This window comes from Scyliorhinus torazame, chromosome 14 (assembly GCF_047496885.1).
Source record: "Scyliorhinus torazame isolate Kashiwa2021f chromosome 14, sScyTor2.1, whole genome shotgun sequence".
NCBI lineage: Eukaryota > Metazoa > Chordata > Chondrichthyes > Carcharhiniformes > Scyliorhinidae > Scyliorhinus > Scyliorhinus torazame.
This window is the reverse complement of record NC_092720.1, coordinates 211720866-211862499: the sequence shown is the minus strand read 5'-3', so window position 1 is coordinate 211862499 and position 141634 is coordinate 211720866. Positions and strand designations below refer to the sequence as shown.

Genomic DNA, 141634 nt, shown 5'->3' with positions numbered 1-141634 from the left:
CTGGGTGCTGTCTGTTACAATGTGACTGGGTGCTGCCTGTTACAATGTGACTGGGTGCTGTCTGTTACAATGTGACTGGGTGCTGTCTGTTACAATGTGACTGGGTGCTGTCTGTCACAATGTGACTGGGTGCTGTCTGTTACAATGTGACTGGGTGCTGTCTGTTACAGACTGACTGGGTGCTGTCTGTTCCAGACTGACTGGGTGCTGCCTGTTACAATGTGACTGGGTGCTGTCTGTTACAATGTGACTGGGTGCTGTCTGTTACAATGTGACTGGGTGCTGTCTGTTACAATGTGACTGGGTGCTGTCTGTCACAATGTGACTGGGTGCTGTCTGTTACAATGTGACTGGGTGCTGTCTGTTACAATGTGACTGGGTGCTGTCTGTTACAATGTGACTGGGTGCTGCCTGTTAAAATGTGACTGGGTGCTGTCTGTTACAATGTGACTGGGTGCTGTCTGTTACAATGTGACTGGGTGCTGTCTGTTACAGACTGACTGGGTGCTGTCTGTTACAATGTGACTGGGTGCTGTCTGTTACAATGTGACTGGGTGCTGCCTGTTAAAATGTGACTGGGTGCTGTCTGTTACAATGTGACTGGGTGCTGTCTGTTACAATGTGACTGGGTGCTGTCTGTTACAATGTGACTGGGTGCTGTCTGTTACAATGTGACTGGGTGCTGTCTGTTACAATGTGACTGGGTGCTGCCTGTTAAAATGTGACTGGGTGCTGTCTGTTACAATGTGACTGGGTGCTGTCTGTTACAATGTGACTGGGTGCTGTCTGTTACAGACTGACTGGGTGCTGTCTGTTACAGACTGACTGGGTGCTGTCTGTTACAGACTGACTGGGTGCTGTCTGTTACAATGTGACTGGGTGCTGTCTGTTACAATGTGACTGGGTGCTGTCTGTTACAATGTGACTGGGTGCTGTCTGTTACAATGTGACTGGATGCTGTCTGTTACAATGTGCCTGGGTGCTGTCTGTTACAATGTGACTGGGTGCTGTCTGTTACAATGTGACTGGGTGCTGTCTGTTACAATGTGACTGGGTGCTGTCTGTTACAATGTGACTGGGTGCTGTCTGTTACAATGTGACTGGGTGCTGTCTGTTACAGACTGACTGGGTGCTGTCTGTTACAATGTGACTGGGTGCTGTCTGTTACAATGTGACTGGGTTCTGTCTGTTACAATGTGACTGGGTGCTGTCTGTTACAATGTGACTGGGTGCTGTCTGTTACAATGTGACTGGGTGCTGTCTGTTACAGACTGACTGGGTGCTGTCTGTTACAATGTGACTGGGTGCTGTCTGTTACAATGTGTCTGGGTGCTGTCTGTTACAATGTGACTGGGTGCTGTCTGTTACAGACTGACTGGGTGCTGTCTGTTACAATGTGACTGGGTGCTGTCTGTTACAATGTGACTGGGTGCTGTCTGTTACAATGTGACTGGGTGCTGTCTGTTACAATGTGACTGGATGCTGTCTGTTACAATGTGACTGGGTGCTGTCTGTTACAATGTGCCTGGGTGCTGTCTGTTACAATGTGACTGGGTGCTGTGTGTTACAATGTGACTGGGTGCTGTCTGTTACAATGTGACTGGGTGCTGTCTGTTACAATGTGACTGGGTGCTGTCTGTCACAATGTGACTGGGTGCTGTCTGTTACAATGTGACTGGGTGCTGTCTGTTACAATGTGATTGGGTGCTGTCTGTTACAATGTGACTGGGTGCTGTCTGTTACAATGTGACTGGGTGCTGTCTGTTACAGACTGACTGGGTGCTGTCTGTTACAATGTGACTGGTTGCTGTCTGTTACAATGTGACTGGGTGCTGCCTGTTACAATGTGACTGGGTGCTGTCTGTTACAATGTGACTGGGTGCTGTCTGTTACAATGTGACTGGGTGCTGTCTGTTACAATGTGACTGGGTGCTGTCTGTTACAGACTGACTGGGTGCTGTCTGTTACAATGTGACTGGGTGCTGTCTGTTACAGACTGACTGGGTGCTGTCTGTTACAATGTGACTGGGTGCTGTCTGTTACAATGTGACTGGGTGCTGTCTGTTACAATGTGACTGGGTGCTGTCTGTTACAATGTGACTGGGTGCTGTCTGTTACAATGTGACTGGGTGCTGTCTGTTACAGACTGACTGGGTGCTGTCTGTTACAATGTGACTGGGTGCTGTCTGTTACAATGTGACTGGGTGCTGTCTGTTACAATGTGACTGGGTGCTGTCTGTTACAATGTGACTGGGTGCTGTCTGTTACAGACTGACTGGGTGCTGTCTGTTACAATGTGACTGGGTGCTGTCTGTTACAATGTGACTGGGTGCTGTCTGTTACAATGTGACTGGGTTCTGTCTGTTACAGACTGACTGGGTGCTGTCTGTTACAATGTGACTGGGTGCTGTCTGTTACAATGTGACTGGGTGCTGTCTGTTACAATGTGACTGTGTGCTGCCTGTTACAATGTGACTGGGTGCTGTCTGTTACAATGTGACTGGGTGCTGTCTGTTACAATGTGACTGGGTTCTGTCTGTTACAGACTGACTGGGTGCTGTCTGTTACAATGTGACTGGGTGCTGTCTGTTACAGACTGACTGGGTGCTGTCTGTTACAATGTGACTGGGTGCTGTCTGTTACAATGTGACTGGGTGCTGTCTGTTACAGACTGACTGGGTGCTGTCTGTTACAATGTGACTGGGTGCTGTCTGTTACAATGTGACTGGGTGCTGTCTGTTACAGACTGACTGGGTGCTGTCTGTTACAGACTGACTGGGTGCTGTCTGTTACAATGTGACTGGGTGCTGTCTGTTACAATGTGACTGTGTGCTGCCTGTTACAATGTGACTGGGTGCTGTCTGTTACAATGTGACTGGGTGCTGTCTGTTACAATGTGACTGGGTGCTGTCTGTTACAGACTGACTGGGTGCTGTCTGTTACAATGTGACTGGGTGCTGTCTGTTACAGACTGACTGGGTGCTGTCTGTTACAATGTGACTGGGTGCTGTCTGTTACAATGTGACTGGTTGCTGTCTGTTACAGACTGACTGGGTGCTGTCTGTTACAGACTGACTGGGTGCTGTCTGTTACAATGTGACTGGGTGCTGTCTGTTACAGACTGACTGGGTGCTGCCTGTTACAATGTGACTGGGTGCTGTCTGTTACAATGTGACTGGTTGCTGTCTGTTACAGACTGACTGGGTGCTGTCTGTTACAATGTGACTGGGTGCTGTCTGTTACAATGTGACTGGGTGCTGCCTGTTACAATGTGACTGGGTGCTGTCTGTTACAATGTGACTGGGTGCTGTCTGTTACAATGTGACTGGGTGCTGTCTGTTACAGACTGACTGGGTGCTGTCTGTTACAATGTGACTGGGTGCTGTCTGTTACAGACTGACTGGGTGCTGTCTGTTACAATGTGACTGGGTGCTGTCTGTTACAATGTGACTGGGTGCTGTCTGTTACAATGTGACTGGGTGCTGTCTGTTACAATGTGACTGGGTGCTGTCTGTTACAATGTGACTGGGTGCTGTCTGTTACAATGTGACTGGGTGCTGTCTGTTACAATGTGACTGGGTGCTGTCTGTTACAGATTGACTGGGTGCTGTCTGTTACAATGTGACTGGGTGCTGTCTGTTACAATGTGACTGGGTGCTGTCTATTACAGACTGACTGGGTGCTGTCTGTTACAATGTGACTGGGTGCTGTCTGTTACAATGTGACTGGGTGCTGTCTGTTACAATGTGACTGGGTGCTGTCTGTTACAATGTGACTGGGTGCTGTCTGTTACAATGTGACTGGGTGCTGTCTGTTACAGACTGACTGGGTGCTGTCTGTTACAATGTGACTGGATGCGGTCTGTTACAATGTGACTGGGTGCTGTCTGTTACAATGTGACTGGGTGCTGTCTGTTACAATGTGACTGGGTGCTGTCTGTTACAATGTGACTGGGTGCTGTCTGTTACAATGTGACTGGGTGCTGTCTGTTACAATGTGACTGGGTGCTGCCTGTTACAATGTGACTGGGTGCTGTCTGTTACAATGTGACTGGGTGCTGTCTGTTACAATGTGACTGGGTGCTGTCTGTTACAATGTGACTGGGTGCTGTCTGTTACAATGTGACTGGGTGCTGTCTGTTACAATGTGACTGGGTGCTGTCTGTTAGAATGTGACTGGGTGCTTCTGTTACAATGTGACTTGGTGCTGTCTGTTACAATGTGACTGGGTGCTGTCTTTTACAATGTGACTGGGTGCTGTCTGTTACAATGTGACTGGGTGCTGTCCGTTACAATGTGACTGGGTGCTGTCTGTTACAATGTGACTGGGTGCTGTCTGTTACAATGTGTCTGGGTGCTGTCTGTTACAATGTGACTGGGTGCTGTCTGTTACAATGTGACTGGGTGCTGTCTGTTACAATGTGACTGGGTGCTGTCTGTTACAATGTGACTGGGTGCTGTCTGTTACAATGTGACTGGGTGCTGTCTGTTACAGACTGACTGGGTGCTGTCTGTTACAGACTGACTGGATGCTGCCTGTTACAATGTGACTGGGTGCTGTCTGTTACAATGTGACTGGGTGCTGTCTGTTACAATGTGACTGGGTTCTGTCTGTTACAATGTGACTGGGTGCTGTCTGTTACAGACTGACTGGGTGCTGTCTGTTACAATGTGACTGGGTGCTGTCTGTTACAGACTGACTGGATGCTGTCTGTTACAATGTGACTGGGTGCTGTCTGTTACAGACTGACTGGGTGCTGTCTGTTACAATGTGACTGGGTGCTGTCTGTTACAATGTGACTGGGTGCTGTCTGTTACAATGTGACTGGGTGCTGTCTGTTACAATGTGACTGGGTGCTGTCTGTTACAGACTGACTGGGTGCTGTCTGTTACAGACTGACTGGGTGCTGTCTGTTACAGACTGACTGGATGCTGCCTGTTACAATGTGACTGGGTGCTGTCTGTTACAATGTGACTGGGTGCTGTCTGTTACAATGTGACTGGGTGCTGTCTGTTACAATGTGACTGGGTGCTGTCTGTTACAATGTGACTGGGTGCTGTCTGTTACAATGTGACTGGGTGCTGTCTGTTACAGACTGACTGGGTGCTGTCTGTTACAGACTGACTGGATGCTGCCTGTTACAATGTGACTGGGTGCTGTCTGTTACAATGTGACTGGGTGCTGTCTGCTAGAATGTGACTGGGTTCTGTCTGTTACAATGTGACTGGGTGCTGTCTGTTACAATGTGACTGGGTGCTGTCTGTTACAATGTGACTGGGTGCTGTCTGTTACAATGTGACTGGGTGCTGTCTGTTACAATGTGACTGGGTGCTGTCTGTTACAATGTGACTGGGTGCTGTCTGTTACAATGTGACTGGGTGCTGTCTGTTACAGACTGACTGGGTGCTGTCTGTTACAGACTGACTGGATGCTGCCTGTTATAATGTGACTGGGTGCTGTCTGTTACAATGTGACTGGGTGCTGTCTGTTACAATGTGACTGGGTTCTGTCTGTTACAATGTGACTGGGTGCTGTCTGTTACAATGTGACTGGGTGCTGTCTGTTACAATGTGACTGGGTGCTGTCTGTTACAATGTGTCTGGATGCTTTACTGTTACAATGTGACTGGGTGCTGTCTGTTACAATGTGACTGGATGCTGTCTGTTACAATGTGACTGGGTGCTGTCTGTTACAATGTGACTGGGTGCTGTCTGTTACAATGTGACTGGGTGCTGTCTGTTACAATGTGACTGGGTGCTGTCTGTTACAATGTGACTGGGTGCTGTCTGTTACAATGTGACTGGGTGCTGTCTGTTACAATGTGACTGGGTGCTGTCTGTTACAATGTGACTGGGTGCTGTCTGTTACAATGTGATTGGGTGCTGTCTGTTACAGACTGACTTGGTGCTGTCTGTTACAATGTGACTGGGTGCTGTCTGTTACAATGTGACTGGGTGCTGTCTGTTACAATGTGACTGGGTGCTGTCTGTTACAATGTGTCTGGGTGCTGTCTGTTACAGATTGACTGGGTGCTGTCTGTTACAATGTGACTGGGTTCTGTCTGTTACAATGTGACTGGGTGCTGTCTGTTACAATGTGACTGGGTGCTGTCTGTTACAATGTGACTGGGTGCTGTCTGTTACAATGTGACTGGGTGCTGTCTGTTACAATGTGACTGGGTGCTGTCTGTTACAATGTGACTGGGTGCTGTCTGTTACAATGTGACTGGGTGCTGTCTGTTACAATGTGACTGGATGCTGTCTGTTACAATGTGACTGGGTGCTGCCTGTTACAGACTGACTGGGTGCTGCCTGTTACAATGTGACTGGGTGCTGTCTGTTACAGATTGACTGGGTGCTGTCTGTTACAATGTGACTGGGTTCTGTCTGTTACAATGTGACTGGGTGCTGTCTGTTACAATGTGACTGGGTGCTGTCTGTTACAATGTGACTGGGTGCTGTCTGTTACAATGTGACTGGGTGCTGTCTGTTACAATGTGACTGGGTGCTGTCTGTTACAATGTGACTGGGTGCTGTCTGTTACAATGTGACTGGGTGCTGTCTGTTACAATGTGACTGGATGCTGTCTGTTACAATGTGACTGGGTGCTGCCTGTTACAATGTGACTGGGTGCTGTCTGTTACAATGTGACTGGGTGCTGTCTGTTACAATGTGACTGGGTGCTGTCTGTTACAGACTGACTGGGTGCTGTCTGTTACAATGTGACTGGGTGCTGTCTGTTACAGACTGACTGGGTGCTGTCTGTTACAATGTGACTGGGTGCTGTCTGTTACAATGTGACTGGGTGCTGTCTGTTACAGACTGACTGGGTGCTGTCTGTTACAATGTGACTGGGTGCTGTCTGTTACAATGTGACTAGGTGCTGTCTGTTACAATGTGACTGGGTGCTGTCTGTTACAATGTGACTGGGTGCTGTCTGTTACAATGTGACTGGGTGCTGTCTGTTACAATGTGACTGGGTGCTGTCTGTTACAGACTGACTGGGTGCTGTCTGTTACAATGTGACTGGGTGCTGTCTGTTACAATGTGACTGGATGCTGTCTGTTACAATGTGACTGGGTGCTGTCTGTTACAATGTGACTGGGTGCTGTCTGTTACAATGTGACTGGATGCTGTCTGTTACAGACTGACTGGGTGCTGTCTGTTACAATGTGAGTGGGTGCTGTCTGTTACAATGTGACTGGATGCTGTCTGTTACAATGTGACTGGGTGCTGTCTGTTACAATGTGACTGGGTGCTGTCTGTTACAATGTGACTGGATGCTGTCTGTTACAGACTGACTGGGTGCTGTCTGTTACAATGTGACTGGGTGCTGTCTGTTACAATGTGACTGGGTTCTGTCTGTTACAGACTGACTGGGTGCTGTCTGTTACAATGTGACTGGGTGCTGTCTGTTACAATGTGACTGGGTGCTGCCTGTTACAATGTGACTGGGTGCTGCCTGTTACAATGTGACTGGGTGCTGTCTGTTACAATGTGACTGGGTGCAGTCTGTTACAATGTGACTGGATGCTGTCTGTTACAATGTGACTGGGTGCTGCCTGTTACAGACTGACTGGGTGCTGCCTGTTACAATGTGACTGGGTGCTGTCTGTTACAGATTGACTGGGTGCTGTCTGTTACAATGTGACTGGGTTCTGTCTGTTACAATGTGACTGGGTGCTGTCTGTTACAATGTGACTGGGTGCTGTCTGTTACAATGTGACTGGGTGCTGTCTGTTACAATGTGACTGGGTGCTGTCTGTTACAATGTGACTGGGTGCTGTCTGTTACAATGTGACTGGGTGCTGTCTGTTACAATGTGACTGGATGCTGTCTGTTACAATGTGACTGGGTGCTGCCTGTTACAATGTGACTGGGTGCTGTCTGTTACAATATGACTGGGTGCTGTCTGTTACAATGTGACTGGGTGCTGTCTGTTACAATGTGCCTGGGTGCTGTCTGTTACAATGTGACTGGGTGCTGTCTGTTACAATGTGACTGGGTGCTGTCTGTTACAGACTGACTGGGTGCTGTCTGTTACAATGTGACTGGGTGCTGTCTGTTACAGACTGACTGGGTGCTGTCTGTTACAATGTGACTGGGTGCTGTCTGTTACAATGTGACTGGGTGCTGTCTGTTACAGACTGACTGGGTGCTGTCTGTTACAATGTGACTGGGTGCTGTCTGTTACAATGTGACTAGGTGCTGTCTGTTACAATGTGACTGGGTGCTGTCTGTTACAATGTGACTGGGTGCTGTCTGTTACAATGTGACTGGGTGCTGTCTGTTACAGACTGACTGGGTGCTGTCTGTTACAATGTGACTGGGTGCTGTCTGTTACAATGTGACTGGGTGCTGTCTGTTACAGACTGACTGGGTGCTGTCTGTTACAATGTGACTGGATGCTGTCTGTTACAGACTGACTGGGTGCTGTCTGTTACAATGTGACTGGGTGCTGCCTGTTACAATGTGACTGGGTGCTGCCTGTTACAATGTGACTGGGTGCTGTCTGTTACAATGTGACTGGGTGCTGTCTGTTACAATGTGACTGGGTGCTGTCTGTTACAATGTGACTGGGTGCTGTCTGTTACAATGTGATTGGGTGCTGTCTGTTACAATGTGACTGGGTGCTGTCTGTTACAATGTGACTGGGTGCTGTCTGTTACAATGTGACTGGATGCTGTCTGTTACAATGTGACTGGGTGCTGTCTGTTACAATGTGACTGGATGCTGTCTGTTACAGACTGACTGGGTGCTGTCTGTTACAATGTGACTGGGTGCTGTCTGTTACAATGTGACTGGGTGCTGTCTGTTACAATGTGACTGGGTGCTGTCTGTTACAATGTGACTGGGTGCTGTCTGTTACAATGTGACTGGGTGCTGTCTGTTACAATGTGTCTGGGTGCTGTCTGTTACAGACTGACTGGGTGCTGTCTGTTACAGACTGACTGGGTGCTGTCTGTTACAATGTGACTGGGTGCTGTCTGTTACAATGTGACTGGGTGCTGCCTGTTACAATGTGACTGGGTGCTGTCTGTTACAGACTGACTGGGTGCTGTCTGTTACAATGTGACTGGGTGCTGTCTGTTACAATGTGACTGGGTGCTGTCTGTTACAATGTGACTGGGTGCTGTCTGTTACAATGTGACTGGGTGCTGTCTGTTACAATGTGACTGGGTGCTGTCTGTTACAGATTGACTGGGTGCTGTCTGTTACAATGTGACTGGGTGCTGTCTGTTACAATGTGACTGGGTGCTGCCTGTTACAATGTGACTGGGTGCTGTCTGTTACAGACTGACTGGGTGCTGTCTGTTACAATGTGACTGGGTGCTGTCTGTTACAATGTGACTGGGTGCTGTCTGTTACAATGTGACTGGGTGCTGTCTGTTACAGACTGACTGGATGCTGTCTGTTACAATGTGACTGGGTGCTGTCTGTTACAATGTGACTGGGTGCTGTCTGTCACAATGTGACTGGGTTCTGTCTGTTACAGACTGACTGGGTGCTGTCTGTTACAGACTGACTGGGTGCTGTCTGTTACAGACTGACTGGGTGCTGTCTGTTACAATGTGACTGGGTGCTGTCTGTTACAATGTGACTGGGTGCTGTCTGTTACAATGTGACTGGGTGCTGTCTGTTACAATGTGACTGGGTGCTGTCTGTTACAGACTGACTGGGTGCTGGCTGTTACAATGTGACTGGGTGCTGTCTGTTACAATGTGACTGGGTGCTGTCTGTTACAGATTGACTGGGTGCTGTCTGTTACAATGTGACTGGGTGCTGTCTGTTACAATGTGACTGGGTGCTGTCTGTTACAATGTGACTGGGTGCTGTCTGTTACAATGTGACTGGATGCTGTCTGTTACAATGTGACTGGGTGCTGCCTGTTACAATGTGACTGGGTGCTGTCTGTTACAATGTGACTGGATGCTGTCTGTTACAGATTGACTGGGTGCTGTCTGTTACAATGTGACTGGGTTCTGTCTGTTACATTGTGACTGGGTGCTGTCTGTTACAATGTGACTGGATGCTGTCTGTTACAATGTGACTGGGTGCTGTCTGTTACAATGTGACTGGGTGCTGCCTGTTACAATGTGACTGGGTGCTGTCTGTTACAATGTGACTGGATGCTGTCTGTTACAGATTGACTGGGTGCTGTCTGTCACAATGTGACTGGGTTCTGTCTGTTACAATGTGACTGGGTGCTGTCTGTTACAATGTGACTGGGTGCTGTCTGTTACAATGTGACTGGGTGCTGTCTGTTACAATGTGACTGGATACTGTCTGTTACAATGTGACTGGGTGCTGTCTGTTACAATGTGACTGGATGCTGTCTGTTACAATGTGACTGGGTGCTGTCTGTTACAATGTGACTGGGTGCTGTCTGTTACAGATTGACTGGGTGCTGTCTGTTACAATGTGACTGGGTGCTGTCTGTTACAATGTGACTGGGTGCTGTCTGTTACAATGTGCCTGGGTGCTGTCTGTTACAATGTGACTGGGTGCTGTCTGTTACAATGTGACTGGGTGCTGTCTGTTACAATGTGACTGGGTGCTGTCTGTTACAATGTGACTGGGTGCTGTCTGTTACAGATTGACTGGGTGCTGTCTGTTACAATGTGACTGGGTGCTGTCGGTTACAATGTGACTGGGTGCTGTCTGTTACAATGTGACTGGGTGCTGTCTGTTACAGATTGACTGGGTGCTGTCTGTTACAATGTGACTGGGTGCTGTCTGTTACAATGTGACTGGATGCTGCCTGTTACAATGTGACTGGGTGCTGTCTGTTACAATGTGACTGGGTGCTGTCTGTTACAATGTGACTGGATGCTGCCTGTTACAATGTGACTGGGTGCTGTCTGTTACAATGTGACTGGGTGCTGTCTGTTACAGATTGACTGGGTGCTGTCTGTTACAATGTGACTGGGTGCTGTCTGTTACAATGTGACTGGGTGCTGTCTGTTACAATGTGACTGGATACTGTCTGTTACAATGTGACTGGGTGCTGTCTGTTACAATGTGACTGGGTGCTGTCTGTTACAATGTGACTGGGTGCTGTCTGTTACAATGTGACTGGGTGCTGTCTGTTACAATGTGACTGGGTGCTGTCTGTTACAATGTGACTGGGTGCTGTCTGTTACAATGTGACTGGGTGCTGTCTGTTACAATGTGACTGGATACTGTCTGTTACAATGTGACTGGGTGCTGTCTGTTACAATGTGACTGGGTGCTGTCTGTTACAATGTGACTGGGTGCTGTCTGTTACAGACTGACTGGGTGCTGTCTGTTACAATGTGACTGGATGCTGTCTGTTACAGACTGACTGGGTGCTGTCTGTTACAATGTGACTGGGTGCTGCCTGTTACAATGTGACTGGGTGCTGTCTGTTACAATGTGACTGGGTGCTGTCTGTTACAGACTGACTGGGTGCTGTCTGTTACAATGTGACTGAGTGCTGTCTGTTACAATGTGAGTGGGTGCTGTCTGTTACAATGTGACTGGGTGCTGTCTGTTACAATGTGACTGGGTGCTGTCTGTTACAATGTGACTGGGTGCTGTCTGTTACAGACTGACTGGGTGCTGTCTGTTACAATGTGACTGGGTGCTGTCTGTTACAGACTGACTGGGTGCTGTCTGTTACAATGTGACTGGGTGCTGTCTGTTACAATGTGACTGGGTGCTGTCTGTTACAGACTGACTGGGTGCTGTCTGTTACAGACTGACTGGGTGCTGTCTGTTACAATGTGACTGGGTGCTGTCTGTCACAATGTGACTGGGTGCTGTCTGTCACAATGTGACTGGGTGCTGTCTGTTACAATGTGACTGGGTGCTGTCTGTTACAATGTGACTGGGTGCTGTCTGTTACAGACTGACTGGGTGCTGTCTGTTACAATGTGACTGGGTGTTGTCTGTTACAATGTGACTGGGTGTTGTCTGTTACAATGTGACTGGGTGCTGTCTGTTACAGACTGACTGGGTGCTGTCTGTTACAATGTGACTGGGTGCTGTCTGTTACAATGTGACTGGGTGCTGTCTGTTACAGACTGACTGGGTTCTGTCTGTTACAATGTGACTGGGTGTTGTCTGTTACAATGTGACTGGGTGCTGTCTGTTACAATGTGACTGGGTGCTGTCTGTTACAATGTGACTGGGTGCTGTCTGTTACAATGTGACTGGGTGCAGTCTGTTACAGATTGACTGGGTGCTGTCTGTTACAATGTGACTGGGTGCTGTCTGTTACAATGTGACTGGGTGCTGTCTGTTACAATGTGACTGGGTGCTGTCTGTTACAATGTGACTGGGTGCTGTCTGTTACAGACTGACTGGGTGCTGTCTGTTACAATGTGACTGGGTGCTGTCTGTTACAATGTGACTGGGTGCTGTCTGTTACAGACTGACTGGGTGCTGTCTGTTACAATGTGACTGGGTGCTGCCTGTTACAATGTGACTGGGTGCTGCCTGTTACAATGTGACTGGGTGCTGTCTGTTACAATGTGACTGGGTGCTGCCTGTTACAATGTGCCTGGGTTCTGTCTGTTACAGACTGACTGGATGCTGTCTGTTACAATGTGACTGGGTGCTGTCTGTTACAATGTGCCTGGGTTCTGTCTGTTACAGACTGACTGGGTGTTGTCTGTTACAATGTGTCTGGGTGTTGTCTGTTACAATGTGCCTGGGTTCTGTCTGTTACAGACTGACTGGGTGCTGTCTGTTACAATGTGACTGGGTGCTGTCTGTTACAATGTGACTGGGTGCTGTCTGTTACAATGTGACTGGGTGCTGCCTGTTACAATGTGACTGGGTGCTGTCTGTTACAATGTGACTGGGTGCTGTCTGTTACAATGTGACTGGGTGCTGTCTGTTACAGACTGACTGGGTGCTGTCTGTTACAATGTGACTGGGTGCTGTCTGTTACAGATTGACTGGGTGCTGTCTGTTACAATGTGACTGGGTGCTGTCTGTTACAATGTGACTGGGTGCTGTCTGTTACAATGTGACTGGGTGCTGTCTGTTACAATGTGACTGGGTGCTGTCTGTTACAGATTGACTGGGTGCTGTCTGTTACAATGTGACTGGGTTCTGTCTGTTACAGATTGACTGGGTGCTGTCTGTTACAATGTGACAGGGTGCTGTCTGTTACAATGTGACTGGGTTCTGTCTGTTACAGATTGACTGGGTGCTGTCTGTTACAATGTGACTGCGTGCTGTCTGTTACAATGTGACTGGGTGCTGTCTGTTACAATGTGACTGGGTGCTGTCTGTTACAGATTGACTGGGTGCTGTCTGTTACAATGTGACTGGGTTCTGTCTGTTACAGATTGACTGGGTGCTGTCTGTTACAATGTGACTGGGTGCTGTCTGTTACAATGTCACTGGGTGCTGTCTGTTACAATGTGACTGGGTGCTGTCTGTTACAATGTGACTGGGTGCTGTCTGTTACAGATTGACTGGGTGCTGTCTGTTACAATGTGACTGGGTGCTGTCTGTTACAATGTGACTGGGTGCTGTCTGTTACAATGTGACTGGGTGCTGTCTGTTACAATCTGTCTGGGTGCTGTCTGTTACAGATTGACTGGGTGCTGTCTGTTACAGACTGACTGGGTGCTGTCTGTTACAATGTGACTGGGTGCTGTCTGTTACAATGTGACTGGGTGCTGTCTGTTACAGATTGACTGGGTGCTGTCTGTTACAATGTGACTGGGTGCTGTCTGTTACAATGTGACTGGGTGCTGTCTGTTACAATGTGACTGGGTGCTGTCTGTTACAATGTGTCTGGGTGCTGTCTGTTACAATGTGACTGGGTGCTGTCTGTTACAATGTGACTGGGTGCTGTCTGTTACAATGTGACTGGGTGCTGTCTGTTACAGACTGACTGGGTTCTGTCTGTTACAATGTGACTGGGTGCTGTCTGTTACAATGTGACTGGGTGCTGTCTGTTACAATGTGACTGGGTTCTGTCTGTTACAGACTGACTGGGTTCTGTCTGTTACAATGTGACTGGGTGCTGCCTGTTACAATGTGACTGGGTGCTGTCTGTTACAATGTGACTGGGTGCTGTCTGTTACAATGTGACTGGGTGCTGTCTGTTACAGATTGACTGGGTGCTGTCTGTTACAATGTGACTGGGTGCTGTCTGTTACAGACTGACTGGGTGCTGCCTGTTACAATGTGACTGGGTGCTGTCTGTTACAATGTGACTGGGTGCTGCCTGTTACAATGTGACTGGGTGCTGTCTGTTACAATGTGTCTGTGTGCTGTCTGTTACAATGTGACTGGGTGCTGTCTGTTACAGACTGACTGGGTGCTGTCTGTTACAATGTGACTGGGTGCTGTCTGTTACAATGTGACTGGGTGCTGTCTGTTACAGATTGACTGGGTGCTGTCTGTTACAATGTGACTGGGTGCTGTCTGTTACAATGTGACTGGGTGCTGCCTGTTACAATGTGACTGGGTTCTGTCTGTAACAGACTGACTGGATGCTGTCTGTTACAGACTGACTGGGTGCTGTCTGTTACAATGTGACTGGGTGCTGCCTGTTACAATGTGACTGGGTTCTGTCTGTTACAGATTGACTGGGTGCTGTCTGTTACAATGTGACTGGGTGCTGTCTGTTACAATGTGACTGGGTGCTGTCTGTTACAATGTGACTGGGTGCTGTCTGTTACAATGTGACTGGGTGCTGTCTGTTACAGATTGACTGGGTGCTGTCTGTTACAATGTGACTGGGTGCTGTCTGTTACAATGTGACTGGGTGCTGTCTGTTACAATGTGACTGGATGCTGTCTGTTACAGATTGACTGGGTGCTGTCTGTTACAATGTGACTGGGTGCTGTCTGTTACAATGTGACTGAGTGCTGTCTGTTACAATGTGACTGGGTGCTGTCTGTTACAATGTGACTGGGTTCTGTCTGTTACAGACTGACTGGGTTCTGTCTGTTACAGATTGACTGGGTGCTGTCTGTTACAATGTGACTGGGTGCTGTCTGTTACAATGTGACTGGGTGCTGTCTGTTACAATGTGACTGGGTGCTGTCTGTTACAATGTGACTGGGTGCTGTCTGTTACAATGTGACTGGGTTCTGTCTGTTACAGACTGACTGGGTGCTGTCTGTTACAATGTGACTGGGTGCTGTCTGTTACAATGTGACTGGGTGCTGTCTGTTACAATGTGACTGGGTGCTGTCTGTTACAATGTGACTGGATGCTGTCTGTTACAATGTGACTGGGTGCTGTCTGTTACAATGTGACTGGGTTCTGTCTGTTACAGACTGACTGGGTGCTGTCTGTTACAATGTGACTGGGTGCTGTCTGTTACAATGTGACTGGGTGCTGTCTGTTACAATGTGACTGGGTGCTGTCTGTTACAATGTGACTGGATGCTGCCTGTTACAATGTGACTGGGTGCTGTCTGTTACAGATTGACTGGGTGCTGTCTGTTACAATGTGACTGGGTGCTGTCTGTTACAATGTGACTGGGTGCTGTCTGTTACAATGTGACTGGGTGCTGTCTGTTACAATGTGACTGGGTGCTGTCTGTTACAATGTGACTGGGTGCTGTCTGTTACAATGTGACTGGGTGCTGTCTGTTACAGATTGACTGGGTGCTGTCTGTTACAGATTGACTGGGTGCTGTCTGTTACAATGTGACTGGGTGCTGTCTGTTACAATGTGACTGGGTGCTGTCTGTTACAATGTGACTGGGTGCTGTCTGTTACAGATTGACTGGGTGCTGTCTGTTACAATGTGACTGGGTGCTGTCTGTTACAATGTGACTGGGTGCTGTCTGTTACAATGTGACTGGGTGCTGTCTGTTACAGATTGACTGGGTGCTGTCTGTTACAGATTGACTGGGTGCTGTCTGTTACAATGTGACTGGGTGCTGTCTGTTACAATGTGACTGGGTGCTGTCTGTTACAATGTGACTGGGTGCTGTCTGTTACAATGTGACTGGGTGCTGTCTGTTACAGATTGACTGGGTGCTGTCTGTTACAGACTGACTGGGTGCTGTCTGTTACAATGTGACTGGGTGCTGTCTGTTACAATGTGACTGGGTGCTGTCGGTTACAATGTGACTGGGTGCTGTCTGTTACAATGTGACTGGGTGCTGTCTGTTACAATGTGACTGGGTGCTGTCTGTTACAATGTGACTGGGTGCTGTCTGTTACAATGTGACTGGGTGCTGTCTGTTACAGATTGACTGGGTGCTGTCTGTTACAATGTGACTGGGTGCTGTCTGTTACAATGTGACTGGGTGCTGTCTGTTACAATGTGACTGGGTGCTGTCTGTTACAATGTGACTGGGTGCTGTCTGTTACAGATTGACTGGGTGCTGTCTGTTACAATGTGACTGGGTGCTGTCTGTTACAATGTGACTGGGTGCTGCCTGTTACAGACTGACTGGGTGCTGTCTGTTACAATGTGACTGGGTGCTGTCTGTTACAATGTGACTGGGTGCTGTCTGTTACAGACTGACTGGGTGCTGTCTGTTACAGACTGACTGGGTGCTGTCTGTTACAATGTGACTGGGTGCTGTCTGTTACAATGTGACTGGGTGCTGTCTGTTACAGACTGACTGGGTGCTGTCTGTTACAATGTGACTGGGTGCTGTCTGTTACAATGTGACTGGGTGCTGTCTGTTACAATGTGACTGGGTGCTGTCTGTTACAGATTGACTGGGTGCTGTCTGTTACAGATTGACTGGGTGCTGTCTGTTACAATGTGACTGGGTGCTGTCTGTTACAATGTGACTGGGTGCTGTCTGTTACAATGTGACTGGGTGCTGTCTGTTACAATGTGACTGGGTGCTGTCTGTTACAGATTGACTGGGTGCTGTCTGTTACAGACTGACTGGGTGCTGTCTGTTACAATGTGACTGGGTGCTGTCTGTTACAATGTGACTGGGTGCTGTCGGTTACAATGTGACTGGGTGCTGTCTGTTACAATGTGACTGGGTGCTGTCTGTTACAATGTGACTGGGTGCTGTCGGTTACAATGTGACTGGGTGCTGTCTGTTACAATGTGACTGGGTGCTGTCTGTTACAATGTGACTGGGTGCTGTCTGTTACAATGTGACTGGGTGCTGTCTGTTACAATGTGACTGGGTGCTGTCTGTTACAGATTGACTGGGTGCTGTCTGTTACAATGTGACTGGGTGCTGTCTGTTACAATGTGACTGGGTGCTGTCTGTTACAATGTGACTGGGTGCTGTTTGTTACAATGTGACTGGGTGCTGTCTGTTACAGATTGACTGGGTGCTGTCTGTTACAATGTGACTGGGTGCTGTCTGTTACAGACTGACTGGGTGCTGTCTGTTACAATGTGACTGGGTGCTGTCTGTTACAATGTGACTGGGTGCTGTTTGTTACAATGTGACTGGGTGCTGTCTGTTACAGATTGACTGGGTGCTGTCTGTTACAGATTGACTGGGTGCTGTCTGTTACAATGTGACTGGGTGCTGTCTGTTACAGACTGACTGGGTGCTGTCTGTTACAATGTGACTGGGTGCTGTCTGTTACAGATTGACTGGGTGCTGTCTGTTACAGATTGACTGGGTGCTGTCTGTTACAATGTGACTGGGTGCTGTCTGTTACAATGTGACTGGGTGCTGTCTGTTACAATGTGACTGGGTGCTGTTTGTTACAATGTGACTGGGTGCTGTCTGTTACAGATTGACTGGGTGCTGTCTGTTACAGATTGACTGGGTGCTGTCTGTTACAATGTGACTGGGTGCTGTCTGTTACAGACTGACTGGGTGCTGTCTGTTACAATGTGACTGGGTGCTGTCTGTTACAGATTGACTGGGTGCTGTCTGTTACAGACTGACTGGGTGCTGTCTGTTACAATGTGACTGGGTGCTGTCTGTTACAGACTGACTGGGTGCTGTCTGTTACAATGTGACTGGGTGCTGTCTGTTACAGATTGACTGGGTGCTGTCTGTTACAGATTGACTGGATGCTGTCTGTTACAATGTGACTGGGTGCTGCCTGTTACAATGTGACTGGGTGCTGTCTGTTACAATGTGACTGGGTGCTGTCTGTTACAATGTGACTGGGTTCTGTCTGTTACAGACTGACTGGGTGCTGTCTGTTACAATGTTACTGGGTGCTGTCTGTTACAATGTGACTGGGTGCTGTCTGTTACAATGTGACTGGGTGCTGTCTGTTACAATGTGACTGGGTGCTGTCTGTTACAATGTGACTGGGTGCTGTCTGTTACAATGTGACTGGGTGCTGCCTGTTACAATGTGACTGGTTGCTGTCTGTTACAGACTGACTGGGTGCTGTCTGTTACAATGTGACTGGGTGCTGTCTGTTACAATGTGACTGGGTGCTGTCTGTTACAATGTGACTGGGTTCTGTCTGTTACAGACTGACTGGGTGCTGTCTGTTACAATGTTACTGGGTGCTGTCTGTTACAATGTGACTGGGTGCTGTCTGTTACAATGTGACTGGGTGCTGTCTGTTACAATGTGACTGGGTGCTGTCTGTTACAATGTGACTGGGTGCTGTCTGTTACAATGTGACTGGGTGCTGCCTGTTACAATGTGACTGGTTGCTGTCTGTTACAGACTGACTGGGTGCTGTCTGTTACAATGTGACTGGGTGCTGTCTGTTACAGACTGACTGGGTGCTGTCTGTTACAATGTGACTGGGTGCTGTCTGTTACAATGTGACTGGGTGCTGTCTGTTACAATGTGACTGGGTGCTGTCTGTTACAATGTGACTGGGTGCTGTCTGTTACAATGTGACTGGGTGCTGTCTGTTACAATGTGACTGGGTGCTGTCTGTTACAATGTGACTGGGTGCTGTCTGTTAGAATGTGACTGGGTGCTGTCTGTTACAATGTGACTGGGTGCTGTCTGTTACAATGTGACTGGGTGCTGTCTGTTACAATGTGACTGGGTGCTGTCTGTTACAATGTGACTGGGTGCTGCCTGTTACAATGTGACTGGGTGCTGTCTGTTACAATGTGACTGGGTGCTGTCTGTTAGAATGTGACTGGGTGCTGTCTGTTACAATGTGACTGGGTGCTGTCTGTTACAATGTGACTGGGTGCTGTCTGTTACAATGTGACTGGGTGCTGCCTGTTACAATGTGACTGGGTGCTGTCTGTTACAATGTGACTGGGTGCTGTCTGTTACAATGTGACTGGATGCTGTCTGTTACAATGTGACTGGGTGCTGTCTGTTACAATGTGACTGGGTGCTGTCTGTTACAGACTGACTGGGTGCTGTCTGTTACAATGTGACTGGGTGCTGTCTGTTACAATGTGACTGGGTGCTGTCTGTTAGAATGTGACTGGGTGCTGTCTGTTACAATGTGACTGGGTGCTGTCTGTTACAATGTGACTGGGTGCTGTCTGTTACAATGTGACTGGGTGCTGCCTGTTACAATGTGACTGGGTGCTGTCTGTTACAATGTGACTGGGTTCTGTCTGTTACAATGTGACTGGGTGCTGCCTGTCACAATGTGACTGGGTGCTGTCTGTTACAATGTGACTGTGTGCTGTCTGTTACAGACTGACTGGGTGCTGTCTGTTACAATGTGACTGGGTGCTGTCTGTTACAATGTGACTGGGTGCTGTCTGTTACAGACTGACTGGGTGCTGTCTGTTACAATGTGACTGGGTGCTGTCTGTTACAATGTGACTGGGTGCTGCCTGTTACAATGTGACTGGGTGCTGTCTGTTACAGACTGACTGGGTGCTGTCTGTTACAATGTGACTGGGTGCTGTCTGTTACAGACTGACTGGGTGCTGTCTGTTACAATGTGACTGGGTGCTGTCTGTTAGAATGTGACTGGGTGCTGTCTGTTACAATGTGACTGGGTGCTGTCTGTTACAATGTGACTGGGTGCTGTCTGTTACAATGTGACTGGGTGCTGCCTGTTACAATGTGACTGGGTGCTGTCTGTTACAGACTGACTGGGTGCTGTCTGTTACAATGTGACTGGGTGCTGTCTGTTACAGACTGACTGGGTGCTGTCTGTTACAATGTGACTGGGTGCTGTCTGTTACATTGTGACTGGGTGCTGTCTGTTACAGACTAACTGGGTGCTGTCTGTTACAATGTGACTGGGTGCTGTCTGTTACAATGTGACTGGGTGCTGCCTGTTACAATGTGACTGGTTGCTGTCTGTTACAGACTGACTGGGTGCTGTCTGTTACAATGTGACTGGGTGCTGTCTGTTACAATGTGACTGGGTGCTGTCTGTTACAATGTGACTGGGTGCTGTCTGTTACAGACTGACTGGGTGCTGTCTGTTACAATGTGACTGGGTGCTGTCTGTTACAATGTGTCTGGGTGCTGTCTGTTACAGACTGACTGGGTGCTGTCTGTTACAGACAGACTGGGTGCTGTCTGTTACAGACTGACTCGGTGCTGTCTGTTACAATGTGACTGGGTGCTGTCTGTTACAATGTGACTGGGTGCTGTCTGTTACAATGTGACTGGGTTCTGTCTGTTACAATGTGACTGGGTGCTGTCTGTTACAATGTGACTGGGTTCTGTCTGTTACAGACTGACTGGGTGCTGTCTGTTACAATGTGACTGGGTGCTGTCTGTTACAATGTGACTGGGTGCTGTCTGTTACAATGTGACTGGGTGCTGTCTGTTACAATGTGACTGGGTGCTGTCTGTTACAATGTGACTGGGTGCTGTCTGTTACAATGTGACTGGGTGCTGTCTGTTACAATGTGACTGGGTTCTGTCTGTTACAATGTGACTGGGTGCTGTCTGTTACAATGTGACTGGGTTCTGTCTGTTACAATGTGACTGGGTGCTGTCTGTTACAATGTGACTGGGTGCTGTCTGTTACAATGTGACTGGGTGCTGTCTGTTACAATGTGACTGGATGCTGTCTGTTACAGACTGACTGGGTGCTGTCTGTTACAATGTGACTGGGTGCTGTCTGTTACAATGTGACTGGGTGCTGTCTGTTACAGACTGACTGGGTGCTGTCTGTTACAATGTGACTGGGTGCTGCCTGTTACAATGTGACTGGGTGCTGTCTGTTACAATGTGACTGGGTGCTGTCTGTTACAATGTGACTGGATGCTGTCTGTTACAGACTGACTGGGTGCTGTCTGTTACAATGTGACTGGGTGCTGTCTGTTACAATGTGACTGGGTGCTGTCTGTTACAGACTGACTGGGTGCTGTCTGTTACAATGTGACTGGGTGCTGCCTGTTACAATGTGACTGGGTGCTGCCTGTTACAATGTGACTGGGTGCTGTCTGTTACAGATTGACTGGGTGCTGTCTGTTACAATGTGACTGGGTGCTGTCTGTTACAGACTGACTGGGTGCTGTCTGTTACAATGTGACTGGGTGCTGTCTGTTACAATGTGACTGGGTGCTGTCTGTTACATACTGACTGGGTGCTGTCTGTTACAATGTGACTGGGTGCTGTCTGTTACAATGTGACTGGGTGCTGTCTGTTACAGACTGACTGGGTGCTGTCTGTTACAATGTGACTGGGTGCTGCCTGTTACAATGTGACTGGGTGCTGTCTGTTACAATGTGACTGGGTGCTGTCTGTTACAGACTGATTGGGTGCTGTCTGTTACAATGTGACTGGGTGCTGCCTGTTACAATGTGACTGGGTACTGCCTGTTACAATGTGACTGGGTGCTGTCTGTTACAATGTGACTGGGTGCTGTCTGTTACAGACTGACTGGGTGCTGTCTGTTACAATGTGACTGGGTGCTGTCTGTTACAATGTGACTGGGTGCTGTCTGTTACAGACTGACTGGATGCTGTCTGTTACAGACTGACTGGGTTCTGTCTGTTACAATGTGACTGGGTGCTGTCTGTTACAATGTGACTGGGTGCTGTCTGTTACAATGTGTCTGGGTGCTGTCTGTTACAATGTGACTGGGTGCTGTCTGTGACAATGTGACTGGGTGCTGTCTGTTACAATGTGACTGGGTGCTGTCTGTTACAATGTGACTGGGTGCTGTCTGTTACAGATTGACTGGGTGCTGTCTGTTACAATGTGACTGGGTGCTGTCTGTTACAGATTGACTGGGTGCTGTCTGTTACAATGTGACTGGGTGCTGTCTGTTACAATGTGACTGGGTGCTGTCTGTTACAATGTGACTGGGTGCTGTCTGTTACAGACTGACTGGGTGCTGTCTGTTACAATGTGACTGGGTGCTGCCTGTTACAATGTGACTGGGTGCTGTCTGTTACAATGTGACTGGGTGCTGTCTGTTACAATGTGACTGGGTGCTGTCTGTTACAATGTGACTGGGTGCTGTCTGTTACAATGTGACTGGGTGCTGCCTGTTACAATGTGACTGGGTGCTGTCTGTTACAATGTGACTGGGTGCTGTCTGTTACAGATTGACTGGGTGCTGTCTGTTACAATGTGACTGGGTGCTGCCTGTTACAATGTGACTGGGTGCTGTCTGTTACAATGTGACTGGGTGCTGTCTGTTACAGATTGACTGGATGCTGCCTGTTACAATGTGACTGGATGCTGTCTGTTACAATGTGACTGGGTGCTGTCTGTTACAGACTGACTGGGTGCTGTCTGTTACAATGTGACTGGGTGCTGCCTGTTACAATGTGACTGGGTGCTGTCTGTTACAATGTGACTGGGTGCTGCCTGTTACAATGTGACTGGGTGCTGTCTGTTACAATGTGACTGGGTGCTGTCTGTTACAGACTGACTGGGTGCTGTCTGTTACAATGTGACTGGGTGCTGTCTGTTACAATGTGACTGGGTTCTGTCTGTTACAGACTGACTGGGTGCTGTCTGTTACAATGTGACTGGGTGCTGTCTGTTACAGACTGACTGGGTGCTGTCTGTTACAATGTGACTGGGTGCTGCCTGTTACAATGTGACTGGGTGCTGTCTGTTACAATGTGACTGGATGCTGTCTGTTACAATGTGACTGGGTGCTGTCTGTTACAGATTGACTGGATGCTGCCTGTTACAATGTGACTGGGTGCTGTCTGTTACAGACTGACTGGGTGCTGTCTGTTACAATGTGACTGGGTGCTGTCTGTTACAGACTGTCTGGGTGCTGTCTGTTACAATGTGACTGGGTGCTGTCTGTTACAGACTGACTGGGTGCTGTCTGTTACAGACTGACTGGGTGCTGTCTGTTACAATGTGACTGGGTGCTGTCTGTTACAATGTGACTGGATGCTGTCTGTTACAATGTGACTGTGTGCTGTCTGTTACAATGTGACTGGGTGCTGTCTGTTACAATGTGTCTGGGTGCTGTCTGTTACAATGTGACTGGGTGCTGTCTGTTATATTGTGACTGTGTGCTGTCTGTTACAATGTGACTGGGTGCTGTCTGTTACAATGTGACTGGGTGCTGTCTGTTACAATGTGACTGGGTGCTGTCTGTTACAATGTGACTGGGTGCTGTCTATTACAGTCTGACTGGATGCTGTCTGTTACAATGTGACTGGGTGCTGTCTGTTACAGACTGACTGGGTTCTGTCTGTTACAATGTGACTGGGTGCTGTCTGTTACAGACTGACTGGATGCTGTCTGTTACAATGTGACTGGGTGCTGTCTGTTACAATGTGACTGGGTGCTGTCTGTTACAATGTGACTGGATGCTGTCTGTTACAATGTGACTGTGTGCTGTCTGTTACAATGTGACTGGGTGCTGTCTGTTACAGTCTGACTGGATGCTGTCTGTTACAATGTGACTGGGTGCTGTCTGTTACAGACTGACTGGGTTCTGTCTGTTACAATGTGACTGGGTGCTGTCTGTTACAATGTGACTGGGTGCTGTCTGTTACAATGTGACTGGGTGCTGTCTGTTACAATGTGACTGGATGCTGTCTGTTACAATGTGACTGGGTGCTGTCTGTTACAATGTGACTGGGTTCTGTCTGTTACAATGTGACTGGGTGCTGTCTGTTACAGACTGACTGGGTGCTGTCTGTTACAATGTGACTGGGTGCTGTCTGTTAGAATGTGACTGGGTGCTGTCTGTTACAATGTGACTGGGTGCTGTCTGTTACAGACTGACTGGGTGCTGTCTGTTACAATGTGACTGGGTGCTGTCTGTTACAATGTGACTGGGTGCTGTCTGTTACAGACCGACTGGATGCTGTCTGTTACAATGTGACTGGGTGCTGTCTGTTACAATGTGACTGGGTGCTGTCTGTTACAGACTGACTGGATGCTGTCTGTTACAATGTGACTGGGTGCTGTCTGTTACAATGTGACTGGGTGCTGTCTGTTACAATGTGACTGGGTGCTGTCTGTTTCAGACTGACTGGATGCTGTCTGTTACAATGTGACTGGGTGCTGTCTGTTACAATGTGACTGGGTGCTGTCTGTTTCAGACTGACTGGATGCTGTCTGTTACAATGTGACTGGGTGCTGTCTGTTACAATGTGACTGGGTGCTGTCTGTTACAATGTGACTGGGTGCTGTCTGTTACAATGTGACTGGGTGCTGTCTGTTACAATGTGACTGGGTGCTGTCTGTTACAATGTGACTGGATGCTGTCTGTTACAATGTGACTGGGTGCTGTCTGTTACAATGTGACTGGGTGCTGTCTGTTTCAGACTGACTGGATGCTGTCTGTTACAATGTGACTGGGTGCTGTCTGTTACAATGTGACTGGGTGCTGTCTGTTACAATGTGACTGGGTGCTGTCTGTTACAATGTGACTGGGTGCTGCCTGTTACAGACTGACTGGGTGCTGTCTGTTACAATGTGACTGGGTGCTGTCTGTTACAGATTGACTGGGTGCTGTCTGTTACAATGTGACTGGGTGCTGTCTGTTACAATGTGACTGGGTGCTGTCTGTTACAATGTGACTGGGTGCTGTCTGTTACAATGTGACTGGGTGCTGTCTGTTACAATGTGACTGGGTGCTGTCTGTTACAATGTGACTGGGTGCTGTCTGTTACAATGTGACTGGGTGCTGTCTGTTACAATGTGACTGGGTGCTGTCTGTTACAATGTGACTGGGTGCTGCCTGTTACAATGTGACTGGGTGCTGTCTGTTACAATGTGACTGGGTGCTGTCTGTTACAATGTGACTGGGTTCTGTCTGTTACAGACTGACTGGGTGCTGTCTGTTACAATGTGACTGGGTGCTGTCTGTTACAGACTGACTGGGTGCTGTCTGTTACAATGTGACTGGGTGCTGCCTGTTACAATGTGACTGGGTGCTGTCTGTTACAATGTGACTGGATGCTGTCTGTTACAATGTGACTGGGTGCTGTCTGTTACAGATTGACTGGATGCTGCCTGTTACAATGTGACTGGGTGCTGTCTGTTACAGACTGACTGGGTGCTGTCTGTTACAATGTGACTGGGTGCTGTCTGTTACAGACTGTCTGGGTGCTGTCTGTTACAATGTGACTGGGTGCTGTCTGTTACAGACTGACTGGGTGCTGTCTGTTACAGACTGACTGGGTGCTGTCTGTTACAATGTGACTGGGTGCTGTCTGTTACAATGTGACTGGATGCTGTCTGTTACAATGTGACTGTGTGCTGTCTGTTACAATGTGACTGGGTGCTGTCTGTTACAATGTGTCTGGGTGCTGTCTGTTACAATGTGACTGGGTGCTGTCTGTTATATTGTGACTGTGTGCTGTCTGTTACAATGTGACTGGGTGCTGTCTGTTACAATGTGACTGGGTGCTGTCTGTTACAATGTGACTGGGTGCTGTCTGTTACAATGTGACTGGGTGCTGTCTATTACAGTCTGACTGGATGCTGTCTGTTACAATGTGACTGGGTGCTGTCTGTTACAGACTGACTGGGTTCTGTCTGTTACAATGTGACTGGGTGCTGTCTGTTACAGACTGACTGGATGCTGTCTGTTACAATGTGACTGGCTGCTGTCTGTTACAATGTGACTGGGTGCTGTCTGTTACAATGTGACTGGATGCTGTCTGTTACAATGTGACTGTGTGCTGTCTGTTACAATGTGACTGGTTGCTGTCTGTTACAGTCTGACTGGATGCTGTCTGTTACAATGTGACTGGGTGCTGTCTGTTACAGACTGACTGGGTTCTGTCTGTTACAATGTGACTGGGTGCTGTCTGTTACAATGTGACTGGGTGCTGTCTGTTACAATGTGACTGGGTGCTGTCTGTTACAATGTGACTGGATGCTGTCTGTTACAATGTGACTGGGTGCTGTCTGTTACAATGTGACTGGGTTCTGTCTGTTACAATGTGACTGGGTGCTGTCTGTTACAGACTGACTGGGTGCTGTCTGTTACAATGTGACTGGGTGCTGTCTGTTACAATGTGACTGGGTTCTGTCTGTTACAATGTGACTGGGTGCTGTCTGTTAGAATGTGACTGGGTGCTGTCTGTTACAATGTGACTGGGTGCTGTCTGTTACAGACTGACTGGGTGCTGTCTGTTACAATGTGACTGGGTGCTGTCTGTTACAATGTGACTGGGTGCTGTCTGTTACAGACCGACTGGATGCTGTCTGTTACAATGTGACTGGGTGCTGTCTGTTACAATGTGACTGGGTGCTGTCTGTTACAGACTGACTGGATGCTGTCTGTTACAATGTGACTGGGTGCTGTCTGTTACAATGTGACTGGGTGCTGTCTGTTACAATGTGACTGGGTGCTGTCTGTTTCAGACTGACTGGATGCTGTCTGTTACAATGTGACTGGGTGCTGTCTGTTACAATGTGACTGGGTGCTGTCTGTTTCAGACTGACTGGATGCTGTCTGTTACAATGTGACTGGGTGCTGTCTGTTACAATGTGACTGGGTGCTGTCTGTTACAATGTGACTGGGTGCTGTCTGTTACAATGTGACTGGGTGCTGTCTGTTACAATGTGACTGGGTGCTGTCTGTTACAATGTGACTGGATGCTGTCTGTTACAATGTGACTGGGTGCTGTCTGTTACAATGTGACTGGGTGCTGTCTGTTTCAGACTGACTGGATGCTGTCTGTTACAATGTGACTGGGTGCTGTCTGTTACAATGTGACTGGGTGCTGTCTGTTACAATGTGACTGGGTGCTGTCTGTTACAATGTGACTGGGTGCTGCCTGTTACAGACTGACTGGGTGCTGTCTGTTACAATGTGACTGGGTGCTGTCTGTTACAATGTGACTGGGTGCTGTCTGTTACAGACTGACTGGGTGCTGTCTGTTACAATGTGACTGGGTGCTGTCTGTTACAATGTGACTGGGTGCTGCCTGTTACAATGTGACTGGGTGCTGTCTGTTACAATGTGACTGGGTGCTGTCTGTTACAATGTGACTGGGTGCTGTCTGTTACAATGTGACTGGGTGCTGTCTGTTACAATGTGACTGGGTGCTGCCTGTTACAATGTGACTGGGTACTGTCTGTTACAGACTGACTGGGTGCTGTCTGTTACAATGTGACTGGGTGCTGTCTGTTACAGATTGACTGGGTGCTGTCTGTTACACTGTGACTGGGTGCTGTCTGTTACAGACTGACTGGGTGCTGTCTGTTACAATGTGACTGGGTGCTGTCTGTTACAGATTGACTGGGTGCTGTCTGTTACAATGTGACTGGGTGCTGTCTGTTACAATGTGACTGGGTGCTGTCTGTTACAATGTGACTGGGTGCTGTCTGTTACAATGTGACTGGGTGCTGTCTGTTACAATGTGACTGGGTGCTGTCTGTTACAATGTGACTGGGTGCTGTCTGTTACAATGTGACTGGGTGCTGTCTGTTACAATGTGACTGGGTGCTGTCTGTTACAATGTGACTGGGTGCTGTCTGTTACAATGTGCCTGGGTGCTGTCTGTTACAGACTGACTGGATGCTGTCTGTTACAATGTGCCTGGGTGCTGTCTGTTACAGACTGACTGGGTGCTGTCTGTTACAATGTGACTGGGTGCTGTCTGTTACAATGTGACTGGGTGCTGTCTGTTACAATGTGACTGGGTGCTGTCTGTTACAATGTGACTGGGTGCTGTCTGTTACAATGTGACTGGGTGCTGTCTGTTACAATGTGACTGGGTGCTGTCTGTTACAATGTGACTGGATGCTGTCTGTTACAATGTGACTGGGTGCTGTCTGTTACAGATTGACTGGGTTCTGTCTGTTACAGACTGACTGGATGCTGTCTGTTACAATGTGACTGGATGCTGTCTGTTACAATGTGACTGGGTGCTGTCTGTTACAATGTGACTGGGTTCTGTCTGTTACAATGTGACTGGGTTCTGTCTGTTACAATGTGACTGGGTTCTGTCTGTTACAGACTGACTGGATGCTGTCTGTTACAATGTGACTGGATGCTGTCTGTTACAATGTGACTGGGTGCTGTCTGTTACAATGTGACTGGGTGCTGTCTGTTACAGACTGACTGGGTGCTGTCTGTTACAATGTGACTGGGTGCTGTCTGTTACAATGTGACTGGGTGCTGTCTGTTACAATGTGACTGGGTGCTGTCTGTTACAATGTGACTGGGTGCTGTCTGTTACAATGTGACTGGGTGCTGTCTGTTACAATGTGACTGGGTGCTGTCTGTTACAATGTGACTGGGTGCTGTCTGTTACAATGTGACTGGGTGCTGTCTGTTACAATGTGACTGGGTGCTGTCTGTTACAATGTGACTGGGTGCTGTCTGTTACAATGTGACTGGGTGCTGTCTGTTACAATGTGACTGGGTGCTGTCTGTTACAGACTGACTGGGTGCTGTCTGTTGCAATGTGCCTGGGTGCTGTCTGTTACAGACTGACTGGGTGCTGTCTGTTACAATGTGACTGGGTGCTGTCTGTTACAATGTGACTGGGTGCTGTCTGTTACAATGTGACTGGGTGCTGTCTGTTACAATGTGACTGGGTGCTGTCTGTTACAATGTGACTGGGTGCTGTCTGTTACAATGTGCCTGGGTGCTGTCTGTTACAGACTGACTGGATGCTGTCTGTTACAATGTGACTGGGTGCTGTCTGTTACAATGTGACTGGATGCTGTCTGTTACAATGTGACTGGGTGCTGTCTGTTACAGACTGACTGGATGCTGTCTGTTACAATGTGACTGGGTGCTGTCTGTTACAATGTGACTGGGTGCTGTCTGTTACAATGTGACTGGGTGCTGTCTGTTACAATGTGCCTGGGTGCTGTCTGTTACAATGTGACTGGGTGCTGTCTGTTACAATGTGACTGGGTGCTGTCTGTTACAATGTGACTGGGTGCTGTCTGTTATAGTCTGTCTTAGTGCTGTCTGTTATAGTCTGTCTTAGTGCTGTCTGTTATAGTCTGTCTTAGTGCTGTCTGTTATAGTCTGTCTTAGTGCTGACTGTTATAGTCTGTCTTAGTGCTGTCTGTTATAATCTGTCTTAGTGCTGACTGTTATAGTCTGTCTTAGTGCTGACTGTTATAGTCTGTCTTAGTGCTGTCTGTTATAGTCTGTCTTGGTGCTGTCTGTTATAGTCTGTCTTAGTGCTGTCTGTTATAGTCTGTCTTAGTGCTGACTGTTATAGTCTGTCTTAGTGCTGACTGTTATAGTCTGTCTTAGTGCTGTCTGTTATAGTCTGTCTTGGTGCTGTCTGTTATAGTCTGACTTGGTGCTGTCTGTCATAGTCTGTCTTAGTGCTGTCTGTCATAGTCTGTCTTTGTGCTGTCTGTCATAGTCTGTCTTTGTGCTGACTGTTATAGTCTGTCTTAGTGCTGTCTGTTATAGTCTGTCTTGGTGCTGTCTGTTATAGTCTGACTGGGTGCTGTCTGTTATAGTCTGACTGGGTGCTGTCTGTTATAGTCTGACTGGGTGCTGTCTGTTATAGTCTGACTGGGTGCTGCCTGTTACAATGTGACTGGGTGCTGTCTGTTATAGTCTGACTGGGTGCTGTCTGTTATAGTCTGACTGGGTGCTGTCTGTCATAGTCTGTCTTAGTGCTGTCTGTCATAGTCTGTCTTTGTGCTGTCTGTCATAGTCTGTCTTTGTGCTGACTGTTATAGTCTGTCTTAGTGCTGTCTGTTATAGTCTGTCTTGGTGCTGTCTGTTATAGTCTGACTGGGTGCTGTCTGTTATAGTCTGACTGGGTGCTGTCTGTTATAGTCTGTCTTAGTGCTGTCTGTTATAGTCTGTCTTAGTGCTGTCTGTTATAGTCTGTCTTAGTGCTGTCTGTTATAGTCTGTCTTAGTGCTGTCTGTTATAGTCTGACTAGGTGTTATCTGTTGTCGTCTGACTGTGTACTGTATGTTACAAAGTGACTGAGTGCTGTCTGTTACAAAGTCTGATAGGGTACCGTCTGTTACAGTCTGGCATGCTGCTGCCTGTTACAAAATGGCCGGGTGTTGTCCATTGAATTCTGAGTTTGTGCTGTCTGTTACAGTCTGACTGGATCCTGTTAATTACAGAGTGAGTGGATGGTCTCTGTTACAAAATAACTGGATGCTGTCTGTACAGTACTACTGTGTTCTGTCTATTTTAGAGTGATTGAGTGCTGTCTTTTACAGTCTGACTGGCTGCTGTCTCTTAGTCTGACTGAGTGCTGTCTGTAACAGACAGACTGGCTGCTGCCTTTTGCAGACTGACTGGCTGCTTTCTATTCCTGAGTGACTGAGTACCGCCTGTTATAGTCTGTCTTTGTACTGCCTGTTACCAGTATGACTTGGTCCTGTTCTCTTACAGAATGACTGGGATGTGTCTGTTTCAATATGACTGGGTACTTCATGCTAAAATTTGACTGGATGTCATCTATTGCAGAGTGACTAGGTGCTGTCTGTTGCAGAGTGACTAGGTGCTGCCTGTTGCAGGGTGACTGGGTGCTGTCTGTTGCAGAGTGACTAGGTGCTGTCTGTTGCAGTGAGACTAGGCGCTGCCAGTTGCAGTGTGACAAGGTACTGCCTGTTGCAATGTGACTAGGTGCTGCCTGTTGCAGTGTGAGTAGGTGCTGTCTGTTGCAGAGTGACTAGGTGCTGACTGTTGCAGTGTGACTAGGTGCTATCTGTTGCAGTGTGACTAGGTGCTATCTGTTGCAGTGTGACTAGGTGCTGACTGTTGCAGTGTGACAAGGTGCTGCCTGTTGCAGAGTGACTAGGTGCTGACTGTTGCAGTGTGACAAGGTGCTGCCTGTTGCAGTGTGACTAGGTGCTATCTGTTGCAGTGTGACTAGGTGCTGTCTGTTGCAGAGTGACTAGGTGCTGCCTGTTGCAGGGTGACTGGGTGCTGTCTGTTGCAGCGTGATTAGGTGCTGTCTGTTGCAGCGTGATTAGGTGCTGTCTGTTGCAGTGTGACTAGGTGCTGACTGTTGCAGAGTGACTAGGTGCTGTCTGTTGCAGTGTGACTAGGCGCTGCCTGTTGCAGTGTGACTAGGTACTGCCTGTTGCAATGTGACTAGGTGCTGCCTGTTGCAGTGTGAGTAGGTGCTGTCTGTTGCAGAGTGACTAGGTGCTGCCTGTTGCAGGGTGACTGGGTGCTGTCTGTTGCAGAGTGACTAGGTGCTGGGTGCTGTCTGTTGCAGTGTGTCTAGGTGCTGTCTGTTGCAGAGTGACTAGGTGCTGCCTGTTGCAGAGTGACTAGGTGCTGTCTGTTGCAGTGTGACTTGGTGCTGTCTGTTGCAGTGTGACTAGGTGCTGCCTGTTGCAGAGTGACTAGGTGCTGTCTGTTGCAGTGTGACTAGGTGCTGCCTGTTGCAGAGTGACTAGGTGCTGACTGTTGCAGTGTGACAAGGTGCTGCCTGTTGCAGTGTGACTAGGTGCTATCTGTTGCAGTGTGACTAGGTGCTATCTGTTGCAGTGTGACTAGGTGGTGACTGTTGCAGTGTGACAAGGTGCTGCCTGTTGCAGAGTGACTAGGTGCTGACTGTTGCAGTGTGACAAGGTGCTGCCTGTTGCAGTGTGACTAGGTGCTATCTGTTGCAGTGTGACTAGGTGCTGTCTGTTACAGAGTGACTAGGTGCTGCCTGTTGCAGGGTGACTGGGTGCTGTCTGTTGCAGCGTGATTAGGTGCTGTCTGTTGCAGCGTGATTAGGTGCTGTCTGTTGCAGTGTGACTAGGTGCTGACTGTTGCAGAGTGACTAGGTGCTGTCTGTTGCAGTGTGACTAGGTGCTGTCTGTTGCAGCATGATAAGGTGCTGTCTGTTGCAGTGTGACTGGGTACTCTGTGTTACAGCCTGAGTGTTTTCTTTTACAGTATGCTTGGGTGCTGTCTATACTGTCTGACTTGGTGCTGACTGTTAAATGTGACTGGGTGCTATCTGTTACACTATGACTATGTGCTCGACTTTGTGCTGTCTGTTGCAGAGTGACTAGGTGCTGCCTGTTGCAGGGTGACTGGGTGCTGCCTATTGCAGTGTGACTGGGTGCTGTCTGTTGCAGAGTGACTAGGTGCTGTCTGTTGCAGAGTGACTAGGTGCTGTCTGTTGCAGTGTGACTTGGTGCTGTCTGTTGCAGTGTGACTAGGTGCTGCCTGTTGCAGAGTGACTAGGTGCTGTCTGTTGCAGTGTGACTAGGTGCTGCCTGTTGCAGAGTGACTAGGTGCTGACTGTTGCAGTGTGACTAGGTGCTATCTGTTGCAGTGTGACTAGGTGCTATCTGTTGCAGTGTGACTAGGTGCTGACTGTTGCAGTGTGACAAGGTGCTGCCTGTTGCAGAGTGACTAGGTGCTGACTGTTGCAGTGTGACAAGGTGCTGCCTGTTGCAGTGTGACTAGGTGCTATCTGTTGCAGTGTGACTAGGTGCTGTCTGTTGCAGAGTGACTAGGTGCTGCCTGTTGCAGGGTGACTGGGTGCTGTCTGTTGCAGCGTGATTAGGTGCTGTCTGTTGCAGCGTGATTAGGTGCTGTCTGTTGCAGTGTGACTAGGTGCTGACTGTTGCAGAGTGACTAGGTGCTGTCTGTTGCAGTGTGACTAGGCGCTGCCTGTTGTAGTGTGACTAGGTACTGCCTGTTGCAATGTGACTAGGTGCTGCCTGTTGCAGTGTGAGTAGGTGCTGTCTGTTGCAGAGTGACTAGGTGCTGCCTGTTGCAGGGTGACTGGGTGCTGTCTGTTGCAGAGTGACTAGGTGCTGGGTGCTGTCTGTTGCAGTGTGTCTAGGTGCTGTCTGTTGCAGAGTGACTAGGTGCTGCCTGTTGCAGGGTGACTGGGTGCTGCCTATTGCAGTGTGACTGGGTGCTGTCTGTTGCAGAGTGACTAGGTGCTGCCTGTTGCAGAGTGACTAGGTGCTGTCTGTTGCAGTGTGACTTGGTGCTGTCTGTTGCAGTGTGACTAGGTGCTGCCTGTTGCAGAGTGACTAGGTGCTGTCTGTTGCAGTGTGACTAGGTGCTGCCTGTTGCAGAGTGACTAGGTGCTGACTGTTGCAGTGTGACAAGGTGCTGCCTGTTGCAGTGTGACTAGGTGCTATCTGTTGCAGTGTGACTAGGTGCTATCTGTTGCAGTGTGACTAGGTGGTGACTGTTGCAGTGTGACAAGGTGCTGCCTGTTGCAGAGTGACTAGGTGCTGACTGTTGCAGTGTGACAAGGTGCTGCCTGTTGCAGTGTGACTAGGTGCTATCTGTTGCAGTGTGACTAGGTGCTGTCTGTTGCAGAGTGACTAGGTGCTGCCTGTTGCAGGGTGACTGGGTGCTGTCTGTTGCAGCGTGATTAGGTGCTGTCTGTTGCAGCGTGATTAGGTGCTGTCTGTTGCAGTGTGACTAGGTGCTGACTGTTGCAGAGTGACTAGGTGCTGTCTGTTGCAGTGTGACTAGGTGCTGTCTGTTGCAGCGTGATTAGGTGCTGACTGTTGCAATGTGACTGGGTACTCTGTGTTACAGCCTGAGTGTTTTCTTTTACAGTATGCTTGGGTGCTGTCTATACTGTCTGACTTGGTGCTGACTGTTAAATGTGACTGGGTGCTATCTGTTACACTATGACTATGTGCTCGACTTTGTGCTGTCTGTTACAGACTGACTGGATGCTGCCTGTTACAGTGTGACTGGGTGCTGCCTCTTACAGTGTGACTGAGTGCTATCTGTTCCAGGATAACTGAATGTTGCATGTTACAGTATGACTAGGTGCTGTCTGTTAGTATGACTGGGTGTTGCCTGTTACACTATGACTGGGTATTGTCTGTTACACTCTGACTCGGTGCTGTCTATTACAGTGTGACTGTTACCTGTTATTGTCTGAGTGCTGTCTCTACAGTCAGACTTGCTGATGTCTGTAAGTGTATGACTGACTGTTGCCTATACAATGTGATTCAATGTTTTCTGTACTGAGTGACTGAGTGTTATCTGTTACACTCTGACTGGGTGCTGTCTGTTACAGTGTGACTGAGTGTTGTCTATTGCAGTATCACTCGGTGCTGTCTGTCTGTTACAGTGTTATCTCTTACAGGATGACTGAGTGTTGTCTGTTAAGAGTATTATCAGGTGCTCTCTGCACAATGTGACTAGGTGTTGTCTCTTACAAGATGACGGAGTGTTGTCTGTTACAGTGTTACCAGGTTCTGTCAGTACGTGTGACTGAGTGCTGACTGGGTGAATGCAACCTCAGTACTGTATCAATGGGCCATTTGCTTTGCCCATTGCTGCTCTCACTGTTGTCCCTGTGAATTGGATTATCAGTGGAAAGACATGAGGGGCAGTTTTTGGAATGAGGTCAGACACATATTTATCCTGGAAAAGATCTCAAATAAATGAATACATCAGCCAAGTAAGTGAGCAGATCTTTGCCTGAGCAGTTTGCTTTTGTTGCATTGCCGAAGGAACAGAGAACAGCGTCTGACCCACTGTCCCACCCAGTCCCAGAGGGGGAAAGGACAGCGTCTGACTCACTGTCCCACCCAGTCCCAGAGAGGGAAAGGACAGTGTCTGACCCACTGTCCCACCCAGTCCCAGAGGGGGAAAGGACAGCGTCTGACTCACTGTCCCACCCAGTCCCAGAGGGGGAAAGGACAGTGTCTGACCCACTGTCCCACCCAGTCACAGAGGGGGAAAGGACAGCATCTGACTCACTGTCCCACACAGTCCCAGAGAGGGAAAGGACAGTGTCTGACCCACTGTCCCACCCAGTCCCAGAGGGGGAAAGGACAGCGTCTGACTCACTGTCCCACCCAGTCCCAGAGGGGGAAAGGACAGCGTCTGACTCACTGTCCCACCCAGTCCCAGAGGGGGAAAGGACAGTGTCTGACCCACTGTCCCACCCAGTCCCAGAGGGGGAAAGGACAGTGTCTGACCCACTGTCCCACCCAGTCCCAGAGGGGGAAAGGACAGCGTCTGACTCACTGTCCCACCCAGTCCCAGAGGGGGAAAGGACAGCGTCTGACCCACTGTCCCACCCAGTCCCAGAGGGGGAAAGTACAGTGTCTGACCCACTGTCCCACCCAGTCCCAGAGGGGGAAAGGACAGTGTCTGACCCATTGTCCCACCCAGTCCCAGAGGGGGAAAGGACAGTGTCTGACCCACTGTCCCACCCAGTCCCAGAGGGGGAAAGGACAGTGTCTGACCCACTGTCCCACCCAGTCCCAGAGGGGGAAAGGACAGTGTCTGACCCACTGTCCCACCCAGTCCCAGAGGGGGAAAGGACAGTGTCTGACCCACTGTCCCACCCAGTCCCAGAGGGGGAAAGGACAGTGTCTGACCCATTGTCCCACCCAGTCCCAGAGGGGGAAAGGACAGTGTCTGACCCATTTTCCCATCCAGATGGGGAAAGGACAGTGTCTGACCCACTGTCCCACCCAGTCCCAGAGGAGGAAAGGACAGTGTCTGACCCATTGTCCCATCCAGATGGGGAAAGGACAGTGTCTGACCCACTGTCCCACCCAGTCCCAGAGGGGGAAAGGACAGTGTCTGACCCATTTTCCCATCCAGATGGGGAAAGGACAGTGTCTGACCCACTGTCCCACCCAGTCCCAGAGGGGGAAAGGACAGTGTCTGACCCACTGTCCCACACAGTCCCAGAGGGGGAAAGGACAGTGTCTGACCCATTGTCCCATCCAGATGGGGAAAGGACTGTGTCTGACCCACTGTCCCACCCAGTCCCAGAGGGGGAAAGGACAGAGTCTGACCCACTGTCCCACCCAGTCCCAGAGGGGGAAAGGACAGTGTCTGACCCACTGTCCCACACACTCCCAGAGGGGGAAAGGACAGTGTCTGACCCACAGTCCCACCCAGTCCCAGAGGGGGAAAGGACAGTGTCTGACCCACTGTCCCACCCAGTCCCAGAGGGGGAAAGGACAGTGTCTGACCCACTGTCCCACCCAGTCCCAGAGGGGGAAAGGACAGTCTCTGACCCACTGTCCCACCCAGTCCCAGAGGGGGAAAGGACAGTGTCTGACCCGCTGTCCCACCCAGTCCCAGAGGGGGAAAGGACAGTGTCTGACCCACTGTCTCACCCAGTCCCAGAGGGGGAAGGGACAGTGTCTGACCCACTGTCCCACCCAGTCCCAGAGGGGGAAAGGACAGTGTCTGACCCACTGTCCCACCCAGTCCCAGAGGGGGAAGGGACAGTGTCTGACCCACTGTCCCACCCAGTCCCAGAGGGGGAAAGGACAGTGTCTGACCCACTGTCCCACCCAGTCCCAGAGGGGGAAAGGACAGTGTCTGACCCACTGTCTCACCCAGTCCCAGAGGGGGAAGGGACAGTGTCTGACCCACTGTCCCACCCAGTCCCAGAGCGGGGGAAGGCCAGTTCTGAATATATGGTTGTTTACTCTGAAGATTCCCACAGTCACTCACCAAAAGTAGAGACTGACCTGGGGAAAGTGCCCAATTTCCAAGGCACTGTCATACTTTTCTCTATCCATTGAATCTCGGCAAGTTCCCAGTGCATCGGAGTACAGCCTTCCCTGATCAAGAGGCATCTTACAATAATTCTCTATAATGTGCACACTAAAAGCCCAATACACTTTACTACAGCTTTTTGCTTTACTTCAGAAAGACCCCAACACATTGTTCTACTGTTCTAATAAATGGGCCCTCTATCTCTATCAGGTATCACTCTGAAACACTGATAAATATTACTTCATCCCTCTCTTATAAGAACTCGGGCACTCTCTCTATAACCTATTTCACTCTGATCCCAATAGATCGCAAGACAGCTCTTTCTAAGAAAGGGTACTCTCTCTCTCTATGAAATCCCACTTTGACCCTAGGATGTCTTACTGCAATGCCCTTTAATAAGGGCCCTCTCTCTCTCTATAAACTATCTCACTAAGATCACAATGACGCATACGACAGCTCGATTAACAAAGAGGTACTCCAGCTCCCTGAGGTTATCTCACAAAGACCCCAGCAAATCCTACGACAGCTTTATTTCTTAAAGGAACGCTCTCACTCTCTTGCTAAAATCTATCACACTAAAAGCCCAATATATTATGGGACAGTTCTTTCTAAAAGAGGGGTTCTGTAATCTATCTCTCTAATACCCCAATCAATCTTACTCCTTTAATAAACAAGCTCGCTCCCTCTTTGTCTATAAGGTATCTCAGTAAAATCAACATGTTTCCATAACTCCCAATTTTAGTGTGTGATATATTATAACACTGATTGCTTACAGCTCTCTAATACAGAAATTTAAACCACTTATTTTACAAGTCCAGTCACTTTCCAGCAAAGTTTAAGCTCGATCTACAGGGGGACAAAGGTTTGGCATCAACTCGATACCAAACACAGATCGGAAGAGACTGATGACCAGGAGAACTAAGCTCTGGCGGGAAGGTTGCTGGAAGTCTTTTGGACCTTGTATTCCTGTCTTCAATTACCTCACTCGCTCCAGCAGAGTTCCGCCCTGCTGCAGCTACCAGTATTTTATAACCGATGAACAGAACTGTTAAAAGCAACTGAAACAAAATGAATATTTCCGTGTGTGATGTCTTCCCTGAAGATTGCTCTCTCTCTCTTTCTCTCTCTCGAGTTGCCCACAGCGTTATCCTGAAGATGGAGCTTTCATGGCTGGGACCACCTGGGCAATCGCGGGAGGCTTGGTATCCTGGCGGTAGGCGTCTGATTGGCATAGTACCCGGGCAGCATTGGGACGATCCCAAACCGGCCCCAAGATAAATCCGGCCCGTTGTGCGAAGCCTTGCAGGAGGGGCAAAGAGAGAGTCCTTGAAGTGATTGGGAGCCAGGTGCCTCAACAGCCCAACAGGAGAGGAAGCAATTGTTGCCTCATCCCAAACCCTCCATGATCTTATCTTCGCGATGTATGTCAATCTGGAGGGTGGGACTTGCTGCGTGTGGACCATTAATTCCCAAGCAGCAAGTCTCAGTATATTGGGTCCTAACCCCTTCAGTTACAATGTGTTAAATTGAGTACAGCACCGAAACAGGCCATTCAGCCCAACTGGTCATAAGCCTCCTTCCTCACTTTATCTCACTCTACCTCCATATCCTTCTATTCCTTTCTCCCTCACATGCTAATCTAGCTTTTCCCTTTCAAATGTGTCAATACATATTCCCAAAAATAGCCTCTCCCGAGAGCCGCTTCCCAGTACAGCTGTGCCGAGATCCCACGGGAAGTGTTTTTTTTTTGGTGGGGGTCACCGTGTCCTTGGAAAATCACCCTTAGCACAAGTTGGAGCGGTCGATTGTCTGGAGTGAGTCAGGAGGCTCCATGGGGTCGAAGTTCAGAAAGATGGGAGCCATGGTAGGCCTGGTCGGCTGGGGGCAGGGTGAAGTGCCACTGGGAGTGGAGAAGAGGGGACTGGGGGGCCCCAGGGCTCCGGTGTTTTGCTGGGCCGCCACCGACGGGGAGTGAGGCAGCTCGTGCGGGTCTGACACAGTGTCGCTGTCCGTATTCTCCTCCTGCAGGAGGCTTTTCCGCAGCTTAGCCCGAGCATTCTGAAACCAAACCTACAAACAGTTAAAAGGGGACAAATAAACATCTACCCATCGGGCAGGAACAACCCATTTCACAGCCCCTTCCCTCGCCCCAATCCACCCTCGCAGCCCCTTCCCTCGCCCCGCACATCCACCCTCGCAGCCCCTTCCCTCGCCCCAATCCACCCTCGCAGCCCCTTCCCTCGCCCCAATCCACCCTCGCAGCCCCTTCCCTCGCCCCAATCCACCCTCGCAGCCCCTTCCCTCGCCCCGCACATCCACCCTTCCCCACCTCTGCTCATCCCGTGCCCTCGCCCCGCCTCTGCCCCTCCTTGGCACCCAGACTGCTCCTCGCCTGCCATACATATGCCCCGCTGCTCGCCATGCTCCTCCCCTGCCACTCAGCCTGCCCTTCCACTGCCCGTTCCCCATCCCCACCCCTGCACCATCTGCCCTGCCTCTGCATCTCCCCTGCCCGTGCTCCTCCCCTGCCCGTGCTCCTCCCCTGCCCCTGCCCCTCCCCCTCCCCCTGCCACTGCCCCTCCCCCTCCCCCTGCCCGTGCTCCTCCCTCTCCCAGCCCTTTCACCTGCCCGGTAATGAGGTAATCCTGAATGAAGTGATTTCTCCTCATCGCAGTCCTAAATGATCGACCCTTGTCCTGACAGGCGCCCTGGTGTTTCCTGCTCCCCGGCCAGGAGGGAACAATCTCTCCGTATCCACCCCTGGTGTTTCCTAGTCCCCGGCCAGGAGGGAACAGTCTCTCCGTATCCACCCCTGGTGTTTCCTGCTCCCCGGCCAGGAGGGAACAATCTCTCCGTATCCACTTCAGACTGTTGTACATTTCAATGAGATTGTCTCTCGTTTTTCTAAACTCCAGAGAATTCCAACCCAATTGAGCCAGCCACACATCATCGGGAAAAAAACCTCCTCCCAGGGACCAATCTACTGAACATGCCCTGCACCATTTCCAACACAAATATCCTTTCTTAAATGTGGAGATCAAAACTGCCCACAGGATTCCAGATATGGGGCAGGATTGTCCGCAATCGGCGCGATGTCCACCGACCGGCGGCAAATACGGCGCAAATCAGTCCGTCATCGCGCCGCCCCAAAGGTGCGGAATTCTCCGCAGCTTGAGGGGCCGAGCCCTCACCTTGAGGGGCTAGGCCCGAGCCAGACTGATTTCCGCCCCGCCAGCTGGCGCGGAAATGACTTCGCCGGGCAACGAATGCGCGGGAGCGTCAGCGGCCGCTCACGGCATCCCCGCGCATGCGCAGTGGAGGGGGTCTCTTCCACCTCCGCCATAGTGAAGACCATGGCGAAGACGGAAGGAAAAGAGTGCCCCCACGGCACAGGCCCGCCCGCGGATCGCTGGGCCCCGATCGCGGGCCAGGCCACCGTGGGGGCACCCCCCGGGGCCAAATCGCCCCACGCCCCCCCCAGGACCCCGGAGCCCGCCCGCGCCGCCTTGTCCCGCCATTCGAAAGGTGGTTCAATCCACGCCGGCTGGCGTGGGTTGACAGGGGCGGGACTTCGGCCCATCGTGGACCGGAGAATCACCAGGGGTGGGCCCGCCGACCGGCGCGATTTCCGCCGACTGGCGCGGCACAATTCCCGCCCCCGCCGAATCTCCGGTGGCGGAGAATTTGGGACACGGCGGGGGCGGGATTCACGCCGGCTCCCGGCGATTCTCCGACCCGGTGGAGGGTCGGAGAATCGCGCCCATGGTCTCACGCAAACTGTACAATTGTGATAAGACTACTTTAGCTTGGACGAAGAGTCGTACGGACTTTTCTCTCTCCACAGATACAGCCAGACCTGCGGAGGTTTTCCAGTATTTTCCGCTCCCGATTCCAGCATCTGCAGTATTTTGCCTTGACTACTTTACCCCTGTACTCCAATCTCGTTTCAATAGAGACCCTAACGTTGCTTGCTACATAGTCAAGCTAACTTTCTGCCGTGCGTTAAGTATTGCATTGCCTGGGGGCTGGGTAACCAGAGTTTGTGAGCTGTTCTCACCTGGAGGACTCGTTTGGGAAGGCCAGTCTTCTTGGAGAGCTGCTCCCAGTCCTTCCCGTCCGGGTTGTGTTTGACTGCAAAGTAAGACTCCATGGTGCGCAGTTGGTGGTGCTTGAAGCAGGTACGGATGCGTTTTGCCTTCTGTTGCCCGCAGTACCGAGGCTCCTCCAGATTCTGCTCCACCTCGGGACAGACTGAAACCACAAGATGGAAACAACACCTTACGCAGAATCACAGAACGCACGTGGAGAGGAACAACGGGAGGTAACACAGTCTTGCCAGTCAATGAAAACACTCTGGCTCCTAATCACCTCCTCGATAAATTCAACCAAATTTGTTAGTCATAATCTCCCTTTGACAAAACCATACTGACTATCCTGGATTAATCCTTGACTCCCCAAGTGAGATTCATCCTGTCCCTCAGAAATTCTTCCCATAATTTCCCAACAACTGATGTTAGACTCACTGTCCAGTAATGAACTGTTGTATCCCTACTTGCCTTCTTGAATAATGCTACCAGATTAGCTGTCCTCCAGTCCTCTTCCAACTCTCCTGTGACCAGAAAGGATTGAAAATTTAGCGTCAGAGCCCCTGAAATCTCCTCCCTTGCCTCCCAGAACAGATCTCATCTGGGCCTGGCAGTTTATCCACTTTTAAGCGCATAGAACACCTTCTCCCTCTCAATTCTAATCTGTTCAATTATAGCACAGTCCCCTGTCTTTTCCATACCTATATCAGCCTTCCCCATAGTGAACGCATTTACAAAATATTTATTTAATACCTCACCTATGTCTTTTGGCTCCACACGTAGATTGCCGCTTTTGCCTCTAACAGGCCCAATTTTTTTCCTGGTTACCCTTTTGCCCTTAATATGCTTACAAAATGTCATGGAATTTTCCTTTATTTTGGCCACCAGTGTTTTTCATGTCCTCTTTTTGCTCTCCTAATTTAGCACTTCCTATACCCCTCTAATTTGATTTGCTACAACCGAGTGGATCCCTGGGCTATTTCAGAGGGCAAATGAATGAACTCCCATGGGGTGTGGGCCTAAAGTCACATATATAGACCAGACATACTCACCACTCTGGGAACATGGTTTCTTCTGAATTCCCTATTTACTTTCTTGGTGACTATCTGATATCGATGATCTCTCGTTATGTTCTTCCCCATAAGAGGCAACATTCTCTCGGTGTCCTCTCAATCAAAACCTTTCATTATTTCAAAGATCTCTCTTTGTCACCCCTTGAGAGAAAAGTGACGTGGCCTGTCGATCCTTTCCTGATGTGTATATCCACGTAGTTCTGGTATCATTCTTGTAACCTGTTCTGCACCCTCTCCAGTGTCATTATATCCTTTGAATAATGTATTTTACAATACACACTGCATCCAGTGCTCCGAGGTGTGGTCTAAACAAGGAATAACTTCCCTACTTTACAATTCTATTCCTCCAGCGATAAACCCTTGCTGATCTTGCTGACCTCTGGCGCAGTTTTTAGTTATTCTAATTGTACCGAGTTCCCTTTGATCCTCTAACTCACCAAGACCTGCACCTCCCACGGAACAATTGACCTCCCATTCTTCCTGCCAAAACCGACTGCCTCACATTTATCTGTCTTTAATTACAGCTGCCCATTCAACAAGGTTATTGATGTTCTCCTGAGTTTGTTTCAGATCTCCCCTGTATTGATTAACCCCGCACCCCCACCGCTGCTCCCAACTCCCGCCAATTTGGTGTCATCCGCAAATTGTGCTTTTCATTCCAAAGTCCAAATGGTTGGTGTTAACGGGGAATGTCCGTGGTCCCTGCAGTTATCCTTGAGGAACATCACTTCCCACCTTCTGCCATTCTGAAAAACACCCCTTTGCTCCCACCCTGTCCTTTCTGTCTTGAAGCTAGCTGCCAATCATTCTGCCACTCGTCCCCTGATCCCCAATCGCTGACCCTATGAGTCTATTATGGGGCATCATGTCAAAAGCCTTCTGAAAATCCAGATAGATTACATCCGCTGCGTTATCATTATCTTCTCTCTGTTACCTCCTCTAAACATTCAATACAATCGGTCAAGTAAGAGTATCTCTTTAGTAATCCGTGCTGACTATTCATGATAATATTTCTCATTTCAGATGCCCTGTTCTCTCCATTATTTTTCCGACCATTAATGTGAAGCTGACAGGTCCACAACACCCTGGACACTTTCTGTCCCCTTTCTTAAATATAGGAATGACATTAACTATCTGGCAATAATTGAATACATGCAGTAATGCCTCTCCGGTCCACTTCCCAAGATTCCTTTTAAATATAGTCAATCACAAATATTTACAAGCATGAGGTTAAAAAGGGCATCAGTGAAACAAACCTAGATTCAAGTCATCTTCCTCGGTGTGGAATTTGCTGCCTCTTCTCTTGCGGGCACTGCCCCTCCGCGTGACCCAGTCACTGTCCCCATGGGTCATCGTGACTCCCTCGTCGACCCGGAAGGCCAGCTCCGTCAGGCCGTCCATCAGCCTGGCCTCATCCTCCTCCCGACACAGCAGCTGAAAGTGGGCCTGGCAGTACACCAGGCCCTGCCGCGTGCCGAAGAGGTCGCCCGTCACCAGCGCCTCGCCACAGATGGCGCACGTGAAACAGCTGACGTGGTAAACCTCCTCCTTCGCCCGCATCACCATCTCCGAGGCCGGGATTCCCAGGTGGCAGCGGGAACACTGCTTGACGCAAAACCTCCTGGGTAAAGGGAAAAAGAGCAAAAAGGCACAGCGTGGGTGGTGGCTCAGCCGGTAGGTCTGAGTTGCCGGTTCGAATCCAACTCTAGGAACTCAATTGCCAAATCTAGACTATTGCTCTTGGTGGTGCAATACTGAGGAAGCATAGTTAGACGTGCCGTGTTTCAGATGTGACATTAAACCAAGACCCCTTCAGCCACCTTAGGGCACTAAAACGATTCTACGGCCAATATTTGGAGGAGGTGTAGGAATATTCTACCCAGTCAACATCGCAAAAAAAAGATTATCTGTTCATTATCTCACTACAGTTTGGAGGAACTGACTGTGTGAAAATTGATTACTACATTAAAGAGGACTTCACAAGCTTAAAAGTATTTTTGATCCTAACAGGCATGATATAAATAATGGAAAATCATGGATAGCAGGTGAGGATTTGGCAAAATATATGCAATGAGAACCAGCAAAATTTGCATTAATAGAACAGAGTAACATGATGCAAGGTGTTCCAAGCAGAGAATAGCCAATAGAATAGGACACCGAGACACAGAAAGAGGTAGAGGTGAGATGCATGTTGGGGATTTGGGTGAGTGTTGCATTGAATGTTGGGGATTTCGGGTTAGAGTAGAGTTGAATGTTGGGGATTTGGGGCAGAGTTGAGTTTAGTGTTGGGGATTTGGGGTGGAGTTGAGTTGAATGTTGGGCATTTGGGGTAGAGTTGAGTTTAGTGTTGGGGATCTGGGGCAGAGTTGACTTTAGTATTGGGGATTTGGGGTTAGAGTTGAGTTGAATGTTGGGGATTTGGGGGAGAGTTGAGTTGAATGTTGGGGATTTGGGGTAGAGTTGAGTTTAGTATTGGGGATTTGGGGCAGAGTTGAGTTGAATGTTGGGGATTTGGGGTAGAGTTGAGTTTAGTATTGGGGATTTGGGGTAGAGTTGAGTTGAATGTTGGGGATTTGGGGTAGAGTTGAGTTTAGTGTTGGGGATTTGGGTTAGAGTTGTGTTGTATGTTGGGGATTTGGGGTTAGAGTTGAGATGAATGTTGGAGATTTGGGTTAGAGTTGAGTTGAATGTTGTGGATTTGGGGTAGAGTTGAGTTGAATGTTGGGGATTTGGGGTAGAGTTGAGATGAATGTTGTGGATTTGGGGGAGAGTTGAGTTGAATGTTGGGGATTTGGGGGAGAGTTGAGTTGAATGTTGGGGATTTGGGGTAGAGTTGAGTTGAATGTTGGGGATTTGGGATTAGAGTTGAGTTGAATGTTGGGGATTTGGGGTAGAGTTGAGTTTAGTATTGGGGATTTGGGGTAGAGTTGAGTTGAATGTTGGGGATTTGGGGTAGAGTTGAGTTTAGTATTGGGGATTTGGGGTAGAGTTGAGTTGAATGTTGGGGATTTGGGGTAGAGTTGAGTTTAGTGTTGGGGATTTGGGTTAGAGTTGTGTTGTATGTTGGGGATTTGGGGTTAGAGTTGAGATGAATGTTGGAGATTTGGGTTAGAGTTGAGTTGAATGTTGTGGATTTGGGGTAGAGTTGAGTTGAATGTTGGGGATTTGGGGTAGAGTTGAGATGAATGTTGGGGATTTGGGGGAGAGTTGAGTTGAATGTTGGGGATTTGGGGTAGAGTTGAGTTGAATGTTGGGGATTTGGGGTAGAGTTGTGTTGAATGTTGGGGATTTGGGGATAGAGTTGAGATGAATGTTGGGGTTTAGGGGGAGAGTTGAGTCTAGTGTTGGGCATTTGGGGTAGAGTTGAGTTGAATGTTGGCGATTTGGGGTAGAGTTGAGTTGAATGTTGGGGATTTGGGGGAGAGTTGAGTTGAATGTTGGGGATTTGGGGTTGAGTTCAGTTTATGTTGGGGATTTGGGGTACAGTTGAATTGAATGTTGGGGATTTGGGGTTAGAGTTGAGATGAATGTTGGGGATTTGGGTTAGAGTTGTGTGAATGTTGGGGATTTGGGGTAGAGTTGAGATGAATGTTGGGGATTTGGGTTAGAGTTGTGTTGAATGTTGGGGATTTGGGGTTAGAGTTGAGTTGAATGTGTGGAATCTGGGGTAGAGTTGAGTTCAATGTTAGGGATTTGGGATTAGAGTTGAGTTGAATGTTGGGGATTTGGGGTAGAGTTGAGTTTAGTATTGGGGATTTGGGGTAGAGTTGAGTTGAATGTTGGGGATTTGGGGTAGAGTTGAGTTTAGGATTGGGGATTTGGGGTAGAGTTGAGTTGAATGTTGGGGATTTGGGGTAGAGTTGAGTTTAGTATTGGGGATTTGGGGTAGAGTTGAGTTCAATGTTAGGGATTTGGGGTTAGAGTTGAGTTGAATGTTGGGGATTTGGGGTAGAGTTGAGTTTAGTATTGGGGATTTGGGGTAGAGTTGAGTTGAATGTTGGGGATTTGGGGTAGAGTTGAGTTTAGTATTGGGGATTTGGGGTAGAGTTGAGTTGAATGTTGGGGATTTGGGGTAGAGTTGAGTTTAGTGTTGGGGATTTGGGTTAGAGTTGTGTTGTATGTTGGGGATTTGGGGTTAGAGTTGAGATGAATGTTGGGGATTTGGGTTAGAGTAGAGTTGAATGTTGGGGATTTGGGGTAGAGTTGAGTTTAGTATTGGGGATTTGGGGTAGAGTTGAGTTGAATGTTGGGGATTTGGGGTAGAGTTGAGTTTAGTATTGGGGATTTGGGGTAGAGTTGAGTTGAATGTTGGGGATTTGGGGTAGAGTTGAGTTTAGTGTTGGGGATTTGGGTTAGAGTTGTGTTGTATGTTGGGGATTTGGGGTATAGTTGAATTGAATGTTGGGGATTTGGGGTATCATTGAATTGAATGTTGGGGATTTGGGGTTAGAGTTGAGATGAATGTTGGGGATTTGGGTTAGAGTTGTGTTGAATGTTGGGGATTTGGGGTAGAGTTGAATTGAATGTTGGGGATTTGGGGTAGAGTTGAGATGAATGATGGGGATTTGGGGGAGAGTTGAGTTGAATGTTGGGGATTTGGGGTAGAGTTGAGTTGAATGTTGGGGATTTGGGGTAGAGTTGTGTTGAATGTTGGGGATTTGGGGTTAGAGTTGAGATGAATGTTGGGGATTTGGGGGAGAGTTGAGTCTAGTGTTGGGGATTTGGGGTAGAGTTGAGTTGAATGTTGGGGATTTGGGGTAGAGTTGAGTTGAATGTTGGGGATTTGGGGGAGAGTTGAGTTGAATGTTGGGGATTTGGGGTCGAGTTCAGTTTATGTTGGGGATTTGGGGTACAGTTGAATTGAATGTTGGGGATTTGGGTTAGAGTTGTGTGAATGTTGGGGATTTGGGGTAGAGTTGAGTTGAATGTTGGGGATTTGGGGTTAGAGTTGAGTTGAATGTGTGGAATCTGGGGTAGAGTTGAGTTGAGTGTTGTGGATTTGGGGTAGAGTTGAGTTGAATGTGTGGAATCTGGGGTAGAGTTGTGTTGAGTGTTGTGGATTTGGGGTAGAGTTGAGTTTACTGCTGGCGACTTTGGGTTAGAGTTGAGTTGGGGCAGCACGGTGGCGCAGTGGGTTAGCCCTGTTGCCTCACGGCGCTGAGGTCCCAGGTGCGATCATGGCTCTGGGTCACTGTCCGTCTGGAATTTGCACATTCTCCCCGTCTCTGTGTGGGTTTCACCCACACTACCCAAAGATGTGCAGGTTAGGTGGATTGGCCACACTAAATTGTCCCTTAATTGGAAAAAATGAATTGGGTACTCTAAATGTATATATATTTTAAAGAGTTCAGTTGAATGTTGGGGATTTGGGGTAGAGTTGAGTTGATTTGGGGGATTTGGGGTAGAGTTGAGATGAATGGTGGGGGTTTGGGGTAGAGTTGAGTTGAATGTTGGGGATTTGGGGTAGAGTTGAGTTGATTTTGGGGATTTGGGAGAGAGTTCAGTTGACTGTTTGGGATTTGGGGTAGAGTTGAGTTTAGTATTGGGAATTTGGGGTAGAGTTGAGTTGAATGTGTGGAATTTGCGGTAGAGTTGAGTTTAAAGTTGGGGATTTGGTGTTAGAGTTGAGTAGAATTTTGGGGATTTAGGGTAGAGTTGAGATATGTTGGGGATTTGGGGTAGCGTTGAGTTTAGTGTTGGTGATTTGGGGTAGAATGGAGTTGATTGTTAGGGATTTGGGGTTAGAATTGAGTAGAATGTTGGGGATTTGGGGTTAGAGTTGAGTAGAATGTTGGGGATTTGGGGGAGAGTTGAGTTGAATATTGGGGATTTGAGGTTAGAGCTGAGTTGAATGTTTGTGATTTGGGTTAGAGTTGAGTTGAATGTTGGGGATTTGTAGTAGAGTTGAGTTGAATGTTGGGGATTTCGGGTCCAGTTTCTAGTGTTGGGGATTTGGGGTTGAGTGGAGTTGAATGTTGGGGATTTGAGGTTAGAGATTAGATGAATGTTGGGGATTTGGGGCAGAGTTGAGTTGATTGTTGGGGATTTGGAGTAGAGTTGAGTTTAGTGTTGGGGATTTGGGGTTGGAGTTGAGTTGAATGTTGGGGATTTGGGGAAGAGTTGAGTTGAACATTGGGGATTTGAGGTTAGAGCTGAGTTGAATGTTTGTGATTTGGGTTAGAGTTGAGTTGAATGTTGGGGATTTGTAGTAGAGTTGAGTTGAATGTTGGGGATTTCGGGTCCAGTTTCTAGTGTTGGGGATTTGGGGTTGAGTGGAGTTGAATGTTGGGGATTTGGGGTTGGAGTTGAGTTGAATGTTGGGGATTTGGTGTTCGAGTTGAGTTGAATGTTAGGGATTTGGTGTTCGAGTTGAGTTGAATGTTAGGGATTTGGGGTAGAGTTGTGTTGAATGTTGGGGATTTGGGGTAGAGTTGAGTTGAATGTTGGGGATTTGGGGTAGAGTTGAGTTGAATGTTGGGGATTTGGGGTAGAGTTGAGTTGAATGTTGGGGATTTGGGGGAGAGTTGAGTTGAATGTTGGGAATATTGGGTAGAGTTGCGATGAATGTTGGGGATTTGGGTTAAAGTTGTGTTGAATGTTGGGGATTTGGGGTAGAGTTGAGTTGAATGTTGGGGATTTGGGGTTAGAGTTGAGTTGAATGTGTGGAATCTGGGGTAGGGTTGAGTTCAATGTTGGGGATTTGGGATTAGAGTTGAGTTGAATGTTGGGGATTTGGGGTAGAGTTGAGTTTAGTATTGGGGATTTGGGGTAGAGTTGAGTTGAATGTTGGGGATTTGGGGTAGAGTTGAGTTTAGTGTTGGGGATTTGGGTTAGAGTTGTGTTGTATGTTGGGGATTTGGGGTTAGAGTTGAGATGAATGTTGGGGATTTGGGTTAGAGTAGAGTTGAATGTTGGGGATTTGGGGTAGAGTTGAGTTTAGTATTGGGGATTTGGGGTTGAGTTGAATGTTGGGGATTTGGGGTAGAGTTGAGTTTAGTATTGGGGATTTGGGGTATTTGTGGTAGAGTTGAGTTTAGTGTTGGGGATTTGGGTTAGAGTTGTGTTGTATGTTGGGGATTTGGGGTATAGTTGAATTGAATGTTGGGGATTTGGGGTATCGTTGAATTGAATGTTGGGGATTTGGGGTTAGAGTTGAGATGAATGTTGGGGATTTGGGTTAGAGTTGTGTTGAATGTTGGGGATTTGGGGTAGAGTTGAGTTGAATGTTGGGGATTTGGGGTAGAGTTGAGATGAATGTTGGGGATTTGGGGGAGAGTTGAGTTGAATGTTGGGGATTTGGGGTAGAGTTGAGTTGAATGTTGGGGATTTGGGGTAGAGTTGTGTTGAATGTTGGGGATTTGGGGTTAGAGTTGAGATGAATGTTGGGGATTTGGGGGAGAGTTGAGTCTAGTGTTGGGGATTTGGGGTAGAGTTGAGTTGAATGTTGGGGATTTGCGGTAGAGTTGAGTTGAATGTTGGGGATTTGGGGGAGAGTTGAGTTGAATGTTGGGGATTTGGGGTCGAGTTCAGTTTATGTTGGGGATTTGGGGTACAGTTGAATTGAATGTTGGGGATTTGGGTTAGAGTTGTGTGAATGTTGGGGATTTGGGGTAGAGTTGAGTTGAATGTTGGGGATTTGGGGTTAGAGTTGAGTTGAATGTGTGGAATCTGGGGTAGAGTTGAGTTGAGTGTTGTGGATTTGGGGTAGAGTTGAGTTGAATGTGTGGAATCTGGGGTAGAGTTGTGTTGAGTGTTGTGGATTTGGGGTAGAGTTGCGTTTACTGCTGGCGACTTTGGGTTAGAGTTGAGTTGGGGCAGCACGGTGGCGCAGTGGGTTAGCCCTGTTGCCTCACGGCGCTGAGGTCCCAGGTGCGATCCTGGCTCTGGGTCACTGTCCGTCTGGAGTTTGCACATTCTCCCCGTCTCTGTGTGGGTTTCACCCACACTGCCCAAAGATGTACAGGTTAGGTGGATTGGCCACACTAAATTGTCCCTTAATTGGAAAAAATGAATTGGGTACTCTAAATGTATATATATTTTAAAGAGTTCAGTTGAATGTTGGGGATTTGGGGTAGAGTTGAGTTGATTTGGGGGATTTGGGGTAGCGTTGAGATGAATGTTGGGGATTTGGGGTAGAGATGAGTTGATTTTGGGGATTTGGGGTTAGAATTGAGTTGATGTTGGGGATTTGGGGGAGAGTTGAGATGAATGGTTGGGGTTTGGCGTAGAGTTGAGTTGAATGTTGGGGATTTGGGGTAGAGTTGAGTTGATTTTGGGGATTTGGGTGAGAGTTCAGTTGACTGTTTGGGATTTGGGGTAGAGTTGAGTTTAGTATTGGGAATTTGGGGTAGAGTTGAGTTGAATGTGTGGAATTTGCGGTAGAGTTGAGTTTAAAGTTGGGGATTTGGTGTTAGAGTTGAGTAGAATTTTGGGGATTTAGGGTAGAGTTGAGATATGTTGGGGATTTGGGGTAGCGTTGAGTTTAGTGTTGGTGATTTGGGGTAGAATGGAGTTGATTGTTAGGGATTTGGGGTTAGAATTGAGTAGAATGTTGGGGATTTGGGGTTAGAGTTGAGTAGAATGTTGGGGATTTGGGGGAGAGTTGAGTTGAATATTGGGGATTTGAGGTTAGGGCTGAGTTGAATGTTTGTGATTTGGGTTAGAGTTGAGTTGAATGTTGGGGATTTGGGGTCGAGTTCAGTTTATGTTGGGGATTTGGGGTACAGTTGAATTGAATGTTGGGGATTTGGGTTAGAGTTGTGTGAATGTTGGGGATTTGGGGTAGAGTTGAGTTGAATGTTGGGGATTTGGGGTTAGAGTTGAGTTGAATGTGTGGAATCTGGGGTAGAGTTGAGTTGAGTGTTGTGGATTTGGGGTAGAGTTGAGTTGAATGTGTGGAATCTGGGGTAGAGTTGTGTTGAGTGTTGTGGATTTGGGGTAGAGTTGCGTTTACTGCTGGCGACTTTGGGTTAGAGTTGAGTTGGGGCAGCACGGTGGCGCAGTGGGTTAGCCCTGTTGCCTCACGGCGCTGAGGTCCCAGGTGCGATCCTGGCTCTGGGTCACTGTCCGTCTGGAGTTTGCACATTCTCCTCGTCTCTGTGTGGGTTTCACCCACACTGCCCAAAGATGTACAGGTTAGGTGGATTGGCCACACTAAATTGTCCCTTAATTGGAAAAAATGAATTGGGTACTCTAAATGTATATATATTTTAAAGAGTTCAGTTGAATGTTGGGGATTTGGGGTAGAGTTGAGTTGATTTGGGGGATTTGGGGTAGCGTTGAGATGAATGTTGGGGATTTGGGGTAGAGATGAGTTGATTTTGGGGATTTGGGGTTAGAATTGAGTTGATGTTGGGGATTTGGGGGAGAGTTGAGATGAATGGTGGGGGTTTGGGGTAGAGTTGAGTTGAATGTTGGGGATTTGGGGTAGAGTTGAGTTGATTTTGGGGATTTGGGTGAGAGTTCAGTTGACTGTTTGGGATTTGGGGTAGAGTTGAGTTTAGTATTGGGAATTTGGGGTAGAGTTGAGTTGAATGTGTGGAATTTGCGGTAGAGTTGAGTTTAAAGTTGGGGATTTGGTGTTAGAGTTGAGTAGAATTTTGGGGATTTAGGGTAGAGTTGAGATATGTTGGGGATTTGGGGTAGCGTTGAGTTTAGTGTTGGTGATTTGGGGTAGAATGGAGTTGATTGTTAGGGATTTGGGGTTAGAATTGAGTAGAATGTTGGGGATTTGGGGTTAGAGTTGAGTAGAATGTTGGGGATTTGGGGGAGAGTTGAGTTGAATATTGGGGATTTGAGGTTAGGGCTGAGTTGAATGTTTGTGATTTGGGTTAGAGTTGAGTTTAATGTTGGGGATTTGTAGTAGAGTTGAGTTGAATGTTGGGGATTTCGGGTCCAGTTTCTAGTGTTGGGGATTTGGGGTTGAGTGGAGTTGAATGTTGGGGATTTGAGGTTAGAGATTAGATGAATGTTGGGGATTTGGGGTAGAGTTGAGTTGATTGTTGGGGATTTGGAGTAGAGTTGAGTTTAGTGTTGGGGATTTGGGGTTGGAGTTGAGTTGAATGTTGGGGATTTGGTGTTCGAGTTGAGTTGAACATTGGGGATTTGAGGTTAGAGCTGAGTTGAATGTTTGTGATTTGGGTTAGAGTTGAGTTGAATGTTGGGGATTTGTAGTAGAGTTGAGTTGAATGTTGGGGATTTTGGGTCCAGTTTCTAGTGTTGGGGATTTGGGGTTGAGTGGAGTTGAATGTTGGGGATTTGAGGTTAGAGATTAGATGAATGTTGGGGATTTGGGGTAGAGTTGAGTTGATTGTTGGGGATTTGGAGTAGAGTTGAGTTGAATGTTGGGGATTTGGGGTTGGAGTTGAGTTGAATGTTGGGGATTTGGTGTTCGAGTTGAGTTGAATGTTAGGGATTTGGTGTTAGAGTTGAGTTGAATGCTAGGGATTTGGGGTAGAGTTGTGTTGAATGTTGGGGATTTGGGGTCGAGTTGAGTTGAATGTTGGGGATTTGGGGTTGAGTTGGGTTTAGTGTTGGGGATTTGGGGTAGAGTTGAGTTGAATGTTGGGGATTTGGGGTTAGGGTTGAGATGAATGTTGGGCATTTGGGGGAGAGTTGAGTCTAGTGTTGGGGATTTGGGGTAGAGTTGAGTTGAATGTTGGGGATTTGGGGTAGAGTTGAGTTGAATGTTGGGGATTTGGGGGAGAGTTGAGTTGAATGTTGGGAATTTGTGGTAGAGTTGAGATGAATGTTGGGGATTTGGGTTAAAGTTGTGTTGAATGTTGGGGATTTGGGGTAGAGTTGAGTTGAATGTTGGGGATTTGGGGTTAGAGTTGAGTTGAATGTGTGGAATCTGGGGTAGGGTTGAGTTCAATGTTGGGGATTTGGGATTAGAGTTGAGTTGAATGTTGGGGATTTGGGGTAGAGTTGAGTTTAGTATTGGGGATTTGGGGTGGAGTTGAGTTGAATGTTGGGGATTTGGGGTAGCGTTGAGTTTAGTGTTGGGGATTTGGGTTAGAGTTGTGTTGTATGTTGGGGATTTGGGGTTAGAGTTGAGATGAATGTTGGGGATTTGGGTTAGAGTTGAGTTGAATGTTGGGGATTTGGGGTTAGAGTTGAGTTGAATGTGTGGAATCTGGGGTAGAGTTGAGTTCAATGTTGGGGATTTGGGATTAGAGTTGAGTTGAATGTTGGGGATTTGGGGTAGAGTTGAGTTGAATGTTGGGGATTTGGGGTTAGAGTTGAGTTGAATGTGTGGAATCTGGGGTAGAGTTGAGTTCAATGTTGGGGATTTGGGATTAGAGTTGAGTTGAATGTTTGGGATTTGGGGTTGAGTTGAGTTTAGTATTGGGGTTTTAGGGTAGAGTTGAGTTGAATGTTGGGGATTTGGGGTAGAGTTGAGTTTAGTATTGGGGATTTGGGGTAGAGTTGAGTTGAATGTTGGGGATTTGGGGTAGAGTTGAGTTTAGTATTGGGGATTTGGGTTAGAGTTGTGTTGTATGTTGGGGATTTGGGGTTAGAGTTGAGATGAATGTTGGGGATTTGGGTTAGAGTTGAGTTGAATGTTGGGGATTTGGGGTATAGTTGAATTGAATGTTGGGGATTTGGGGTACAGTTGAATTGAATGTTGGGGATTTGGGGTTAGAGATGAGTTGAATGTTGGGGTTTGGGGTAGAGTTGATTTGAATGTTGGGGCTTTGGGGTTAGAATTGAGTTGATTTTGGGGATTTGGGGTAGGGTTGAGATGAATGTTGGGGATTTGGGGTAGAGTCGAGTTGACTTTGGGGATTTGGGGTAGAGGAGTTGAATGTTGGGGATTTGGGGTAGAGTTGATTTAAATGTTGGGGCTTTGAGGTTAGAATTGAGTTGATTTTGGGGATTTGGGGTAGAGTTGAGATGAATGTTGGGGATTTGGGGTAGAGTTGAGTTGAATGTTGGGGATTTGGGGTAGAGCTGAGTTGATTTTGGGGATTTGGGTGAGAGCCCAGTTGACTGTTGGGGATTTGGGGTAGAGTTGAGTTTAGTATTGGGAATTTGGGGAAGAGTTGAGTTGAATGTGTGGAATTTGCGGTAGAGTTGAGTTGAAAGTTGGGGATTTAGGGTAGAGTTGAGATGTGTTGGGGATTTGGGGTAGCGTTGAGTTTAGTGTTGGTGATTTGGGGTAGAATGGAGTTGATTGTTGGGGATTTGGGGTTAGAGCTGAGTAGAATGTTGGGGATTTGGGGGAGAGTTGAGTTGAATATTGGGGATTTGAGGTTAGAGCTGAGTTGAATGTTTGTGATTTGGGTTACAGTTGAGATGTGTTGGGGATTTGGGGTAGCGTTGAGTTTAGTGTTGGTGATTTGGGGTAGAATGGAGTTGAATGTTTGGGATTTGGGGTTAGAGATGAGATGAATGTTGGGGATTTGGGGTAGAGTTGAGATGAATGTGTGGAATTTGCGGTAGAGTTGAGTTGAAAGTTGGGGATTTAGGGTAGAGTTGAGATGTGTTGGGGATTTGCAGTAGAATTGAGTTGAATGTTGGGGATTTAAGGTAGAATTGAGTTGAATGTTGTGGATTTGGGGTAGAGTTGAGTTGAATGTTGGGGATTTGGGGTATGGTTGAATTGAATGTTGGGGATTTGGGGTATAGTTGAATTGAATGTTGGGGATTTGGGGTTAGAGTTGAGATGAATGTTGGGGATTTGGGTTAGAGTTGTGTTGAATGTTGTGGATTTGGGGTAGAGTTGAGTTGAATGTTGGGGATTTGGGGTAGAGTTGAGATGAATGTTGGGGATTTGGGGGAGAGTTGAGTTGAATGTTGGGGATTTGGGGTAGAGTTGAGTTGAATGTTGGGGATTTGGGGTAGAGTTGTGTTGAATGTTGGGGATTTGGGGTTAGAGTTGAGATGAATGTTGGGGATTTGGGAGAGAGTTGAGTCTAGTGTTGGGGATTTGGGGTAGAGTTGAGTTGAATGTTGGGGATTTGGGGCAGAGTTGAGTTGAATGTTGGGGATTTGGGGTCGAGTTCAGTTTATGTTGGGGATTTGGGGTACAGTTGAATTGAATGTTGGGGATTTGGGTAAGAGTTGTGTGAATGTTGGGGATTTGGGGTAGAGTTGAGTTGAATGTTGGGGATTTGGGGTTAGAGTTGAGTTGAATGTGTGGAATCTGGGGTAGCGTTGAGTTGAGTGTTGTGGATTTGGGGTAGAGTTGAGTTGAATGTGTGGAATCTGGGGTAGAGTTGAGTTGAGTGTTGGGGATTTGGGGTAGCGTTGAGTTTAGTGTTGGTGATTTGGGGTAGAATGGAGTTGATTGTTGGGGATTTGGGGTTAGAGCTGAGTAGAATGTTGGGGATTAGGGGGAGAGTTGAGTTGAATATTGGGGATTTGAGGTTAGAGCTGAGTTGAATGTTTGTGATTTGGGTTAGAGTTGAGATGTGTTGGGGATTTGGGGTAGCGTTGAGTTTAGTGTTGGGGATTTGGGGTAGAGTCGAGTTGACTTTGGGGATTTGGGGTAGAGGAGTTGAATGTTGGGGATTTGGGGTAGAGTTGATTTAAATGTTGGGGCTTTGAGGTTAGAATTGAGTTGATTTTGGGGATTTGGGGTAGAGTTGAGATGAATGTTGGGGATTTGGGGTAGAGTTGAGTTGAATGTTGGGGATTTGGGGTAGAGTTGAGTTGATTTTGGGGATTTGGGTGAGAGCCCAGTTGACTGTTGGGGATTTGGGGTAGAGTTGAGTTTAGTATTGGGAATTTGGGGAAGAGTTGAGTTGAATGTGTGGAATTTGCGGTAGAGTTGAGTTGAAAGTTGGGGATTTAGGGTAGAGTTGAGATGTGTTGGGGATTTGGGGTAGCGTTGAGTTTAGTGTTGGTGATTTGGGGTAGAATGGAGTTGATTGTTGGGGATTTGGGGTTAGAGCTGAGTAGAATGCTGGGGATTTGGGGGAGAGTTGAGATGTGTTGGGGATTTGGGGTAGCGTTGAGTTTAGTGTTGGTGATTTGGGGTAGAATGGAGTTGAATGTTTGGGATTTGGGGTTAGAGATGAGATGAATGTTGGGGATTTGGGGTAGAGTTGAGTTGAATGTGTGGAATTTGCGGTAGAGTTGAGTTGAAAGTTGGGGATTTAGGGTAGAGTTGAGATGTGTTGGGGATTTGCAGTAGAATTGAGTTGAATGTTGGGGATTTAAGGTAGAATTGAGTTGAATGTTGGGGATTTGGGTTGGAGTTGAGTTCAATGTTGGGGATTTGGGGTATAGTTGAATTGAATGTTGGGGATTTGGGGTATAGTTGAATTGAATGTTGGGGATTTGGGGTTAGAGTTGAGATGAATGTTGAGGATTTGGGTTAGAGTTGTGTTGAATGTTGTGGATTTGGGGTAGAGTTGAGTTGAATGTTGGGGATTTGGGGTAGAGTTGAGATGAATGTTGGGGATTTGGGGGAGAGTTGAGTTGATTGTTGGGGATTTGGGGTAGAGTTGAGTTGAATGTTGGGGATTTGGGGTAGAGTTGTGTTGAATGTTGGGGATTTGGGGTTAGAGTTGAGATGAATGTTGGGGATTTGGGAGAGAGTTGAGTCTAGTGTTGGGGATTTGGGGTAGAGTTGAGTTGAATGTTGGGGATTTGGGGCAGAGTTGAGTTGAATGTTGGGGATTTGGGGTCGAGTTCAGTTTATGTTGGGGATTTGGGGTACAGTTGAATTGAATGTTGGGGATTTGGGTAAGAGTTGTGTGAATGTTGGGGATTTGGGGTAGAGTTGAGTTGAATGTTGGGGATTTGGGGTTAGAGTTGAGTTGAATGTGTGGAATCTGGGGTAGCGTTGAGTTGAGTGTTGTGGATTTGGGGTAGAGTTGAGTTGAATGTGTGGAATCTGGGGTAGAGTTGAGTTGAGTGTTGGGGATTTGGGGTAGCGTTGAGTTTAGTGTTGGTGATTTGGGGTAGAATGGAGTTGATTGTTGGGGATTTGGGGTTAGAGCTGAGTACAATGTTGGGGATTTGGGGGAGAGTTGAGTTGAATATTGGGGATTTGAGGTTAGAGCTGAGTTGAATGTTTGTGATTTGGGTTAGAGTTGAGATGTGTTGGGGATTTGGGGTAGCGTTGAGTTTAGTGTTGGTGATTTGGGGTAGAATGGAGTTAAATGTTTGGGATTTGGGGTTAGAGATGAGATGAATGTTGGGGATTTGGGGTAGAGTTGAGTTGAATGTGTGGAATTTGCGGTAGAGTTGAGTTGAAAGTTGGGGATTTAGGGTAGAGTTGAGATGTGTTGGGGATTTGCAGTAGAATTGAGTTGAATGTTGGGGATTTAAGGTAGAATTGAGTTGAATGTTGTGGATTTGGGGTAGAGTTGAGTTGAATGTTGGGGATTTGGGGTAGAGTTGAGTTGAATGTTGGGGATTTGGGGTATGGTTGAATTGAATGTTGGGGATTTGGGGTATAGTTGAATTGAATGTTGGGGATTTGGGGTTAGAGTTGAGATGAATGTTGGGGATTTGGGTTAGAGTTGTGTTGAATGTTGTGGATTTGGGGTAGAGTTGAGTTGAATGTTGGGGATTTGGGGTAGAGTTGAGATGAATGTTGGGGATTTGGGGGAGAGTTGAGTTGAATGTTGGGGATTTGGGGTAGAGTTGAGTTGAATGTTGGGGATTTGGGGTAGAGTTGTGTTGAATGTTGGGGATTTGGGGTTAGAGTTGAGATGAATGTTGGGGATTTGGGAGAGAGTTGAGTCTAGTGTTGGGGATTTGGGGTAGAGTTGAGTTGAATGTTGGGGATTTGGGGCAGAGTTGAGTTGAATGTTGGGGATTTGGGGTCGAGTTCAGTTTATGTTGGGGATTTGGGGTACAGTTGAATTGAATGTTGGGGATTTGGGTAAGAGTTGTGTGAATGTTGGGGATTTGGGGTAGAGTTGAGTTGAATGTTGGGGATTTGGGGTTAGAGTTGAGTTGAATGTGTGGAATCTGGGGTAGAGTTGAGTTGAGTGTTGTGGATTTGGGGTAGAGTTGAGTTTACTGCTGGCGACTTTGGGTTAGAGTTGAGTTGGGGCAGCACGGTGGCGCAGTGTGTTAGCCCTGTTGCCTCACGGCGCTGAGGTCCCAGGTGCGATCCTGGCTCTGGGTCACTGTCCGTCTGGAGTTTGCACATTCTCCCCGTCTCTGTGTGGGTCTCACCCACACAACCCAAAGATGTGCAGGTTAGGTGGATTGGCCACACTAAATTGTCCCTTAATTGGAAAAAATGAATTAGGTACTCTAAATGTATATATATTTTAAAGAGTTCTGTTGAATGTTGGGGATTTGGGGTAGAGTTGAGTTGATTTTGGGGATTTGGGGTAGAGTTGAGATGAATGTTGGGGATTTGGGGTAGAGTTGAGTTGATTTTGGGGATTTGGGGTTAGAATTGAGTTGATTTTGGGGATTTGGGGTAGAGTTGAGATGAATGTTGGGGGTTTGGGGTAGAGTTCAGTTGACTGTTGGGGATTTGGGGTAGAGTTGAGTTTAGTATTGGGAATTTGGGGTAGAGTTGAGTTGAATGTGTGGAATTTGCGGTAGAGTTGGGTTTAAAGTTGGGGATTTGGTGTTAGAGTTGAGTTGAATTTTGGGGATTTAGGGTAGAGTTGAGATGTGTTGGGGATTTGGGGTAGCGTTGAGTTTAGTGTTGGTGATTTGGGGTAGAATGGAGTTGATTGTTGGGGATTTGGGGTTGGAATTGAGTAGAATGTTGGGGATTTGGGGTTAGAGTTGAGTAGAATGTTGGGGATTTGGGGGAGAGTTGAGTTGAATATTGAGGACTTGAGGTTAGAGCTGAGTTGAATGTTTGTGATTTGGGTTAGAGTTGAGTTGAATGTTGGGGATTTGTAGTAGAGTTGAGTTGAATGTTGGGGATTTCGGGTCCAGTTTCTAGTGTTGGGGATTTGGGGTTGAGTGGAGTTGAATGTTGGGGATTTGAGGTTAGAGATTAGATGAATGTTGGGGATTTGGGGTAGAGTTGAGTTGATTGTTGGGGATTTGGAGTAGAGTTGAGTTTAGTGTTGGGGATTTGGGGTTGGAGTTGAGTTGAATGTTGGGGATTTGGGGAAGAGTTGAGTTGAACATTGGGGATTTGAGGTTAGAGCTGAGTTGAATGTTTGTGATTTGGGTTAGAGTTGAGTTGAATGTTGGGGATTTGTAGTAGAATTGAGTTGAATGTTGGGGATTTCGGGTCCAGTTTCTAGTGTTGGGGATTTGGGGTTGAGTGGAGTTGAATGTTGGGGATTTGAGGTTAGAGATTAGATGAATGTTGGGGATTTGGGGTAGAGTTGAGTTGATTGTTGGGGATTTGGAGTAGAGTTGAGTTGAATGTTGGGGATTTGGGGTTGGAGTTGAGTTGAATGTTGGGGATTTGGTGTTCGAGTTGAGTTGAATGTTAGGGATTTGGTGTTAGAGTTGAGTTGAGTGTTAGGGATTTGGCGTAGAGTTGTGTTGAATGTTGGGGATTTGGGGTAGAGTTGAGTTGAATGTTGGGGATTTGGGGTTGAGTTGGGTTTAGTGTTGGGGATTTGGGGTAGAGTTGAGTTGAATGTTGGGGATTTGGGGTTAGGGTTGAGATGAATGTTGGGGATTTGGGGGAGAGTTGAGTCTCGTGTTGGGGATTTGGGGTAGAGTTGAGTTGAATATTGGGGATTTGGGGTAGAGTTGAGTTGAATGTTGGGGATTTGGGGGAGAGTTGAGTTGAATGTTGGGAATTTGGGGTAGAGTTGAGATGAATGTTGGGGATTTGGGTTAGAGTTGTGTTGAATGTTGGGGATTTGGGGTCGAGTTGAGTTGAATGTTGGGGATTTGGGGTTAGAGTTGAGTTGAATGTGTGGAATCTGGGGTAGGGTTGAGTTCAATGTTGGGGATTTGGGATTAGAGTTGAGTTGAATGTTGGGGATTTGGGGTCGAGTTCAGTTTATGTTGGGGATTTGGGGTACAGTTGAATTGAATGTTGGGGATTTGGGTAAGAGTTGTGTGAATGTTGGGGATTTGGGGTAGAGTTGAGTTGAATGTTGGGGATTTGGGGTTAGAGTTGAGTTGAATGTGTGGAATCTGGGGTAGCGTTGAGTTGAGTGTTGTGGATTTGGGGTAGAGTTGAGTTGAATGTGTGGAATCTGGGGTAGAGTTGAGTTGAGTGTTGGGGATTTGGGGTAGCGTTGAGTTTAGTGTTGGTGATTTGGGGTAGAATGGAGTTGATTGTTGGGGATTTGGGGTTAGAGCTGAGTACAATGTTGGGGATTTGGGGGAGAGTTGAGTTGAATATTGGGGATTTGAGGTTAGAGCTGAGTTGAATGTTTGTGATTTGGGTTAGAGTTGAGATGTGTTGGGGATTTGGGGTAGCGTTGAGTTTAGTGTTGGTGATTTGGGGTAGAATGGAGTTAAATGTTTGGGATTTGGGGTTAGAGATGAGATGAATGTTGGGGATTTGGGGTAGAGTTGAGTTGAATGTGTGGAATTTGCGGTAGAGTTGAGTTGAAAGTTGGGGATTTAGGGTAGAGTTGAGATGTGTTGGGGATTTGCAGTAGAATTGAGTTGAATGTTGGGGATTTAAGGTAGAATTGAGTTGAATGTTGTGGATTTGGGGTAGAGTTGAGTTGAATGTTGGGGATTTGGGGTAGAGTTGAGTTGAATGTTGGGGATTTGGGGTATGGTTGAATTGAATGTTGGGGATTTGGGGTATAGTTGAATTGAATGTTGGGGATTTGGGGTTAGAGTTGAGATGAATGTTGGGGATTTGGGTTAGAGTTGTGTTGAATGTTGTGGATTTGGGGTAGAGTTGAGTTGAATGTTGGGGATTTGGGGTAGAGTTGAGATGAATGTTGGGGATTTGGGGGAGAGTTGAGTTGAATGTTGGGGATTTGGGGTAGAGTTGAGTTGAATGTTGGGGATTTGGGGTAGAGTTGTGTTGAATGTTGGGGATTTGGGGTTAGAGTTGAGATGAATGTTGGGGATTTGGGAGAGAGTTGAGTCTAGTGTTGGGGATTTGGGGTAGAGTTGAGTTGAATGTTGGGGATTTGGGGCAGAGTTGAGTTGAATGTTGGGGATTTGGGGTCGAGTTCAGTTTATGTTGGGGATTTGGGGTACAGTTGAATTGAATGTTGGGGATTTGGGTAAGAGTTGTGTGAATGTTGGGGATTTGGGGTAGAGTTGAGTTGAATGTTGGGGATTTGGGGTTAGAGTTGAGTTGAATGTGTGGAATCTGGGGTAGAGTTGAGTTGAGTGTTGTGGATTTGGGGTAGAGTTGAGTTTACTGCTGGCGACTTTGGGTTAGAGTTGAGTTGGGGCAGCACGGTGGCGCAGTGTGTTAGCCCTGTTGCCTCACGGCGCTGAGGTCCCAGGTGCGATCCTGGCTCTGGGTCACTGTCCGTCTGGAGTTTGCACATTCTCCCCGTCTCTGTGTGGGTCTCACCCACACAACCCAAAGATGTGCAGGTTAGGTGGATTGGCCACACTAAATTGTCCCTTAATTGGAAAAAATGAATTAGGTACTCTAAATGTATATATATTTTAAAGAGTTCTGTTGAATGTTGGGGATTTGGGGTAGAGTTGAGTTGATTTTGGGGATTTGGGGTAGAGTTGAGATGAATGTTGGGGATTTGGGGTAGAGTTGAGTTGATTTTGGGGATTTGGGGTTAGAATTGAGTTGATTTTGGGGATTTGGGGTAGAGTTGAGATGAATGTTGGGGGTTTGGGGTAGAGTTCAGTTGACTGTTGGGGATTTGGGGTAGAGTTGAGTTTAGTATTGGGAATTTGGGGTAGAGTTGAGTTGAATGTGTGGAATTTGCGGTAGAGTTGGGTTTAAAGTTGGGGATTTGGTGTTAGAGTTGAGTTGAATTTTGGGGATTTAGGGTAGAGTTGAGATGTGTTGGGGATTTGGGGTAGCGTTGAGTTTAGTGTTGGTGATTTGGGGTAGAATGGAGTTGATTGTTGGGGATTTGGGGTTGGAATTGAGTAGAATGTTGGGGATTTGGGGTTAGAGTTGAGTAGAATGTTGGGGATTTGGGGGAGAGTTGAGTTGAATATTGAGGACTTGAGGTTAGAGCTGAGTTGAATGTTTGTGATTTGGGTTAGAGTTGAGTTGAATGTTGGGGATTTGTAGTAGAGTTGAGTTGAATGTTGGGGATTTCGGGTCCAGTTTCTAGTGTTGGGGATTTGGGGTTGAGTGGAGTTGAATGTTGGGGATTTGAGGTTAGAGATTAGATGAATGTTGGGGATTTGGGGTAGAGTTGAGTTGATTGTTGGGGATTTGGAGTAGAGTTGAGTTTAGTGTTGGGGATTTGGGGTTGGAGTTGAGTTGAATGTTGGGGATTTGGGGAAGAGTTGAGTTGAACATTGGGGATTTGAGGTTAGAGCTGAGTTGAATGTTTGTGATTTGGGTTAGAGTTGAGTTGAATGTTGGGGATTTGTAGTAGAATTGAGTTGAATGTTGGGGATTTCGGGTCCAGTTTCTAGTGTTGGGGATTTGGGGTTGAGTGGAGTTGAATGTTGGGGATTTGAGGTTAGAGATTAGATGAATGTTGGGGATTTGGGGTAGAGTTGAGTTGATTGTTGGGGATTTGGAGTAGAGTTGAGTTGAATGTTGGGGATTTGGGGTTGGAGTTGAGTTGAATGTTGGGGATTTGGTGTTCGAGTTGAGTTGAATGTTAGGGATTTGGTGTTAGAGTTGAGTTGAGTGTTAGGGATTTGGCGTAGAGTTGTGTTGAATGTTGGGGATTTGGGGTAGAGTTGAGTTGAATGTTGGGGATTTGGGGTTGAGTTGGGTTTAGTGTTGGGGATTTGGGGTAGAGTTGAGTTGAATGTTGGGGATTTGGGGTTAGGGTTGAGATGAATGTTGGGGATTTGGGGGAGAGTTGAGTCTCGTGTTGGGGATTTGGGGTAGAGTTGAGTTGAATATTGGGGATTTGGGGTAGAGTTGAGTTGAATGTTGGGGATTTGGGGGAGAGTTGAGTTGAATGTTGGGAATTTGGGGTAGAGTTGAGATGAATGTTGGGGATTTGGGTTAGAGTTGTGTTGAATGTTGGGGATTTGGGGTCGAGTTGAGTTGAATGTTGGGGATTTGGGGTTAGAGTTGAGTTGAATGTGTGGAATCTGGGGTAGGGTTGAGTTCAATGTTGGGGATTTGGGATTAGAGTTGAGTTGAATGTTGGGGATTTGGGGTAGAGTTGAGTTTAGTATTGGGGATTTGGGGTAGAGTTGAGTTGAATGTTGGGGATTTGGGGTAGAGTTGAGTTTAGTGTTGGGGATTTGAGTTCGAGTTGTGTTGTATGTTGGGGATTTGGGGTAGAGTTGAGTTTAGTATTGGGGATTTGGGTTAGAGTTGAGATGAATGTTGGGGATTTGGGTTAGAGTTGAGTTGAATGTTGGGGATTTGGGGTATAGTTGAATTGAATGTTGGGGATTTGGGGTATAGTTGAATTGAATGTTGGGGATTTGGGGTAGAGTTGAGTTGCATGTTGGGGATTTCGGGTCCAGTTTCTAGTGTTGGGGATTTGGGGTTGAGTGGAGTTGAATGTTGGGGATTTGAGGTTAGAGATTAGATGAATGTTGGGGATTTGGGGTAGAGTTGAGTTGATTGTTGGGGATTTGGAGTAGAGTTGAGTTTAGTGTTGGGGATTTGGGGTTGGAGTTGAGTTGAATGTTGGGGATTTGGGGAAGAGTTGAGTTGAACATTGGGGATTTGAGGTTAGAGCTGAGTTGAATGTTTGTGATTTGGGTTAGAGTTGAGTTGAATGTTGGGGATTTGTAGTAGAATTGAGTTGAATGTTGGGGATTTCGGGTCCAGTTTCTAGTGTTGGGGATTTGGGGTTGAGTGGAGTTGAATGTTGGGGATTTGAGGTTAGAGATTAGATGAATGTTGGGGATTTGGGGTAGAGTTGAGTTGATTGTTGGGGATTTGGAGTAGAGTTGAGTTGAATGTTGGGGATTTGGGGTTGGAGTTGAGTTGAATGTTGGGGATTTGGTGTTCGAGTTGAGTTGAATGTTAGGGATTTGGTGTTAGAGTTGAGTTGAGTGTTAGGGATTTGGCGTAGAGTTGTGTTGAATGTTGGGGATTTGGGGTAGAGTTGAGTGGAATGTTGGGGATTTGGGGTTGAGTTGGGTTTAGTGTTGGGGATTTGGGATAGAGTTGAGTTGAATGTTGGGGATTTGGGGTTAGGGTTGAGATGAATGTTGGGGATTTGGGGGAGAGTTGAGTCTAGTGTTGGGGATTTGGGGTAGAGTTGAGTTGAATGTTGGGGATTTGGGGTAGAGTTGAGTTGAATGTTGGGGATTTGGGGGAGAGTTGAGTTGAATGTTGGGAATTTGGTGTAGAGTTGAGATGAATGTTCGGGATTTGGGTTAGAGTTGTGTTGAATGTTGGGGATTTGGGGTAGAGTTGAGTTGAATGTTGGGGATTTGGGGTTAGAGTTGAGTTGAATGTGTGGAATCTGGGGTAGGGTTGAGTTCAATGTTGGGGATTTGGGATTAGAGTTGAGTTGAATGTTGGGGATTTGGGGTAGAGTTGAGTTTAGTATTGGGGATTTGGGGTAGAGTTGAGTTGAATGTTGGGGATTTGGAGTAGAGTTGAGTTTAGTGTTGGGGATTTGAGTTCGAGTTGTGTTGTATGTTGGGGATTTGGGATTAGAGTTGAGATGAATGTTGGGGATTTGGGTTAGAGTTGAGTTGAATGTTGGGGATTTCGGGTATAGTTGAATTGAATGTTGGGGATTTGGGGTATAGTTGAATTGAATGTTGGGGATTTGGGGTAGAGTTGAGTTGAATGTTGGGGATTTGGGGTTAGAGTTGAGTTGAATGTTGGGGATTTGGGGTAGAGTTGAGTTTAGTATTGGGGTTTTGGGGTAGCGTTGAGTTGAATGTTGGGGATTTGGGGTAGAGTTGAGTTTAGTATTGGGGATTTGGGGTAGAGTTGAGTTGAATGTTGGGGATTTGGGTTAGAGTTGAGTTTAGTGTTGGGGATTTGGGTTAGAGTTGTGTTGTATGTTGGGGATTTGGGGTTAGAGTTGAGATGAATGTTGGGGATTTGGGTTAGAGTTGAGTTGAATGTTGGGGATTTGGGGTAGAGTTGAGTTGAATGTTGGGGATTTGGTGTAGTGTTGAGTTGAATGATGGGTATTTGGGATAGAGTTGAGTTGAATGTTGGGGATTTGGGTGAGAGTTGTGTTGAATGTTGGGGATTTGGGGTAGAGTTGAGTTGAATGTTGGGGATTTGGGTTCGAGTTGTGTTGAATGTTGGGGATTTGGGGTAGAGTTGAGTTGAATGTTGGGTATTTGGGATAGAGTTGAATTGAATGTCAGGGATTTGGGGTAGAGTTGAGTTGAATGTTGGGGATTTGGGTTAGAGTTGTGTTGAATGTTGGGGATTTGGGGTAGAGTTGAGTTGAATGTTGGGTATTTGGGGTAGAGTTGAGTTGAATGTTGGGGATTTGGGGTAGAGTTGAGTTGAATGTTGGGGATTTGGGTGAGAGCTGAGTTGAATGTTGGGGATTTGGGTTAGAGTTGAGTTGAATGGTGGGGATTTGGTGTTAGAGTTGAGTTGAATGTCAGGGATTTGGGGTAGAGTTGAATTGAATGTTGGGGATTTGGGGTTAGAGTTGAGTTGAATGTTGGGGATTTGGGGTAGAGTTGAGTTGAATGTTAGGGAATTGGGGTAGAGTTGAGTTGGATGTTGGGGATTTGGGGTTGAGTTGGGTTTAGTGTTGGGGATTTGGGGTAGAGTTGAGTTGAATGTTGGGGATTTGGGGGAGAGTTGAGTTGAATGTTGGGGATTTGGGTTAGAGTTGTGTGAATGTTGGGGATTTGGGGTAGAGTTGAGTTGAATGTTGGGGATTTGGGGTTAGAGTTGAGTTGAATGTGTGGAATCTGGGGTAGAGTTGAGTTGAGTGTTGTGGATTTGGGGTAGAGTTGAGTTGAATGTGTGGAATCTGGGGTAGAGTTGTGTTGAGTGTTGTGGATTTGGGGTAGAGTTGAGTTTACTGCTGGCGACTTTGGGTTAGAGTTGAGTTGGGGCAGCACGGTGGCGCAGTGGGTTAGCCCTGTTGCCTCACGGCGCTGAGGTCCCAGGTGCGATCCTGGCTCTGGGTCACTGTCCGTCTGGAGTTTGCACATTCTCCCCGTCTCTGTGTGGGTTTCACCCACACTACCCAAAGATGTGCAGGTTAGGTGGATTGGCCACACTAAATTGTCCCTTAATTGGAAAAAATGAATTGGGTACTCTAAATGTATATATATTTTAAAGAGTTCAGTTGAATGTTGGGGATTTGGGGTAGAGTTGAGTTGATTTGGGGGATTTGGGGTAGAGTTGAGATGAATGTTGGGGATTTGGGGTAGAGTTGAGTTGATTTTGGGGATTTGGGGTTAGAATTGAGTTGATGTTGGGGATTTGGGGTAGAGTTGAGATGAATGGTGGGGGTTTGGGGTAGAGTTGAGTTGAATGTTGGGGATTTGGGGTAGAGTTGAGTTGATTTTGGGGATTTGGGTGAGAGTTCAGTTGACTGTTTGGGATTTGGGGTAGAGTTGAGTTTAGTATTGGGAATTTGGGGTAGAGTTGAGTTGAATGTGTGGAATTTGCGGTAGAGTTGAGTTTAAAGTTGGGGATTTGGTGTTCGAGTTGAGTAGAATTTTGGGGATTTAGGGTAGAGTTGAGATATGTTGGGGATTTGGGGTAGCGTTGAGTTTAGTGTTGGTGATTTGGGGTAGAATGGAGTTGATTGTTGGGGATTTGGGGTTAGAATTGAGTAGAATGTTGGGGATTTGGGGTTAGAGTTGAGTAGAATGTTAGGGATTTGGGGGAGAGTTGAGTTGAATATTGGGGATTTGAGGTGAGAGCTGAGTTGAATGTTTGTGATTTGGGTTAGAGTTGAGTTGAATGTTGGGGATTTGTAGTAGAGTTGAGTTGAATGTTGGGGATTTCGGGTCCAGTTTCTAGTGTTGGGGATTTGGGGTTGAGTGGAGTTGAATGTTGGGGATTTGAGGTTCGAGATTAGATGAATGTTGGGGATTTGGGGTAGAGTTGAGTTGATTGTTGGGGATTTGGAGTAGAGTTGAGTTTAGTGTTGGGGATTTGGGGTTGGAGTTGAGTTGAATGTTGGGGATTTGGGGAAGAGTTGAGTTGAACATTGGGGATTTGAGGTTAGAGCTGAGTTGAATGTTTGTGATTTGGGTTAGAGTTGAGTTGAATGTTGGGGATTTGTAGTAGAGTTGAGTTGAATGTTGGGGATTTCGGGTTCAGTTTCTAGTGTTGGGGATTTGGGGTTGAGTCGGGTTGAATGTTGGGGATTTGAGGTTAGAGATTAGATGAATGTTGGGGATTTGGGGTAGAGTTGAGTTGATTGTTGGGGATTTGGAGTAGAGTTGAGTTGAATGTTGGGGATTTGGGGTTGGAGTTGAGTTGAATGTTGGGGATTTGGTGTTCGAGTTGAGTTGAATGTTAGGGATTTGGTGTTAGAGTTGAGTTGAATGTTAGGGATTTGGGGTAGAGTTGTGTTGAATGTTGGGGATTTGGGGTAGAGTTGAGTTGAATGTTGGGGATTTGGGGTTGAGTTGGGTTTAGTGTTGGGGATTTGGGGTAGAGTTGAGTTGAATGTTGGGGATTTGGGGTTAGGGTTGAGATGAATGTTGGGGATTTGGGGGAGAGTTGAGTCTAGTGTTGGGGATTTGGGGTAGAGTTGAGTTGAATGTTGGGGATTTGGGGTTAGGGTTGAGATGAATGTTGGGGATTTGGGGGAGAGTTGAGTCTAGTGTTGGGGATTTGGGGTAGAGTTGAGTTGAATGTTGGGGATTTGGGGTAGAGTTGAGTTGAATGTTGGGGATTTGGGGGAGAGTTGAGTTGAATGTTGTGAATTTGGGGTAGAGTTGAGATGAATGTTGGGGATTTGGGTTAGAGTTGTGTTGAATGTTGGGGATTTGGGGTAGAGTTGAGTTGAATGTTGGGGATTTGGGGTTAGAGTTGAGTTGAATGTGTGGAATCTGGGGTAGGGTTGAGTTCAATGTTGGGGATTTGGGATTAGAGTTGAGTTGAATGTTGGGGATTTGGGGTAGAGTTGAGTTTAGTATTGGGGATTTGGGGTAGAGTTGAGTTGAATGTTGGGGATTTGGGGTAGAGTTGAGTTTAGTGTTGGGGATTTGGGTTAGAGTTGTGTTGTATGTTGGGGATTTGGGGTTAGAGTTGAGATGAATGTTGGGGATTTGGGTTAGAGTTGAGTTGAATGTTGGGGATTTGGGGTTGAGTTGGGTTTAGTGTTGGGGATTTGGGGTAGAGTTGAGTTGAATGTTGGGGATTTGGGGTTAGGGTTGAGATGAATGTTGGGGATTTGGGGGAGAGTTGAGTCTAGTGTTGGGGATTTGGGGTAGAGTTGAGTTGAATGTTGGGGATTTGGGGTTAGGGTTGAGATGAATGTTGGGGATTTGGGGGAGAGTTGTGTTGAATGTTGTGGATTTGGGGTAGAGTTGAGTTGAATGTTGGGGATTTGGGGTAGAGTTGAGATGAATGTTGGGGATTTGGGGGAGAGTTGAGTTGAATGTTGGGGATTTGGGGTAGAGTTGAGTTGAATGTTGGGGATTTGGGGTAGAGTTGTGTTGAATGTTGGGGATTTGGGGTTAGAGTTGAGATGAATGTTGGGGATTTGGGAGAGAGTTGAGTCTAGTGTTGGGGATTTGGGGTAGAGTTGAGTTGAATGTTGGGGATTTGGGGTTAGAGTTGAGTAGAATGTTAGGGATTTGGGGGAGAGTTGAGTTGAATATTGGGGATTTGAGGTGAGAGCTGAGTTGAATGTTTGTGATTTGGGTTAGAGTTGAGTTGAATGTTGGGGATTTGTAGTAGAGTTGAGTTGAATGTTGGGGATTTCGGGTCCAGTTTCTAGTGTTGGGGATTTGGGGTTGAGTGGAGTTGAATGTTGGGGATTTGAGGTTCGAGATTAGATGAATGTTGGGGATTTGGGGTAGAGTTGAGTTGATTGTTGGGGATTTGGAGTAGAGTTGAGTTTAGTGTTGGGGATTTGGGGTTGGAGTTGAGTTGAATGTTGGGGATTTGGGGAAGAGTTGAGTTGAACATTGGGGATTTGAGGTTAGAGCTGAGTTGAATGTTTGTGATTTGGGTTAGAGTTGAGTTGAATGTTGGGGATTTGTAGTAGAGTTGAGTTGAATGTTGGGGATTTCGGGTTCAGTTTCTAGTGTTGGGGATTTGGGGTTGAGTCGGGTTGAATGTTGGGGATTTGAGGTTAGAGATTAGATGAATGTTGGGGATTTGGGGTAGAGTTGAGTTGATTGTTGGGGATTTGGAGTAGAGTTGAGTTGAATGTTGGGGATTTGGGGTTGGAGTTGAGTTGAATGTTGGGGATTTGGTGTTCGAGTTGAGTTGAATGTTAGGGATTTGGTGTTAGAGTTGAGTTGAATGTTAGGGATTTGGGGTAGAGTTGTGTTGAATGTTGGGGATTTGGGGTAGAGTTGAGTTGAATGTTGGGGATTTGGGGTTGAGTTGGGTTTAGTGTTGGGGATTTGGGGTAGAGTTGAGTTGAATGTTGGGGATTTGGGGTTAGGGTTGAGATGAATGTTGGGGATTTGGGGGAGAGTTGAGTCTAGTGTTGGGGATTTGGGGTAGAGTTGAGTTGAATGTTGGGGATTTGGGGTTAGGGTTGAGATGAATGTTGGGGATTTGGGGGAGAGTTGAGTCTAGTGTTGGGGATTTGGGGTAGAGTTGAGTTGAATGTTGGGGATTTGGGGTAGAGTTGAGTTGAATGTTGGGGATTTGGGGGAGAGTTGAGTTGAATGTTGTGAATTTGGGGTAGAGTTGAGATGAATGTTGGGGATTTGGGTTAGAGTTGTGTTGAATGTTGGGGATTTGGGGTAGAGTTGAGTTGAATGTTGGGGATTTGGGGTTAGAGTTGAGTTGAATGTGTGGAATCTGGGGTAGGGTTGAGTTCAATGTTGGGGATTTGGGATTAGAGTTGAGTTGAATGTTGGGGATTTGGGGTAGAGTTGAGTTTAGTATTGGGGATTTGGGGTAGAGTTGAGTTGAATGTTGGGGATTTGGGGTAGAGTTGAGTTTAGTGTTGGGGATTTGGGTTAGAGTTGTGTTGTATGTTGGGGATTTGGGGTTAGAGTTGAGATGAATGTTGGGGATTTGGGTTAGAGTTGAGTTGAATGTTGGGGATTTGGGGTTGAGTTGGGTTTAGTGTTGGGGATTTGGGGTAGAGTTGAGTTGAATGTTGGGGATTTGGGGTTAGGGTTGAGATGAATGTTGGGGATTTGGGGGAGAGTTGAGTCTAGTGTTGGGGATTTGGGGTAGAGTTGAGTTGAATGTTGGGGATTTGGGGTTAGGGTTGAGATGAATGTTGGGGATTTGGGGGAGAGTTGTGTTGAATGTTGTGGATTTGGGGTAGAGTTGAGTTGAATGTTGGGGATTTGGGGTAGAGTTGAGATGAATGTTGGGGATTTGGGGGAGAGTTGAGTTGAATGTTGGGGATTTGGGGTAGAGTTGAGTTGAATGTTGGGGATTTGGGGTAGAGTTGTGTTGAATGTTGGGGATTTGGGGTTAGAGTTGAGATGAATGTTGGGGATTTGGGAGAGAGTTGAGTCTAGTGTTGGGGATTTGGGGTAGAGTTGAGTTGAATGTTGGGGATTTGGGGCAGAGTTGAGTTGAATGTTGCGGATTTGGGGTCGAGTTCAGTTTATGTTGGGGATTTGGGGTACAGTTGAATTGAATGTTGGGGATTTGGGTAAGAGTTGTGTGAATGTTGGGGATTTGGGGTAGAGTTGAGTTGAATGTTGGGGATTTGGGGTTAGAGTTGAGTTGAATGTGTGGAATCTGGGGTAGAGTTGAGTTGAGTGTTGTGGATTTGGGGTAGAGTTGAGTTTGCTGCTGGCGACTTTGGGTTAGAGTTGAGTTGGGGCAGCACGGTGGCGCAGTGTGTTAGCCCTGTTGCCTCACGGCGCTGAGGTCCCAGGTGCGATCCTGGCTCTGGGTCACTGTCCGTCTGGAGTTTGCACATTCTCCCCGTCTCTGTGTGGGTCTCACCCACACAACCCAAAGATGTGCATGTTAGGTGGATTGGCCACACTAAATTGTCCCTTAATTGGAAAAAATGAATTAGGTACTCTAAATGTATATATATTTTAAAGAGTTCTGTTGAATGTTGGGGATTTGGGGTAGAGTTGAGTTGATTTTGGGGATTTGGGGTAGAGTTGAGATGAATGTTGGGGATTTGGGGGAGAGTTGAGTTGATTTTGGGGATTTGGGGTTAGAATTGAGTTGATTTTGGGGATTTGGGGTAGAGTTGAGATGAATGTTGGGGGTTTGGGGTAGAGTTCAGTTGACTGTTGGGGATTTGGGGTAGAGTTGAGTTTAGTATTGGGAATTTGGGGTAGAGTTGAGTTGAATGTGTGGAATTTGCGGTAGAGTTGGGTTTAAAGTTGGGGATTTGGAGTTAGAGTTGAGTAGAATTTGGGGGATTTAGGGTAGAGTTGAGATGTGTTGGGGATTTGGGGTAGCGTTGAGTTTAGTGTTGGTGATTTGGGGTAGAATGGAGTTGATTGTTGGGGATTTGGGGTTGGAATTGAGTAGAATGTTGGGGATTTGGGGTTAGAGTTGAGTAGAATGTTGGGGATTTGGGGGAGAGTTGAGTTGAATATTGAGGATTTGAGGTTAGAGCTGAGTTGAATGTTTGTGATTTGGGTTAGAGTTGAGTTGAATGTTGGGGATTTGTAGTAGAGTTGAGTTGAATGTTGGGGATTTCGGGTCCAGTTTCTAGTGTTGGGGATTTGGGGTTGAGTGGAGTTGAATGTTGGGGATTTGAGGTTAGAGATTAGATGAATGTTGGGGATTTGGGGTAGAGTTGAGTTGATTGTTGGGGATTTGGAGTAGAGTTGAGTTTAGTGTTGGGGATTTGGGGTTGGAGTTGAGTTGAATGTTGGGGATTTGGGGAAGAGTTGAGTTGAACATTGGGGATTTGAGGTTAGAGCTGAGTTGAATGTTTGTGATTTGGGTTAGAGTTGAGTTGAATGTTGGGGATTTGTAGTAGAATTGAGTTGAATGTTGGGGATTTCGGGTCCAGTTTCTAGTGTTGGGGATTTGGGGTTGAGTGGAGTTGAATGTTGGGGATTTGAGGTTAGAGATTAGATGAATGTTGGGGATTTGGGGTAGAGTTGAGTTGATTGTTGGGGATTTGGAGTAGAGTTGAGTTGAATGTTGGGGATTTGGGGTTGGAGTTGAGTTGAATGTTGGGGATTTGGTGTTCGAGTTGAGTTGAATGTTAGGGATTTGGTGTTAGAGTTGAGTTGAGTGTTAGGGATTTGGCGTAGAGTTGTGTTGAATGTTGGGGATTTGGGGTAGAGTTGAGTTGAATGTTGGGGATTTGGGGTTGAGTTGGGTTTAGTGTTGGGGATTTGGGGTAGAGTTGAGTTGAATGTTGGGGATTTGGGGTTAGGGTTGAGAAGAATGTTGGGGATTTGGGGGAGAGTTGAGTCTCGTGTTGGGGATTTGGGGTAGAGTTGAGTTGAATATTGGGGATTTGGGGTAGAGTTGAGTTGAATGTTGGGGATTTGGGGGAGAGTTGAGTTGAATGTTGGGAATTTGGGGTAGAGTTGAGATGAATGTTGGGGATTTGGGTTAGAGTTGTGTTGAATGTTGGGGATTTGGGGTCGAGTTGAGTTGAATGTTGGGGATTTGGGGTTAGAGTTGAGTTGAATGTGTGGAATCTGGGGTAGGGTTGAGTTCAATGTTGGGGATTTGGGATTAGAGTTGAGTTGAATGTTGGGGATTTGGGGTAGAGTTGAGTTTAGTATTGGGGATTTGGGGTAGAGTTGAGTTGAATGTTGGGGATTTGGGGTAGAGTTGAGTTTAGTGTTGGGGATTTGAGTTCGAGTTGTGTTGTATGTTGGGGATTTGGGGTAGAGTTGAGTTTAGTATTGGGGATTTGGGTTAGAGTTGAGATGAATGTTGGGGATTTGGGTTAGAGTTGAGTTGAATGTTGGGGATTTGGGGTATAGTTGAATTGAATGTTGGGGATTTGGGGTATAGTTGAATTGAATGTTGGGGATTTGGGGTAGAGTTGAGTTGAATGTTGGGGATTTCGGGTCCAGTTTCTAGTGTTGGGGATTTGGGGTTGAGTGGAGTTGAATGTTGGGGATTTGAGGTTAGAGATTAGATGAATGTTGGGGATTTGGGGTAGAGTTGAGTTGATTGTTGGGGATTTGGAGTAGAGTTGAGTTTAGTGTTGGGGATTTGGGGTTGGAGTTGAGTTGAATGTTGGGGATTTGGGGAAGAGTTGAGTTGAACATTGGGGATTTGAGGTTAGAGCTGAGTTGAATGTTTGTGATTTGGGTTAGAGTTGAGTTGAATGTTGGGGATTTGTAGTAGAATTGAGTTGAATGTTGGGGATTTCGGGTCCAGTTTCTAGTGTTGGGGATTTGGGGTTGAGTGGAGTTGAATGTTGGGGATTTGAGGTTAGAGATTAGATGAATGTTGGGGATTTGGGGTAGAGTTGAGTTGATTGTTGGGGATTTGGAGTAGAGTTGAGTTGAATGTTGGGGATTTGGGGTTGGAGTTGAGTTGAATGTTGGGGATTTGGTGTTCGAGTTGAGTTGAATGTTAGGGATTTGGTGTTAGAGTTGAGTTGAGTGTTAGGGATTTGGCGTAGAGTTGTGTTGAATGTTGGGGATTTGGGGTAGAGTTGAGTGGAATGTTGGGGATTTGGGGTTGAGTTGGGTTTAGTGTTGGGGATTTGGGGTAGAGTTGAGTTGAATGTTGGGGATTTGGGGTTAGGGTTGAGATGAATGTTGGGGATTTGGGGGAGAGTTGAGTCTAGTGTTGGGGATTTGGGGTAGAGTTGAGTTGAATGTTGGGGATTTGGGGTAGAGTTGAGTTGAATGTTGGGGATTTGGGGGAGAGTTGAGTTGAATGTTGGGAATTTGGTGTAGAGTTGAGATGAATGTTGGGGATTTGGGTTAGAGTTGTGTTGAATGTTGGGGATTTGGGGTAGAGTTGAGTTGAATGTTGGGGATTTGGGGTTAGAGTTGAGTTGAATGTGTGGAATCTGGGGTAGGGTTGAGTTCAATGTTGGGGATTTGGGATTAGAGTTGAGTTGAATGTTGGGGATTTGGGGTAGAGTTGAGTTTAGTATTGGGGATTTGGGGTAGAGTTGAGTTGAATGTTGGGGATTTGGAGTAGAGTTGAGTTTAGTGTTGGGGATTTGAGTTCGAGTTGTGTTGTATGTTGGGGATTTGGGGTTAGAGTTGAGATGAATGTTGGGGATTTGGGTTAGAGTTGAGTTGAATGTTGGGGATTTGGGGTATAGTTGAATTGAATGTTGGGGATTTGGGGTATAGTTGAATTGAATGTTGGGGATTTGGGGTAGAGTTGAGTTGAATGTTGGGGATTTGGGGTTAGAGTTGAGTTGAATGTTGGGGATTTGGGGTAGAGTTGAGTTTAGTATTGGGGTTTTGGGGTAGCGTTGAGTTGAATGTTGGGGATTTGGGGTAGAGTTGAGTTTAGTATTGGGGATTTGGGGTAGAGTTGAGTTGAATGTTGGGGATTTGGGTTAGAGTTGAGTTTAGTGTTGGGGATTTGGGTTAGAGTTGTGTTGTATGTTGGGGATTTGGGGTTGGAGTTGAGATGAATGTTGGGGATTTGGGTTAGAGTTGAGTTGAATGTTGGGGATTTGGGGTAGAGTTGAGTTGAATGTTGGGGATTTGGTGTAGTGTTGAGTTGAATGATGGGTATTTGGGATAGAGTTGAGTTGAATGTTGGGGATTTGGGTGAGAGTTGTGTTGAATGTTGGGGATTTGGGGTAGAGTTGAGTTGAATGTTGGGGATTTGGGTTCGAGTTGTGTTGAATGTTGGGGATTTGGGGTAGAGTTGAGTTGAATGTTGGGTATTTGGGATAGAGTTGAATTGAATGTCAGGGATTTGGGGTAGAGTTGAGTTGAATGTTGGGGATTTGGGGTTAGAGTTGAGTAGAATGTTAGGGATTTGGGGGAGAGTTGAGTTGAATATTGGGGATTTGAGGTGAGAGCTGAGTTGAATGTTTGTGATTTGGGTTAGAGTTGAGTTGAATGTTGGGGATTTGTAGTAGAGTTGAGTTGAATGTTGGGGATTTCGGGTCCAGTTTCTAGTGTTGAGGATTTGGGGTTGAGTGGAGTTGAATGTTGGGGATTTGAGGTTCGAGATTAGATGAATGTTGGGGATTTGGGGTAGAGTTGAGTTGATTGTTGGGGATTTGGAGTAGAGTTGAGTTTAGTGTTGGGGATTTGGGGTTGGAGTTGAGTTGAATGTTGGGGATTTGGGGAAGAGTTGAGTTGAACATTGGGGATTTGAGGTTAGAGCTGAGTTGAATGTTTGTGATTTGGGTTAGAGTTGAGTTGAATGTTGGGGATTTGTAGTAGAGTTGAGTTGAATGTTGGGGATTTCGGGTTCAGTTTCTAGTGTTGGGGATTTGGGGTTGAGTCGGGTTGAATGTTGGGGATTTGAGGTTAGAGATTAGATGAATGTTGGGGATTTGGGGTAGAGTTGAGTTGATTGTTGGGGATTTGGAGTAGAGTTGAGTTGAATGTTGGGGATTTGGGGTTGGAGTTGAGTTGAATGTTGGGGATTTGGTGTTCGAGTTGAGTTGAATGTTAGGGATTTGGTGTTAGAGTTGAGTTGAATGTTAGGGATTTGGGGTAGAGTTGTGTTGAATGTTGGGGATTTGGGGTAGAGTTGAGTTGAATGTTGGGGATTTGGGGTTGAGTTGGGTTTAGTGTTGGGGATTTGGGGTAGAGTTGAGTTGAATGTTGGGGATTTGGGGTTAGGGTTGAGATGAATGTTGGGGATTTGGGGGAGAGTTGAGTCTAGTGTTGGGGATTTGGGGTAGAGTTGAGTTGAATGTTGGGGATTTGGGGTTAGGGTTGAGATGAATGTTGGGGATTTGGGGGAGAGTTGAGTCTAGTGTTGGGGATTTGGGGTAGAGTTGAGTTGAATGTTGGGGATTTGGGGTAGAGTTGAGTTGAATGTTGGGGATTTGGGGGAGAGTTGAGTTGAATGTTGGGAATTTGGGGTAGAGTTGAGATGAATGTTGGGGATTTGGGTTAGAGTTGTGTTGAATGTTGGGGATTTGGGGTAGAGTTGAGTTGAATGTTGGGGATTTGGGGTTAGAGTTGAGTTGAATGTGTGGAATCTGGGGTAGGGTTGAGTTCAATGTTGGGGATTTGGGATTAGAGTTGAGTTGAATGTTGGGGATTTGGGGTAGAGTTGAGTTTAGTATTGGGGATTTGGGGTAGAGTTGAGTTGAATGTTGGGGATTTGGGGTAGAGTTGAGTTTAGCGTTGGGGATTTGGGTTAGAGTTGTGTTGTATGTTGGGGATTTGGGGTTAGAGTTGAGATGAATGTTGGGGATTTGGGTTAGAGTTGAGTTGAATGTTGGGGATTTGGGGTTGAGTTGGGTTTAGTGTTGGGGATTTGGGGTAGAGTTGAGTTGAATGTTGGGGATTTGGGGTTAGGGTTGAGATGAATGTTGGGGATTTGGGGGAGAGTTGAGTCTAGTGTTGGGGATTTGGGGTAGAGTTGAGTTGAATGTTGGGGATTTGGGGTTAGGGTTGAGATGAATGTTGGGGATTTGGGGGAGAGTTGTGTTGAATGTTGTGGATTTGGGGTAGAGTTGAGTTGAATGTTGGGGATTTGGGGTAGAGTTGAGATGAATGTTGGGGATTTGGGGGAGAGTTGAGTTGAATGTTGGGGATTTGGGGTAGAGTTGAGTTGAATGTTGGGGATTTGGGGTAGAGTTGTGTTGAATGTTGGGGATTTGGGGTTAGAGTTGAGATGAATGTTGGGGATTTGGGAGAGAGTTGAGTCTAGTGTTGGGGATTTGGGATAGAGTTGAGTTGAATGTTGGGGATTTGGGGCAGAGTTGAGTTGAATGTTGCGGATTTGGGGTCGAGTTCAGTTTATGTTGGGGATTTGGGGTACAGTTGAATTGAATGTTGGGGATTTGGGTAAGAGTTGTGTGAATGTTGGGGATTTGGGGTAGAGTTGAGTTGAATGTTGGGGATTTGGGGTTAGAGTTGAGTTGAATGTGTGGAATCTGGGGTAGAGTTGAGTTGAGTGTTGTGGATTTGGGGTAGAGTTGAGTTTGCTGCTGGCGACTTTGGGTTAGAGTTGATTTGGGGCAGCACGGTGGCGCAGTGTGTTAGCCCTGTTGCCTCACGGCGCTGAGGTCCCAGGTGCGATCCTGGCTCTGGGTCACTGTCCGTCTGGAGTTTGCACATTCTTCCCGTCTCTGTGTGGGTCTCACCCACACAACCCAAAGATGTGCAGGTTAGGTGGATTGGCCACACTAAATTGTCCCTTAATTGGAAAAAATGAATTAGGTACTCTAAATGTATATATATTTTAAAGAGTTCTGTTGAATGTTGGGGATTTGGGGTAGAGTTGAGTTGATTTTGGGGATTTGGGGTAGAGTTGAGATGAATGTTGGGGATTTGGGGTAGAGTTGAGTTGATTTTGGGGATTTGGGGTTAGAATTGAGTTGATTTTGGGGATTTGGGGTAGAGTTGAGATGAATGTTGGGGGTTTGGGGTAGAGTTCAGTTGACTGTTGGGGATTTCGGGTAGAGTTGAGTTTAGTATTGGGAATTTGGGGTAGAGTTGAGTTGAATGTGTGGAATATGCGGTAGAGTTGGGTTTAAAGTTGGGGATTTGGTGTTAGAGTTGAGTTGAATTTTGGGGATTTAGGGTAGAGTTGAGATGTGTTGGGGATTTGGGGTAGCGTTGAGTTTAGTGTTGGTGATTTGGGGTAGAATGGAGTTGATTGTTGGGGATTTGGGGTTGGAATTGAGTAGAATGTTGGGGATTTGGGGTTAGAGTTGAGTAGAATGTTGGGGATTTGGGGGAGAGTTGAGTTGAATATTGAGGATTTGAGGTTAGAGCTGAGTTGAATGTTTGTGATTTGGGTTAGAGTTGAGTTGAATGTTGGGGATTTGTAGTAGAGTTGAGTTGAATGTTGGGGATTTCGGGTCCAGTTTCTAGTTTTGGGGATTTGGGGTTGAGTGGAGTTGAATGTTGGGGATTTGAGGTTAGAGATTAGATGAATGTTGGGGATTTGGGGTAGAGTTGAGTTGATTGTTGGGGATTTGGAGTAGAGTTGAGTTTAGTGTTGGGGATTTGGGGTTGGAGTTGAGTTGAATGTTGGGGATTTGGGGAAGAGTTGAGTTGAACATTGGGGATTTGAGGTTAGAGCTGAGTTGAATGTTTGTGATTTGGGTTAGAGTTGAGTTGAATGTTGGGGACTTGTAGTAGAATTGAGTTGAATGTTGGGGATTTCGGGTCCAGTTTCTAGTGTTGGGGATTTGGGGTTGAGTGGAGTTGAATGTTGGGGATTTGAGGTTAGAGATTAGATGAATGTTGGGGATTTGGGGTAGAGTTGAGTTGATTGTTGGGGATTTGGAGTAGAGTTGAGTTGAATGTTGGGGATTTGGGGTTGGAGTTGAGTTGAATGTTGGGGATTTGGTGTTCGAGTTGAGTTGAATGTTAGGGATTTGGTGTTAGAGTTGAGTTGAGTGTTAGGGATTTGGCGTAGAGTTGTGTTGAATGTTGGGGATTTGGGGTAGAGTTGAGTTGAATGTTGGGGATTTGGGGTTGAGTTGGGTTTAGTGTTGGGGATTTGGGGTAGAGTTGAGTTGAATGTTGGGGATTTGGGGTTAGGGTTGAGATGAATGTTGGGGATTTGGGGGAGAGTTGAGTCTCGTGTTGGGGATTTGGGGTAGAGTTGAGTTGAATATTGGGGATTTGGGGTAGAGTTGAGTTGAATGTTGGGGATTTGGGGGAGAGTTGAGCTGAATGTTGGGGATTTGGGTTAGAGTTGTGTTGAATGTTGGGGATTTGGGGTCGAGTTGAGTTGAATGTTGGGGATTTGGGGTTAGAGTTGAGTTGAATGTGTGGAATCTGGGGTAGGGTTGAGTTCAATGTTGGGGATTTGGGATTAGAGTTGAGTTGAATGTTGGGGATTTGGGGTAGAGTTGAGTTTAGTATTGGGGATTTGGGGTAGAGTTGAGTTGAATGTTGGGGATTTGGGGTAGAGTTGAGTTTAGTGTTGGGGATTTGAGTTCGAGTTGTGTTGTATGTTGGGGATTTGGGGTAGAGTTGAGTTTAGTATTGGGGATTTGGGTTAGAGTTGAGATGAATGTTGGGGATTTGGGTTAGAGTTGAGTTGAATGTTGGGGATTTGGGGTATAGTTGAATTGAATGTTGGGGATTTGGGGTATAGTTGAATTGAATGTTGGGGATTTGGGGTAGAGTTGAGTTGAATGTTGGGGATTTCGGGTCCAGTTTCTAGTGTTGGGGATTTGGGGTTGAGTGGAGTTGAATGTTGGGGATTTGAGGTTAGAGATTAGATGAATGTTGGGGATTTGGGGTAGAGTTCAATTGATTGTTGGGGATTTGGAGTAGAGTTGAGTTTAGTGTTGGGGATTTGGGGTTGGAGTTGAGTTGAATGTTGGGGATTTGGGGAAGAGTTGAGTTGAACATTGGGGATTTGAGGTTAGAGCTGAGTTGAATGTTTGTGATTTGGGTTAGAGTTGAGTTGAATGTTAGGGATTTGTAGTAGAATTGAGTTGAATGTTGGGGATTTCGGGTCCAGTTTCGAGTGTTGGGGATTTGGGGTTGAGTGGAGTTGAATGTTGGGGATTTGAGGTTAGAGATTAGATGAATGTTGGGGATTTGGGGTAGAGTTGAGTTGATTGTTGGGGATTTGGAGTAGAGTTGAGTTGAATGTTGGGGATTTGGGGTTGGAGTTGAGTTGAATGTTGGGGATTTGGTGTTCGAGTTGAGTTGAATGTTAGGGATTTGGTGTTAGAGTTGAGTTGAGTGTTAGGGATTTGGCGTAGAGTTGTGTTGAATGTTGGGGATTTGGGGTAGAGTTGAGTGGAATGTTGAGGATTTGTGGTTGAGTTGGGTTTAGTGTTGGGGATTTGGGGTAGAGTTGAGTTGAATGTTGGGGATTTGGGGTTAGGGTTGAGATGAATGTTGGGGATTTGGGGGAGAGTTGAGTCTAGTGTTGGGGATTTGGGGTAGAGTTGAGTTGAATGTTGGGGATTTGGGGTAGAGTTGAGTTGAATGTTGGGGATTTGGGTGAGAGTTGAGTTGAATGTTGGGAATTTGGTGTAGAGTTGAGATGAATGTTGGGGATTTGGGTTAGAGTTGTGTTGAATGTTGGGGATTTGGGGTAGAGTTGAGTTGAATGTTGGGGATTTGGTGTTAGAGTTGAGTTGAATGTGTGGAATCTGGGGTAGGGTTGAGTTCAATGTTGGGGATTTGGGATTAGAGTTGAGTTGAATGTTGGGGATTTGGGGTAGAGTTGAGTTTAGTATTGGGGATTTGGGGTAGAGTTGAGTTGAATGTTGGGGATTTGGAGTAGAGTTGAGTTTAGTGTTGGGGATTTGAGTTCGAGTTGTGTTGTATGTTGGGGATTTGGGGTTAGAGTTGAGATGAATGTTGGGGATTTGGGTTAGAGTTGAGTTGAATGTTGGGGATTTGGGGTATAGTTGAATTGAATGTTGGGGATTTGGGGTATAGATGAATTGAATGTTGGGGATTTGGGGTAGAGTTGAGTTGAATGTTGGGGATTTGGGGTTAGAGTTGAGTTGAATGTTGGGGATTTGGGGTAGAGTTGAGTTTAGTATTGGGGTTTTGGGGTAGCGTTGAGTTGAATGTTGGGGATTTGGGGTAGAGTTGAGTTTAGTATTGGGGATTTGGGGTAGAGTTGAGTTGAATGTTGGGGATTTGGGTTAGAGTTGAGTTTAGTGTTGGGGATTTGGGTTAGAGTTGTGTTGTATGTTGGGGATTTGGGGTTAGAGTTGAGATGAATGTTGGGGATTTGGGTTAGAGTTGAGTTGAATGTTGGGGATTTGGGGTAGAGTTGAGTTGAATGTTGGGGATTTGGTGTAGTGTTGAGTTGAATGATGGGTATTTGGGATAGAGTTGAGTTGAATGTTGGGGATTTGGGTGAGAGTTGTGTTGAATGTTGGGGATTTGGGGTAGAGTTGAGTTGAATGTTGGGGATTTGGGTTCGAGTTGTGTTGAATGTTGGGGATTTGGGGTAGAGTTGAGTTGAATGTTGGGTATTTGGGATAGAGTTGAATTGAATGTCAGGGATTTGGGGTAGAGTTGAGTTGAATGTTGGGGATTTGGGTTAGAGTTGTGTTGAATGTTGGGGATTTGGGGTAGAGTTGAGTTGAATGTTGGGTATTTGGGGTAGAGTTGAGTTGAATGTTGGGGATTTGGGGTAGAGTTGAGTTGAATGTTGGGGATTTGGGTGAGAGCTGAGTTGAATGTTGGGGATTTGGGTTAGAGTTGAGTTGAATGGTGGGGATTTGGTGTTAGAGTTGAGTTGAATGTCAGGGATTTGGGGTAGAGTTGAATTGAATGTTGGGGATTTGGGGTTAGAGTTGAGTTGAATGTTGGGGATTTGGGGTAGAGTTGAGTTGAATGTTAGGGAATTGGGGTAGAGTTGAGTTGGATGTTGGGGATTTGGGGTTGAGTTGGGTTTAGTGTTGGGGATTTGGGGTAGAGTTGAGTTGAATGTTGGGGATTTGGGGGAGAGTTGAGTTGAATGTTGGGGATTTGGGTTAGAGTTGTGTGAATGTTGGGGATTTGGGGTAGAGTTGAGTTGAATGTTGGGGATTTGGGGTTAGAGTTGAGTTGAATGTGTGGAATCTGGGGTAGAGTTGAGTTGAGTGTTGTGGATTTGGGGTAGAGTTGAGTTGAATGTGTGGAATCTGGGGTAGAGTTGTGTTGAGTGTTGTGGATTTGGGGTAGAGTTGAGTTTACTGCTGGCGACTTTGGGTTAGAGTTGAGTTGGGGCAGCACGGTGGCGCAGTGGGTTAGCCCTGTTGCCGCACGACGCTGAGGTCCCAGGTGCGATCCTGGCTCTGGGTCACTGTCCGTCTGGAGTTTGCACATTCTCCCCGTCTCTGTGTGGGTTTCACCCACACTAGCCAAAGATGTGCAGGTTAGGTGGATTGGCCACACTAAATTGTCCCTTAATTGGAAAAAATGAATTGGGTACTCTAAATGTATATATATTTTAAACAGTTCAGTTGAATGTTGGGGATTTGGGGTAGAGTTGAGTTGATTTGGGGGATTTGGGGTAGAGTTGAGATGAATGTTGGGGATTTGGGGTAGAGTTGAGTTGATTTTGGGGATTTGGGGTTAGAATTGAGTTGATGTTGGGGATTTGGGGTAGAGTTGAGATGAATGGTGGGGGTTTGGGGTAGAGTTGAGTTGAATGTTGGGGATTTGGGGTAGAGTTGAGTTGATTTTGGGGATTTGGGTGAGAGTTCAGTTGACTGTTTGGGATTTGGGGTAGAGTTGAGTTTAGTATTGGGAATTTGGGGTAGAGTTGAGTTGAATGTGTGGAATTTGCGGTAGAGTTGAGTTTAAAGTTGGGGATTTGGTGTTAGAGTTGAGGAGAATTTTGGGGATTTAGGGTAGAGTTGAGATATGTTGGGGATTTGGGGTAGCGTTGAGTTTAGTGTTGGTGATTTGGGGTAGAATAGAGTTGATTGTTGGGGATTTCGGGTTAGAATTGAGTAGAATGTTGGGGATTTGGGGTTAGAGTTGAGTAGAATGTTGGGGATTTGGGTTAGAGCTGAGTTGAATGTTGGGGATTTGGGTTAGAGTTGAGTTGAATGGTGGGGATTTGGTGTTAGAGTTGAGTTGAATGTCAGGGATTTGGGGTAGAGTTGAATTGAATGTTGGGGATTTGGGGTTAGAGTTGAGTTGAATGTTGGGGATTTGGGGTAGAGTTGAGTTCAATGTTAGGGAATTGGGGTAGAGTTGAGTTGAATGTTGGGGATTTGGGGTTGAGTTGGGTTTAGTGTTGGGGATTTGGGGTAGAGTTGAGTTGAATTTTGGGGATTTGGGGGAGAGTTGAGTTGAATGTTGGGGATTTGGGTTAGAGTTGTGTGAATGTTGGGGATTTGGGGTCGAGTTGAGTTGAATGTTGGGGATTTGGGGTTAGAATTGAGTAGAATGTTGGGGATTTGGGGTTAGAGTTGAGTAGAATGTTGGGAATTTGGGTTAGAGTTGAGTTGAATGTTGGGGATTTGTAGTAGAGTTGAGTTGAATGTTGGGGATTTCGGGTCCAGTTTCTAGTGTTGGGGATTTGGGGTTGAGTGGAGTTGAATGTTGGGGATTTGAGGTTAGAGATTAGATGAATGTTGGGGATTTGGGGTAGAGTTGAGTTGATTGTTGGGGATTTGGAGTAGAGTTGAGTTTAGTGTTGGGGATTTGGGGTTGGAGTTGAGTTGAATGTTGGGGATTTGGGGAAGAGTTGAGTTGAACATTGGGGATTTGAGGTTAGAGCTGAGTTGAATGTTTGTGATTTGGGTTAGAGTTGAGTTGAATGTTGGGGATTTGTAGTAGAGTTGAGTTGAATGTTGGGGATTTCGGGTTCAGTTTCTAGTGTTGGGGATTTGGGGTTGAGTGGAGTTGAATGTTGGGGATTTGAGGTTAGAGATTAGATGAATGTTGGGGATTTGGGGTAGAGTTGAGTTGATTGTTGGGGATTTGGAGTAGAGTTGAGTTGAATGTTGGGGATTTGGGGTTGGAGTTGAGTTGAATGTTGGGGATTTGGTGTTCGAGTTGAGTTGAATGTTAGGGATTTGGTGTTAGAGTTGAGTTGAATGTTAGGGATTTGGGGTAGAGTTGTGTTGAATGTTGGGGATTTGGGGTAGAGTTGAGTTGAATGTTGGGGATTTGGGGTTGAGTTGGGTTTAGTGTTGGGGATTTGGGGTAGAGTTGAGTTGAATGTTGGGGATTTGGGGTTAGGGTTGAGATGAATGTTGGGGATTTGGGGGAGAGTTGAGTCTAGTGTTGGGGATTTGGGGTAGAGTTGAGTTGAATGTTGGGGATTTGGGGTTAGGGTTGAGATGAATGTTGGGGATTTGGGGGAGAGTTGAGTCTAGTGTTGGGGATTTGGGGTAGAGTTGAGTTGAATGTTGGGGATTTGGGGTAGAGTTGAGTTGAATGTGGGGATTTGGGGGAGAGTTGAGTTGAATGTTGGGGATTTGGGGTAGAGTTGAGTCTAGTGTTGGGGATTTGGGGTAGAGTTGAGTTGAATGTTGGGGATTTGGGGTTAGGGTTGAGATGAATGTTGGGGATTTGGGGGAGAGTTGAGTCTAGTGTTGGGGATTTGGGGTAGAGTTGAGTTGAATGTTGGGGATTTGGGGTAGAGTTGAGTTGAATGTGGGGATTTGGGGGAGAGTTGAGTTGAATGTTGGGAATTTGGGGTAGAGTTGAGATGAATGTTGGGGATTTGGGTTAGAGTTGTGTTGAATGTTGGGGATTTGGGGTAGAGTTGAGTTGAATGTTGGGGATTTGGGGTTAGAGTTGAGTTGAATGTGTGGAATCTGGGGTAGGGTTGAGTTCAATGTTGGGGATTTGGGATTAGAGTTGAGTTGAATGTTGGGGATTTGGGGTAGAGTTGAGTTTAGTATTGGGGATTTGGGGTAGAGTTGAGTTGAATGTTGGGGATTTGGGGTAGAGTTGAGTTTAGTGTTGGGGATTTGGGTTAGAGTTGTGTTATATGTTGGGGATTTGGGGTTAGAGTTGAGATGAATGTTGGGGATTTCGGTTAGAGTTAAGTTGAATGTTGGGGATTTGGGGTTGAGTTGGGTTTAGTGTTGGGGATTTGGGGTAGAGTTGAGTTGAATGTTGGGGATTTGGGGTTAGGGTTGAGATGAATGTTGGGGATTTGGGGGAGAGTTGAGTCTAGTGTTGGGGATTTGGGGTAGAGTTGAGTTGAATGTTGGGGATTTGGGGTTAGGGTTGAGATGAATGTTGGGGATTTGGGGGAGAGTTGAGTCTAATGTTGGGGATTTGGGGTAGAGTTGAGTTGAATGTTGGGGATTTGGGGTAGAGTTGAGTTGAATGTTGGGGATTTGGGGGAGAGTTGAGTTGAATGTTGGGAATTTGGGGTAGAGTTGAGATGAATGTTGGGGATTTGGGTTAGAGTTGTGTTGAATGTTGGGGATTTGGGGTAGAGTTGAGTTGAATGTTGGGGATTTGGGGTTAGAGTTGAGTTGAATGTGTGGAATCTGGGGTAGGGTTGAGTTCAATGTTGGGGATTTGGGATTAGGGTTGAGTTGAATGTTGGGGATTTGGGGTAGAGTTGAGTTTAGTATTGGGGATTTGGGGTAGAGTTGAGTTGAATGTTGGGGATTTGGGGTAGAGTTGAGTTTAGTGTTGGGGATTTGGGTTAGAGTTGTGTTGTATGTTGGGGATTTGGGGTTAGAGTTGAGATGAATGTTGGGGATTTGGGTTAGAGTTGAGTTGAATGTTGGGGATTTGGGGTATAGTTGAATTGAATGTTGGGGATTTGGGGTATAGTTGAATTGAATGTTGGGGATTTGGGCTAGAGTTGAGTTGAATGTTGGGGATTTGGGGTTAGAGTTGAGTTGAATGTGTGGAATCTGGGGTAGAGTTGAGTTCAATGTTGGGGATTTGGGATTAGAGTTGAGTTGAATGTTGGGGATTTGGGGTAGAGTTGAGTTTAGTATTGGGGTTTTGGGGTAGAGTTGAGTTGAATGTTGGGGATTTGGGTTAGAGTTGAGTTTAGTATTGCGGATTTGGGGTAGAGTTGAGTTGAATATTGGGGATTTGGGGTAGAGTTGAGTTTAGTGTTGGGGATTTGGGTTAGAGTTGTGTTGTATGTTGGTAATTTGGGGTTAGAGTTGAGATGAATGTTGGGGATTTGGGTTAGAGTTGAGTTGAATGTTGGGGATTTGGGGTATAGTTGAATTGAATGTTGGGGATTTGGGGTACAGTTGATTTGAATGTTGGGGATTTGGGGTTAGAGATGAGTTGAATGTTGGGGTTTGGGGTAGAGTTGATTTGAATGTTGGGGCTTTGGGGTTAGAATTGAGTTGATTTTGGGGATTTGGGGTAGAGTTGAGATGAATGTTGTGGATTTGGGGTAGAGTCGAGTTGACTTTGGGGATTTGGGGTAGAGGAGTTGAATGTTGGGGATTTGGGGTAGAGTTGATTTAAATGTTGGGGCTTTGAGGTTAGAATTGAGTTGATTTTGGGGATTTGGGGTAGAGTTGAGATGAATTTTGGGGATTTGGGGTAGAGTTGAGTTTAATGTTGGGGATTTGGGGTAGAGTTGAGTTGATTTTGGGGATTTGGGTGAGAGCCCAGTTGACTGTTGGGGATTTGGGGTAGAGTTGAGTTTAGTATTGGGAATTTGGGGAAGAGTTGAGTTGAATGTGTGGAATTTGCGGTAGAGTTGAGTTGAAAGTTGGGGATTTAGGGTAGAGTTGAGATGTGTTGGGGTTTGGGGGAGAGTTGAGACGAATGTTGGGGATTTGGGGTAGAGTTGAGTTGAATGTTGGGGATTTGGGGTAGAGTTGAGTTGAAGGATGGGTATTTGGGATAGAGTTGAGTTGAATGTTGGGGATTTGTGGTAGAGTTGAGTTAAATGTTGGGTATTTGGGATAGAGTTGTGATGAATGTTGGGTATTTGGGGTTGCGTTGAGTTTAATGTTGGGGATTTGGGGTAGATTTTGTTGAATGTTGGGGATTTGGTGTAGAGTTGCGTTGAATGATGGGTATTTGGGATAGGTTGTGTTGAATGTTGGGGATTTGGGGTAGAGTTGAGTTGAATGATGGGTATTTGGGGTAGGTTGAGTTGAAAGTTGGGGATTTGGGGTAGAGTTGGGTTGAATGTTGGGGACTTGGGGTAGAGTTGAGTTGAATGTTAGGGATTTGGGGTAGAGTTGTGTTGAATGTTGGGGATTTGGTGTTAGAGATGAGATGAATGTTGGGGATTCGGGGTAGAGCTGAGTTGAATGTTGGGGATTTGGGGCAGAGTTGAGTTGAATGTTGGTGTTTTTGTGTAGAGTTGAGTTCAGTATTGGGGAATTGGGGTAGAGTTGAGTCTAGTGTTCGGGATTTGGGGTAGAGTTGAGTTGAATGTTGGTGTTTTTGTGTAGAGTTGAGTTCAGTGTTGGGGATTTGGGGTAGAGTTGAGTCTAGTGTTAGGGATTTGGTGTAGAGTTGAGTTGAATGTTGGTGTTTTTGTGTAGAGTTGAGTTCAGTATTGGTGATTTGGGGAGAGTTGAGTTGAATGTTGGGAATTTCGGGTAGAGTTGAGTTGAATGTTGGGGATTTGGTGTAGAGTTGAGTTGAATGTTGGGGATTTGGGGTAGAGTTGAGTTGAATGTTAGGGATTTGGGGTAGAGTTGAGTTGAATGTTGGGGATTTGGTGTAGAGTTGTGTTGAATGTTGGGGATTTGGGGTAGAGTTGAGTTGAATGTTGGGGATTTGGGTTAGAGTTGAGTTGAATGTTGGGGATTTGGGGTTAGAGTTGAGATGAATGTTGGGGATTCGGGGTAGAGCTGAGTTGAATGTTGGGTATTTGGGATAGAGTTGAGTTGAATGGTGGGGATTTGGTGTTAGAGTTGAGTTGAATGTTAGGGATTTGGGGTAGAGTTGAGTTGAATGTTGGGGATTTGGGGTAGAGTTGAGTTGAATGTTAGGGATTTGGGGTTGAGTTGAATGTTGGGGATTTGGTGTAGAGTTGAGTTGAATGTTGGGGATTTGGGGTAGAGTTGAGTCTAGTGTTGGGGATTTGGGGTAGAGTTGAGATGAATGTTGGTGTTTTTGTGTAGAGTTGAGTTCAGTATTGGGGAATTGGGGTAGAGTTGAGTCTAGTGTTGGGGATTTGGGGTAGAGTTGAGATGAATGTTGGTGTTTTTGTGTAGAGTTGAGTTCAGTATTGGGGATTTGGGGTAGAGTTGAGTCTAGTGTTAGGGATTTGGTGTAGAGTTGAGTTGAATGTTGGTGTTTTTGTGTAGAGTTGAGTTCAGTATTGGTGATTTGGGGAGAGTTGAGTTGAATGTTGGGAATTTCGGGTAGGGTTGAGTTGAATGTTGGGGATTTGGGGTAGAGTTGAGTTGAATGTTAGGGATTTGGGGTAGAGTTGAGTTGAATGTTGGGGATTTGGTGTAGAGTTGTGTTGAATGTTGGGGATTTGGGGTAGAGTTGAGTTGAATGTTAGGGATTTGGGGTAGAGTTGAGTTGAATGTTGGGGATTTGGGTTAGAGTTGAGTTGAATGTTGGGGATTTGGGGTAGAGTTGAGTTGAATGTTGGGGATTTCGGTTAGAGTTGAGTTGAATGTTGGGGATTTGGGGTTAGAGTTGAGTTGAATGTTGGGGATTTGGGGTAGAGTTGAGTTGAATGTTGGGGATTTGGGTTAGAGTTGAGTTGAATGTTGGGGATTTGGGGTTAGAGTTGAGTTGAATGTTGGGGATTTGGGGTAGAGTTCAGTTGAACGTTGGGGATTTGGGGTAGAGTTGAGTTGAATGTTGGGGATTTGGGTTAGAGTTGAGTTGAATCTTGGGGATTTGGGGTTAGAGTTGAGTTGAATGTTGGGGATTTGGGTTCGAGTTGAGTTGAATGTTGGGGATATGGGGTTAGAGTTGAGTTGAATGTTGGGGATTTGGGGTAGAGTTGAGTTGAATGTTGGGGATCTGGGGTAGAGTTGAGTTGAATGTTGGTGTTTTTGTGTAGAGTTGAGTTCAGTATTGGGGATTTGGGTAGAGTTGAGTTGAATGTTGGTGTTTTTGTGTAGAGTTGAGTTCAGTATTGGGGATTTGGGGGAGAGTTGAGTTGAATGTTGGGAATTTCGGGTAGAGTTGAGTTGAATGTTGGGGATTTGGGGTAGAGTTGAGTTGAATGTTGGGGATTTGGGGTAGAGTTGAGTTGAGTATTGGGGATTTGGGGTCGAGTTGAGTTGAATGTTGGGGATTTGGGGTAGAGTTGAGTTGAATGTTGGGGATTTGGGGTAGATTTTGTTGAATGTTGGGGATTTGGTGTAGAGTTGCGTTGAATGATGGGTATTTGGGATAGGTTGTGTTGAATGTTGGGGATTTGGGGTAGAGTTGAGTTGAATGATGGGTATTTGGGGTAGGTTGAGTTGAAAGTTGGGGATTTGGGGTAGAGTTGGGTTGAATGTTGGGGACTTGGGGTAGAGTTGAGTTGAATGTTAGGGATTTGGGGTAGAGTTGTGTTGAATGTTGGGGATTTGGTGTTAGAGATGAGATGAATGTTGGGGATTCGGGGTAGAGCTGAGTTGAATGTTGGGGATTTGGGGCAGAGTTGAGTTGAATGTTGGTGTTTTTGTGTAGAGTTGAGTTCAGTATTGGGGAATTGGGGTAGAGTTGAGTCTAGTGTTCGGGATTTGGGGTAGAGTTGAGTTGAATGTTGGTGTTTTTGTGTAGAGTTGAGTTCAGTGTTGGGGATTTGGGGTAGAGTTGAGTCTAGTGTTAGGGATTTGGTGTAGAGTTGAGTTGAATGTTGGTGTTTTTGTGTAGAGTTGAGTTCAGTATTGGTGATTTGGGGAGAGTTGAGTTGAATGTTGGGAATTTCGGGTAGAGTTGAGTTGAATGTTGGGGATTTGGTGTAGAGTTGAGTTGAATGTTGGGGATTTGGGGTAGAGTTGAGTTGAATGTTAGGGATTTGGGGTAGAGTTGAGTTGAATGTTGGGGATTTGGTGTAGAGTTGTGTTGAATGTTGGGGATTTGGGGTAGAGTTGAGTTGAATGTTGGGGATTTGGGTTAGAGTTGAGTTGAATGTTGGGGATTTGGGGTTAGAGTTGAGATGAATGTTGGGGATTCGGGGTAGAGCTGAGTTGAATGTTGGGTATTTGGGATAGAGTTGAGTTGAATGGTGGGGATTTGGTGTTAGAGTTGAGTTGAATGTTAGGGATTTGGGGTAGAGTTGAGTTGAATGTTGGGGATTTGGGGTAGAGTTGAGTTGAATGTTAGGGATTTGGGGTTGAGTTGAATGTTGGGGATTTGGTGTAGAGTTGAGTTGAATGTTGGGGATTTGGGGTAGAGTTGAGTCTAGTGTTGGGGATTTGGGGTAGAGTTGAGATGAATGTTGGTGTTTTTGTGTAGAGTTGAGTTCAGTATTGGGGAATTGGGGTAGAGTTGAGTCTAGTGTTGGGGATTTGGGGTAGAGTTGAGATGAATGTTGGTGTTTTTGTGTAGAGTTGAGTTCAGTATTGGGGATTTGGGGTAGAGTTGAGTCTAGTGTTAGGGATTTGGTGTAGAGTTGAGTTGAATGTTGGTGTTTTTGTGTAGAGTTGAGTTCAGTATTGGTGATTTGGGGAGAGTTGAGTTGAATGTTGGGAATTTCGGGTAGGGTTGAGTTGAATGTTGGGGATTTGGGGTAGAGTTGAGTTGAATGTTAGGGATTTGGGGTAGAGTTGAGTTGAATGTTGGGGATTTGGTGTAGAGTTGTGTTGAATGTTGGGGATTTGGGGTAGAGTTGAGTTGAATGTTAGGGATTTGGGGTAGAGTTGAGTTGAATGTTGGGGATTTGGGTTAGAGTTGAGTTGAATGTTGGGGATTTGGGGTAGAGTTGAGTTGAATGTTGGGGATTTCGGTTAGAGTTGAGTTGAATGTTGGGGATTTGGGGTTAGAGTTGAGTTGAATGTTGGGGATTTGGGGTAGAGTTGAGTTGAATGTTGGGGATTTGGGTTAGAGTTGAGTTGAATGTTGGGGATTTGGGGTTAGAGTTGAGTTGAATGTTGGGGATTTGGGGTAGAGTTCAGTTGAACGTTGGGGATTTGGGGTAGAGTTGAGTTGAATGTTGGGGATTTGGGTTAGAGTTGAGTTGAATCTTGGGGATTTGGGGTTAGAGTTGAGTTGAATGTTGGGGATTTGGGTTCGAGTTGAGTTGAATGTTGGGGATATGGGGTTAGAGTTGAGTTGAATGTTGGGGATTTGGGGTAGAGTTGAGTTGAATGTTGGGGATCTGGGGTAGAGTTGAGTTGAATGTTGGTGTTTTTGTGTAGAGTTGAGTTCAGTATTGGGGATTTGGGTAGAGTTGAGTTGAATGTTGGTGTTTTTGTGTAGAGTTGAGTTCAGTATTGGGGATTTGGGGGAGAGTTGAGTTGAATGTTGGGAATTTCGGGTAGAGTTGAGTTGAATGTTGGGGATTTGGGGTAGAGTTGAGTTGAATGTTGGGGATTTGGGGTAGAGTTGAGTTGAGTATTGGGGATTTGGGGTCGAGTTGAGTTGAATGTTGGGGATTTGGGGTAGAGTTGAGTTGAATGTTGGGGATTTGGGGTAGATTTTGTTGAATGTTGGGGATTTGGTGTAGAGTTGCGTTGAATGATGGGTATTTGGGATAGGTTGTGTTGAATGTTGGGGATTTGGGGTAGAGTTGAGTTGAATGATGGGTATTTGGGGTAGGTTGAGTTGAAAGTTGGGGATTTGGGGTAGAGTTGGGTTGAATGTTGGGGACTTGGGGTAGAGTTGAGTTGAATGTTAGGGATTTGGGGTAGAGTTGTGTTGAATGTTGGGGATTTGGGGTTAGAGTTGAGATGAATGTTGGGGATTCGGGGTAGAGCTGAGTTGAATGTTGGGGATTTGGGGCAGAGTTGAGTTGAATGTTGGTGTTTTTGTGTAGAGTTGAGTTCAGTATTGGGGAATTGGGGTAGAGTTGAGTCTAGTGTTCGGGATTTGGGGTAGAGTTGAGTTGAATGTTGGTGTTTTTGTGTAGAGTTGAGTTCAGTGTTGGGGATTTGGGGTAGAGTTGAGTCTAGTGTTAGGGATTTGGTGTAGAGTTGAGTTGAATGTTGGTGGTTTTGTGTAGAGTTGAGTTCAGTATTGGTGATTTGGGGAGAGTTGAGTTGAATGTTGGGAATTTCGGGTAGAGTTGAGTTGAATGTTGGGGATTTGGTGTAGAGTTGAGTTGAATTTTGGGGATTTGGGGTAGAGTTGAGTTGAATGTTAGGGATTTGGGGTAGAGTTGAGTTGAATGTTGGGGATTTGGTGTAGAGTTGTGTTGAATGTTGGGGATTTGGGGTAGAGTTGAGTTGAATGTTGGGGATTTGGGTTAGAGTTGAGTTGAATGTTGAGGATTTGGGGTTAGAGTTGAGATGAATGTTGGGGATTCGGGGTAGAGCTGAGTTGAATGTTGGGTATTTGGGATAGAGTTGAGTTGAATGGTGGGGATTTGGTGTTAGAGTTGAGTTGAATGTTAGGGATTTGGGGTAGAGTTGAGTTGAATGTTGGGGATTTGGGGTAGAGTTGAGTTGAATGTTAGGGATTTGGGGTTGAGTTGAATGTTGGGGATTTGGTGTAGAGTTGAGTTGAATGTTGGGGATTTGGGGTAGAGTTGAGTTGAATGTTGGGGATTTGGGGCAGAGTTGAGTTGAATGTTGGTGTTTTTGAGTAGAGGTGAGTTCAGTATTGGGGAATTGGGGTAGAGTTGAGTCTAGTGTTGGGGATTTGGGGTAGAGTTGAGTTGAATGTTGGTGTTTTTGTGTAGAGTTGAGTTCAGTATTGGGGATTTGGGGTAGAGTTGAGTCTAGTGTTAGGGATTTGGTGTAGAGTTGAGTTGAATGTTGGTGTTTTTGTGTAGAGTTGAGTTCAGTATTGGTGATTTGGGGAGAGTTGAGTTGAATGTTGGGAATTTCGGGTAGGGTTGAGTTGAATGTTGGGGATTTGGGGTAGAGTTGAGTTGAATGTTAGGGATTTGGGGTAGAGTTGAGTTGAATGTTGGGGATTTGGTGTAGAGTTGTGTTGAATGTTGGGGATTTGGGGTAGAGTTGAGTTGAATGTTAGGGATTTGGGGTAGAGTTGAGTTGAATGTTGGGGATTTGGGTTAGAGTTGAGTTGAATGTTGGGGATTTGGGGTTAGAGTTGAGTTGAATGTTGGGGATTTCGGTTAGAGTTGAGTTGAATGTTGGGGATTTGGGGTTAGAGTTGAGTTGAATGTTGGGGATTTGGGGTAGAGTTGAGTTGAATGTTGGGGATTTGGGTTAGAGTTGAGTTGAATGTTGGGGATTTGGGGTTAGAGTTGAGTTGAATGTTGGGGATTTGGGGTAGAGTTCAGTTGAATGTTGGGGATTTGGGGTAGAGTTGAGTTGAATGTTGGGGATTTGGGTTAGAGTTGAGTTGAATCTTGGGGATTTGGGGTTAGAGTTGAGTTGAATGTTGGGGATTTGGGTTAGAGTTGAGTTGAATGTTGGGGATATGGGGTTAGAGTTGAGTTGAATGTTGGGGATTTCGGGTAGAGTTGAGTTGAATGTTGGGGATCTGGGGTAGAGTTGAGTTGAATGTTGGTGTTTTTGTGTAGAGTTGAGTTCAGTATTGGGGATTTGGGGTAGAGTTGAGTTGAATGTTGGTGTTTTTGTGTAGAGTTGAGTTCAGTATTGGGGATTTGGGGGAGAGTTGAGTTGAATGTTGGGAATTTCGGGTAGAGTTGAGTTGAATGTTGGGGATTTGGGGTAGAGTTGAGTTGAATGTTGGGGATTTGGGGTAGAGTTGAGTTGAGTATTGGGGATTTGGGGTCGAGTTGAGTTGAATGTTGGGGATTTGGGGTAGAGTTGAGTTGAATGTTGGGGATTTGGGGTAGAGTTGAGTTGAATGTGAGGGATTTGGGGTAGAGTTGAGTTGAATGTTGGGGATTTGGTGTAGAGTTGAGTTGAATGTTGGGGATTTGGGGTAGAGTTGAGTTGAATGTTAGGGATTTGTGGTAGAGTTGAGTTGAATGTTGGGAATTTGGGTTAGAGTTGAGTTGAATGTTGGGGATTTGGGTTAGAGTTGAGTTGAATGTTGGGGATTTGGGGTAGAGTTGAGTTGAATGTGCGGAATTTGCGGTAGAGTTGAATTGAATGTTGGGGATTTGGGTTAGAGTTGAGTTGAATGTTGGGGATTTGGGTTAGAGTTGAGTTGAATGTTGGGTATTTGGGTTAGAGTTGAGTTGAATGTTGGGGATTTGGGGTTAGAGTTGAGTTGAATGTTGGGGATTTGGGTTAGAGTTGTGTTGAATGTTGGGGATTTGGGGTTAGAGTTGTGTGAATGTTGGGGATTTGGGGTAGAGTTGAGTTGAATGTTGGGGATCTGGGGTAGATTTGAGTTGAATGTTGGTGTTTTTGTCTAGAGTTGAGTTCAGTATTGGGGATTTGGGGTAGAGTTGAGTTGAATGTTGGGGATTTGGGGTAGAGTTGAGTTGAATGTTGGGGATTTGGGTTAGAGTTGAGTTGAATGTCGGGGATTTGGGGTAGAGTTTAGTTGAATGTTGGGGATTTGGGTTAGAGTTGAGTTGAATCTTGGGGATTTGGGGTTAGAGTTGAGTTGAATGTTGGGGATTTGGGTTAGAGTTGAGTTGAATGTTGGGGATTTGGGGTTAGAGTTGAGTTGAATATTGGGGATTTGGGTTAGAGTTGAGTTGAATGTTGGGGATTTGGGGCAGAGTTGAGTTGAATGTGTGGAATTTGCGGTAGAATTGAGTTGAATGTTGGGGATTTGGGTTAGAGTTGAGTTGAATGTTGGGGATTTGGGTTAGAGTTGAGTTGAATGTTGGGTATTTGGGTTTGAGTTGAGTTGAATGTTGGGGATTTGGGGTTAGAGTTGAGTTGAATGTTGGGGATCTGGGGTAGAGTTGAGTTGAATGTTGGTGTTTTTGTCTAGAGTTGAGTTCAGTATTGGGGATTTGGTGTAGAGTTGAGTTGAATGTTGGGGATTTGGGTTAGAGTTGAGTTGAATGTCGGGGATTTGGTGTAGAGTTGAGTTGAATGTTGGGGATTTGGGTTAGAGTTGAGTTGAATCTTGGGGATTTCGGGTTAGAGTTGAGTTGAATGTTGGGGATTTGGGTTAGAGTTGAGTTGAATGTTGGGGATATGGGGTTAGAGTTGAGTTGAATGTTGGGGATTTGGGTTAGAGTTGTGTTGAATGTTGGGGATTTGGGGTAGAGTTGAGTTGAATGTTGGGGATCTGGGGTAGAGTTGAGTTGAATGTTGGTGTTTTTGTGTAGAGTTGAGTTCAGTATTGGGGATTTGGGGGAGAGTTGAGTTGAATGTTGGGAATTTCGGGTAGAGTTGAGTTGAATGTGTGGAATTTGGGGTAGAGTTGAGTTGAATGTTGGGGATTTGGGTTAGAGTTGACTTGAATGTTGGGGATTTGGGTTAGAGTTGAGTTGAATGTTGGAGATTTGGGTTAGAGTTGAGTTGAATGTTGGGGATTTGGGGTTAGAGTTGAGTTGAATGTTGGGGATTTGGGTTAGAGTTGTGTTGAATGTTGGGGATTTGGGGTTAGAGTTGTGTGAATGTTGGGGATTTGGGGTAGAGTTGAGTTGAATTTTGGGGATCTGGGGTAGAGTTGAGTTGAATGTTGGTGTTTTTGTCTAGAGTTGAGTTCAGTATTGGGGATTTGGGGTAGAGTTGAGTTGAATGTTGGAGATTTGGGGTAGAGTTGAGTTGAATGTTGGGGATTTGGGTTAGAGTTGAGTTGAATGTTGGGGATTTGGGGTTAGAGTTGAGTTGAATGTTGGGGATTTGGGGTAGAGTTGAGTTGAGTCTTGGGGATTTGGGGTTCGAGTTGAGTTGAATGTTGGGGTTTTGGGGTTAGAGTTGAGTTGAATGTTGGGGATTTGGGGTTAGAGTTCTGTTGAATGTTGTGGATTTGGTGTAGAGTTGTGTTGAATGTTGGGGATTTGGGGTAGAGTTGAGATGAATGTTGGTGTTGTTGTGTAGAGTTGAGTTCAGTATTGGGGATTTGGGGTAGAGTTGAGTTGAGTGTTGGGGATTTGGGGTAGAGTTGAATTGAATGTTTGGGATTTGCGGTAGAGTTGAGGTTAGTGTTGGTGTTTTGGTTGGGGTTGTGGATTCACACTTGGGGTTGGAGTTTTTATTGCAGTTTATTGTTGTGGTTTCGTGGTTGATGTTTCTGGTTTAACATTGCCGATTTATGAGGTAGGGTTCAGTTCAAAGTTAAGGGTCGGGCGTCACCTGCTGTGTGCGATTGGGCGACAGAGTAGGGCGATGTTAAGAGAGAATGGGATGGCCTTCCCCTTCGCCATTCTCTGAAAAGGGATGTGCGTTACCTGTAGTAATCATCCTTGCAGTAAATGTCGCCATCTTTCGAGAAACAAGTGAGCTCGGAGCCCAAGGCCAGATCGCACACACAACACTTTAGGCAGCGAGCGTGCCAAGGTCGATCCACCGCAAAGAGCACATAACGATCATAGATGGATTCTCCACAGCCCGCACATACCGCAGCCTTGGTGCTGAGGTCAAGTCGCAGGCCCTGGAAATGGGAGAGAGAGAGAAAAGTAAACCAGCATCCGGAAACATTTATCACTCGGAATTCAAACTTCACTAAAAATACCAAATCTTCTCGAAAGGAAAAAGAAGAGGTGGAGAGTGAGGATGGCAATTGTGGAGAGAGTGAGGGTGGAGAGAGTGAGGGAGGGTGGAGAGTGAGATATCATAGATATCAAAGAATTTACAGTGCAGAAGGAGGCCATTCGGCCCATCGAGTCTGCACCAGCTCTTGGAAAGAGCACCCTACCCAAGGTCAACATCTCCACCCTATCCCCATAACCCAGTAACCCCACCCAACACTAAGGGCAATTTAGGACACTTAGGGCAATTTATCATGGCCAATCCACCTAACCCGCACATCTTTGGAGGGTGGAGAGAGTGAGGGTGGAGGGTGTGAGGGAGGGTGGAGGGTGTGAGGGTGATGGCGAGAGTGTGAGGGTGGAGTGAGGGTGGAGAGTGAGGAGAGTGAGGGTGGCAATTGTGGAGAGAGTGAGGGAGAGTGGAGAGTGTGAGGGAGGGTGGAGAGTGTGAGGGAGAGTGGAGAGTGTGAGGGAGAGTGGAGAGTGTGAGGGAGAGTGGAGAGTGTGAGAGAGAGTGGAGAGTGTGAGGGAGGGTGGAGAGTGTGAGGGAGAGTGTGAGGGAGAGTGTGAGGGAGAGTGTGAGGGAGAGTGTGGGGGAGAGTGTGAGGGAGGGTGCGAGGAGAGGGTGCGAGGGAGGACGGAGGGTGAGAGGGAGGGCGGAGGGTACGAGGGAGGGCGGAGGGTGCGAGGGAGGGCGGAGGGTGCGAGGGAGGGCGGAGGGTGCGAGGGAGGGCGGAGGGTGCGAGGGAGGGCGGAGGGTGCGAGGGAGGGCGGAGGGTGCGAGGGAGGGCGGAGGGTGCGAGGGAGGGCGGAGGGTGCGAGGGAGGGTGGAGGGTGCGAGGGAGGGCGCGAGCGGGAGGGCGAAGGGTGCGAGCGGGAGGGCGGAGGGTGCGACAGGGAGGGTGTGAAGGAGGGCGGAGAGTGTGAGGGAGGGTGGAGGGTGTGAGGGGGAGTGGGGAGTGTGAGGGAGAGTGGGGAGTGTGAGGGAGAGTGGAGAGTGTGAGGGAGAGTGTGGGGGAGAGTGTGAGGGAGGGTGCGAGGGAGGGTGCGAGGGAGGGCGGAGGGTGCGAGGGAGGGCGGAGGGTGCGGGCGGGAGGGCGGAGGGTGCGAGCGGGAGGGCGGAGGGTGCGAGAGGGAGGGTGTGAAGGAGCGTGGAGGGTGTGAGGGAGGGTGGAGGGTGTGAGGGAGGGTGAAGGGTGTGAGGGAGGGTGGAGGGAGGGTGGAGTGTGCGAGGGAGGGCGGAGGGTGCGAGGGAGGGTGGAGAGTGCGAGGGAGGACGGAGGGTGCGAGGGAGGACGGAGGGTGCGAGGCAGGGCGGAGGATGCGAGGGAGGGCGGAGGGTGCGAGGGAGGGCGGAGGGTGCGAGGGAGGGCGGAGGGTGCGAGGGAGGGCGGAGGGTGCGAGGGAGGGTGGAGGGTGCGAGGGAGGGCGGAGAGTGCGAGGGAGGGCGGAGGGTGCGAGGGAGGGCGGAGGGTGCGAGGGAGGGCGGAGGGTGCGAGGGAGGGCGGAGGGTGCGAGGGAGGGCGGAGGGTGCGAGGGAGGGCGGAGGGTGCGAGGGAGGGCGGAGAGTGCGAGGGAGGGCGGAGAGTGCGAGGGAGGGCGGAGAGTGTGAGGGAGGGTGGAGCTTGTGAGGGAGGGTGGAGAGTGCGAGGGAGGGTGGAGAGTGCGAGGGAGGGTGGAGAGTGCGAGGGAGGGTGGAGAGTGCGAGGGAGGGTGGAGAGTGCGAGGGAGGGTGGGGAGTGCGAGGGAGGGTGGAGGGTGCGAGGGAGGGTGGAGGGTGCGAGGGAGGGCGCGATCGGGAGGGCGGAGGGTGCGAGCGGGAGGGCGGAGGGTGCGAGAGGGAGGGTGTGAAGGAGGGCGGAGAGTGTGAGGGAGGGTGGAGGGTGTGAGGGAGAGTGGGGAGTGTGAGGGAGAGTGGGGAGTGTGAGGGAGAGTGGAGAGTGTGAGGGAGAGTGTGGGGGAGAGTGTGAGGGAGGGTGCGAGGGAGGGTGCGAGGGAGGTCGGAGGGTGCGAGGGAGGGCGGAGGGTGCGAGCGGGAGGGCGGAGGGTGCGAGCGGGAGGGCGGAGGGTGCGAGAGGGAGGGTGTGAAGGAGGGTGGAGGGTGTGAGGGAGGGTGGAGGGTGTGAGGGAGGGTGAAGGGTGTGAGGGAGGGTGGAGGGAGGGTGGAGTGTGCGAGGGAGGGCGGAGGGTGCGAGGGAGGGTGGAGAGTGCGAGGGAGGACGGAGGGTGCGAGGCAGGGCGGAGGATGCGAGGGAGGGCGGAGGGTGCGAGGGAGGGCGGAGAGTGCGAGGGAGGGCGGAGGGTGCGAGGGAGGGCGGAGGGTGTGAGGGAGGGCGGAGGGTGCGAGGGAGGGCGGAGGGTGCGAGGGAGGGCGGAGGGTGCGAGGGAGGGCGGAGGGTGCGAGGGAGGGCGGAGGGTGCGAGGGAGGGCGGAGGGTGCGAGGGAGGGCGGAGGGTGCGAGGGAGGGCGGAGAGTGCGAGGGAGGGCGGAGAGTGCGAGGGAGGGCGGAGCGTGTGAGGGAGGGCGGAGATTGTGAGGGAGGGTGGAGAGTGCGAGGGAGGGTGGAGAGTGCGAGGGAGGGTGGAGAGTGCGAGGGAGGGTGGAGAGTGCGAGGGAGGGTGGAGAGTGCGAGGGAGGGTGGAGTGTGCGAGGGAGGGTGGAGGGTGCGAGGGAGGGTCGAGAGTGCGAGGGAGGGTGGAGGGTGCGAGGGAGGGTGGAGGGTGCGAGGGAGAGTGGAGGGTGCGAGGGAGGGCGGAGGGTGCGAGGGAGGGCGGAGGGTGCGAGGGAGGGTGCGAGGGAGGGTGGAGGGTGCGAGGGAGGGTGGAGGGTGCGAGGGAGGGTCGAGAGTGCGAGGGAGGGTGGAGGGTGCGAGGGAGGGTGGAGGGTGCGAGGGAGAGTGGAGTGTGCGAGGGAGGGAGGAGGGTGCGAGGGAGGGCGGAGGGTGCGAGGGAGGGTGCGAGGGAGGGTGGAGGGTGCGAGGGAGGGCGGAGGGTGCGAGGGAGGGTGCGAGGGAGGGTGGAGGGTGCGAGGGAGGGTGGAGGGTGCGAGGGAGGGTGGAGTGTGTGAGGGAGGGTGGAGGGTGTGAGGGAGGGTGGAGGGTGCGAGGGAGGGTGGAGAGTGCGAGGGAGGGTGGAGGGTGCGAGGGAGGGTGGAGGGTGCGAGGGAGGGTGGAGGGTGTGAGGGAGGGTGGAGGGTGTGAGGGAGGGCGGAGGGTGCGAGGGAGGGCGGAGAGTGTGAGGGAGGGTGGAGGGTGCGAGGGAGGGCGGAGGGTGCGAGGGAGGGCGGAGGGTGCGAGGGAGGGTGCGAGGGAGGGTGGAGGGTGCGAGGGAGGGTGGAGGGTGCGAGGGAGGGTCGAGAGTGCGAGGGAGGGTGGAGGGTGCGAGGGAGGGTGGAGGGTGCGAGGGAGAGTGGAGTGTGCGAGGGAGGGAGGAGGGTGCGAGGGAGGGCGGAGGGTGCGAGGGAGGGTGCGAGGGAGGGTGGAGGGTGCGAGGGAGGGTGGAGGGTGCGAGGGAGGGTGGAGAGTGCGAGGGAGGGTGGAGGGTGCGAGGGAGGGTGGAGGGTGCGAGGGAGGGTGGAGTGTGTGAGGGAGGGTGGAGGGTGTGAGGGAGGGTGGAGGGTGTGAGGGCGGGTGGAGAGTGAGGATGGACATTGAGTGGGAGTGAGTGAAGAGCTCTGTCAGGGGGACGGCAGACGCACCAGGAACCCAATGGCCTGCTTTGTGCGTTAAGGTGTGTTGGGGTCTCCAGGCTCGATCTGTCCTCTCAGTCCCACAATCCAGTTCTCACAGTCAACTCACCTCGTCCATGTTCACGTCCAGACCCAGGCCAACCTGATACGAAGCATCGCCCTCCTCCAGGACGGCTCCCCGCATTTCATCCTCTGGGAATGCGTGCAACAGCATGGTGGAATACTGGAAGTTGCAGTCCCCATCCATCCCCGCGGGAGGATCTTGTGAGATGGAGCACGACCCTTGAACCCTCGGACCTGAGGCCTTGTGCGGTCTCACAGCCTGGGCGATGGCTGCTGCTCCTTCGAAGGAAAATCAAAGCTGTTAGTCAAGAGCAGCGCAGTGACTGTGCTTCAGTTCCCATCTCGTGACAACTCTATTTATACGCGGTATCTCTCACACCAGGACAGCCTGTCTGCTGGGAAAGTATGAGGTAACACTCTCTCGGAAACCAAAGCTAGGACTTGTAGTTTCCTACATTCCTCCATCACCTCCAACACCTCATCCTCTTCCCAACGCACCTTCCAATGCAACTACAGAAGGTGCAATACCTGGTCACCATCTCAAGCCCGAAACACTCTTTTCAAGTGAGGCAGCGCTTCACGTGCACCTCCTTCAATGTGGTTTATTGCATTTGCTGCTCACAATGCGGCCTACTCTACATTGGAGAGACTATACACAGACTGGGTGACCGCTTGCTGTCCCACCCAGTCCCAGAGGGGGAAAGGACAGTGTCTGACCCACTGTCCCGCCCAGTCCCAGAGGGGGAAAGGACAGTGTCTGATTCCCTGTCCCGCCCAGTCCCAGAGGGGGAAAGGACAGTGTCTGACCCACCCAGTCCCAGAGGGGGAAAGGACAGTGTCTGACCCACTGTCCCACCCAGTCCCAGAGGGGAAAAGGACAGTGTCTGACCCACTGTCCCGCCCAGTCCCAGAGGGGGAAAGGACAGTGTCTGACCCACTGTCTCACCCAGTCCAAGAGGGGGAAAGGACAGTGTCTGACCCACTGTCCCACCCAGTCCCAGAGGGGGAAAGGACAGTGTCTGACCCACTGTCCCACCCAGTCCCAGAGGGGGAAAGGACAGTGTCTGACCCACTGTCCCACCCAGTCCCAGAGGGGGAAAGGACAGTGTCTGACCCACTGTCCCACCCAGTGCCAGAGGGGGAAAGGACAGTGCCTGACCCACTGTCCCGCCCAGTCCCAGAGGGGGAAAGGACAGTGCCTGACCCACTGTCCCATCCAGTCCCAGAGGGGGAAAGGACAGTGTCTGACCCACTGTCCCACCCAGTGCCAGAGGGGGAAAGGACAGTGCCTGACCCACTGTCCCGCCCAGTCCCAGAAGGGGAAAGGACAGTGCCTGACCCACTGTCCCACCCAGTCCCAGAGGGGGAAAGGACAGTGTCTGTCCCACCCAGTCCCAGAGGGGGAAAGGACAGTGTCTGTCCCACCCAGTCCCAGAGGGGGAAAGGACAGTGTCTGACCCACTGTCCCACCCAGTCCCAGAGGGGGAAAAGGACAGTGTCTGACCCACTGTCCCGCCCAGTCCCAGAGGGGGAAAGGACAGTGTCTGACCCACTGTCCCACCCAGTCCCAGAGGGGGAAAGGACAGTGTCTGACGCACTGTCCCACCCAGTCCCAGAGGGGGAAAGGACAGTGTCTGTCCCACTGTCCCACCCAGTCCCAGAGGGGGAAAGGATAGTGTCTGACCCACTGCCCACCAAGTCCCAGAGGGGGAAAGGACAGTGTCTGACGCACTGTCCCACCCAGTCCCAGAGGGGGAAAGGACAGTGTCTGACCCACTGTCCCACCCAGTCCCAGAGGGGGAAAGGACAGTGTCTGTCCCACTGTCCCACCCAGTCCCAGAGGGGGAAAGGACAGTGTCTGTCCCACTGTCCCACCCAGTCCCAGACGGGGAAAGGACAGTGTCTGACCCACTGCCCCACCCAGTCCCAGAGGGGGAAAGGACAGTGTCTGACCCACTGTCCCACCCAGAGGGAGAAAGGACAGTGTCTGACCCACTGTCCCACCCAGTCCCAGAGGGGGAAAGGACAGTGTCTGACCCACTGTCCCACCCAGTCCCAGAGGGGGAAAGGACAGTGTCTGACCCACTGTCCCACCCAGTCCCAGAGGGGGAAAGGACAGTGTCTGACCCACTGTCCCACCCAGTCCCAGAGAGGGAAAGGACAGTGTCTGACCCACTGTCCCACCCAGTCCCAGAGGGGGAAAGGACAGTGTCTCGCCCACTGTCCCACCCAGTCCCAGAGGGGGAAAGGACAGTGTCTGACCCACTGTCCCGCCCAGTCCCAGAGACGGAAAGGACAGTGTCTGACCCACTGTCCCACCCAGTCCCAGAGGGGGAAAGGACAGTGTCTGACCCACTGTCCCACCCAGTCCCAGAGGGGGAAAGGACAGTGTCTGACCCACTGTCCCACCCAGTCCCAGAGAGGGAAAGGACAGTGTCTGACCCACTGTCCCACCCAGTCCCAGAGGGGGAAAGGACAGTGTCTGACCCACTGTCCCACCCAGTCCCAGAGGGGGAAAGGACAGTGTCTGACCCACTGTCCCACCCAGTCCCAGACGGGGAAAGGACAGTGTCTGACCCACTGTCCCACCCAGTCCCAGATGGGGGAAAGGACAGTGTCTGACCCACTGTCCCACCCAGTCCCAGAGGGGGAAAGGACAGTGTCTGACCCACTGTCCCACCCAGTCCCCGAGGGGGAAAGGACAGTGTCTGACCCACTGTCCCACCCAGTCCCAGAGGGGGAAAGGACAGTGTCTGACCCACTGTCCCACCCAGTCCCAGAGGGGGAAAGGACAGTGTCTGACCCACTGTCCCACCCAGTCCCAGAGGGGGAAAGGACAGTGTCTGACCCACTGTCCCACCCAGTCCCAGAGAGGGAAAGGACAGTGTCTGACCCACTGTCCCACCCAGTCCCAGAGGGGGAAAGGACAGTGTCTGTCCCACCCAGTCCCAGAGGGGGAAAGGACAGTGTCTGACCCACTGTCCCACCCAGTCCCAGAGGGGGAAAGGACAGTGTCTGACCCACTGTCCCACCCAGTCCCAGAGGGGGAAAGGACAGTGTCTGTCCCACCCAGTCCCAGAGGGGGAAAGGACAGTGTCTGTCCCACCCAGTCCCAGAGGGGGAAAGGACAGTGTCTGACCCACTGTCCCACCCAGTCCCAGAGGGGGTAAGGACAGTGTCTGACCCACTGTCCCACCCAGTCCCAGATGGGGAAAGGACAGTGTCTGACCCACTGTCCCACCCAGTCCCAGAGGGGAAAAGGACAGTGTCTGACCCACTGTCCCACCCAGTCCCAGAGGGGGAAAGGACAGTGTCTGACCCACTGCCCCACCCAGTCCCAGAGGGGGAAAGGACAGTGTCTGACCCACTGTCCCGCCCAGTCCCAGAGGGGGAAACGACAGTGTCTGACCCACTGTCCCACCCAGTCCCAGAGGGGGAAAGGACAGTGTCTGACCCACTGCCCCACCCAAAGGGGGAAAGGGCAGTGTCTGACCCACTGTCCCACCCAGTCCCAGAGGGGGAAAGGACAGTGTCTGACCCACTGTCCCACCCAGTCCCAGAGGGGGAAAGGACAGCGTCTGACCCACTGTCCCACCCAGTCCCAGGGGAATACTCACTGATGCAATGTGAGAAACACAGCAGCCAGTTGAGCACAGGAAGCTCCCATATGCTGCAACAGAATAATGGTAAGTTAACATGTTTCAGTAATGGTGGCTGAGGCATAACTTTTGGCTGGGACACTGGGGAGAACTCCCTGCTGTCCTTCAAAATGATACCGTGAGAACTTCCACAACCACCTGAGGTTAACGTATCAATCAAAAATGGCACTCTCTCAGTGATGCACTGAACTGGCAGCCTGGTTAATATGCTTGACTGCCTGGGGCAATCCTTGAACCCGCAACATGCTGACTCGAAGGTGAGTGGTAGACCCATTGGCAGGTTGGCACAGTGGTTAGCACTGCTGCCTCATAGACCCAGGTTCGATTCCAGCTTGGATCACTGTCTGTGCGGCGTCTGCACATTTTCCCACTGTCATCGTGCATTTCCTCCGGGTGCTCCGGTTTCCTCCCACAGTCCAAAGATGTGCAGCTTAGGTGGGTTGGCCATGATCAATTGTCCCTCAGTGTCCAAAGGTTAGGTGGGGGACTGAGCTGAGGTAGGGTGCTCTTTCAGAGGGTCAGTGTCGCCTCGATGAGCCAAATGGCCTCCTCGCACACTGTAGGCATTCGATAACTCTATGATTGATTCACAACCGTCAATCATTAAAGGACAAATAAAGTTTGTGGCACTGATTATGAACCAACTAACAACAAACTGCAGGGTAATACATTATCATTTATGTACCACTGAGGGAGCGTCTCCAGATCCCACCACAGTAGTAGCCGTGATACCACCTCCAAGATTCACAGCAGCAACTCAGCCAGGCTCCTAGCATCTTCCAAACCCACGACCACTATCATCTAGAAGGACAAGGGCAGCAGATCCTGGGAACTCACCACTTGGACCTTCGCCGCCAAGTCATTCACCGTCATGCCATGGAAATATATCACCGGTCCGTCACTGCTGCTGGAATTCCCTCCCTAACAGCTCAGTAGATGTACCTACACCGCATGGACTCCAGCAGTTCAAAAAGGCAGCTGACCACCACTTTCTCAAGGGCAATTAGAGATGGCCAACAAATGCTGGCCTCGCCATAAAACCATAAGACAAACGAGCAGAATTAGGCCAGTTGGCCCGTCGAGTCTGCTCCGCCATTCAATCATGGCTGATATTTTCTCATCCCCATTCTCCTGCCTTCTCCCCATAACCCCTGATCCCCTTATTAATCAAGAACCTATTTGTCTCTGTCTTAAAGACACTCAGTGTTTTGGCCTCCACAGCCTTCTGCGGCAAAGGGTTCCACAGATTCACCACCCTCTGGCTGAAGAAATTCCTCCTTGTCTCAATCTTAAAGGCTTCAATCTGAGGCTGTGTCCTCAGGTCCTAGTCTCTCCTACTCGTAGAAACATCTTCTCTATGTCCACCTATATAGGTCTCTTAATATTCTGTAAGTTTCAATGAGATTCCCCCCCCCCCCTCATCCTTCTAAATTCCACGAATACCGACCCAGAATTCCCAACCGCTCCTCATATTGTGACGATGCCCTGGGCGAATGCACGGTCAATTCCAGCCCACAGGCCCCGGAGTCCCAACATAAGTGAATTAACCAATAATCTGTGTGTTTCCCTGAGATCTTTGATCCTCGACTGCTCCAATGACTTACAGGCACCAGATTTGTAAGTAAAACATTTTTAAAAACTGTTTATTTTCAATAAAAGAACTGCTAAACATGGAAGGGAAACAATAGAACAATGGCCTACTAATCTAACTATTCCCCAAACCCTGTCCCACCCTCCACCCAGACACACACAAGACAGATACATGGTGGGCGGAAGGGTTGGTTCAAAAATAACAGGGATTAAAAAGCCTGAGATGAATCTTTGCTGCTGAGGTGGTAGTCTTTGTAGTCGGTGATCTTGAAATCATTGGTTGGTTTGGATCTTTTAGAATCTGCCTTCAATTAGAATTTGCAGGCTGCAGGAATTAGTTTGGAGAGTTACCTTCACTTGTACAGGCCTCCACCACATTGACTCTCAGGCTCACTGAGATAGTACTAGAATTAGCTACCTGAGAGTTTAAAGCAGGTTCACCGTCCACTGTGCCTTTCAGCTGCTTGTCTGGCCATTGTGCAGGGTTTCTAGCTGAGGTGTAGAGAGAGAGAAAAGGGCCTGGACTTCAGGAACCTTTTTGGATTCTAAGGAGAGATATCAGCCTGGGCTTTACCCAGTCTTTCTCACAGATGTTTAACTTGCACAGACCTGGCTGGAAAGGACGCTTGCAGCATCTAAATCAGGAGGTAAACCTTCACAGGACTGATAGTGTGTGCAGATCTGTTCACTCCAGCCAAGATATCAGAGAGAGAAGAAGTAGTCTTTTTGGAAAGATATTTAACGGGCTTATTCCCAGATCCATCTTAGAATGAAACTGAAAGCAAAAATTGAACCTCTGCTCCAGAATATTCTGAAAGGCTCTACCAATCCCAATTGAAAACAGAACATGTCCTGGAATTTCAGAAGAGGGGTTGGCTGCTAGCCAAGTCCATCAAAATGGCACCACAAGCTATGCCACATAGCACACTGCATCAAGGGGTACGCCTTGGCCAATTCAAATAACAGCAGCGGGGGGGGGGGGGGTTCTGTTCCAAACCAAAAGTCTGTACTTTTAAAAACAGCCAGCAGGACAGGAATTAGAAAGGAAACCAGGATCAGGCAAAGATTAAAAGAGGTTCCTTACAATATGACAAGCCTTCATTCCCAGGATCAGAGTTGTGAACCTCCTCTGGACCCCCTCCAAGGCCAGGATATCCTTCCGTAGATACGGGGCCCAAAAATGTTCACAATATTCCAAATGGGGTCTGAACAGAGTGTTCAGCAACCTGAGCAGAACATCACTGTTTTGTATTCTATCCCTCTCGAAATGAATGCGAACATTGCATTTGCCTTCCTAACTGCCAACTGAACCTGCATCTTATTCTTAAGAGAATCCTGAACTAGGACTCTTAAATCCCTTTGTTCTTTAGATTCCTGAATCGTTCCCCATTTTGAAAATTGTCTGTATTCTTCCTACCAAAATGTATAACTCACACTTCTCCACATTGTATTCCATCTGCCGCTTCTTTGCCCATCTCCGAGCCTGTCCCAGTCCTTCTGCAGCCTCTCAGTTTTCTCAATACTATCTGTCCCTCTACATATCTTGGTATCATCTTCAAACTGAGCAACAGTGGCCTCAGTTCCTTCTTCCAGATCATTAGTGGATGTCATGAATAGGTTTTGTCCCAAAACTGACCCCTGCGGGACACCACTAGTCACCGGCTGCCATCCTGAAAAAGCCCCTTTTCTCCCCACTCTCTGCCTTCTGCTAGTCAGCCAAACCTTGCCCCTAACACCATGGACTCTTATCTTATTTATCAACCTCCTGTATGGCACCTTGTCAAAGGCATCTGGAAATCAAAATAGATCATGTCCAATGGTTCTCCTTTGTCTAACTTTCTCGTTACCTCCTCAAAGGATTCTAATAGATTTGTCAGGCATGACCTCCCTTTGACAAAGCCATGCTGACTCAGCCCTATTTTGTCATGCACTGCTAAGTACTCCGCAATCTCATCCTTAATAACAGACTCAAAAATCTTACCAATGACCGAAGTCAGGCTAACCGGCCTATAATTTCCTGTCTTCTGCCTCCCTCCCTTCTTAAACAGCGGTGTTACATTAGCCACTTTCCAGTCCTCTGGGTCCCTTCCTGCCTCCAGTGGTTCCTGAAAGATCACCACCAATGCCTCCACAATCCCCTCAGCTATCTCCTTTAGAACCCTGAGGTGTAGTCCAACCGCTCCGGGTGATTTATTCACCTTCAGACCTTCCAGCTTCCCCAGAACCTTCTCCTTCGTGATGGTCACTGCACTCAGCTCGGCCTCTTGACTCTTTTAAGTTCTGGTATGCCACTGGTGTCTTCTACTGTGAAGACTGGTGCAAAGTAGCTATTCCGTTCCCCTGCCACTTCTTTGGTCCCCATTACTACTTCTCCAGCCTTATTTTCCAGTGGTCCAATGTCCATCTTCCCTCTCTCTTACCTTTTATATATTGAAATATCTTGCAATCATCTTTCATATTACTAGCTAGCTTATACTCATGTTACATCTTCTCCCCCCTTATTGTTTTCTTAGTTATCCTCTGCTTGCTTTCCCAATTCCCTGGCTTCCCACTAATAGTCGCCACTTTGTATGATTTTTCCTTTGCCTTTATGCTGTCCTTGACTTTTCTCGTCAGCCATGGATGCCTTGTCCTCCCCTTAGCATGTTTCCTCCTCCTTGGGATGAATTTCAAGGAGATTTTGAGGAATTTCTCAACACTATCTGTCCCTCTACATATCTTGGTATCATCTTCAAACTTAGCAACAGTGGCCTCAGTTCCTTCTTCCAGATCGTTAGTGGATGTCATGAACAGTTTTGGTCCCAAAACTGACCCCTGCGGAACACCACTAGTCACCGGCTGCCATCCTGAAAACGCCCCTTTTCTCCCCACTCTCTGCCTTCTGAATAACCCCCAAAACTCCTGCCATTGCTGTTCAACCATCGTCCCTGCTAGGCTCCCTTTCCAATCACCTCTGGCCAGCTCCTCCTTCATATCTTTGTAGTTACCCTTATTTAATTGTAATACCGTTACATCTGATTCCAGCCTCTCCCTCTCAAACTGCAGGGTAAATTCTATCATATTGTGGTCACTGCTCCCTATGGTTCCTTCACCTTAAGTTCCCTAATCAAGCCTGCCTCATTACACATCACCAAATCCAGAATTGCCTGTTCCCTAGTAGGCTCTGTCACAAGCTGCTCCAAAAAAACATCTCTTAGAGATTCCACAAATTCCTTTTCTATCCTACCAACCTGATTTTCCCAGTCCACCTGCATATTGAAGTCCCTCATGATTATTGTAATATAGCCTTTTTTACATGTCTTATCTCCCTTCGGATTTATTTTCTGCCCCACATCCTGACAACTGTACATAACTCCCATCGGGGTCTTATATCCTTCACGATTCCTCAACTCCACCCACACAGATTCTATGTCTTCTGATCCTACATCGCTTCTTGCTATCGATTTAACTTCATTCCTCACGAACAATACAACTCCACCCTCTCTGCCCATCTGCCTGTCCTTTCGATAGGCGTGCCACCTCTTCATTCACCTGAGGAAGGAGCAGCGCTCCGAAAGCTAGTGACATCGAAACAAACCTGTTGGACTTTAACCTGGTGTTGTAAGACTTCGTACTGTGCTCACCCCAGTCCAACGCCGGCATCTCCACATCATGGCTACCATCGACACCGCAAACTGCCGGCTCAAAGTGGAGAGGATCTCCAGGAAGATCGCGCATATAGACACTGACATTAAGTTTCTACAAAGATGCAAGAAAGCAGACAAGATCCCGAAAGGGCTACAGATCACAAACCCACTCAAGTCGACCTACAACACAGACTTCGCTGAGAGACTCTGCCATCGCACCTCTCTCACACTCCTCAACCACCTCGTACACCAGCTCTACAGCAGACGACGCAACCTGGAAACCAAGATAGAGGCCATATTCTCAACTTGCGCTCAGGATGCAGCAGACCAGCTGCGGAACACCGCCAAACAGATGAGACAACAATACTATGCCACCTATATGCATACCAAGAACAGAAAGCTTGAGAAACTTGGCATCACCACCGGCAGCAACCAAGCCACCCCCGGTGTCCAGTAGAAAACAATACAGGGAAATCTATTGTCAACTTGTCAGACTACACCCTTCAACCAGACGAAATCGATATCCTCAGCAGAGGGCTTAATTTCTGCACCACCACCAAAATGGACCCCATCAGTCTCGCGGCAGACACGGAGGAATTCATCAGGCGAATGAGGCTCCGGGAATTCTTCCACAGACCCCAAGAGGCCAACAGTGAACCCAAGCAGACTACCAATGAACCGGAACAGCAGACCGAGAGATCTGCGGTGCGGCAACCGAAGAGGAAAGAGTCGAATTGGACCCTTCCGGAAGGCCGCTGCCTTAGACTCGACATGTATGCTCAAGCCGTCAGGAGTCGCGTCAATGCCAGATTCATCAGTCGCATTCACAAGACAACCCCGAACGTCACCCAAGCACAACGCAATGCCATCCGTGCTCTCAAGACCAACCACAGCATCGTCATCAAACCAGCAGACAAAGGGGGGCCACTGTCGTACTGAACAGAACGGACTACTGCAAAGAAGTATACCGACAACTGAACAACCAAGAACACTACAGACAGTTACCCGCAGATCCGACCAAGGAACACATCCGCCAACTTAACAGACTGATCAAGACCTTGGATCCAGATCTTCAGAGCACCCTACGTGCTCTCATCCCACGTACTCCCCGCATTGGAGATCTCTACTGCCTCCCAAAAATACATAACGCCAACACACCAGGCCGCCCTATCGTTTCAGGCAATGGGACCCTGTGTGAGAACCTCTCTGGCTACATCGAGGGCATCTTGAAACCCATCGTACAAGGTACACCCAGCTTCTGTCGCGACACGACGGACTTCCTACAGAAACTCAGCACCCATGGACCAGTTGAACCAGGAACATTCCTCGTCACAATGGACGTCTCGGCACTCTACACCAGCATCCCCCATGACGACGGCATTGCTGCAACAGCCTCAGTACTCAACACCGACAACTGTCAATCTCCAGACGCAATTCTGCAACTCATCCGCTTCATTCTGGATCACAACGTCTTCACCTTCGACAACAAGTTCTTCATCCAGACGCACGGAACAGCCATGGGGACCAAATTCGCACCCCAATACGCCAACATCTTCATGCACAAGTTTGAACAGGACCTACTCACCGCACAGGACCTTCAACCGATGTTATACACCAAATACATCGATGACATTTTTTTCCTTTGGACCCACGGCGAAGAATCACTGAAACGACTACACGATGACATCAATAAGTTCCATCCAACCATCAGACTCACCATGGACTACTCTCCAAAATCAGTTGCATTCTTGGACACACTCGTCTCCATCAAGGACGGTCACCTCAGCACTTCGCTTTACCGCAAACCCACGGATAAACTCATGATGCTCCACTTCTCCAGCTTCCACCCTAAACACATTAAAGAAGCCATCCCCTATGGACCAGCGCTCCGTATACACAGGATCTGCTCAGACGAGGAGGAGCGTAACAGACATCTACAGACGTTGAAAGATGCCCTCGTACGAATGGGATATGGCACTCGACTCGACAGTTCCAACGTGCCACAGCGAAAAACCGGACCGACCTCCTCAGAAGACAAACATGGGACACAACCGACAGAATACCCTTCGTCGTCCAGTACTTCCCCGGAGCGGAGAAACTACGTCATCTTCTTCACAGCCTTCAACACGTCATTGATGACGATGAACATCTTGCCAAGGTCATCCCCACACCCCCACTACTTGCCTTCAAACAACCGCGCAACCTCAAACGAACCATTGTTTGCAGAAAACTACCCAGTCTTCAGAACAGTGACCACGACACCACACAACCCTGTCATGGTAATCTCTGCAAGACGTGCCAGATCATCGACATGGATACCACTATTACACGTGAGAACACCACCCACCAGGTACGCGGTACATACTCGTGCGACTCGGCCAACGTTGTCTACCTCATACGCTGCAGGAAAGGATGTCCCGAAGCGTGGTACATTGGCGAGACCATGCAGACGCTGCGACTACGAATGAGCGGACATCGCGCAACAACCACCAGGCAGGAATGTTCCCTTCCAGTCGGGGAACACTTCAGCAGTCAAGGGCATTCAGCCTCTGATCTCCGGGTAAGCGTTCTCCAAGGCGGCCTTCAGGACCCGCGACAACGCAGAATCGGCGAGCAGAAACTTATAGCCAAGTTCCGCACACATGAGTGCGGCCTCAACCGGGACCTGGGATTCATGTCGCATTACATTCATCCCCCACCATCTGGCCTGCAAAATCCTACCAACTGTCCTGGCTTGAGACAATTCACACCTCTTTAACCTGGGGTTACCCCATCTCTGGATCTGTAAAGATTTAATCACCTGCTAATGCTCGCATTCCAAGCATTGTTTGGCATCTTTGAATTTGTCCATATATGTGTTTCTGGAACAGACCTCTTCATTCACCTGAGGAAGGAGCAGCGCTCCGAAAGCTAGTGACATCGAAACAAACCTGTTGGACTTTAACCTGGTGTTGTAAGACTTCGTACTTTCGATAGGACCCATATCCTTGGATATTCAACACTGATCACCTTGCAGCCACGTCTCAGTGATACCAACAACAACGTACCGGCCACTTTCAATGTGTGCGACCAGCTCATTTACCTTTTTCCGTATACTGTGGACATTTAGGTCCCGCACCCTCAGTCCTGCATTGACCACCTTCCTTCTCAACATTGTCCCCCTGTCGCCTGCGCCTGAAGTTTAGATTCCTGACACTTTCCATTCTCTTTGTTCTATTACTTGTTCTGGAAATGTTACTAACCTCTCATGAGACCTTCTCCCTTTTAACTAGTTTAAAGTCCCCATCATTAAGTGAAGCCCACATCCCGCAAAAATTAATATTTTTACAATTCTTACAGAGGATACATATCAAAATTCTCAAAAGGGGTCAACATTGAGATCATTTGAGTGGGTCACTACTGAGGGAGTATCAGTGGGTCAGTACCCAGGGAGTATCAGTGAGTCAGTACTGAGGGAGTATCAGTGAGTCAGTACTGAGGGAGTATCAGTGGGTCACTACTGAGGGAGTATCAGTGGGTCAGTACCCAGGGAGTATCAGTGAGTCAGTACTGAGGGAGTATCAGTGGGTCAGTACTGAGGGAGTATCAGTGAGTCAGTACTGAGGGAGTATCAGTGAGTCAGTACTGAGGGAGTATCAGTGTGTCAGTACTGAGGGAGTATCAGTGGGTCAGTACCCAGGGAGTATCAGTGAGTCACTACTGAGGGAGTATCAGTGGGTCAGTACTGAGGGAGTATCAGTGAATCTGTACTGAGGGAGTATCAGTGGGTCAGTACTGAGGGAGTATCAGTGAGTCAGTACTGAGGGAGTAACAGTGGGTCAGTACTGAGGGAGTATCAGTGAGTCAGTACTGAGGGAGTATCAGTGGGTCAGTATTGAGGGACTGTCAGAGGGTCAGTACTGAGGGAGTATCAGTGGGTCAGTACTGAGGGAGTATCAGTGAGTCAGTACTCAGGGAGTATCAGTGGGTCAGTACTGAGGGAGTATCAGTGGGTCAGTACTGAGGGAGTATCAGTGATTCAGTACTGAGGGAGTATCAGTGAGTTCGTACTGAGGGAGTATCAGTGGTTCAGTACTGAGGGAGTATCAGTGGGTCAGTACTGAGGGAGTATCAGTGAGTCAGTACTCAGGGAGTATCAGTGGGTCAGTACTGAGGGAGTATCAGTGGGTCAGTACTGAGGGAGTATCAGTGATTCAGTACTGAGGGAGTATCAGTGGTTCAGTACTGAGGGAGTATCAGTGGGTCAGTACTGAGGGAGTATCAGTGGGTCAGTACTGAGGGAGTATCAGTGGGTCAGTACTGAGGGAGTATCAGTGGGTCAGTACTGAGGGAGTATCAGTGAATCTGTACTGAGGGAGTATCAGTGGGTCAGTACTGAGGGAGTATCAGTGAGTCAGTACTGAGGGAGTAACAGTGGGTCAGTACTGAGGGAGTATCAGTGAGTCAGTACTGAGGGAGTATCAGTGGGTCAGTATTGAGGGACTGTCAGAGGGTCAGTACCAAGGGAGTGCTGCACTGTTAGCGGGTCAGTGCTGAGGGAGTGCTGCACTGTCAGAGGGTCAGTACTGAGAGAGTGCTGCACCGCCAGAGGGTCAGCACTGGGGGAGTGCTGCACTGTCAGAGGGTCAGTACTGAGGGAGCGCCGCACTGTCAGTGGGTCAGGACTGAGCGAGTGCTGAACTGTTAGCGGGTCAGTACTGAGGGAGTGCTGCACTGTCAGAGGGTCAGCACTGAGGGAGTGCTGCACTGTCAGAGGGTCAGTACTGAGGGAGTGCCGCACTGTCAGTGGGTCAGGACTGAGCGAGTGCTGAACTGTTAGCGGGTCAGTACTGAGGGAGTGCTGCACTGTCAGAGGGTCAGTACTGAGGGAGCGCCGCACTGTCAGAGGGTCAGTACTGAGGGACTGCTGCACTGTCAGAAGGTCAGTACTGAGGAAGTGCTGCACTGTCAGCAGGTCTGTACTGTGGGAGTGCTGCACTGTAAGAAGGTCAGTACTGAGGCAGTGCTGCACTGTCAGAGGGTCAGTACTGAGGGAGTGCCGCACTGTCAGAAGGTCAGTACTGAGGGAGTGCTGCACTGTCAGAGGGTCAGTACTGAGGGAGTGCCGCACTGTCAGAGGGTCAGTACTGAGGGAGTGCTGCACTGTCAGAGGGTCTGTACTGAGGGAGTGCTGCACTGTCAGAGGGCCAGTACTGAGGGAGTGCTGCACTGTCAGAGGGTCAGTACTGAGGGAGCGCTGCACTGTCAGAGGGTCAGTACTGAGGGAGTGCTGCACTGTCAGAGGGTCAGTACTGTGGGAGTGCTGCACTGTCAGAGGGTCAGTACTGAGTGAGTGCTGCTCTGTTAGCGGGTAAGTGCTGAGGGAGTGCCGCACTGTCAGAGGGTCAAAACAGAGGGAGTGCTGCACTGTCAGAGGGTCAGTACTCAGTGAGTGCTGCACTGTTAGCGGGTCAGTGCTGAGGGAGTGCTGCACTGTCAGAGGGTCAGTGCTGAGGGAGTGCCGCACTGTCAGAGGGTCAGTACTGAGGGAGTGCTGCACTATTAGCGGGTCAGTGCTGAGGGAGTGCCGCACTGTCAGAGGGTCAGTACTGAGGGAGTGCTGTACTGTTAGCGGGTAAGTACTGAGGTAGTGCCGCACTGTCAGAGGGTCTGTACTGAGGGAGTGCCGCACTGTCAGAGGGTCAGTGCTGTGGGAGCGCTGCACTGTCAGAGGGTCAGTACTGAGGGAGTGCTGCACTATTAGCGGGTCAGTGCTGAGGGAGTGCTGCACTGTTAGCGGGTCAGTACTGACTGAGTGCTGCACTGTCAGAGGGTCAGTACTGAGTGAGTGCTGCACTGTCAGAGGATCAGTACTGAGTGAGTGCTGCACTGTTAGCGGGTAAGTACTGAGGGAGTGCTGCTCTGTCAGAGGGTCAGTCCTGAGGGAGTGCTGCACTGTTAGCGGGTAAGTACTGAGGGAGTGTTGCACTGTCAGAGGTACAGTGCTGAGGGAGTGCTGCACTGTCAGAGGGTCAGTACTGAATGAGCGCTGCACTGTTAGTGGGTAAGTACTGAGGGAGTGCTGCACTGTTAGCGGGTAAGTACTGAGGGAGTGCTGCACTGTTAGTAGGTCAGTACTGAGGGAGTGCTGCACTGTCAGGGGGTCAGTACTGACAGAGTGCTGCACTGTCAGAGGGTCAGTACTGAGTGAGTGCTGCACTGTTCGCGGGTAAGCACTGAGGGAGTGCTGCTCTGTCAGAGGGTCAGTCCTGAGGGAGTGCTGCACTGTTAACGGGTATGTACTGAGGGAGTGCTGCACTGTCAGAGGTACAGTGCTGAGGGAGTGCTGCACTGTCAGAGGGTCAGTACTGAATGAGCGCTGCACTGTTAGTGGGTAAGTACTGAGGGAGTGCTGCACTGTTAGCGGGTAAGTACTGTGGGAGTGCTGCACTGTTAGTGGGTAAGTACTGAGGGAGTGCTGCACTGTTAGCGGGTAAGTACTGTGGGAGTGCTGCACTGTTAGCGGGTAAGTACTGAGGGAGTGCTGCACTGTTAGTGCATAAGTACTGAGGGAGTGCTGCACTGTTTGTGGGTAAGTACTGAGGGAGTCCTGCACTGTTAGCGGGTAAGTACTGTGGGAGTGCTGCACTGTTAGCGGGTCAGTACTGAGTGTGTGCTGCACTGTCAGAAGGTCAGTACTGAGGGAGTGCTGCACTGTTTGTGGGTAAGTACTGAGGGAGTCCTGCACTGTTCGCGGGTAAGTACTGTGGGAGTGCTGCACTGTTAGCGGGTCAGTGCTGAGTGTGTGCTGCACTGTCAGAAGGTCAGTACTGAGGGAGTGCTGCACTGTTAGCAGGTCAGTACTGAGGGAGTGCTACACTGTTATTGGGTAAGTACCGAGGGAGTGCTGCACTGTCAGTGGTATTGCAGGAGGCAAACTAATTTACCAAGACCTCCTTTTCCCCCTCCGATGGATGCCGTAGATGCCACGGCCATTATTTTGACAAAGAACAGAGGACTTAGCACTGGAGTCCTCGACAATATTTATCACTTGACCAACGTTGACATTCAATGGCATTACCATCGCTGAATCACTCATTATCAAACTCCTGGGTGTTACTATTGACCAGACCCTGAACTGGACTTACCAAATAAATATTGTGTTTACCAGGTTAGGACAAAGACTAGGAATCCTGCGACGAGTAACTCACCTCCTGACTCCCCAAGGCCTGTCCACCATCTACAAGGCCCAAGTCAGGAGTGTAATGGAATACTCTCCACTTGCCTGGATGAGAGCAGCTCCAACAACACTCAAGAAGCTCAACACCATCCAGGACAAAGCAACCCTCTTGATTACTCCCCTTCCACAAGCAGTCACTTCCTCCACCACTGACGCAATGTCAGCTGTGTGTGTACCATCCATAAGATAGACTGCAGTAACTCATCAAGGCATCTTAGGCATCACCTTCCAAAGCCGCGACCACTACCATCTAGAACAAAAGCAGCAGATACCCGGGAACCCCACCACCTGGAGGTTCTACTTGAAGTCACTCACCGCCCCGACTTGGAAAGATATCCCCGCTCCTTCACTGTCGCAGGGTCAAAATCCTGAACTCCCTCCCTAACAGCACTATGGGTGCACCTACACCAGAGGGCTCAGATCAGCACTCGCTCCAACAGCTCCATGCTGGCATTTCCACTCCACACAAACTCCCTCCCACCTTCCCTCATCTCACCCTCTCAGCAAAGGTGTATGGGGAGAGGCGGGTGTGCCTCAACCTCAAGAACTTCAGTGGTTCAAGATGGCAGCTCACCACCACCTTCTCAAAGGCAACTAGGGATGAGTAATAAATGCTGATCCAGCCAGCGATACCTAGAACTCAGAAATGAATTTTTTAAAATTGGTAAAGCTGCTGTGTGCAAATTAGTTGTCACATTCTGTAAAACAGTAACTACATGTCCTCGTGTGTAAAGAGCTTGAGAATGTGAGTGTTACTGAAAAATGGGACATACTATCGAGCTCACCAGGACATTTCATAAGAATACAGAACTGTCAAGGAAACAACAACTTAATGTCAGTTTATCAGTAGCTGACATGATGAGTTCAAGATGAAAAGCTTTGATGGCCTGTGCCTTCTTTAAATAATACTCAAATTCTGTACTATAAGGTTTAGAATATTGTGAGATTGTGAAAGGCGCCATAGAAATGTAAATCTTTCCATCCCCCCAGTTGCTGCTTAAGTTTGTTCATGTCCCCATCAAGCACTTTGATTGCTCGTAATGATGTGTGATCAACATCATCTCACGGGACTGCACCTTATCGCTTAGTTAACCTCCCCTTCAACCTGTGAACCCCCGTCAGTTCTACTTGATGCAATCCTGTTGCATTACCCAGCTGATCGGCAACAGGAGACAACTGAACATTGAACATAGAACATTACAGCGCAGTACAGGCCCTTCGGCCCTCGATGTTGCACCGACCTGTAAAACCACTCTAAAGCCCATCTACACTATTCCCTTATCGTCCATATGTCTATCCAATGACCATTTGAATGCCCTTAGTGTTGGCGAGTCCACTACTGTTGCAGGCAGGGCATTCCACACCCTTACTACTCTATGAGTAAAGAACCTACCTCTGACATCTGTCTTATATCTATCTCCCCTCAATTTAAAGCTATGTCCCCTCGTGCAAGACATCACCATCTGAGGAAAAAGACTCTCACTGTCCACCCTATCCAATCCTCTGATCATCTTGCATGTCTCAATTAAGTCATCTCTTAACCTTCTTCTCTCTAACAAAAACAGCCTCAAGTCCCTCAGCCTTTCCTCATAAGATGAAATGAAAGAATGAAAATTGCTTATTGTCACAAGTAGGCTTCAAATGAAGTTACTGTGAAAAGCCCCTAGTCGCCACATTCCGGCGCCTGTTCGGGGAGGCTGGTACGGGGATTGAACCGTGCTGCTGGCCTGCCTTCAAAGCCAGCAATTTAACCCTGTGCTAAACCAGCCCCTTCATACCAAGCAACATTCTGGTAAATCTCCTCTGCACCCTTTCCAATGCTTCCACATCCTTCCTATAATGCGGTGACCAGAATTGCACACAATACTCCAAATTCAGCCGCACCGGAGTTTTGTACAGCTGCAACATGACCTCATGGCTCCGAAACTCAATCCCTCTACCAATAAAAGCTATTACACCATACGCCTTCTTAACAACCCTCTCAACCTGGGTGGCAACTTTCAGGGATCTATGTACATTGGCATCTCTGAAAGGTGCCAATCGTCTGTGGGCGGTCGGGGAGGGGGTTGGAGGTGGGGGAGAGATGTTTGGGGCAAAGCATTCCTTCCCTGGGATTTGCCAAGGGCAGTGCCATCACGATGGACCTCCCCTACAGCTTCCAGGTTGCCCCACCTGGCATGAACAGGACAATGTCCCTTTAAACAGTGCCGTCGGTGCTGAGACAGCCATTTCATACAGGTGTAGGGGAGGGGGGTGTCAAATGCCAAAATCACAAACTTTATCATATCGTTAAACCGACTCCTTTTGATGGGGGCGGGGGAGGAGGTGCAGGGGGTGGTGAGTGGGGGGCGGTGTGGGGAGGCATGGTTGAGTGCACTAACTAAACTCAATCCCTTTTACAGATGTAACATCACTCCGGGTCGGGAAGGGAGAGAGCCGACACCTTCTGTATTAGTCAACTACAAGGAGGGAGCTTCCAATCACAAAACCCTGTCACAACAAGCCCTGACGATAAACGGTTAGCGACAGCCCATCTGTCTCACCCACACGCCAGCCATTGAATCAACAGGCTCCCAGTTTTAAAGAAGATTAAAAGATACACATCGCCCACATTAATCCTGCCCACACTCAGCATTAAACTGAAACACATCTACCCCGCGTCCCAAAGAAAAAGAGACCACATCAAGAGTCACTTTGAACAAAAGGGAACTACTAATGGAAAGATAGTGACGTACCTGCTGCAGCTGCTGAAGGTGTTGTCGAGGTGGTTCAGTGAGCCAGGGTGGTTTGTTAGCTGAAGCAGGGTCTCTCGCTCTCTCCCTGCCAGGTTAGGACCCCTAGCACGACCTCACCTGCGCACGGTCCGTTCAGGAGCCCCACTCCCCTCTGCTCACCTGTTTACATCGAAGAGAGGCAGAGAACCCATTGGCTGTTGGGATTATTCCCCTGACGGGCCCGAAGGACGGCTGATCTATTACCAGGTAATTGGGAGTCTTGGGAGCTGAAGGTGGTTGCGTGTTGGGGTGGAGGTGGGAGATGGGGGGAGGTAGGGGGGTTGGGATGGAAGAGACCAGTGAACTGCAGCAAAATTAAATCCTGAAGTATTCCTGTGCCTTAACCCTGTCGGCGCCGGAGCTCTGTAATCACAGGCCACAGGGACTCTTCGGGCAGATTGTCAGACGCCTCAGCAGCCACCTTGGCCCTCGGGCCTTGCAGCAGCCATGGGCTTGGAGTTGACCAAAGTGGAGTTGATCGTGCCTGCTGTTTCAATGTGGGCTGCGAGGCCATCCACTGGAGTTAGGTTAAAATGCCACAACTAAAATGGTAGTGAGGGGCGCCACACAAGCCTGTCGGATCCCCTCCAGAGATGGTGCCAGGCCTTGTTTCCATGGTGATGGGTGGACCGCAGGTATTGTAAGCCATCAAGGCTAAACACGCAGGTATATCAAGGAAGTCAGCAGCAGTGTGCCAACGTATTGACAAGTTATTTAAATCCCGAGGGAACGTGGGTAGTCTGTTTATAATTATCTGGCCACCGCTGCAGTCTGAGAGTTACATTCTGCCACGGGAGGACCATCAAAGGGCCTGTCAACCTGTGGTTAGATTCCCCCTTGGCCATACAATTTCTAAAATGGAACCGCTGTTTGCACAAATTAGTGATTGGAGAACCACAGTCAGGTACCACACGGACACAGCTCTCTCAACCTGTTCTCCGAGGGGCAAGTAACTGAATCACTGAATTCCCTCATATACTGACTTAGGACGGGTAGGCGGATTGTTCATCGATTACCCAAGACCCTACACTAGGAAACACACTGGCTGTACACCACCAGATTGGAGTGTGTTATTAATCTATTACTTTGTGTGTACTGTATATATGCAGGACCCTCCTCTGAGACACAGACAGACTGTACAATACCAGACAGCATTGCATTATTAATCTGCTGTGTATTTAGAAAGGGAGTAACTCTAGACAACCTGTTTTCATTGACAGGATGTTCAATAATCAGCGGACAAGGATTTAAATTATTAGCTAATGACCAAGGGGGAAGATGAGGAAAGTTGTTGTGACTTTGAAAAGGGAATTGAATGAATACTTTAAAAGAAATTTGGATGATGATGGGAAGAGTTGGAGAGGAGGACTAATGTTTATTTATTTTTCCATGGATTTTGTGTGTCGCTGGGTAGGCCAGCATTTATTGCCCATCTCTAATTGCCCTTCAGAAGGTGGTGGTGAAGAATGGTTAGTGTAGGCTGCCTTCTTGAGCCGCTGCAGTACTTGAGGTGTACGTACACCCACTGTGCTGTTAGGGAGGGAGTTCCAGGATGTTGCCCCAGCAACAGTGAAGGAACAACGATATATCTCTCAGCCCAGTTCTGCAGCTTATCAAGGGTAGTGACATGGGCTTGAGTAGGGTGCTATATGTAAGGGCCGGTGCAGACTCAATGGGCCAAATGGACTCCTTCTGCACTGTAAATGCGCTGATTCTATGATTTGCTCCACCGTTGGTGGCTGTGTTTTCAGTTGCTGCTGGCTCCCAAGCTCTGGAATTCCTCCTTGAGCCTCTCTCCATCTTTATCTCTCATTCCCCCCCTTGAAAGTGCTTCTTAAAGCCTAGCTGTTCTCCCAGGCTTCTCATCACCTCTCCTAGTTATCTCCTCACCGGATTCAGAGCCAGTTTTCGGGGATTCAGTGCAGGTGCCAAGTCTTGTCTCATTACTTTTCTGTGAGGTGCTATCTAAATGTACGTTGTTGTTACGAGGTGGCTATTCAGCCGATCGAGCCTGATCTGTCATTCAGTAAGACCATGACCGATCTGTGATCTAACTCCATATGGAATACCCTCCACTTGCCATGATTCAACGGCCTCGTCGCACCTCTTGCAAGATTCGCGATGCTCGAAATATCACGCGAGATTCAACAGAATCTGGTGAGGCCTCTCGAGAAGAGCAAGATCCAGGCACGCATGTACCTCATTTAAATATGTGTTTGCCGAATTTTCCCAGGGCTTGGAATTTACCAGCCGGGCCTGGGAGACCTCACCGAGCGCCGGTTGGGACTAGTTCACAAAGTTCGTGAACCAGTCGTAATGGCACTTGTATAGATTTTACAGAATTACAGTGCAGAAGGGGCCATTCGGCCCATCGAGTCTGCACCGGCTCTTGTAAAGTGAATCCTACTTATGCCCACACCTCCATCCATCCTATCCACGTAACCCAGTAACCCCACTTAACCTTTTTGGACACTAAGGGCAATTTATCATGGCCAATTCACCTAACCTGCACATCTTTGGACTGTGGGAGGAAACCGGAGCACCCGGAGGAAACCCACACAGACACGGGGAGGATGTGCAGACTCCGCACAGACAGTGACCCAAGTCGGAATCGAACCTGGGACCCTGGTGCTGTGAAGCCACAGTACTGTGCTACCGTGCTGCTCCAAACCCGGCTTGCTCAGGAGGCCAGGATTAGAGGAGAGCCGATATCTCCGAGGGTTTGTGGGGCTGGGGGAGTTGACCGAAATAGAGGGAGGGTGAGGCCCTGAAGGGATTCGAAAACAAGAATGAGGATTTATGGCCGTGATTCTCCGTCCGTTTGCTGTGGACGGGGTCCTTTGGTCCTAACGGCAGCTCATCCCCGCCAGCGGCTTTCCCACTGGGAAAGGGACTGGGAGTGAGGGGGCTGGGAGTGAGGGAATGGAGTGAGGGGGCTGGGAGTGAGGGACTGGGAGTGAGGGGCTGAGAATGAGGGGCTGGGAGTGAGGGACTGGGAGTGAGGGGAGTGTGACGAAGGGGAATGGGAGCGAGGGACTGGGAGTGAGGGGAATGATAGTCAGGGGACTGGGAGTGGGGGACTGGGAGTGGGGGACTGGGAGTGAGGGACTGGGAGTGGGGGACTGGGAGTGAGGGACTGGGAGTGAAGGACTGGGAGTGAGGGTAATGGGAGTGAGGGACTGGGATTGAGGGAATAGAGTGAGGGAATGGGAATGGGGGAATGGGAGTGAGGGAATGGGAGTGAGGGGAATAGGAGTCAGGGAATGGAGTGAGGGACTGGGAGTGAGGGACTGGGAGTGAGGAACTGGGAATGAGGGACTGGGAGTGAGGGGAATAGGAGTGAGGAGAATGGGGGTGAGGGGAATAGGAGTGAGAGAATGGGAGTGTGGGACTGGGAGTAAGGGAATGGGAGTGAGGAACTGGGAGTGAGGAACTGGGAGTGAGGGACTGGGAGTGAAGGACTGGGAGTGAAGGACTGGGAGTGAGGGCATGGGAGTGAGGGACTGGGAGTGAGGGACTGGGATTCAGGGAATGGAGTGAGGGAATGGGAATGGGGGATGGGAGTGAGGGACTGGGGGTGAGGGCATGGGAGTGAGGGATTGGGAGTGAGGGGGATAGAAGTCAGGGAATGGAGTGAGGGACTGGGAGTGAGGGACTGGGAGTGAGGGGAATAGGAGTGAGGGGAATAGGAGTGAGAGAATGGGAGTGTGGGACTGGGAGTAAGGGAATGGAAGTGAGGAACTGGGAGTGAGGGACTGGGAGTGAAGGACTGGGAGTGAAGGACTGGGAGTGAGGGACTGGGAGTGAGGGACTGGGAGTGAGGGACTGGGAGTGAGGGACTGGGTGTGAGGGAATGGGTGTGAGGGACTGGGAGTGAGGGAACAGGAGTGAGGGAATGGAGTGATGGAATGGAGTGAGGGACTGGGAGTGAGGGACTGGGAGTGAGGGACTGGGAGTGAGGGACTGGGAGTAATGGGAGTGAGGGACTGGGAGTGAGGGACTGGGAGTGAGGGGAATGGGCGTGAGGGACTGGGAGTGAGGGGAATGGGCGTGAGGAGACTGGGAGTGATGAGACTGGGAGTGAGGGACTGGGAGTGAGGGAATGGGTGGTGGTTTGGTGATATTACTACCAGGCTAGTAATCCAGGGTCCTGGGTTCAAATCCCACCACTGCTAATCGGGAAATTTGAATTCAATTTTTAAAAAATAATCTGGAATTAGGAAAAACCTAAGGACCATGGAACGATGTCATCAAAACCTCATCTGGTTCTCCCATGTCCATTCGGGAAGGAAATCTGCCATCCTTACCTGGTCTGGCCAACGTGTGACTTAAATGCCACTCAGTTGAATACTGCCAGCAATCCCCACATCCCATAACAAATTTTTATTAAAAACCTTCAGCTGTTAAAATTCTATCTTCCTGCAGATATTTTCACATTAAGGATGATACGGAAATGGTAACTTTTAATTTTTACCAGAAGTTTATAAGCAGCTTAAGATTCCTGGCCTCCAAATTTTCCTCCGGAAAGACTGGAATGTATGTAGTGCCTTTCATGACCCTAATGTTTCAACAGGCAATGAAGCGGGACGGTGGCACAGTGGTTAGCACTGCTGCCTCACTGGAACAGGAAACCAGGTTCAATTCTGCCTTTGGGTGACTGCGTGGAGTTTGCACTTTCTCCCCGTGTCTGCGTAGGTTTCCTCCGGGTGCTCCAGTTTCCTCCCACAGTCCAAAGATGTGCAGGTTGGGTGGATTGGTCATGCCAAATTGTCCCTTAGTGTCCAAAGGTTAGGTGGGGATACAGGTGGGGAGTGGGCCGAGGTAGCGTACTCTTTCAGAGGGTCAATGCAAACTTGATGGGCCGAATGGCCTCCTTCTGCACTGTCGGGATTCTATGAAAGCGCTTTCGAGGGAGCGCCATTGTTGTAATGTAGGAGACGCAGCAGCTAATTTGCGCACAGAGAGCTCTCAACAACAACAAAATAGTGCCTGGCCAATCTGCTAGCTGAGGGGTGAATATGGGTCCAGGACTGGCGAAATCTCTCTGCTCTTTGTTCAAATAGTGACCGTGGGATTTTCTTGTATGATCACCTGCCAGATAGGGCCTTGTGTCATTAGAAAGCTGACACCTCAAACAGCACAGCCCTCTCTCAGCTCGCAATCTCTTTTATTCTGCCGCTGAGCAGCACCATCAATTGGAAACATTTTTTGAAAATTGCACTCCAAGCGTGTGGGAGCGGCTTGTCAGAACTGGTTTGCTCGCCGTGATAGACTTCTGCCTCTGCCCCCACCAGCCCCACCCCCCAGCCCTTCGCCAATTCGGTCCCAGAGTGGAATTCTCCACAATCGGCTGCAGTCTGGGTGACGCACGATGTCTGAGGGTCTCTTGTTTGTGTGGCAGTTGTGCGGGATAATCACATTAACTTTCTCTGGATCCCAAGGGCCTGCAATTAAGTGGGAAAGTCAGAGAGGTTGTTTAGCTGGAGCAGGGTGATGTATACTGCAGGCAATGTTCAATGAGTTCTGAACACCCAGCGTGGTGTTGCAGGAGCTTTGGCAGTTTTATTCTTTAACCAGCTTCGATCTTACAAACTACTGTAAAAGTACCCGTGAGATCTGGCCCAGAATGGGTCACGTCGCAGATAGTGTACACCACAAACAACAGTCCGGGCTGGAATCTCCGCTCCCTCAGCCGCGTGTATCTCGGTGTTCGCTGGCAGCGGGATTCTCGCAGCTTGTCAATGGGATGTCTAGCCCCGGGAAACCCATGGGCAGGGATGGACTGCCGCCGGGAGCAGACAATCCCAACGGCCAGGGAATTCCGCCACCGTTTAACAGCTTCACGAATGTGTAAACTCCACACCAGCCACTTGCAGCTCCTCCTTCACCTGGGGGCAGCACGGTGGCACAGTGATTAGCACTGCTTCCTCACAGCGCCAGGCACCCGATTTCAATTCTGGCCTTGAGTGACTGGAGATTGCACGTTCTCCCCGTGTGTGCATGGGTTTCCTCCAGGTGCTCCGGTTTTCTCCGATAGTCCAAAGATGTGTTGGTTTGGTGGATTGGCAATGATCAATTGTCCCTTAATGTCCAAACATGTGTAGGGGTTATGGGGTTACTGAGATAGGGCAGGGGAGTGGGATATTCCGAAGGTTCGTGCAGACTTGATGGACCTTCCACTACACTGCTGGAATTCTGTGATTCAGCCGACCCCAAAGCCAAACCCTTCGAATATTTATTCCCTAATTTTGTTTTACTCTAAACTCCTGCATTCTCACCACCCTCTGGGTAAAGAATTTTCTCCTTACTGCTGCATTTATCGTCATTATCTCACATACAAACATACCAATTAGGCCACTCGGCCCCTCGAGCCTGCTCCGCCACTCAATAAGATCATGGATGATCTGATTGTAGCCTCAACCCCATATTCCTGCTGAACTCCCAAAAACCTTTCACCCGCCTGTTAATCCAGAATCCATCTACGTCTGCCTATTCCCTGTACACCTGCACATTGTTTCGATGTTTCACACAACGCACTTTGTGTCTCTGTATTAAATGGAGACTAAATAATGATGTACTTGAATTAGAGGCGGTTCAGTGAAGCGCTCCCTCACTCAATTGGCCCCTGGGATATCAGGGGTTCCTGCAATGAGAGGTTGAGTAAATGGGGCTTATATTCTCTGAAGTTGAGAAGAATAAAAGGTGATCTGAATGAAGCACCCAAGACTCTGAAGTGGTTTGGCAGGGTTGAACAGAGTCCCAGGATGAGGGGCTGACCATTTAGGATTGAGTGCTTTACTCAGTCAAACTGGTGTGAATTTTTGGAATTCGCCCCTCCACAGGATTGCCGACTGTCAGTGCTCACCACCATGTCCTCATGAGGGCGAGCTGTAGTTCCAGAGGGTCAGTACTGAGGGAGTGCTGCACTGTCAGAGGGTCAGTGCTGAGGGAGTGCTGCACGGTCAGAGTGTCAGTACTGAGGGAGTGCCGCACTGTCAGAGGGTCAGTGCTGAGGGAGTGCTGCACTGTCAGAGGGTCAGTACTGAGGGAGCATTGCACAATCTGGGGGTCAGTACTGAGGGAGTGCTGCACTATCGGAGGGTTAGTACTGAGGATGTGCCGCATTGTCAGAGGGTCAGTGCTGAGGGAGTGCTGCACTGTCAGAGGGTCAGTACTGAGGGAGTGCTCCACTGTCAGAGAGTCAGTACTGAGGGAGTGCTGCACTTTCAGAGGGTCAGTACTGAGGGAGTGCTGCACTGTCAGAGGGTCAGTACTGAGGGAGTGCTGCACGGTCAGAGGGTCAGTACTGAGGGAGTGCTGCACTGTCAGAGGGTCAGTACTAAGGGAGTGCTGCACTGTCAGAGGGTCAGTACTGAGGGAGTGCTGCACTGTCAGAGGGTCAGTACTGAGGTAGTGCGGCGCTGTCAGAGGGTCAGTACTGAGGAAGTGTGCAATATCAGAGGGTCAGTACTGAGGGAGTGCTGCACTGTCAGTGGGTCTGTACTGAGGGAGAGCTGGACTGTCAGAGGGTCAGTACTGAGGGAGTGCCGCACTGTCAGAGGGTCAGTGCTGAGGGAGTGCTGCACTGTCAGTGGGTCAGTACTGAGGGAGTGCTGCACTGTCAGTGGGTCAGTACTGAGGGAGAGCTGGACTGTCAGAGGGTCAGTACTGAGGGAGTGCTGCACTGTCAGAGGGTCAGTACTGAGGGAGAGCTGCACTGTCAGAGGGTCAGTACTGAGGGAGTGCTGCACTGTCAGAGTGTCAGTACTGAGGAAGTGTGCAATATCAGAGGGTCAGTACTGTGGGAGTGCTGCACTGTCAGAGTGTCAGTACTGAGGGAGTGCTGCACTGTCAGAGGGTCAGTACTGAGGGAGTGCTCCACTGTCAGAGAGTCAGTACTGAGGGAGTGCTGCACTTTCAGAGGGTCAGTACTGAGGGAGTGCTGCACTGTCAGAGGGTCAGTACTGAGGGAGTGCTGCACGGTCAGAGGGTCAGTACTGAGGGAGTGCTGCACTGTCAGAGGGTCAGTACTAAGGGAGTGCTGCACTGTCAGAGGGTCAGTACTGAGGGAGTGCTGCACTGTCAGAGGGTCAGTACTGAGGTAGTGCGGCGCTGTCAGAGGGTCAGTACTGAGGAAGTGTGCAATATCAGAGGGTCAGTACTGAGGGAGTGCTGCACTGTCAGTGGGTCAGTACTGAGGGAGAGCTGCACTGTCAGAGGGTCAGTACTGAGGGAGTGCTGCATTGTCAGAGGGTCAGTACTGAGGAAGTGTGCAATATCAGAGGGTCAGTACTGTGGGAGTGCTGCACTGTCAGAGTGTCAGTACTGAGGGAGTGCTGCACTGTCAGAGGGTCAGCACTGAGGGAGTGCTGCACTGTCAGAGGGTCAGTACTGAGGGAGTGCTGCACTGTCAGAGGGTCAGTACTGAGGGAGTGCTGCATTGTCAGAGGGTCAGTACTGAGGGAATGCTGCATTGTCAGAGGGTCAGTACTGAGGGAGTGCTGCACTGTCAGAGGGTCAGTACTGAGGGAGTGCTGCACTGTCACAGGGTCAGTACCGAGGGAGCGCTGCACTGTCAGAGGGTCAGTACTGAGGGAGTGCCGCACTGTCAGAGGGTCAGTGCTGAGGGAGTGCTGCACTGTCAGTGGGTCAGTACTGAGGGAGTGCTGCACTGTCAGTGGCTCAGTACTGAGGGAGAGCTGGACTGTCAGAGGGTCAGTACTGAGGGAGTGCTGCACTGTCAGAGGGTCAGTACTGAGGGAGCGCCGCACTGTCAGAGGGTCAGTACTGAGGGAGTGCTGCTCTGTCAGAGGGTCAGTACTGAGGGAGAGCTGGACTGTCAGAGGGTCAGTACTGAGGGAGAGCTGCACTGTCAGAGGGTCAGTACTGAGAGAGTGCTGCACTGTCAGAGGGTCAGTACTGAGGGAGTGCTGCACTGTCAGAGGGTCAGTGCTGAGGAAGTGCTGCACTGTCAGAGGGTCAGTACTGAGGGAGAGCTGCACTGTCAGAGGGTCAGTACTGAGGGAGTGCTGCACTGTCAGTGGGTCAGTACTGAGGGAGAGCTGCACTGTCAGAGGGTCAGTACTGAGGGAGTGCTGCATTGTCAGAGGGTCAGTACTGAGGAAGTGTGCAATATCAGAGGGTCAGTACTGAGGGAGTGCTGCACTGTCAGAGGGTCAGTACTGAGGGAGTGCTGCACTGTGAGAGGGTCAGTACTGAGGGAGCGCCGCACTGTCAGAGGGTCAGTACTGAGGGAGTGCTGCTCTGTCAGAGGGTCAGTACTGAGGGAGCGCCGCACTGTCAGAGGGTCAGTACTGAGGGAGAGCTGCACTGTCAGAGGGTCAGTACTGAGGGAGTGCTGCTCTGTCAGAGGGTCAGTACTGAGGGAGCGCCGCACTGTCAGAGGGTCAGTACTGAGGGAGAGCTGCACTGTCAGAGGGTCAGTACTGAGGGAGAGCTGCACTGTCAGAGGGTCAGTACTGAGGGAGAGCTGCACTGTCAGAGGGTCAGTACTGAGGGAGTGCTGCACTGTCAGAGGGTCAGTACTGAGGGAGTGCTGCACTGTCAGAGGGTCAGTACTGAGGGAGTGCTGCACTGTCAGAGGGTCAGTACTGAGGGAGTGCTGCACTGTCAGAGGGTCAGTACTGAGGGAGTGCTGCACTGTCAGAGGGTCAGTACTGAGGGAGTGCTGCACTGTCAGAGGGTCAGTACTGAGGGAATGCTGCTCTGTCAGAGGGTCAGTACTGAGGGAGTGCTCCACTGTCAGAGAGTCAGTACTGAGGGAGTGCTGCACTTTCAGAGGGTCAGTACTGAGGGAGTGCTGCACTGTCAGAGGGTCAGTACTGAGGGAGTGCTGCACGGTCAGAGGGTCAGTACTGAGGGAGTGCTGCACTGTCAGAGGGTCAGTACTAAGGGAGTGCTGCACTGTCAGAGGGTCAGTACTGAGGGAGTGCTGCACTGTCAGAGGGTCAGTACTGAGGTAGTGCGGCGCTGTCAGAGGGTCAGTACTGAGGAAGTGTGCAATATCAGAGGGTCAGTACTGAGGGAGTGCTGCACTGTCAGTGGGTCAGTACTGAGGGAGAGCTGCACTGTCAGAGGGTCAGTACTGAGGGAGTGCTGCATTGTCAGAGGGTCAGTACTGAGGAAGTGTGCAATATCAGAGGGTCAGTACTGTGGGAGTGCTGCACTGTCAGAGTGTCAGTACTGAGGGAGTGCTGCACTGTCAGAGGGTCAGCACTGAGGGAGTGCTGCACTGTCAGAGGGTCAGTACTGAGGGAGTGCTGCACTGTCAGAGGGTCAGTACTGAGGGAGTGCTGCATTGTCAGAGGGTCAGTACTGAGGGAATGCTGCATTGTCAGAGGGTCAGTACTGAGGGAGTGCTGCACTGTCAGAGGGTCAGTACTGAGGGAGTGCTGCACTGTCACAGGGTCAGTACCGAGGGAGCGCTGCACTGTCAGAGGGTCAGTACTGAGGGAGTGCCGCACTGTCAGAGGGTCAGTGCTGAGGGAGTGCTGCACTGTCAGTGGGTCAGTACTGAGGGAGTGCTGCACTGTCAGTGGCTCAGTACTGAGGGAGAGCTGGACTGTCAGAGGGTCAGTACTGAGGGAGTGCTGCACTGTCAGAGGGTCAGTACTGAGGGAGCGCCGCACTGTCAGAGGGTCAGTACTGAGGGAGTGCTGCTCTGTCAGAGGGTCAGTACTGAGGGAGAGCTGGACTGTCAGAGGGTCAGTACTGAGGGAGAGCTGCACTGTCAGAGGGTCAGTACTGAGAGAGTGCTGCACTGTCAGAGGGTCAGTACTGAGGGAGTGCTGCACTGTCAGAGGGTCAGTGCTGAGGAAGTGCTGCACTGTCAGAGGGTCAGTACTGAGGGAGAGCTGCACTGTCAGAGGGTCAGTACTGAGGGAGTGCTGCACTGTCAGTGGGTCAGTACTGAGGGAGAGCTGCACTGTCAGAGGGTCAGTACTGAGGGAGTGCTGCATTGTCAGAGGGTCAGTACTGAGGAAGTGTGCAATATCAGAGGGTCAGTACTGAGGGAGTGCTGCACTGTCAGAGGGTCAGTACTGAGGGAGTGCTGCACTGTGAGAGGGTCAGTACTGAGGGAGCGCCGCACTGTCAGAGGGTCAGTACTGAGGGAGTGCTGCTCTGTCAGAGGGTCAGTACTGAGGGAGCGCCGCACTGTCAGAGGGTCAGTACTGAGGGAGAGCTGCACTGTCAGAGGGTCAGTACTGAGGGAGTGCTGCTCTGTCAGAGGGTCAGTACTGAGGGAGCGCCGCACTGTCAGAGGGTCAGTACTGAGGGAGAGCTGCACTGTCAGAGGGTCAGTACTGAGGGAGAGCTGCACTGTCAGAGGGTCAGTACTGAGGGAGAGCTGCACTGTCAGAGGGTCAGTACTGAGGGAGTGCTGCACTGTCAGAGGGTCAGTACTGAGGGAGTGCTGCACTGTCAGAGGGTCAGTACTGAGGGAGTGCTGCACTGTCAGAGGGTCAGTACTGAGGGAGTGCTGCACTGTCAGAGGGTCAGTACTGAGGGAGTGCTGCACTGTCAGAGGGTCAGTACTGAGGGAGTGCTGCACTGTCAGAGGGTCAGTACTGAGGGAATGCTGCTCTGTCAGAGGGTCAGTACTGAGGGAGTGCTGCACTGTCAGAGGGTCAGTACTGAGGGAGAGCTGCACTGTCAGAGGGTCAGTACTGAGGGAGTGCTGCACTGTCAGAGGGTCAGTACTGAGGGAGTGCTGCTCTGTCAGAGGGTCAGTACTGAGGGAGTGCCGCACTGTCAGAGGGTCAGTGCTGAGGGAGTGCCGCACTGTCAGAGGGTCAGTACTGAGGGAGTGCCGCTCTGTCAGAGGGTCAGTACTGAGGGAGTGCTGCACTGTCAGAGGGTCAGTACTGAGGGAGTGCTGCTCTGTCAGAGGGTCAGTACTGAGGGAGTGCTGCACTGTCAGAGGGTCAGTACTGAGGGAGTGCTGCACTGTCAGAGGGTCAGTACTGAGGGAGTGCTGCTCTGTCAGAGGGTCAGTACTGAGGGAGTGCTGCACTGTCAGAGGGTCAGTACTGAGGGAGTGCTGCACTGTCAGAGGGTCAGTACTGAGGGAGTGCTGCACTGTCAGAGGGTCAGTACTGAGGGAGTGCTGCACTGTCAGAGGGTCAGTACTGAGGGAGTGCTGCACTGTCAGAGGGTCAGTACTGAGGGAGTGCTGCACTGTCAGAGGGTCAGTACTGAGGGAGTGCTGCACTGTCAGAGGGTCAGTACTGAGGGAGAGCTGCACTGTCAGAGGGTCAGTACTGAGGGAGTGCTGCTCTGTCAGAGGGTCAGTACTGAGGGAGTGCTGCACTGTCAGAGGGTCAGTACTGAGGGAGTGCCGCACTGTCAGAGGGTCAGTACTGAGGGAGAGCTGCACTGTCAGAGGGTCAGTACTGAGGTAGTGCGGCGCTGTCAGAGGGTCAGTACTGAGGGAGTGCTGCACTGTCAGAGGGTCAGTACTGAGGGAGTGCCGCACTGTCAGAGGGTCAGTACTGAGGGAGTGCCGCACTGTCAGAGGGTCAGTACTGAGGGAGAGCTGCACTGTCAGAGGGTCAGTACTAAGGGAGTGCTGCACTGCACTCCGCACAGACAGTGACCCAAGTCGGGAATCGACCCTGGGACCCTGGGGCTGTGAAGTAACAGTGACAACCACTGTGCTACCGTGCCGCCACAGGTGCAGGGATGTCTTTCAATTGTGCAGGCCTTGGGTAAGACCATGGGCGAAATTCTCCGGAAACGGCGCGATGTCCGCTGACTGGCGCCCAAAACGGCGCAAATCAGTCGGGCATCGCGCCGCCCCAAAGGTGCGGAATGCTCCACATCTTTGGGGGCCGAGCCCCAACCTTAAGGGGCTAGGCTGGCGGCGGACGAATTTCCGCCCCGCTAGCTGGTGGAAAAGGCCTTTGGTGCCCCGCCAGCTGGCGCGGAAATGACATCTCCGGGCGGCGCATGCGCGGGAGCGTTAACGGCCGCTGACAGCATTCCCACGCATGCGCAGTGGAGGGAGTCTCTTCCGCCTCCGCCATGGTGGAGACCGTGGTGAAGGCGGAAGGAAAAGAGTGCCCCCACGGCACAGGCCCGCCCGCGGATCGGTGGGCCCCGATCGCAGGCCAGGCCACCGTGGGGGCACCCCCGGGGTCAGATCGCCCCGCGCCCCCCAGGACCCCGGAGCCCGCCCGCGCCGCCTTGTCCCGCCGGTAAGATAGGTGGTTTCATCTATGCCGGCGGGACAGGCATTTTAGCGGCGGGACTTCGGCCCATCGCGGGCCGGAGAATCGCGGGGGCGGGGCCGCCAACCGGCGCGGCGCGATTCCAGCCCCCGCCGAATATCCGGTGGTGGAGAATTCGGCAACCGGCGGGGGCGGGATTCACGCCAGCCCCGGGCGATTCTCCGACCCAACGGGGGTCGGAGAATCTCGCCCAAGATCTGGAATATTGGGCGTCATTCTCCGACCCCCCGCCAGGTTGGAGAATCGCCCGGGGCTGCCGTGAATCCCGCCCCCGCCGGTTGCCGAAGTCTCCGGTACCGGATATTCGGCGGGGGCGGGAATCGGGCCGCGCCGGTGGCGGGCCCCCCCCCCTGGATTCTCCGGCCCGGATGGGCCGAAGTCCCGCTGATAAATTGCCTGTCCTGCCGGCGTGGATTAAACCACCTTTTGAACGGCGGGACAAGGCGGCGCGGGCGGGCTCCGGGGTCCTGGGGGGGGGCGTGGGGCGATCTGACCCCGGGGGTGCTCCCACGGTGGCCTGGCCCGCGATCGGGGCCCACCGATCCGCGGGCGGGCCTGTGCCGTGGGGGCACTCTTTCCCTTCCGCCTCCGCCACGGTCTCCACCATGGCGGAGGCGGAAGAGACTCTCCCCACTGCGCATGCGCGGGAAACTGTCAGCGGCCGCTGACGCTCCCGCGCATGCGCCGCCCGGGGATGTCATTTCCGCGCCAGCTGGCGGGGCAACAAAGGCCGTTTCCGCCAGCTGGCGGGGCGGAAATTCCTCCGGCGCCGGCCTAGCCCCTCAATGTTGGGGCTTGGCCCCCAAAGATGCGGAGCATTCCGCACCTTTGGGGCGGCGCGATGCCCGTCTGATTGGCGCCGTTTCGGGAGAATTTCGCCCCCCGTGTGCAGTTTTTGTCTTCTTATCTGTGGAAGGATGTTCTTGCTCTCGAGGTAGCGTAGAGAAGGTTTAGCAGACTGATTCCTGGGGTGGCAGGATGTATGAGGAGAAATCGATTTGGTTCGGACAATATTTGCTGGAGTTCAGAAGGATGAGGGGAGACCTCAGAGAAACCTAAAAACTGGACAGGGTCGATGCAGGAAGGATGTTCCCGATGGTGGGGGGGGGACTGGACAGGGTAGATGCAGGAAGGATGTTCCCGATGGTGGGGGGGGACTGGACAGGGTAGATGCAGGAAGGAAAGTCCCGATGGTGGGGGGGGACTGGACAGGGTAGATGCAGGAAGGATGTTCCCGATGGTGGGAGGGACTGGACAGGGTAGATGCAGGAAGGAAAGTCCCGATGGTGGGGGGGGACTGGACAGGGTAGATGCAGGAAGGATGTTCCCGATGGTGGGAGGGACTGGACAGGGTAGATGCAGGAAGGAAAGTCCCGATGGTGGGGGGGGACTGGACAGGGTAGATGCAGGAAGGATGTTCCCGATGGTGGGGGGGGGGGACTGGACAGGGTCGATGCAGGAAGGATGTTCCCGATGGTGGGGGGGGGACTGGACAGGGTGGATGCAGGAAGGATGTTCCCGATGGTGGGGGGGACTGGACAGGGTCGATGCAGGAAGGATGTTCCCGATGGTGGGGGGGACTGGACAGGGTAGATGCAGGAAGGATGTTCCCGATGGTGGGGGGGGGGGACTGGACAGGGTAGATGCAGGAAGGATGTTCCCGATGGTGGGGGGGACTGGACAGGGTCGATGCAGGAAGGATGTTCCCGATGGTGGGGGGGACTGGACAGGGTCGATGCAGGAAGGATGTTCCCGATGGTGGGGGGGACTGGACAGGGTCGATGCAGGAAGGATGTTCCCGATGGTGGGGGGGACTGGACAGGGTCGATGCAGGAAGGATGTTCCCGATGGTGGGGGGTGACTGGACAGGGTGGATGCAGGAAGGATGTTCCCGATGGTGGGGGGGACTGGATAGGGTAAATGCAGGAAGGATGTTCCCGATGGTGGGGGGGACTGGACAGGGTAGATGCAGGAAGGATGTTCCTGATGGTGGGGGGGACTGGACAGGGTAGATGCAGGAAGGATGTTCCCGATGGTGGGGGGGGGGGGGACTGGACAGGGTAGATGCAGGAAGGATGTTCCCGATGGTGGGGGGGGACTGGACAGGGTAGATGCAGGAAGGATGTTCCTGATGGTGGGGGGGACTGGACAGGGTCGATGCAGGAAGGATGTTCCCGATGGTGGGGGGGGACTGGACAGGGTAGATGCAGGAAGGATGTTCCCGATGGTGGGGGGGGACTGGACAGGGTCGATGCAGGAAGGATGTTCCCGATGGTGGGGGGGGACTGGACAGGGTAGATGCAGGAAGGATGTTCCTGATGGTGGGGGGGACTGGACAGGATCGATGCAGGAAGGATGTTCCCGATGGTGGGGGGGGGACTGGACAGGATCGATGCAGGAAGGATGTTCCCGATGGTGGGGGGGGACTGGACAGGGTCGATGCAAGAAGGATGTTCCCGATGGTGGGGGGGACTGGACAGGGTAGAAGAAGGAAGGATGTTCCCGATGGTGGGGGGGGGGACTGGACAGGGTCGATGCAGGAAGGATGTTCCCGATGGTGGGGGGGGACTGGACAGGGTCGATGCAGGAAGGATGTTCCCGATGGTGGGGGGGACTGGACAGGGTAGGTGCAGGAAGGATGTTCCCGATGGTGGGGGGGGACTGGACAGGGTAGATGCAGGAAGGAGTTCTCGATGGTGGGGGGGGACTGGACAGGGTGGATGCAGGAAGGAGTTCTTGATGGTGGGGGGGGACTGGACAGGGTGGATGCAGGAAGGATGTTCCCGATGGTGGGGGGGACTGGACAGGGTCGATGCAGGAAGGATGTTCCCGATGGTTGGGGGGACTGGACAGGGTAGATGCAGGAAGGATGTTCCTGATGGTGGGGGGGGGACTGGACAGGGTGGATGCAGGAAGGATGTTCCCGATGGTGGGGGGGGACTGGACAGGGTCGATGCAGGAAGGATGTTCCCGATGGTGGGGGGGACTGGACAGGGTAGATGCAGGAAGGATGTTCCCGATGGTGGGGGGGGACTGGACAGGGTCGATGCAGGAAGGATGTTCCCGATGGTGGGGGGGGACTGGACAGGGTCGATGCAGGAAGGATGTTCCCGATGGTGGGGGGGGACTGGACAGGGTAGATGCAGGAAGGATGTTCCCGATGGTGGGGTGGACTGGACAGGGTCGATGCAGGAAGGATGTTCCTGATGGTGGGGGGGACTGGACAGGGTCGATGCAGGAAGGATGTTCCCGATGGTGGGGGGGACTGGACAGGGTTGATGCAGGAAGGATGTTCCCGATGGTGGGGGGGGGGGACTGGACAGGGTCGATGCAGGAAGGATGTTCCCGATGGTGGGGGGGGGGGACTGGACAGGGTCGATGCAGGAAGGATGTTCCCGATGGTGGGGGGGACTGGACAGGGTCGATGCAGGAAGGATGTTCCCCATGGTGGGGGGGGGGACTGGACAGGATCGATGCAGGAAGGATGTTCCCGATGGTGGGGGGGGACTGGACAGGGTCGATGCAGGAAGGATGTTCCTGATGGTGGGGGGGGGACTGGACAGGGTGGATGCAGGAAGGATGTTCCCGATGGTGGGGGGGGACTGGACAGGGTGGATGCAGGAAGGATGTTCCCGATGGTGGGGGGGGACTGGACAGGGTCGATGCAGGAAGGATGTTCCCGATGGTGGGGGGGACTGGACAGGGTCGATACAGGAAGGATGTTCCCGATGGTGGGGGGGGACTGGACAGGGTCGATGCAGGAAGGATGTTCCTGATGGTGGGGGGGACTGGACAGAGTAGATGCAGGAAGGATGCTCCCGATGGTGGGGGGGGACTGGACAGGGTGGATGCAGGAAGGATGTTCCCGATGGTGGGGGGGACTGGACAGGGTAGATGCAGGAAGGATGTTCCCGATGGTGGGGGGGGGACTGGACAGGGTCGATGCAGGAAGGATGTTCCCGATGGTGGGGGGGACTGGACAGGGTAGATGCAGGAAGGATGTTCCCGATGGTGGGGGGGGGGACTGGACAGGGTCGATGCAGGAAGGATGTTCCCGATGGTGGGGGGGACTGGACAGGGTCGATGCAGGAAGGATGTTCCCCATGGTGGGGGGGGGGGACTGGACAGGATCGATGCAGGAAGGATGTTCCCGATGGTGGGGGGGGACTGGACAGGGTCGATGCAGGAAGGATGTTCCTGATGGTGGGGGGGGGACTGGACAGGGTGGATGCAGGAAGGATGTTCCCGATGGTGGGGGGGGACTGGACAGGGTGGATGCAGGAAGGATGTTCCCGATGGTGGGGGGGGACTGGACAGGGTCGATGCAGGAAGGATGTTCCCGATGGTGGGGGGGACTGGACAGGGTCGATGCAGGAAGGATGTTCCCGATGGTGGGGGGGGACTGGACAGGGTCGATGCAGGAAGGATGTTCCTGATGGTGGGGGGGACTGGACAGGGTAGATGCAGGAAGGATGCTCCCGATGGTGGGGGGGGACTGGACAGGGTGGATGCAGGAAGGATGTTCCCGATGGTGGGGGGGACTGGACAGGGTAGATGCAGGAAGGATGTTCCCGATGGTGGGGGGGGACTGGACAGGGTCGATGCAGGAAGGATGTTCCCGATGGTGGGGGGGACTGGACAGGGTAGATGCAGGAAGGATGTTCCCGATGGTGGGGGGGGGACTGGACAGGGTCGATGCAGGAAGGATGTTCCCGATGGTGGGGGGGGACTGGACAGGGTCGATGCAGGAAGGATGTTCCCGATGGTGGGGGGGACTGGACAGGGTAGGTGCAGGAAGGATGTTCCCGATGGTGGGGGGGGACTGGACAGGGTAGATGCAGGAAGGAGTTCTCGATGGTGGGGGGGGACTGGACAGGGTGGATGCAGGAAGGAGTTCTCGATGGTGGGGGGGGACTGGACAGGGTGGATGCAGGAAGGATGTTCCCGATGGTGGGGGGGACTGGACAGGGTCGATGCAGGAAGGATGTTCCCGATGGTTGGGGGGACTGGACAGGGTAGATGCAGGAAGGATGTTCCTGATGGTGGGGGGGGGACTGGACAGGGTGGATGCAGGAAGGATGTTCCCGATGGTGGGGGGGGACTGGACAGGGTCGATGCAGGAAGGATGTTCCCGATGGTGGGGGGGACTGGACAGGGTAGATGCAGGAAGGATGTTCCCGATGGTGGGGGGGGACTGGACAGGGTCGATGCAGGAAGGATGTTCCCGATGGTGGGGGGGGACTGGACAGGGTCGATGCAGGAAGGATGTTCCCGATGGTGGGGGGGACTGGACAGGGTAGATGCAGGAAGGATGTTCCCGATGGTGGGGGGGACTGGACAGGGTCGATGCAGGAAGGATGTTCCTGATGGTGGGGGGGACTGGACAGGGTCGATGCAGGAAGGATGTTCCCGATGGTGGGGGGGACTGGACAGGGTCGATGCAGGAAGGATGTTCCCGATGGTGGGGGGGGGGGGACTGGACAGGGTCGATGCAGGAAGGATGTTCCCGATGGTGGGGGGGGGGACTGGACAGGGTCGATGCAGGAAGGATGTTCCCGATGGTGGGGGGGACTGGACAGGGTCGATGCAGGAAGGATGTTCCCGATGGTGGGGGGGACTGGACAGGGTAGATGCAGGAAGGATGTTCCCGATGGTGGGGGGGGGGACTGGACAGGGTCGATGCAGGAAGGATGTTCCCGATGGTGGGGGGGACTGGACAGGGTCGATGCAGGAAGGATGTTCCCCATGGTGGGGGGGGGGACAGGACAGGGTCGATGCAGGAAGGATGTTCCCGATGGTGGGGGGGACTGGACAGGGTCGATGCAGGAAGGATGTTCCTGATGGTGGGGGGGGACTGGACAGGGTCGATGCAGGAAGGATGTTCCTGATGGTGGGGGGGGACTGGACAGGGTCGATGCAGGAAGGATGTTCCCGATGGTGGGGGTTGTCCACAACCAGGGTCACAGTCTGAAGATATGCGGGAGACAATTTAGGACAGAGAGGAAACATTTCTTCACACAGCCAGAGGTCAGCCTGGGCAGGTTGTGCCACAGAAAGCAGTGCAGGCCAAAACATTCTTTCAAGAAGCAGTTAGATTCAACACTGAGGGTGGAGGGGATCAATGGATATGGGGGGAGGGTGAAGTCAGGCTATTGAGTTTGAAGGTCAGCCATGTTCATGATGAATGGTGGAGCAGGTTCGAAGGGCCAAATGGCCTCCGTCTGCTCTTATGTTCTATGTTTCTATGTCTCCCTTCTTCTGTCTCTCTCTGTCACTTCTGTCTCTCTCCTCTCTCTCATTCTCTCTCTGGTCTCTCTCTCTCTCTCTCTCTTTCTGTGCTGCTTTCTGTGTCTCTGTTTTGTTGCTCTCTCTCTCTCTGTCTCTCCCTGTGCCTCTCTTTTGCGACTCTCCTGCTCTCTTTTCAGCATTTGCACGCTCATTAGCTCAGCTTGGAGCTTTTTTCTGGGTATAATGTTGTGAGCTATAATTACTGAGCTGAACAAGCTGGATTGAAGGTAGCACAAAACAAGGGGCTTTCTGGGACTAATTAAAACCTCGTGTTCGCCACCCTCCTTCCCCGTGGAGGATTCCAACCCCATCTGTCGAAGGTCAGAGCCTGAGATCAAAACCACCATCAGGTCCAGCAGCTCCCCGCACAGTTCAATCCCACATCTTCATCGTCATTGTGCAGGGTTAGAGATACAGGGTTACAGGAAGCGAGTCTGCCTCCCCTTACCCTCACTCGCAGTCACTCACTCGCAGTCCCTCACTCCCATTACTCCCAGCCCTCGCTCCCAGTCCCTCACTCCCAGTCCCTCACTCCCGTTCCCTCACTACCAGTCCCTCACTCCCGTTCCCTCACTCCCAGTCCCTCACTCCCATTACTCCCAGCCCTCACTCCCAGACCCTCACTCCCAGGCCCTCACCCCCATTACTCCCAGCCCTCACTCCCGTTCCCTCACTCCCAGGCCCTCACTCCCATTCCCTCACTCCCAGTCCCTCACTCCCATTACTCCCAGCCCTCACTCGCAGACACTCACTCCCAGTCCCTCACTCCCATTACCCTCACTCCCAGTCCCTCACTCCCAGTCCCTCACTCCCAGTCACTCACTCCCATTCCCTCACCCCCAGTCTTTCACTCTATTCCCTCACTCCCAAAACCTCACTCCCTGTCCTTCACTCCCAGTCCCTCACTCGCAGACACTCACTCCCAGTCCCTCACTCCCATTACCCTCACTCCCAGTCCCTCACTCCCAGTCCCTCACTCCCAGTTCCTCACTCCCATTCCCTCACTCCCATTCCCTTCACTCTCAGTCCCTCACTCCCATTCCCTCACTCCCAGTCCCTCACTCCCAGTCCCTCACTCCCACACTCCCATTACCGTCACTCCCAGTCCCTCACTCCCATTCCCTCACCCGCAGTCTCTCACTCCATTCCCTCACTCCTATTCCTTCACTCCATTCCCTCACTCCCAGTCCTTCACTCCATTCCCTCACTCCCAGTCCCTCACTCCCATTCCCTTACTCCCATTCCCTCACTCCCATTCCCCTCACTCCCAGTCCCTCACTCCCATTCCCTTACTCCCATTCCCTCACTCCCATTCCCCTCAATCCCATTCCCTCACTCCCATTCCCTCACTCCTTGTCCCTCACTCCATTCCCTCACTCCCCGTCCCTCACTCCCAGTCCCTCACTCCCATTCCCCTCACTCCCATTCCCCTCACTCCCATTCCCCTCACTCCCATTCCCTCACTCCCATTTCCTCACTCCCATTCCCTCACTCCCAGTCCCTCACTACCATTCCCTCACTCCCAGTCCCTCACTCCCAGTCCCTCATTTCCAGTCCCTTACTCCCAGTCCCTCACTCCCATTCCGCTCACTCCCATTCCCTCACTCCCAGTCCTTCACTCCCATTCCCTCACTCCCATTCCCTCACTTCCAGTCCCTCACTCCCATTCCCTCACTTCCAGTCCCTCACTCCCATTCCCCTCACTCCCGTTCCCCTCACTCCCATTCCCTCACTCCCAGTCCCTCACTCCCATTCCGTCACTCCCATTCCCCTCACTCCCATTCCCCTCACTCCCAGTCTCTCACTCCCATTCCCTCACTCCCAGTCTCTCACTCCCATTCCCTCACTCCCATTCCCTCACTTCCAGTCCCTCACTCCCATTCCCCTCACTCCCGTTCCCCTCACTCCCATTCCCTCACTCCCAGTCCCTCACTCCAATTCCCTCACTCCCATTCCCCTCACTCCCATTCCCCTCACTCCCAGCCTCTCACTCCCATTCCCTCACTCCCATTCCCCTCACTCCCATTCCCCTCACTCCTGTTCCCCTCACTCCCGTTCCCCTCACTCCCATTCCCCTCACTCCCAGCCTCTCACTCCCATTCCCTCACTCCCATTCCCCTCACTCCCATTCCCCTCACTCCCAGTCTCTCACTCCCATTCCCTCACTCCCATTCCCCTCACTCCCGTTCCCCTCACTCCCATTCCACAGCCAATGAAATACTTTTATTGACGCGTTAGCCACTGTGGTAGTGGAGGCCACAGCAGCTGCCAACTGGTGCACAGCAAGATGCCACGAGCTGCAACATGATAACAAGCTGATGTGAAGGGCTGTGGTGGTATGACCTGGGCGATTGGGGGTGGGCGGGAGAAGAGCGATCCACGTGTTTGAGTGACCCAGGTGATGCACAATGCAGGAAGGGCGGGGGAGGAGAGGGCGGGGGAGGGGGGAAAACCAAAAATAGGACAACAAACGTTTTTCAACTCCGAGTAAAATAATTACAGATTAATGAAGTTGGTTTTCAAGTGATTCCGTTTCGGGCAGCCAGTGCAACATTGAGAGTCACACCTGCCTGTACACTGCCCCATCTTTAGATCCAGTTGCTGAGGTATTCAAGCGGGCAGCACGGGAGCACAGTGGTTAGCACAGTTGCTTCACAGTTCCAGGGTCCCCGGTTCGATTCTCGGCTTGGGTCACTGTCTGTGCGGAGTCTGCACCTTCTCCTCCGGGTGCTCCAGTTTCCCCCCACAGTCCAAACATGTGCAGGTAAGGTGGATTGGCCATGATAAATTGCCCCTTAGTGTCCAAAAAGGTTAGGTTGGGTTACAGGGATAGGTTGGAGGTGTGGGCTTAAATAGGGTGCTCTTTCCAAGAGCCGGTGCAGCCTCGATGGGCCAAATGGCCTCCTTCTGCACTGTCAATTCTATGATTCTGTAAGTACAGGAGCAGGGAGAGGATTTGAGTACAGGAGCAGGGATGTCTTGCTGCAATTGCACAGGGCCTTGGTGAGGCCTCACCTGGAATAGTTTGTGCAGTTTTGGTCTCTTTATCTGAGGAAGGTTGTTCTTGCTCTGGGGCAAAGAAAATTTCCCAGACTGATTCCTGGGATGGCAGGACGGACGTATGAGGAAAGATTAAATCAGTTCGGATTATATTTGCTGGGGGTCAGAAGAATGAGAGGGACTCTTATAGAAACCAATAAAATTCTAACAGGATTATACAGGGTGGAAGCATGAAGGATGTTCCCGATGGTGGGGGATGTCCAGAACCAGGGGTCACCGTCTAAGAATGTGAGGTTATCCATTTTGGTAGGAATAACAGCAAAAGGGATTATTACTTAAATGATAAAGTATTAAAACATGTTGCTGTGCAGAGAGACCTGGGTGTGCTAGTGCATGAGTCGCAAAAAGTTGGTTTACAGGTGCAACAGGTGATCAAGAAGGCAAATGGAATTTTGTCCTTCATTGCTAGAGGGATGGAGTTTAAGACTAGGGAGGTTCTGCTGCAATTGTATAAGGTGTTAGTGAGGCCACACCT

General features: G+C 49.5%; 1 protein-coding gene across 1 annotated transcript; it reads right to left on the bottom strand.

The window, feature by feature from the left end:
- Positions 1–38422: 38422 nt before the first annotated feature.
- On the bottom strand, positions 38423–99877 carry LOC140389153 (LIM/homeobox protein Lhx9-like). The gene is made up of 5 exons (XM_072473312.1): positions 99740–99877; positions 95644–95846; positions 43055–43419; positions 40698–40891; positions 38423–38710 (listed from the first exon to the last, which is right to left on the bottom strand). The coding sequence occupies exons 1-5, from the start codon at positions 99875–99877 to the stop codon at positions 38423–38425; spliced, it is 1188 nt and encodes a 395-aa protein (XP_072329413.1).
- Positions 99878–141634: the final 41757 nt, after the last annotated feature.

Coding starts and splice junctions, on each gene's coding strand:
- LOC140389153 (XM_072473312.1), bottom strand. CDS start 99,877: ATGGATGGGGACTGCAACTTCCAGTATTCCACCATGCTGTTGCACGCA. Junction 95,847..99,739: donor TGGACGTGAACATGGACGAG/GTGAGTTGACTG, acceptor TCCCATTTCCAG/GGCCTGCGACTTGACCTCAG. Junction 43,420..95,643: donor TGCAAGGATGATTACTACAG/GTAACGCACATC, acceptor CCCTTTACCCAG/GAGGTTTTGCGTCAAGCAGT.